Source organism: Gymnogyps californianus, chromosome 1 (assembly GCF_018139145.2).
Source record: "Gymnogyps californianus isolate 813 chromosome 1, ASM1813914v2, whole genome shotgun sequence".
In the NCBI taxonomy this organism is placed as follows: Eukaryota; Metazoa; Chordata; class Aves; order Accipitriformes; family Cathartidae; genus Gymnogyps; species Gymnogyps californianus.
The window spans coordinates 23,579,593-23,723,771 of record NC_059471.1 but is presented as its reverse complement, the minus strand read 5'-3'; the positions used below and the strand labels follow the sequence as shown (position 1 = coordinate 23,723,771).

At 44.5% G+C, this 144,179-nt stretch overlaps 1 protein-coding gene across 1 annotated transcript; it reads left to right on the top strand.

Annotated features, from left to right (window-relative positions):
- Nucleotides 1-68,826: 68,826 nt before the first annotated feature.
- On the top strand, nucleotides 68,827-127,586 carry UBL3 (ubiquitin like 3). The gene is made up of 5 exons (XM_050915000.1): nucleotides 68,827-69,533; nucleotides 116,326-116,434; nucleotides 120,088-120,174; nucleotides 125,315-125,392; nucleotides 125,802-127,586. The coding sequence occupies exons 1-5, from the start codon at nucleotides 69,507-69,509 to the stop codon at nucleotides 125,852-125,854; spliced, it is 354 nt and encodes a 117-aa protein (XP_050770957.1). The 5' UTR covers nucleotides 68,827-69,506; the 3' UTR covers nucleotides 125,855-127,586.
- Nucleotides 127,587-144,179: the final 16,593 nt, after the last annotated feature.

Below are 144,179 nucleotides of genomic sequence, written 5' to 3'. Positions count from 1 at the left end.
GAAGGGGACGGGAGGTGACCTGTGGGCAAATGCCACCCAAACACACGTCTCTGCTTCTCTGGGCAGGCAGCTGACATCACCCCCCCGAGGGGAAGCGCTGGGGTGCAGAGCCAAAACCTGCGGCTGGCTGCTCATCGGATGCTTGCCGTGTCGCGGCTGCCACCTGAGGAATGGTCCAGATGAAGAACCACAGCCCTGACACAGACGAGGGTGCAATATGACGCGCTGGACCTCACACATGCTTGTTTTAGGGGTCCTCAGGATATAGGACATGGCAGTTGCATCTGCATCAGTGACTGGAAGGTGCCCTGGGCTGTTCTCTGGCTCTGCGAGAGCTAGATTGGGGTGGCCCACACCTGTGTGATTGACGCCTACTCCGTCCCCCAAAACAGGGTGGCTGCACTTAAGCTACCACCTGGGAAAGGTCCTTGTCCCATGCTAACTCCCAGAGCGTCCCCAGGAAGTGTTTGGGAGAATCATGGTCAGCATGGATAAGCCATGGTGGGCCACTGAGGTCTAGCCCTGGGGAACGCTGCCTACCATGCTCACGATGCTAACAGGGGTGTAGCTAATGAGTATCCGGCTGACAGGGTATTTGAAGATATATTCCAAATTTCTGTCCAGCGTAGGTGCATTTTTACTTGTTTTTGTGAAAACCGTGATGAGTGCTAATGTGTATTTGCAGAAGAGGTGCAAAGGGGAGAGCTGGGTGCTGGATTTACCCTGGCACCGCAGACGCTGAGAGGGGCTGCTGGAAGGAGCAGAGCTATGGCCATATGCTAGATAAGAAGCTCTGCTTTGCCTTAAACTGGGCAGAATCAGACCCCAGCAGACTGTCATCATTACGTGACGGGGAACCGGCCATCTGAGCAAACCACCCGTTGTCCCATGAAGCACATCAGCCTGCTAGTAACCTTGAAGGCAGCTGAGTCAGCCCATGCCGTCAAGCAAATGGTGCCTGAATCCAAAGACATAGCACGTACCAGCCTGGGACCTTCATTCCACATGCAATTTTTTTCTTGGAAAGCACTACTGACTGCTGCCTCCCCAGCGGCACGCTGGTTTGGAGGGCGGCAGGAGGTGGCCACTGGCAGGGGCTGAGGCTTCAAGCACGTTAATTAATTTGTGGCAAATTAATTAGGGAAAAGAGGGAGGCTGCAAGGGGCAAGCGATGGTGCCAACAAACTTTACCTATCACTCTGCCCTACCTCCCCAGCAGATCTTCTTCTCTGAGTGCTTGGGAAGGGCTGAGCTTGGGCTGCCCTGTTCGAGGCGTCCCCACAGCATCGGCCTTGCCTCATGCTTATTTAAAAACAAACCAGACAGGCAGCAGAAGTGCTCAAGCGAAAACCCGCAGCGTGCGTAACAAAGCTTGGGAGCTGCTATGTTCCACACGCCACCAGTTGCATAGCCAAGTAAATAGCCCCGGGGCGCTGGTGACTTGAACACTGCTTTTTCGTGGCTGAAAAATTATTCTATTTATTGAACATTCGTTTTACACTTGAGAGCTAAAAATTTCCTTTTCCCACCTTCTGTTGGACATGCACGCACCTCCAGCGTGTAACTGAGAGCGAGCTGCTTCTCAGGGGAGAGGAGCTTAATGACTCATGGAGATTCGCTCTTTGCTCAGCCTGTGGGCTGTGACATCCATGCAGAAACAGCTTGGTTCTTCAGGAGCAGAGCACCTCTAAAACCGCAAAGGTCTCTGATTCAGGACCTTATGGCAATTGCATGAACAGAAAAGCTCAAGGACAGTGAAATAAAAATGTGTGTCAGACAGCAGCAGCGGGCGGGCGCTCAGGCAAGGCGGTCAGTGGGTGCATGGTGGCCAGGGGAGCATCAGTGGGGACTTTGGTTTGGGTTCGAGGATGGGTAAGGAGCCTCTGAGAGGCTCACTTTTGCACTGTGAGGGTGACCAAGCACTGGCATAGATTGTTGTTGTGGTTTAGGCCCAGCCGGCAACAAAGCACCATGCGGCCGCTCGCTCACTCCTCCCCCCCGGTGGGATGGAGAGGAGAAAATACAACGAAAAGGCTCATGAGTCGAGACAAGGACAGGGAGGGATCACTCACCAATTATGGTCACAGGCAAAACAGACTCAACTTGGGGAAAAAGAAATCAATTTAATTTGTTACCAATCAAATCAGAGTAGGATCATGACAAATAGAACCGTATCTTAAAAACACACCTTCCCCCCACCCCCGCCTTCTTCCTGGGCTCAGCTTCCTCTACCTCCTCCCCTCCAGCAGCGCAGGGGGACGGGGAATGGGGGTTGCGGTCAGTTCGTCACACGTTGTTTCTGCTGCTCCTTCCTCCTCAGGGGGAGGACTCCTCACACTCTTCCCCTGCTCCAGCGTGGGGTCCCTCCCACATGGGTCAGCCCTCCATGAGTTTGTCCAACGCAAGTCCTTTCCATGCACTGCAGTCCTCCACGAACGGCTCCAGCGTGGGCTCTCCCACAGAGTCACGGCCTTTTCTGGGCCCAGCCACCTGCTCTGGCGTGGGGTCCTCTGCGGGCTGCAGGGGAATCTCTGCTCCACCATTAACCTCCATGGGCTGCAGGGGGACAGCCTGCTGTCTCACCACGGGCTGCAGGGGAATCTCTGCTCCGGCGCACCTCCTCCCTCTCCCTCTTCACTGACCTTCGTTTCTGCATGGCTCTTTCTCTCACATCCCACTCCTCTCTCTGCTGCAGCTCCCAAATTTTAGCAGTCTTTTTCCCCTTCTTAAATATGCTATCACAGAGGCTCTACCACCATCGCTGATGGGCTCGGCCTTGGCCAGAGGCGGGTCCGAGTTGGAGCTGGGGAAGCTTCTAGCAGCTTCTGACAGGAGCCACCCCTGTAGCCCCTCCCCTGCTACCAAAACCCCACCACGGAAACCCAACACAGTTGTCCTGAGAGGCTGTCTCCATCCTTGGAGATACTCACAAGCCGTCTGGACATGGTCCTGGTCAACCGGCTGTAGGTGGCCCTGCTTGAGCAGGGGGGTTGGACCAGATGACCTCCAGAGGTCCTTTCCCACCTCAACCCCTCTGTGACTCTGAGATATGCCACCTTGAGTTTACCGGAGACCAGGGTGTCCCAGGGGGACACCAGGCTGGCATTGCCCATCCCCAGCTGCACCGTCACCACAGAGGGCTGCCCACAGCCGTGCTGCCGCAGCACCCTTGTCCAGCCTCGCTGTGAACCAGGTAGGAGCCCATCATTAGCTTGTGCTAATGGATTGCAACCTGATGCTTACTCCCCCTGAAGCAGAAGCCTCCACATTTTCATGTGAGCTGTCAGTGCTGGGCAGACAGCAGCAAGGTGCAGAAGGCTGGTCATCCCTGCCGGCAGGCTGGGCAACACCGTGCACTGGAGCTCTCCAGGGATCTCCTGCAATGGCAAAATGAACGTCCTCAGTTTTCAGCATTTCCCAAATATTGTCGGATGTGTGTTGCTGCAGAAATACATGTCTTGGATTTTAAACATCATGCCGGTCTCTGTTAGGAAAAGCTGTGTTGCGTCTGCCAGGTGCCTGTGTCACCAGAGGTGACCCAACAGTGTTGCAGCTGAGCAAGCTCCTCGTGCTGTGCTGCACCGGGGCTTGCTTGTGGCCACACTGCTCTGCCACAGCCTGGACCAGGAGCATGGGTGTGACATGCCTCTGGTCCCACTGGTGTGCACGACACCTTTGGATAAGCAGCGTCTCCTTCCCCCGTGTTTTCTTACGAATATGGTGGAGAACCAATGCAATGAGCTGCAGGTGTTTTTCTATCCTTGAAGTGCAAAATAGCAACGGAGGTTGCCAAATTAATTGTCATAGTTAATTATTTTTCTCAGTTTATTCATGCTTCAAGGGACCTCTTCCCTGCTGACTTTTCAGAGTGGAAACGTGGGCTGTCTCCACCAGCCTTCGCCAGCGCTGGGGGAGTCAGACTGTATGTTGCAGATGGAAACATGATGGTTGTCGTCGCTGTTTGCTGTCTGATTGCTTCTAGAGTCAAACCCTCCCGGTAAGTATCGCACATGCAGATAAAGCATGGCGAAAGCCAGGATTTAAATTCCGAAACGGACCTCAGGAGGAGAAAGAAAACACCTGCGGCAGAAGATGGACCCCGGCGGTACGTGCCTGCCTTTGCCTTTGGGAAGATAACAAAATTACTGCTGAAGACATCAGGAGCTTCCAGTCTGAGTTTGTTTGCCACACACGGGTGCTGATCACCTAACAAATTGTCCAGGTCCCGGGTACTGGGAAAGAAAGGCTATAAATCATTTCTGGGCTAAAATTTCTGCCACTGACCCTCTTCACTGATGTTTCTGTAAAAGCCAGGGCTCCTCTGATCTATTTACTGAAGAATGATTTGCAGAAAATATATCTCTAACAAGGTGGTGCCCTTTCTTGTGGCTCTGTGATGCATGAAGCGATTCTGTCCCAGCTCCCCACTTCACTTCAATGTGGCAGTGGGTGTTTGGGGGGGGGGGCGGCGGACATGGGGCAGCCTCCCCTGCCCAGGGGGTTGGATCCACCACACAAGGGAAGGTGAAAAGTGTTCACTCGATTTTTAGCATGGGCTGCATGGATTTTTTCCAGGAAGCATTCAAACCATTCCGATCAGGGCCAGGATGAGGCTGGCATCCCTGCTGCCCTGTCACCCACCCTTGGGTGTGGGACCCCACACGGGCAGGGGGGGTGACATCTGCCTACCCCATCCTTCCCTGCAGAAAGGCAGTACCTTCAGCAGGGGCATCCCAAAGGCCAAATCGAGCCCTCGCTGGGCAGCTGGACCATGCTGAGTCTCCAGCAGCCCCAGAAGACACGATGGACCCCAGCATTTTTATCACTCAGATCACAAGTTACCCTGCAGACAGGGCAGGCGGGCTCTGCACTGCACAGAGGCACTGGGGATGGGGAGTGAGGGCAGAAGACGGTGTCTGCCACCATCTTCCCTGTTCCTTTCATGATCCCGGTGCGCAAACTATCTGCCTCACCTTTGCATGCAGCGTGTGAACAGCCGCTACTTGCGCACAGTATTTCCTGCGTTAAGCAGGGTGGAGCTGCCCTCTACCGTCTCCCTTCCATACAACTGCCCGCTTGGTTATTAGAAAATAAAGGGCCAGCTTGGATATGCTGCTCTGCAGCGAACGGGGCTCTTTGGGAATGAGCCAGGCTTCCATGCGATGCCACATCTGCTCGCAGAAGTGTTCAGAAATGGTATTTCTGCCGGCTGGCAACTTCCCCAGGCTCAGTCATCCATTGTACGACGAACAAGAAAGCGAAATCGGAGCCGTAAGCGCTGGGGCACCTGTGTTGCATGGAGAGGGTGAGAGGACGGAGGTGTTTGGTGCTGATTCTCAGATGCTTCGGTGTCCCTGGATGCTACTTATGCTTCTGGGTTTTCTGGTTGTGCTGGTTTTGGCTGTGTGGCGCTTAGCTGCCAGCTGGGGTTAAACCACGACACTGATGTTCCTATGCCATCCCCAGCCTTTTCTGCTCCCGGCAGAGGAGATCTGACGGAGGGATGGTTTAGTTGGATATAAAGCCAAAGTGCCTTGAATAGAATTTAAAAAGCACATTTAAGTACTAGTTTTTAAAGCAAATCTCCTCTTTTGTCACAGAGGAGAATTGGTGGTGTCATGCTGGTGCGTTCAGCAGTCACTGTTGCATCGCAAGTGAACACCAGAGAAAGCAGAAGGGATGAATTCCCTTACACTTACCCTGCGTCGCTGTTAGCATTTTGGGATCTGGAGGCTCAGTGCAGCAGAACAACATCAACTACGGGCATGTGGTCAGCAGAGCATCCAGCCCTGGTGTCACTACACAGATGACAATGCTGTTGACTCCTGGGGTCTGCATTCAAAACAGCTGGCTGAGTTGGCAGAGCTGGTCCTGATAGCTCACACACATTGCTTGGGTGGTGGCGGTGGGTCTCCAGAACCTGGGTTTATTTATTCCCTATGACCAAGAAGCAGTAGGACAAAGTCCCAGCTCCATCTGTTTCTCCCTGGCTTCCTGAAGACCGCTAGGTCTTCTCAAGGGATTTCTCGAAGATGCTGTGAGAGATGCTCTATCCATCCATGCCAAGGCGTGAACACAGATGGGCAACGGAGGGGACAGCTGTGACTATAAGCTGAGTTTTGAAGTTGCATTGCTATTTAGCTTCACCTGACACAAGGATGCAGTGTTACCCCAGGTTTTCTGTAAAGCCTCTTTCCATACAAATGTCAGAGAGAGGCTGGAATGAGATACCAGCTGAAAAAATATGTGGCTTTTTAATGCCCAGGCAGGTATGATCTCCAGCTGTGCACAATGCCAGGCTATGACTACGCAGGGAGACCTCTGGAAATGAGGTTTTTGCTTATCATAAAATGATGAGTCAAACCAGGAAGGCCAGGCACAGGAAAAGGCAGCCCCTGCCATCGGTGCCTGTGGGCTGTGGAGGAGCAGAAGGGCAGGAGCACTGCTAAGCCAGGGAGCGTGGGGATGCCTGGGTGAGGTGTTCAACCACAGCATCCCACAGAGATCTCAGGTCCACTATGGCAAGCGGTGGCATCTCTGTGTGGGCAACTTTCTTCTGCTGAGCGTTGGTTTCCTTCTGTTTTCTCTCCATTGCAGTCCCCAGCGGGCTCAGCTCCCGCTGAAGCTTCCTGGGTGCCCCAGCCTGCCCTGCTGGGTGCTGGGTGGGCAACGCTACGGCTTGTCCTCCAAACTCTTGTCATCCTTAAAGGAAAGTCCCCACACCTGGATGTGCCTGCAGAGCATCAGCAACAGGAATGGAGGGAACTGGGGGTGCAATCTGGGGGTGCTAACGGGGAAGAATAGAAACTTTATTTCTCTTCCTCAACTTGGAACAAAAATGATGATTTAAAACTGAACCGCCCCCCTCATGCTTTCTAATTTAATGTGATTGATGTTAATTTGGTTGGACAGCTGCAATTCTCACAAATACCTTGGTGTCATTTCGGGGAATGGAAAAAGCATTACGTTGATTTGAGCTGCAGAATTACCAGTGGCCACTGAAGTGTACAAATAAAAATAACACTTTCAGGACAACTTGGGATTGGAATATTAAAGGCGGCAGTGGTCACTGCTTTCAGGAAATTGTAGATGGAATGATTCGATGTTAAGTGTTTTAAACATAGCTAGCAATACAGCAGTGTTTTAATTAAAAGTGCCCAGAAGTAATTAATTATTTTAACAATTCAAGCAGGAGATAAAAATGAGGTTCTCACCCGTTTGTAAATCACCATTCTACATTGTGTTAGCAGGACGCTGTTAAGAGATGGTCTTTTTTCTGGAGAATTTAAGTATTATTCTGGGTCTACAATGGCAAAAAGACATAGATGGGATTATTGTTTTGCCCAAGTTCAGACAGCAAGTGAGCACAGAGCCTGGAAGAGAATAACGTCCCCCTTCCAGCTCCTGGGCTTTGAGGCCAGGGTGTCACAGTCTGGCAATTTTGTGAGATGCTGCAGAACCAGGATCTCCATGTCCCCGGCACTTTGCAACCATTTTGCCCTTGTGTGTTAGAGGGAGCAGCTATAGGAGATCCCTGGCAGGGGAGACCTGGGCCCCAAGGCCCAGGTCCGGTCAGAAGAGGCATGTATCAACATCCTTCACCGCTGAAAACAGGTCTTCAGGACAAAATCCTTTTGAGAAGGAAGAATTACTGCCATCTCCTGCCTGGTGAACCTTCATCAGCTCCTGATAGCCTCTGGCGCTGGTGGCCGGTGGGAGCCTGCACGGGGTCTTGCCGTGATCATGAACCACAGGTCCCATGTTTTTGCTGTTGCTGGAACCTGAGCCCGTGAATGAAGCTGAGCATACTTAAAAGCTTGAACGCAGGGTTGTCCACATGAGAGCTGGAGATTTGCTCCCATCTTCAGACCTCACAGAGACTCAGCCTTCTCTGGCCTAGAGTTATGCAGAAATTAACACTGCGTGGGACTGGATATCCACCTAAACCTGGCAGCGGCTGCAGCTCTGTTAGCGTGGATTTTGGCAAAGAGTCCTCGTCCTAGCTGCACTTCCCATCCCAGAGATAACCGTAACTCTCTGACACCATTTCTGCCTGGACGGCAACACTGCAATAGCAGAAGTGATGGAAAACTGAACAAAGATGCTATTATTTATGCATTTGTTATCCAACTCTTGTTTATAAAAGTGGATATTTGTAGTCATTTCCCACCAGCCCTCCATAGGGAGGCACTGATACACATTGCATGAAGTTTTCTACGCGTGCCAAATTTCTTGCTCAGCTGCGCTCTTGCAAAGCCTCGCTCTTTTGGCTCTTTGCTTGTGCTAGCGGCTATGTGTAATGCTGTGGATCCCACTACGTGCATAATTACCAACACAGATGCCTGTGCCAATGTAGCAAATTACAGGACAGATAGCACATGACAGCCTCTAATTGCACTGCCAGCCTGGGCACCAGCGCCGAGGGTTTCTTGCACTCGGTGCAGGTATTGCTGCCGGAGAGGACGGCAGTGGCGACAGGAGAGCGAGGAAGGCTTTGCTGTCCATTAGCGTAATTAGTTTGTTTGTTTTTGAAGAGGGCCAGAAGAAGAGTTGGGTGAGAGATGGTAAACTGGTGGCTGGGCAAGCACCTGCTCAAGTTTCACTGCTACAACACAGCCGCTCCTGTGTAAGCATCAATGCTCTGGGGGGCTGCGGGAGCAGCTGAAGGGCTATAGCAGTAAATCAAAGTGCTCTAGGCTCACCCCTTCACTCAGGGACTTGCGAGCCATCGCACATCCTCTGCCAGGCAGTGGGATGCAGTGCAGAGAGTTGTTCCCCCTTTCCCATGGAAACCCCACCCCGAGCCCCGAGACGTGCGGGCTGCTCCCCACCCCTAGCAAGGGCGACGGGCAAGCGGTGAACTGGGCCAGCCTGGGGGGTAACCCAGCTGGCAGGAGCATCTCTGCCCACAGGATGCTCTGGGGGGGCCGTGCATCCCCGCTCCCCCATCCACTGGGGACCAGGAGCCCGGAGGTGCCCAGCAGGGTGGGAAGCATTCCCACGGTGTTTTGGTTGGGGCTGGAGGAGCTGCTGCTGCTGCAGGACTGTGTCTGCTCCCTCTCCGTCTCAGCCGGCTGATGGTGCTGGCAAAGATCTCTGTGGACACGCTCGGCTCATCCTGCTGTGTCAGGGAGATTTTTTCAGACATTCAGCCTACATTTCTACTTTCTTAATTTCATTCTTAATGTTCTTTGCTTAAGCCCTCAGGGCTGTAAATAGGAGGCAGGTTAGCAGGAATAGCTAAGTAGCTGTAATGAGATTTCTGCTCAGGACAGTCTTGCCTCCCCGTTCGTCTGCATCATGCCACTTCTGCCTGAGTCAGCATCCCCTGGAGACGTGCCGCTTGCTGAGGTCTTCCCCCAGGATTTATTTTTAGTTCTTTTGAATCAGGACCAATTAGCTCCGTATGACTCTCCCTCTGTTCCCATGTTTCACCTGCGGCTGGCCGTAGGATCTTCAGCTCCTAGGAAAAACTGGAGACCATAGGTCCTTCCCAGCTCAAGTCTGTCCATCCTCAGTTACAGCTATTCCTCATGGTGAGGTGGTTTCCTACAGCGTTTCTGAGTGTAGTAGTAGGGGCGGTGATGTATTCGCTTTGGCATCAACTTCTCACAGACACGGAAGAGCTTTTGCAGGTCTCAGGCTTCCTTTCTGCTATAAGAGCAACTCTGTCCTCCTTCTTTCCAAGATTTACAAGATTCCTTTAAGACTCCCACAGTTACTGCTTTCCAGTGACTTTACTTTTCACTTTCGTCCTGTCTCATTCTTTCTTACTTTGCAATTAACTTCTCTGAACTCCTGCCCAGCTCCTCCTCCTCCCCTGTCACACCTCCTTTTTCCTCCCAGGAGTGAGATGCTCACTGGGGTGGGACAGCTGCTGCAAAGGTCCACAGAGACTGGAAGTTGCTCTGAGCCCTAAAATGCAATCCTAAATGAGGGCTAACATCCCGGTGGCCCCAGTTTCACCCAACTGATGGGAAATTTGCCTCCTGAGCCTGCTCCAAACAGCCCGCACTTAGCTACGCCATGTCAAGCCTGATGGTCCTCCAGTGCTGTATTCCTGCAGCCCTTCTGCCCTCAGATGCCCCCCAAACCCCTTTTGCTGCCCTCCAAGGCATGCAAAACACACCCTTGGCACCCATTGCTATGAGAAGGCACCACTCTGGGAGGCTATGATGCAGCCCTCTTATTATTTCAGACCCTTTGAACTGGAAAACCACAGAAAAACAACAATTACACCTAATGGCCGTGGGGTCACAGTGCAGGGCCCCAAGCCTGGGGCAGCTCTGAGAGGCCAGGCCACCTCCCTGCGGGCTGGGCACAAGCCACCCCGTGCCCACGGGGATGGGGATGCTCTCCCTGGCGCAGGGAGGAGGTTGAAGTGGCTGCCATCAGATGGAAAGGTGCCTGTGTTGCACAGCCAGGAGAGCCCAGTCCTGCTAGGCAACACCAGCAACGTCGGCTTAAGCAGCAAGAGCACAAAGTCTCCTGAGACCATAGGGTGCTAAGACATGGGGCTCTGGTTGGCTGAGCTCACCTGGACCAGCTTCTCCTGCAGTTTGCAGAGCTCCCCCCAGGTAGCCACCGCTCCTGCGGGGCATGTGGGGGTGCAGAGGGGCTGGTCTGACAGCGTAGCAGTAGGGAGGTTTGCTCTGTAAACAGCGATGAATAGTAATGGATGTAGTGTCATTCACTTCTCCTCCGGCACTGCGTGGCCTCCTGCTGACCTGCTAACTGAAGGGAGCCTGCTGTCACCTGAGCGCCGAGCACCCAGCCGGCGAGCGGGATGGATTTATTGAAGAGGGCTGTCAAAGAGAGGGCTCCATGAAGTATTAAGCATTTTTTATTCAACATATTGCCTGCTGTTGCAGGAGGTTTTGACACAGCAGTGTGCTTTAGCACAGTCTTACTTTGAATGTTTTTTACTAGAGGTCTGAAGTTTGCTATGAGATGCTGAAAGCTTTATTTGGCCTGTGGTGTGCGGGGAGATGTGAACAGGCCATCCTGGGGTCTCTGTTGCCCATGAGTGTACGGTCTCTGATGGATGTTGTCCCTTACAGGTCCATGCCTTTGCCAGTGTGTTTTCAGCCTCAGCCCTGGCCTCCTCCCACAATGTTTATCACCTCTGAAAACACCCACAGCATTTGAATCAGTCTGTTTGGGAGGTAATTGATGTTATCAGATGTATGTGTCAGAAGGAATTTGTCCCTAGAGCAATTAGGTTGGTTGGTTGTCTTTCATGGGATCTCTCTTGATTTATATAAATTGCAGTAAATATAGGCTTGGCCTCCTCTTAGTCAGACTGCGACTGGTCCGACTGGGGTGATGAAAAGCTCCTGGGTTTAATGTCTCTGCATATTTTCTCCTAGGCAAGTTCCTATATTTGCTGCCCGCGCGTGTGCATGGATGGTCACGAGTGGTCCCCTCTGAGCCCTGCAAGCGGCGGCCGCACACTGCAACATGGAGTGAAGCAGCTTCACATCGCCCCTGAGTCAGCACATCAGTCCAAAATGGGCATGTTTGGTTCAAATTCCTTCTTGGAGCAGCTGGCATGAGATGCCCCTCTTTGGCTCTTCCTGCTATGCTACAAATTGATCTTCAAATAATAAGTGATGCAAAATGATGCCCTTCCTGTGACAGCCACGGAAGAAGGCTGCGCTTGTCGTATGCAAACAGGCCCTGATCCAGGCACTTCAGGGTTTGAGTAAGCCTATTGATGTGCTTCAGATTTAGCATGGGTGTCAAGTGCTTGGCTGGGTCAAACCCCGAGGAAATGCCTGACGGTCCTGGGAGACAAAACAGCTGCAGGACGTGCTGGGGCAGCAACCGGGGGAGAAACCCGCCCCAGGACGAGAGTGTACTGCGGCCCCTGTTTAACCGACCAAAATAGCTCCTGTGGATCCCGGGACGGAAGACCCTCCGCTTGCGAAGCCTTTGCTCTGGGGGAGCTGGGAAGTCATGTCTCCAGTCACGGAGCAGAGCAAGACATCTCTCCTCCAGGGAGTGGTTCTGCAAGAGCTGAAATTGAGCCAAGCCAGAGCTGTCCCTGCCTGGCAAAGCCAGTTTGCCCTCATCAGCCAGACCTCAGACCTGCCCCATCCTTTCACGAGCAGTGAGGTCCCCCCAAACCCTCCTTCTCTTGCAGTGCCTCCTGATGGTGACAGCCACTCCCTGCCCTGGTCTGGGGTGCCCCCGCTTGGGAGACCCCACTTGCAGGTGCTTAAAGAGGTGAGCTGAGGTCTTCAGGTCTGGTTCTGCCATCCCAATGGTTTGAAGAAACGTGAACCAACCAAAAAATAAAGCAGTGGTCAGGGTCCCGGCTGCCAAGGCTGGGACAGCTCATGGGCATGCACCGTCTCCCAGAACGACTTCCGCCCCGGCAGCAATCACGATGAGACACCTCCTCTGTCTTTAATTACTTCCTTCCGTCGTGCCCTCCCCAGTGACCTCTGCCCCCCCAGCCCACGAGGCTCAGCTTGCGACGCCCGCCGGCATGGAGGCAGCTGCAGGGCTGGGTGGGTGCGCTCCCCAGGACCAGGAGCTTTCGCATGGCCCGTTTGCAGCACGGAGGGGGCTTCGGCATTTCCACCCTTGTGCCTTTCCTCCTCCCCTCCCTGCTGCCGCTTGATAACCCAGATGTGGGCACTCACCACCAAAAGCCATGCCATCGCCACCAGCTTAAACCCGGTGGCACTAATCTACGCGTGTGCCCTTGGCTTGCCTGCTTGCAGCAGAAAATATTTCCATTTAAACTGACCTGGTGAATGTGATCACAGTGAGTTGTTGCAGCACAGCTGATGGGTACAAATAACTTCCCGAATCGGGGTGCCGCCGTCTGAAACACGCTGGATCCGTTACCCAGGATGAAGAATTATAACTTGCCCCAAAAGAGAAATTTTGGCCATGGTCAAGTGATGCTGTAGGTGCCTTAGTGAACATTGCTGATGGTGGTGCTCACGTATCTTACTGCATCTGAGGTAATTTTAAGCATCCTGAAATGCCTAAGAGGTTGCATAAATAAATATTCTAGACAATATTCATGCCTCACATGTTAACACAACTGTTAAGCAACAAACAGCAGGTGAGTGAAGGGAGGAAGATGCCTGATTGATTGCTGTAGGAACCTAAAGGACAGCAAAGCCGGGGAGCAAACTGTTTTTTCTGGCTTTGCCCGGAGGCAATTCTCTGATTTTCATTTCCAGATTTCATGCATTCCTCTAAGGTGAAGGTCCTGAGTTGGGTGCTCTTTGCTCCAGGGCCAGCTAGAGACAGGAGAGCAAATCCCTGGATTTCTTCTTGCTGTGACTACTGCATGTGGGTATTTACTATTTGATGTTTAATCAAACAGAAACATGCATAAATGTAATTATAGTAATAATGATAAAAACCAAGCCCAAACGACAGAACACAAGAAGACACCAAATTAGTCTGAAATTAGTCAGACTGTCAAAAATGAGAAAAATGCTAGATGTCAGTGGAGCCTTAATTCCCACCCACCTCAGGTTGACACGGGTTGACAGTCTGTAATTGCACTGTGACACACCAGTTTGTTCACAGGGCTGGGGTGAGGGTTTTCGGGAGGAGGGAGGCGGCAGGAGAGAAGAAAGCTTCCTGCTGCGGCGCTGCCGAGCACGGCCGGTGGTGATGGTCACCCCAGGTCCCAGCTCCAGCCTGGCGTCCTCTCCTGCACCAGCCGTGGGTCTGTGTCTGGGATGTTCACCTCCTGCACTTACCCCCTTTCTGCCTTTACAATCCACCTCCAGCGCATGGCTTGGTTGTGTGCGCACCCAGGTAATCCCTGCATAGGCTTTATCATGATTAATTTCCTCAGAGGTGCTTCTGCAATGCTGTCATCATGGCAGCGATCTGCAGCCACTAATGATGCTGTCTCCTCTGTCCCCTTGCAGGCGCAGGCAAGCCTCTCCTCTCGGTTTTGCAGTGGGGGAGCTGGGGTCAGTCTGCCCGTCTCATCTGGGACGCTCAGGACAGGATATTTTCAGTGTGCAGAGCATGTTTCGGTGCAGCTGTGCATGCCCAGCCCTCCTCAAAATCACACATCCCTCTCGCTGCCCGCTGGGTGTCTGGGAGATGGGGAGGTCAGGTCACCTTTGGGTTGATGGGCTGGTGGCATCGCTTAGAAACATCACAAGTTCAGCAAGGGCAGAGCCCCGTTCTTTGGCAGGGCCACCAGCTCCTTTCACCGGTCACTTTAGCAAGTCACTGTCCCTCTTCCCCTTTCAGTCCCCTTCTTTCCTTCCCAACTGCATCATGCAGGCAGGAATCCTGCAGGCAGGAGCCTTTCCTGTGCACAGCCCAGACACATTCCTGGAGCATCGTGTCTCCATGTCACAGATGGGAGCAAGGGTCCCAGCTGATCTCCAGTATGTGACCAAGTAATTAATTTTCCTAATGCACAGGTTAAGTGAAAGCTGCACAAGCAACTTTACTTGGATGCTGCTGAAGTACAACTAAGCAAGAGCGATAATATATTGCTTTTGTGTACCTTAGACCAGCTATTTGTTATATCGTAGGTAGAAACATGTTCTGAAGGATGAAATTAGTGGTTTAAAATGCTGACTTATCAGTTTTTCTGAGTACTTTGATTACTTTTTATTTTCTGTTCGCACAGCACCATCTAAATCCAGCTTTCCCTCAGGTCTTAAACTGCAAAAACTGCATACAAGCCCCACTTACAGGGAGACCCAACCCTTCAAAATGTTCTTCAAAAGCATGGTTGGCTATGGGAGAAAGACCCTCACCATCCGAGCAACGATGCTGACCTTCATCAGTCCTCCCAAAGCAAGGAGAAACACTGTGGCATCTTCCCCATCTCCAGCTCTTCCACGGTGGTGATTTCATGGTACACCTCAGCAAACAACCAATTTAGCAGAATTATCCGCTGTGTAATGACATCTTCCAGCCTGGTGACAGGGGTCCTTCTGTACTTTCCTGTAGTGGTATAAAAGCCACAGACAGGTCATTGGGATGTAGCTTTTTGAAAGCTAATGGGTAAACTCCTGCTGAAAGACAGCAGACCTTGTCTACCAGAGCCTTAAGCCACCCTGTCAGTGAATGCCTGGATGGGGACCCTGGTATGAGCCTGGGTGGAGACAGGCACTGTGTGGGTATAAATATATATAGGATAAATATGAAATTACTTTGTAGTGGGGACAGGTGAGTAGAATTTAAAGAAAATCATGTTGATATCTGCCTACCGTTGGATCAGACCCAAGGAGCTTCTGTCACTCAGGGTGCTCCAGCTGACCATATTCTGGTAGTCCAGCCAACCTCTCCTGCGGACCAGGCTCTGCAGTCACGGGTGAAGGCTGCTTGGAGCCTCACGCTGCCCCTAGAAACAAACCCACCCCTTTTTCTTAGGAGAAAATCCCCTCTCCTTCCCTTCTCCAAGCGTTATTTATTCTCAGCTTATGCAGGGAGCAGTTTTTGATATTCCTGCAACACCTTTTTGGCAACATTGATGTCCCTCAGGGAGGGAGGCTGGGTGCAGTCATCCCCTGCCCTGACAGTAAGCAGTACCCTTAGCAGCTTCTTCAGTGCTTAACTAAAGGATAAACACCTCCTGTGAGACGCTCTCTCATCTTAACATATCAACGTTCAAAGCTTCAGTGCAGCAATCCCTTAATCCAGTGTGAGGGATCCTCATGATGAGTCAAATGCTGTGGCCACCCTGATGCAAAATACTCAGGATAAACTCACTAATGAGGCTCTGCACGGTGCAGGCAGTGACGGACGGGCATCCTCGCCTGCTCCAGTGCCAGTGTGTCCTTCTGAGTGACCCTTCACCATGCTGACCTGGCATTAACAGCAGTGAAGTGTGGAGCCTCTCTACATAAATTCAGCTTTTGGGTGAATGAGTAAACTGGCAGCCGTTCTTTATTTGCAAACATTAAGACATCGCTGGGGCTGGACTGAGCCCAGCCATGACGGTAATTGCCCACGTTGGGATGACAGAGGTATTGTGGTGACTGACCTCCAACCCTGGGGTTCGAGGGATGCCAGTGCACCTAACTGGGGAGCGGGAGCTGTGGGAATCCACCTCACCTAGCCCGAGATGTACAAAAGATGCATTCAGGTGTTATGAGCAGCTTGTGGGTGCTCTGAATGTCCTGTGCTGGACACGTCAGCAGCTGTAACGTTTTATAAATTTATCTCCCATGATCTTTGCTATGGCTAGTCTGTGAGGCCGCATGGCAGAGAGACACTGAAGCGGTAATGGTGGGAGGCGATCCCAGGTCACTGCCAGCCCTGCCTTGGGCACGCAAGTGTGCAATGAGTGTGCAAAGTTGGCTGCAAACCCACAGCCATGGCTGGGGTACCCTGTACCTGCACATCCCCCCCAGCTGCAGCCCCAGCCTGGGTTCAGTTCGCCCAGCACTTCGATTTTTTTTTGTTGTTGCTCTGAGCAGGCACATCTTAAACATTTCAACATAAAGAAAATGAGAATCAAAATGAGAAATGAAATTTGGGGGGATTTTCCTGCCCTGGATCTGAGCAGTGGCTGAAAGGGGAAGCAGCTGAGGCTCGCTGCTGCTGCTGCTGCTGCTGCCACCACTCTCTGGGGAGCAGCCGTGATCAATCCCCACACCAAGCACCCCTGAAACCCGTTCCCAAAAGCAGGAGCAGCCCGACCCTCCTCCTGGCTGCAGGAAACCCTTCCCTGGAGAGGCTGGTGAGGGCAGAGGTGTGAGGAAGAGTGAGGCAGTGGTTCCCTGCTGTGGCAGCCCTTTACCGTGCAGCAAAAGCCATGGCGAGGGTGTAACAGGGAGACTTGGTATCCTCCTCACGCACACTTTCTTTCTTGAAATTAAAAGCTTAAAAATAGCTTTTGCTGCTGTGGTGGAAAGCCTTGGTGGCCCCACAGGTGTACTGCCATGCCTGGAGTGTGGTGACTTGGTAGTCCACCACTCGTGGTGGGCACGGCTCCTCTTCCTCAGTGGTGAAGCACGCCAATGGGAGCCGGCTTTGTCCTGCCAGGGCTTTCGTTTAAAGAGACGGACATAATCCATTAAAAACGGTGCGGTGGCGAGCCCAGAGGCAGAGTGACACAGAGCCCCCGAAGCAAAGAGAGCAGCTGTCACTGCCGCTGTTCGCCCTGCTGCTGCCGTCCCACCATGTGAGGTTGGCCAGGACTGGTGCCAGGGCCCAGCTCGAGAGACACCCGAGCATCGTCTCCGCTAAGCAGCTTTTCTTGCAGCTCCCTACAGCAGGGATCAGCACTGCGGATGAGCTGAGGCCGCCTGTGCGGTGCAGGGACTCGGGGCACCATGGCTGGTCGCAGGTTCAGCAAAGCCCTCCTTAGCAGGGAGCTGTGGGCAGCTCTGGGCTTGCAGAGAGCAGGGAGACCAGAGCCTGGTGCCCCATACAGCACGGCCACAGGTCTCTGCTGGCTCTCTTCGTGCTGCCACAGCTGTTTAGTCCCTTCCCAAGGGAGCCAGAAAGGCTCTTGCAGTGGGTGCTTGGTGTATTGCATCCTCCCTGGGCTCCATCTGGCCTGGAAACAGGGGGGATGTGCTTAGCCTGCGGCTCCCCACGCAGCGCTGAGCTGCCCAGGCACCCCACTGTTACCCCAAATGCCCCGTTTCTGATAGCACAACCAAAAGGTAAATGGTAAAACACTGGCATCTTTTTTTTCCTTCTTTTATTTTTATTTTTTTGCAGGGTGTGACTCCCTTGCAATGTGTGCTGTGCAGTGCGAACAAAATGGGTGTTATTCAGGGCTGCAGGGCTGCCTGGTGGGGAGCATCTTGGGGTTGGCTCCGCAGCGCAGCAGCCGTCTGTCTTTCTGTCTGTGGAGCTGCCTGCAGCTACCTCCGGCATGGGAGGCCTCTGGCAGTGCTGCCACGGCTTAGCTGGACTGGCGGGGCTCCAGCCGAGCTCGTGGGTAATGGGGAGGAGCAGAGGCCCTGCCCAAGCTGGAAGCTTGTGGTGGGTGAGGAATCGTCCTCCTGCCTCAGCTTTTGCGACCTGTCCTGCCCAGGCACGTGCCGCGTGCCAGGGCGTGCAACCCGGAGCAGGGCTCAGACCCCATCCCTGCACGCTGCCAAGGCAGCTGAGAAAGCACATGCCCCACGTGCTGTAGTAAATCTGGGACATAACGGTGCCTTGCTCAGTGCCAGGGGTGGAGATTCCCCGCCTGCCTCTCCCAGACCACCCCAACACTCATTTGGGTGTCCCCCGCACATCCTGCCCACCCGCGACAGCAGCTCCAGCCCCAGAGATTGGGCTGGGGGTGGCTTTTGCTGGCGTAGCCTTGAGGAGGCCAGGGGCCAAGAGCAGTACCCAGGGGAGGCGCAACCCAAACCTGTCAGGGTTAGACACCTTCAACCCCAGCCAGGCCAGAAGCGGCGCTCAGCCCTGGGATGAGGCGGTGGTGCTGGCATCGGCATGGGCTGGTGCTGGGCCCAGTAAAACCTCCCACCTCCCAGGACCAGCTGCCTGCCCCAGCCACGTACTGGCTCCATGCTGGGCAGGGGGGCCATCCCAGCACCCACAGAGGTGCACACCCACCGGCACCATGGCTGTGAGCATTTTAAGGAGCTAGGGGCCGGATACTCCCTTTTCCCAAGCTGCCTTTGCAGCTTCGGGCGTGTGCATGACAGTCAGCCCCAAAATTTTAATTTCTGCAGGTACTGAGCCCTGCCATCCCTTTAACACAGTCCACAGCTCTGTCACCTGGTGAAATTATGCCACCTCCAATGGGTAATGGTTGTGGCAATGGTGGGGTGACGTGCCCTGCCTTCTGCCCCTCTCATGGAGGCACTAGTTAGGCCATTTAGCGGGGACACAGGCTTACTTCAGATCAGATAAGCGGCAAATTTGGCTTCCAGGGAGGTGTGGCAGGTCACACGCAGAGGCAGAGCTGGTGTGATCATCCCTCCCCTCAGCTGCACATGCAAATACTTAAAACCGGGCAATCGTGAGTGCTCGGCGTAGCCCCGAGGCATTTCTTATTTGCTTTGTGGTAGCGAACACTCATGTCTGACAAGAAAATCTCTCTTTTGATAGTTCTCCCTTTTTTAGCAGCAAACCTTCAGCTTTTCCCAAGGGCCTTGGAAAAGCTAATCCTAACATCCCCGGTTTCAGCTACCACCCACCATGCGTCAGTGGTGGGAACGCTGGATAGTTGGGGGTGGCACATACCCTTGTCCTTCCACTTTTTGTCTGCCAGGAGAAAAGCTCAGGCCCAGGAAACACCTCTTGCCAGGGAAGGGAACAGTGTTAGATAGATGCTGAGGACTCAGAAATCATCACTCTTCCTCTAAAGGAGGGGGGCTTAAAGCTGTGCCTGGGCGATGCACTGCCCCACACATCCTGAAAGGGGGACACGGGAGTGTAGGTCACTTTGTGCAGAGACATCTCACTATTCCAATGCAAAGGCCAGGCTAATTACCAGCCTGCCACAAAGCCAAGAAACCAAAATATTCACCCTGTTGTCTGTTTTGGCTTCCCTCATGCTGCCTTGGAGCATCTGCAACACTTGCACCCCCCACTGAAATGCTGATTTGTTTCTCTCAGGCACCCAGAGCTGGTTCCTTGGTGCCAAGCCAACTCATAAGTCACTGTTTAATTTGGTGTGGGACACGGCGGAGCGGTGCGCGGTGGGACCAGGGCGACCCAGCCCTGCTGAGGCTGCGCACATGGGGCAGAGCCTGCAGCACCTTCCTCCTGGGGAGAGGAGCACGCTGGAAGGGTAGAACACATGAAAGGACAAAAAGCAGCTGAGGAAAACAACCTGAGACCCTTCATTACCTGTCCGTGCCCCCGGCATCGCTCTGTTAAGATAGCAAGAGTCAAAATTATTCTTAGCAAGAAGAGCAAGCTGATAGAGCTGACAGCAGAACTGGAGCTCAGACATGGTCTCCCCCATCCTGCCTGCCTGACGCCTGGCTCCTGGGCACCCTGTGCCAAAACAAACCCTCCATTAATGCATGGTGAGCTCTTGCCTCCACCCGGGATGTTGCTGGAAAGGTGGGTTTATTGGGGGGAGAGGAGGCACGCTGGGGCCTGTCCCTGTACAGAGTGGTGCGGCTGCTTGCTCCCACACGGTTCCTCCTCTTTCCCCACCCAGCCTGGAGCCATTGCCCCCAGCGCTTTCCTGACTCACCTGCCCAAACCACCCCCTCCCGCCCCGCTCCCGCAGAGCTGCAGTGCAAGGATGCACGTTTAGCAGAGGTGTGATGCTCATAACAAGGCACAGGGCAATGTAAACAGGAAATCCTGCCACGAGACTCCTCCGGCACTTAATCAGGCTTTCAGAGCCCATCATCACCCCAAAGAGATGGAGCAGCCCTATATCCGCTTGTAATGCTGGGTGGGAACGCTGCCGTCGGGGTGACGGAGGACCGTGCCCCGCCTGGCTGCTCTGCCTTTGGCAGCCGTACCCTCCCAAAAGTGAACGCGAGCGGGAGTCAGATGCCTGGCAAATCCAAAGGAGAAAGGTTGACTTGCCAAAACTATTTAGTCTATTCAAGGCAGAGTAATAGATGCTTGTCTGAGTTGTGTCTACTATTAGTGGACCTGTTCCAGAATGGTAGGAGATGTGATGAAAAAAAAGTGCTTCCATTTTAATAACTAATTAAACAGGCTAACTCAGCCAGGGACCGCTGCCGTGGAACTGAATCCAAAACCTAAAAGAAATAGCAGTAGCTATTGCCCGAACCCTTAGCAGTGAATAAGCGATAGAGCAAAAACATCTGTCCCTTGGAAGAAGGTCAGAAAAGGCTGATAGTCCTCTTCCAAATGGAGAAAAACCTCTCCAGACTGGGAAATAAAACTGCTCCCGTTGGACCCGTGCCCCCCAGCCCTCGACAAGCCGGCCAGCGCGGTGGCAGATGCTCCGTCTGCTGCTGCGGTTCAGGCATATGGCTGCGTGTGGGCTACAGGGGTCTGGGGTTAGCATGAAGCCAAGGGGATGCTGTGCTGCTGCAAGAGCGGCCAGAATGCCCCAGCCCAGCCCCGGCCCTGCTTGCGGTGTTACTGGTTTATTAAATCATTGGCTAGGCTGACAGCTCCCCAGTGTCCTCGTGGCTTTGCCTGCAAAGCTGGCTTAATTCCTGGCCTTGAAAAAGGCTGAGAGCATGGCGTGTGAGGATGTGCAGTTCTCAGCACATTTATTGGGGAATACCAGGCCTTTTCCATGAACGTTTGGGCCATCACACAGCCTCCCCCATCATATTACGCCTGCGCTAGGGATCATGCTTACCTGGGTTTCCTGACGTTCCATTGACACCAGCTTTTCGTGCAGCTTTCCCCAGTTGCAGAGGGCATCCCACCTTATTAGGGGGCCTGTTTTTACGGAATTTGTACAAACCTGGTTAGCTGGGTTGCCTTTGCCTCGCTGCCACGTTTGGCTGAAATTGGTCAGGAAGGTCAAAAATTACTCCAGAGAGGAGCAGAGAGGCAGGAACAGATGCTCACGCGTGTGCACGCCCACACGAAAGCAGGCTGGAAGCACAGAGTGTGGTGCCAGGGTGCCAGGGTGCTGGGGCACATCTGCCGGTGCAGGGGGGCACCAGGCCAGGGGGACCTGGCAGCAGCGGCCACCGAGGACACGGGCAGAGAGCTCATCCCACCTAGTTTTGCATCCAAGACTGTGCAGCCAAATCAGGTGGGAAAAAATTGTCTCAACAGTGCGTTTGACAGCAAAATCTTTTTTTTTTTTCCTCTGGCAGCTTCCTCAGGCAAATCTGGAACAACCCAGAAAGGATGAGCTGGGTGCCGTTTATGCTTAAAGTGGGCAGTCATCTCTCCGGTGATAGTGTCTCATTTCTCTCTGTGGGCATGGCTGCCACGCTTAGCAATAAATCTTTCAGATGGAAGTACTCGGCGTGGACCTAAATTTACCTTCCTTTCTGCAACCCTCTCAGCTGCACAGCAGCAGCTCCTAATGCGGCTCCCAGCCCAGTTATCCAAGCACAGAGCCTTTTCAGGATGCTAAAGCCCAGCTACCTTGGGTCGTATTTGCTCCTGCTAGTTTAGGACGAGGCAGAGATAAAGCAGCTCTTCCTGTGGGAGGCTGTGCAGGCTGATTTATTAGAGGAGGCCATTCTGCATGCTGCGGCGGCTGGGCCGTGCTCGTCTCCATGAGGGATTTGTAGCGTGCGTTTGACCCATGGATGCACATGGAGCAGCCCTGGCACAGCCCTACTGCCACGGAGGACCGGAGCCACCCTGGCACTGCTCCAGAAAGGATGTTGGAAAGCAATTCAGTGCTGGGAGCGACGTGTGCATGTTTATTTCAAAATAATCCACGGCATGCCGGTTGTGGTGCTTTGGGCCCTTGGAGCTGGGGTTTGCTCAGCCGCCTCTTCTCCTGACCTCTGGGCTGCCAGGATAACGGCTTCTCTCCTCTTATCTCAGCTGATGCTATCACTTGTTCCTCCCATGCCTGCAGACACATGGTAAAAACTCCCTCTGGGGGAAGCCACCTTCCCAGCCTGGCTGCCAGCAAGCCCGGCGTGATCCTTCATCTCAGAGCGGGGAGGGAAGGGGTCAGAAATAGATGCTTCTCTCCCTTTTAAAGCATCTTTGATCCAAAAAAGCCTGCCCTTTGATCTGTATGTGAGAGCTGGCGAAGGAAGATTTCAGCTTAAACCCCTCGTAGCACAAAGCACAATGTAGGACTCTGTAAATCTGAATTGTTCCTGCTGCCGGCTCCCATGTGAGCCCGGGCAAGCCCCTCACCCTGGCATCACTTTGGGGTATGGGGACAAGGGCAGGTGTGGCCCTGCAAATAGGGGTTTGCCTTCTTCCCAGTCTCTGCCTTTTGCTGAGTGGGGAGAGACTCATTCTGTGAAAGCCTTGTGCTCAGGAAGCTGGTCTCCGGACCGGAGCTGGATACCCAGGCCATTGCCTGTTTTGCTGCAGAAACAAGTCCCTGATCATTGTACGCACGTGCCTGCGCGCACACAAACACACCCTCTCATGTGCGCTCCTTCCCTGGTGGCACTTGGGATTTTTCCTTACATGTTGGTATTTTGCTGAGCTCAAATGGCCCTGGCAGAGGGAACCTTGGCAGCATCGTGCCCGAAGGGACCCAGAGCTGGCAGCTGGAGCCGAGGAGGGAGGAGCGGCGGCACAGCTTTCTGCTTGCCAACAAGATGAGTCATTTGGGCTCTTCCACTCTCTTTACCTTTTAAAATAAGGTGGTGAGTAAGCCTTGTAATACCCAGCTTAAAAGACAACTCTGCAGTTAAAAAAAGTAGATGGCATGTTTGCTATATATACTTCTTATTGCTGTTTTCCTGTGTGCCATAATCGCTCCATGTATGTGTCTGAGACAAGCAGGTAAAAAATGGAAATATAATGTTGGTTCCCTGAGCATACTGTGTGCAGGACAGGTGAAGGGGGAGGAAAGGTGGGCAGATTCACTCCTCATTACCCACCTAGTGATCAATAAAGTCTCCTAAGATGCTGAGGCAATGCTCAAACATCCCAAGCAGGTGGGCTGAGTGGCTTTTCAGTGCAACAGAATTTTGGAGAGCAGCTGGCCATCTGGGCTCGATAGCCCTCCTGTGACACACAAATGAGACCCAGGGCTGACAGCTTGCTCTGCCCTCTTGATTATAAAGGACGTGGCATCCCAGAGGATTTGGGTGAAGGTCTGATGATGGCAGGGCTGAGCCTGGAGCAAAGGCACATCCCGTGCCTTGTGAAACCAACTCTCTTGGCCCTGCCCCAGCAGCCTGGCCAGGGGCTGTGCCAGCAGCCCAGGCTGCAGCTGGTGGGAGCGGGACCACCAGAGATGGTCACCTTGTGCCGGTAGCTGCCAGCCACCTGTAGAGAAACCTCCCAGGGTTGGGTGTCTCTTGCTATATACATATCCCGTGCGATGCGTGGATCCCTCTCAGGTTTCTCACCAGCGCATCACTTCGGAGAGATGTGGGTTGCATTCCCTTGATCTTGGCTTTGTTCTCGATTTGACAGGGGTGAAAATAGTAAAAAAGAAAGAAAGGGAGCGTGTGGGAATGGTCTCCTTTTCACAGTGCATCCCTCTCAGCACAGAGGCTGGAGGCAAACCCCCAGCAGTCCGAAGAGCCCAGGACCAGGGGTCACCTCTGAGGTGACCCCTTTGCAACGAGACGCCGGCATGGAGGAGCTGCCAGGGCCTCGGAGCTGGAGGCGGCAGCGCCCTGCATGCCTCCCGCCCACCCATGCCCAGCCGGGGCTGTCGGGTGAGGAGCAGAAACCCTCGGCTCCCCGCCCCGCCGTGACTCACGGGGCGCCTGCTCTGCCCGAGCTGCTGCAACTGTGTCGACACACACTGTTGTCCGACCCGTTCCTCGGGCAGGTGTCCCCTCGGCAGGTCCCTGGTGCTCCAGCGTCCCTTGCAGAGTGCCCTGCCCGGTGTGGGGCAGCAGCTCATGGACCGCTGCGATGCTCCTCCTAATGTCCTGTGCCAGCCCTTGTCCCTGAGCTCCATGGGGACGCTCTGTGACCAGCTGTGAGTGCTGGCACCACCCGTACGGCACAGAAACAGGGCACGGATGTTGCAGAGATACCTCTCTAATTGCCCTGAAAACTACCCCTCCAAATTCACGATCATCCTCTGACCTGTCCAGACAATCATCATGCTATTTCTGCCTTATCTGGATCTGTGCTGCAGTACATCATAAGAACACAGCTTGTCACCGTGATAGCTCTCTTCCTTCCTAATCTCTCATCACTGTTGATGGTCACACGCAAGAAAGTGACTCCTTTCCTGTGATGGGGAAGTGCCACACCTAAAGGATTAGTTGCAGGCAACCCACAGGAGATTCATTCTGGCAGCTGTGAGTTACCCCCTTTTACACTCCGGTCCTTAAACCCACTGTTTTGGCTCTCTGGTGTCACACAGAAGAGACTGCCAGGCTCCCTCTTAGCTGTCTCTGCTACCCTTCAGGAGGTTTGGTGCCCAAAATCACACAGGAGTTTGCAGGAGCTGAGCACTGCTTTGGAGAAGCAGGGGAAAGCTCCTGACAGCGGAGACCAGCCAAGGGGAACCACCACGAGAGCTGTTTGGGCTTTCGCAGGAGCTGTAGGAGCCAAGAGGAGTGTACCTGAGTGTCCATGGCTTCAGCTGCTACCTCAAGTGGTCTCTGGGCTGTTTGGCCATGATCACCATCCCAGAGGCTTTGTCTGAAGCGCTCGTGGCACGGGGCAGCCGAGCTCGCCGTGCCATCTTGCCATCTGCAATATTTGTAGAGATCCACGTTGTGGGATCTGTTGGGGGATGGTGCTGGGGTTCAGTCACCCCAGGCTCCTCACCACCTTAAACAGCCGATTACTCCCAGGCCTGCCTCATTCACAAGGTAGTAAGGGGATGCAGGCATTTGCGCCATGCTTATGCCTACATCTTCGCTGTGGCTGCCGGGGCACGTGGTGTTAGGAGAATCACCGATCGGTGGGACAGAAAGGACTCCCTGGGTTTGCGCTTGGCAGGAGGCTGAGTGGAGCTCTGGGACTTCTTAAAACACACCAGAAATGCCATAGCCCCCCAGTACAGAAAGCTTATCTAGAATAAACACGCTTTGCTGGTGGGAACCTGTTTTTTGAAAGCTGACGGGTTAACTCTGTGTCACATCAGGGACCGTCTGTCCCCCTGCGGCTGGTGCAACCCTGTGCCACCTTCTTGGCTAGTTTGACAGAAATGCCCCCGTGTATGTGCCTGTGTCTAACCTGGGTCAGATGTGCCCAAACGGGTGATTTTGCTGAATTTAATGATGACAGAGCCGCAGGCTGAGATTGCCCACCTGGGGGAGAGCATCTTATCCATGCGAGATGGCATATGCTCTGCTCAAGAAACCCTTGGGTTTCCAAAGAGACGAGAGCAGCCAGAAACACTACCTCCTAGAGAAATTAGGGGTCAATAACCTTTTGGGAAAGAGGGCGACTTGAATCTGAATCGCATCCCTGAGAGATTTCAAGACAGAAAAGGAGTCTAAAGGCTGCTGTGAGTGGAGTTTCCACCCTGTGAAGGCAGCCTGAGGGCCTGGGGCACACAAAAGCACCAGGGGAGTTCGTAGCAAAGCAGCGGGAATAAAACTGCTTCTTGGCAGGGGGCAGTGCCCTCTGCTTGCTTGGCAAAAAGACCTCATGGAGGGTGGGTGCCGGGCCTTTTATCTGCACCTACGTTTGTAGTGATAAGGCTATGGCTCTTGAGAATACCCAAGATCAAGTGTGAAAATCAAAAGAAGGCTTTAGGTCAGTTCCAGGGCAGAAGCAAATAAAATGGCCACCCTGCCATAATGAGCAAGCATTATGAGCCTTAAACCAGGTAGCTCCAGCTCTCTGCTTTCACACAGCAAAGCAAAACCCATATTTGATATGTGTGTGGCTAGGGGGGCAGAAGCATCCTGTGAGAATTTGAAAACTCATAAGGAAAAAAAAACGGGAAAATCTTGTGTTAGGTTTACAATAAACAATGTTTAGCTATATTTTGCAGTTTGTGTTATTCTCAGGCACAACCAGCAGCAGACTCATCAGACTGAATCATTTCAGAGCTGTGCTCAAGACTGCTGCTTTATTTTTTACAGCCATCAGAATTTAAACAGAAAAACCACATTTCTTTTTACTTTTCTCATATGTGAATCTTGTCTCTATTTTTTATGTGAATAATAGAACTGCAGAATCACAGAATAATTTCAGTGGGAAGGAACCCAAGGCAGGGCCAGCTCCAAAGCTAGACCAAGTCCTCAGGCCTTCAGTTCTGAGTTTCTCCATGGATGGAGATCCCACCTCCTATCTGGGCAACCTGTGCTAGTGTTTGGCCACCCTCATGGTGAAATACTTTCCTTATATCAAACCAGAATTTCCCTTGCTGCAGCTTGTGACCATTGCCCTGGTCATTTCAGTGTGCATCTCTGGGAAGAGCCTGCCTCTGTCTTCCCTGTAATCCCCTTTAGGCAATGGATGAGAGCACTAGGTCCCGCCGTAGACAGCATTAGGACCACCCCCACACACTCTCCCATCCCAGTATGTCCACGTCTCTCTCATACTGGGGAGCCCAAGACTGGACACAGCACCCCAGATGCAGCCTCATAGGTACCGAGTAGAAGGGAATTATCATTTCCCTCAAGGTGCTGGGTATGCTCTTGCGGATGTGGCCCCACGGGTGGCCAGCCCTCACCCCCCACTTAGCAGAGCTCTAGACAAGCAATGATGTGTTAGTCACAGGGTTTGGAGGGAAAATGCCATCACTGATAGAGTTCCTTAAATATCTGACTTCTCAAGAAGCCTGAAATCTGTATTTGCTTAGAATAAGACTAAAGAGGATGACTTGAGAAATGAGAAAGAAGGAAGGGGACATAATCTAGTAAAGATATTCAGCCTCAATGAAAGGTATGAACAAATATTCATTGGAGGTATTAAACAAGTTTAGTTCCCATTCAAGTCAAGGAACTCCTAAGGCTTAAGCGAAAAAAAACTAGTCCAGCCATCAGGACAGGCAGTGTTAGACCCATATGCTTTTGCCCCAAAGTCCAGGCTGCTGCCCCCCCGAGCACCAGAGAAGCCTGCCTGGGAGGTGGTGAAGCTCACGTGCCTTCCCTTCACCTCCTGCCCCTCAAAGCATTACCTGCCCACAGAAAGCAGGGTCAGCCTCCCTTTCTGCAGGCTCTCCAAACCCCCAGACATCTCAGCACATGCAGAAAACCTCCACCTGACTCCTGGGCTCTTGCATTCCCATCACTGCCTACGAGTGCTTCTGGCACAAAGTCTTGGACTGCATCGGTCTTCCCAACAACTCCTCCCTGCAAAAACATCTCTCTTCCTTGTGCTGTTTCTTAGTTTTAATCTATGCCCCAAACATATTTTACCAGCTAGGCTTTCAGCCCACGTATGACACTGTGGCCAGCTGGTGGTGGTTGGGCTGCCCTGTAGACAAGTTCATGGCATGCAGCGCAGTCTGTCCTGGGACCCCCAGCATCCCGAGAGGGACAGCCGAGGGAGGAGATGGAAGGAGCCCGGGGAGACATGGTGCTGCTGGGAACAGTAGTCTCTTGGAGAGCTTCCCCCATGCTTAACTCCTCATTTTGGGAGCTAAAAGCCCCATTGTGCAGAGCACCTTTGAAGCACTCCCTCCTCTTGCTTCAAACTACTCCATTACCATCACCTTCACTGCTCTGACACTGCTAGAAACCTGGCTGGGCTAGAGTAACCATGGCTTGTGCTGGCTGCAGGGGCACAGCATTTACAAGCAGTTGGTGGATATCCTGACCAGCCAGTTCACAAACACACACCCTTTTTGTCCTTTGCTTCTTCCTCAAACTACAACAAACCCATGCCGGCTAATGTGGCTTCTTGCTGATGGCTGATCTCCCATGCACCCTCCTCTCCCATCACAGCTTGGACCAAAACTGCGGAGAGGGAGGCAGGGAAGGTCAGGCACATTTTGGTACCTGCTTGGTTACATGAAAGCATGAGTATGGCAAAGCCTGCACCTCATATCACCACCTTCCCTTCCTCACTGGATCCCTCACATCACCCCAAAGCTGGTGCATGCTCCCCGGCACTGCTCGCTAAGTCAGTTGAAAGCCTTCTCACAACATGTCCTCATTCACCTAATGGGGGGATGTGGCTGCCTTGCTGTCATGTGCTGTGCGCTGCACATCATGACTCATGACTGACTGCCCTCTAGTAAAGGCATCAAAATGCCCCGGGGCCATTCTGTGCTGGCCCTCTAATTCCTGTGCCACGCTCCCCGGGTGGCCGGACAGATTTCCAGCACTGTTTGCAGGCTGCTGGTTTGAGGTGGATGCTGTTAAGAGGGTGCCTGGATGTACCGGTGTCATTGCTGAACTGCGTACGGTTGCCATAGAAATCTAGGACATGTAAATCTGACTGATAATCGTCTTTTTCCTACCCTTTCTTTCTTTTTGCATTAAGTAAAGGAAACTGCACAGCTAGACCTGCTTTTCTGAGGAGCTGGACTGGGAAATATTGGCTGTCAAGTGGTGGTTTCAGATGTCGGTGCTGCAAGTAGCCATGTGTGTGCTCACAGACGAGGGTAACGCTCAGGGAACAGATCTGCTCCAGAATGGGTGATGGACAGAAGCTAGAGAAGGCTTCTGCTCAGCTGGGACCTTATACTGCTGCTGGCGACACAAGGTGGAAGTGAGATCAGACCCCGGTTTTGCTATGCACTATCTCTCCACCCCCAAAATACGTGATCTCGTAACAGTAGAAATATTCTTTCCTAATTAATGATCCATCTTTGTGTCCACAAAGCTCTGCCAGATATTTCACAACAAATACTGTTTGCACTTTACAGCACGCTATGATATGATCTTTAAGTATACAAATTTGATTTCCTCCTGTAGATCCTGGATAAAAGCAATATAAGGCCTCATTGACCTTCAGAAATAGCAGCTGCTTGGCTCACGGTACATGCCACAGTGTTACTGATTTTTAAGCAATCACGCTAGTTTTACTCTCACTGCAGTTGTGTTTATAACATGCCTGCTCCTTTTGCTTTGAAAGAGCAAGATCGGGGCACAAATAATTATACAGCAAAGAAACAACTGTTCAAACATTTTACCAAAGACCATAACAGAAGCGTTTAAGAAAGTGTTGAAGTGGTAAGAGTTTAAAGAAACGGGGCTTCCTGCCACAGCCACAATTATCTCCCTCTCTGGTTGCATGATGTCCTCCCAAAATGGAGCCCTGACCAAACCTGGTGGTTGTTGCAACGTGAGCCACAGCCGAAACATCCAAGACGAGGAAGCCCTTTGCCTTTCTGAAAATTTTGCTTTTTCTCACACAAGGCCAGAAGCCACCCTCTGCTCACCTTAGCGACTCCTCCTTCATGTGAGTGCTGTCATTAAAGTCACCAGCACCATGTGAAAGCCTTGCACAACCAGGCCTAAATATAAACCGGACATGAAAGATAAAATCTCCAGTAAATATAATTGCGATAGCTCGGGGTTCCAGCCAGCTCATGTTAATGTCAGGGGGCGTTGGTCCCCTGGCCATCTCCTGGCTTCCCCTCAAATCAAATAGTATCATCAAATTCAGCCCATGGCTGAAAACTAGGGTTTTTTGAATTAAAAGCATTCTTAAGATAGCCCCTATTAACTGGTGTTTCAAAAGTGCCGTGGGATAAGATGATGAGCAACGTGGCTCCTCCTCGTACTCCGCAGCCAGGGCTGTCTTCCTCCCTGCGTAGCGGTCAGGACTTTCATTGCGGCAGCCCGCTGAGCCGGCCAGCCTGATGTCTGCCAGCTGGTGGGATGCTCGTGGGCACCAGAGCTCGTACCCGTCACGTACGCCCAGCGTGCTGGGCCCCATCAGAGGGCGGAAATTCAGGTAATTGCCTCCCTGAGAGCCAGACTTCCAGAGCGTATAATTGAGCTCAAATTAAATTGCTCGTCAACAGGTAATCAGCTGGTCCACTTGATTTGCTAAGAGTCATAGCTGACGCTTTCCTGCACCTGTGTTTTGTTCTTTGACACATTCTAGAATGTAAGGTCAAGGTGGGAAGCAATGATCAGTCCTTCCTGCGTGCCAAAGCCTGGCTTCAAACTCCAGCCTCATAATATCTTTAAATGGGTTTGGGTTGGAGGGTTCAAGTACACACCATGGGTAAGATTGCTCTGGCACATCTTTTTTCTGACACTCCTCCAGTAGGAGACATTGCTTCCCAGACAGCTTTCTGGGCAACCCAGCTGCTGATCTGGCACAGTATGGTCATTTTTGCAATACACCGAAATGTCTGCAGTGACGATGCTTCAGCTTTCTTGCATGGCACTTGAAAGGTATAAACCTACAGCAGCAACAGATGGATCTAATCCTGTGAGATGCTGTGGGCCTCTGAGGATGTGCTGCTGCTCTCACCTGCTCCTGGTGACTTCAGGGGATGCTCCACACCTTGTGAGACATAGGCAGCTGGCCAGGCTCTTAAAAAAAAAAACCCCAAACATTAAAACAACGCATCAGTTTGTGGCCTGAGTTTCAGAGGGTTTATAGGACCTTTTGCACCGGTGTCAGTGAGAGAAATATCATCCCGCAGGGTGGTGGTTTGCAGGAAAAGCAGCGTGGCTTTCCTGCACATTCAGGCAGAGGTTCAAAGGCAATGGAGATCAAAGGAAAAGGCTTCAGACAAAGCCACAGCACTGGGTGCTAGGCACGTTAATAATTTAGAAACAGTCAAATGTAAGAATAGTCAAATGCAGGCGCTGAAGGAGTCACAGAGCTTTTGAGGTGAGTACAGCCCAAGGCAGGAGACGGGCACTGGTGCAGGGCGAAGGGCTCTCGCTGCCTGGCTTTCCCTGCCTGCTCGCCAAGGGAGCTGACGGATGGTCCTCCCTCTCCGGAGGGCCTGGAAGCATGACGCGTACGGGTGAGCACGTCTTTGGGAATAAAAACCTCTGATTTTTGCTGGGTGTGTATGCAGAGCCTTTGGAAAGTCGTGAGTGCGTAGACTATGGCCCACTGCCATTCATTTTGTGCGTGTGTGTGACCTGACCCTGAGTATGCTGAGCGTGCCTAGCTGATAAAAAGCATTTTTTGGGTGATGGTTAAAGATTGTTAATAAACATTATTAGGGGGATGAAATGTTTCTTGGGAAATAAAGGATTTTTAATCAAGCTTTAATTACCACAGATCTTCCTTAAACTGAAAATAATGAATTTCAGCGTGAATTGTATTCTTAGGTGACTAATGGGATATTGGAAAACTCACTTGGTGATTTTTAGGGATGAGTGAGAGAGGCTGTAAACAAAGAGCCTGTCAGAAAAGTGCTTGTAATCATTCAGCGCTGGTTGCATGAAGAGATGAAAATGGGAATCTGAAATGGAGCTCCTTTATAAACCCATCTCACAGAACTAAGGTATAAATTTTAGAGGCAGCCCACATAACGGCTTTAAGTTTCAAGTCACACGTATGATCCATTTTTAATGGTACTATTTTTGCTGTGGCTTTTCTGACAAATGGTCAGAGAAACATCAGTCTTGACAGTCCATACAATTAGCAAAATCCCCCTAATAAAGCTAAAAGCAGGAACCACTTTCCGAACCTGTAGGGGCCAGAGCAGCCCTGGGTGTACGGCATGGCTCAGGCTCCCCAGTGCTGCGGGGACGTCTCTCCATGGCACAGAAGAGCCTCTCCAGGTCCTTGTGCCACAGCCCTTGCTCTTACCGGCTGTGCGCATCCACAGCTTCTCTGGGAAACCTGACCCAGTGTCTCACCACCCTGATCATAAAGAATTTCTTCTTTATGTCCAATCTAAACCTACCCTCTTTTAGTTTAAAATTGTTACCCCTTGTCCTGTCCCTGCTAAAAAGTCTCTGTCCGGCTTTCTTATAAGCCCCCTTTAAGTATTGAAAGGCCACAATAAGACCTCCCCAGAGCCTTCTCTTCTCCAGGCTGAACAACTCCAACTCTCTCAGCCTTTCTTCATGAGGGGTGTTCCAGCCCTCTGATCATTTTCTTGGCCCTCCTCTGGACCGGCTCGAATAGGTCCATGCATTTCTTGTACTGGGGACCCCAGAGCTGGATGCAGTACTCCAGGTGGGGTCTCACCAAAGCGGAGTAGAGGGGCAGAATCACCTCCCTTGACCTCCTGGCCACGCTGCTTTTGATGCAGCCCAGGATACGGTTGGCTTTCTGGGCTGCGAGTGCACATTGCCGGCTCATGTCCAGCTTTTCATCCACCAACACCCCCAAGTCCTTCTCCACAGGGCTGCTCTCAATCCCTTCATCCCCCAGCCTGTATTGATACCAGGGGTTGCCCTGATCCAGGTGCAGGACCTTGCACTTGGCCTTGTTGAACCTCATGAGGTTCACATGGGCCCACTCCTCAAGCCTGTCCAGGTCCCTTTGGATGGCTTCCCTTCCCTCTAGCATATCAACTGCACCACTCAGCTTGGTGTCATCTGCAAACATGCTGAGGGTGCACTCAATCCCACTGTCTGTTGTTGATGAAGATACTAAACAGTCCTGGTCCCACTACGGACCCTTGAGGGACACCACTTGTTACTGAGCTCCATTTGGACATTGAGCTGTTGACTGCAACTCTTTGGATGCAGCCATCCAGCCAATTCCGTATCCAATGCCCATCCATCAAACACATATGTCCCCAATTTAGCGACACAGATGTTGTGTGGGACTGTGTCAAAGGCCTTACAGAAGTCCAGGTAGATGACATCTGTAGCTCTTCCCTTGACCACTGATGCAGTCACTCCATCGTAGAAGGCCACTAGCTTAGTAAGGCACGATTTGCCCTTGGTGAAGCCACAGAGGGTGTCTGTGCCCATGGTGAACGGCTGGCGCTTTTGGGGTGAGTGTTTCACTTAGACTAGCTGCAGCAGGGCAGGACGCATGATGCCTGGGGGTGAGGTGTTGAAGAGTCCCAGAGCTGGTGGATTGGTGAGGTGGTGGACGTTGCAGCTTCCTGCTGCAACTGGCTGCTCCAGGCCACACAGAGGTCCCTCATGGCCTCCTTGGACCTGAGCTGGGACTCGCTTTGCCCATGCAGTCTTGTAACCCCATAGTTGCTATTTTTTACCTCAAGCACCAAGAAGACACTCGCGTCTCTGAAACAACCTGGTGGAGACCCTGCCCTAGCTGCAAGGTGTGCACAGTGGAAATGCACCATCAGTCCTGGGCTGAGCCCAGGGGGCCAGCAGCCTGCACAAGGCGCTGTGCATCGCCATCCTGGCCCCAGGATCAGCCCCCGGGGAGGAGGACCAGGCTGGGGGTGGCAGAGGGAAATGCTTACTCAGCACGTAATCTTGATGGGCCTTTAAGTTTAGGAGTTCCTTAAGGTACGTGCCTACACCCACACATACTTATATAGATCTCAAATCCAAAGTTGAAGTGCAAAGGCTTTTAAAAGCTTTAAAGGATTTAAAGACTCCTACTAGGAGCGATGCTGACATGGGAGAAGAGAGAAAATACAGGTTTGCCCTGGCTGGGGGAGCAAAAATGCAAAAGGGTCATCGTGGGGAAGGCTGGTGTGAGCTCCTTGTCCTTTCCCAGTCTTTTTGTCTGCACATGAATCGTGGTCAGTGTCTGTGAAATGGGGGCACTCAGCCTCTTTGCCACCATGGTCCCTAATGTCTTCTGCTCACGGGTTGCCCCTTGGTGCACAGCACAGCGGTAATTCTGCCGCCTCATGCTATTGCAATAAAAATAACATGAAATAACAGAAAATGAAGCTTGGGTCAATAGCTTCTGATTGGAAGCGAATGGAAGGGGACCAAGTTCAGAGAAGGCGGGTATCGAGTAATACAGCCAACAGCTGATGCTTCAGGAAGTATTCACCAGGGAACGTGGTTTTTTTTCTCTCTTCTTCTCTTTTTCTCTGCATCTTTTTTATTGATCTGCAAAAGGAGAGAGTTCTGTGGCTGCGATATCTGAGAGCTGGTGGTATCTCGCGCCTTCATCTGCAGTCCCTGTCTCTGTAATTGTTTCTGGCTTCCTCTGTACTGCATCTTGGGCTTTCTCTGGGAGGTCTTTCAGCTGTCTGAAATTAAAGGTTCTTCTTCATCAGCCCCTCACCTGAGCTCCTTGCTTCCACCACGAACCAGCATTTTTCTCAGCATCCTGAATCGATTCAGTATTTCCATCGCAGGTCAGGTGTTTTAGCTGGAAAAAGCCATTGGTGGTGAGGCCGTACACCTCTCTCTTCGGCCCCAGCCCTCCTCGCTCAGCACACAGGAGACTGGTTCAGTTCTCCCACGTCCTCCTCCAACACGAGGAGCTGGAGCGATGCTGCAGCCCTGCATTTCCCTCATTTCAGTGGTGGTTTAGAGCCAGGAAAACAGCTCAGCCCCCCTTATATTTTCATTTTTCTGGGGAAGTGGGTGGGTGTTTCCATATCAGTATCTCTGTGCTCAGAGCCAAAGGAGGGGAAAGTGTTACCCTGCTCCTCGCACCTTCTCCCCTCCTCTCCAATCCTCTGTGTCCAGCCGGTGTGGGCCCGCGACAGATGGCTGCTCAGTTTGCATCAGCGTTCAAGCCCAGAGACACTGGCATTTCCCAGGCAGAGTGGTAACCAGACGCAGAGATTAGCTCTGGCACATCTCCATGTTTAAATGAACTTCCCCTAATTAGGGAAATTGCGTGTGATAACACTTCAGACAGATCCTCCCTGGAATTATATTCATAAACTTCTCATGCACCGCATTACAAATCGAGCCACAAACTCAGTGTGAGGTGATGCTTGTCCCTAAGCCCCTGCCCGCTCCCACCTCCGCTGCGGTGGCCACATCAGTGCCCAGGGTTTACACCCTTTTGCCCCCCTCTTTGCTCACCGGATGATGCTCAGCCTTTCGGCTGGAGATGTGCAGATTCCTCTTCCCCCACCTCTCAATGGTTACCCTAATGCCACCAAAACCATGACCCCACACCTAAACTTTTATTATCCAGCAGCCCCTGCTCAAATCCCACTGAAATCTCTACCAGGCCAAGTCATGATGAAACTTTCCCTACCTCCCTTTGCTAAACGTGCACGATTTTTAGGAGACCTTATGGAAGAACAACTTAAGGGGGTTGTGTGTGTACATATTCCGTTGCCACATTTTTGCTCAAAACAGACTCTTTTGGGATATGGTGAAGACTGTGTGCTCTGAGACAAATGAAGTCTGGGAAAAAAAGAAAGAAAACCAACCAAATTAAGCTTGTTAAGTTTTACAGTAAACTGCTGCAAATCTGAAGCATGACATAAAAGCTGGGGTTTTCAAAGGGCCCTGAGGGAAGCAGACCTGGGGCTGACACTGAATTTAATTTGCTCTATGCTGAAGGAGCCAGCTTTGGAGAAATGCCTATACGCATACTGATCCCTCAAATAGATGTTTTACCAGGTTTAGCAAAAATTACGTGCTCCAGAGCAGCCAGGGAGTCCTCGTGCTGGATGGAGAGCAGCATCCAGAGAAGGGGTCCTTCCACTCTGGTGCATGGTGAGGACTCCATAAGCACCATGGCTTATCTTTTAATAGAGATATTACTTTTTCTCGGGAGATATAATGGGAATTTCTCAGTGTACACAGACAAGAGAAAACATTTTCAGAACAGAAAAAAAAAATCCCAACCCTCAACAAATTGCAGATGAAATCTATGTAAGAACAGGAAATGAATTTTCTGTTAATAATCCTTAAGGTTAATAAACTCCTAAGAGCCAGAGGGTGAGAATGCTGCCCAGCTCTGACATCTGCCCTCCAAAATGCTTTTCATTTTATGTCATTTTTTAATTGAATGGATTTCTCTTTTTCTGTTCTTTGAATTGCGGGTGATGCTTTGGACGGCATAAAGAGGCACTGAGCCAAAACGAGCTGGAATTGAAAGAGAACTGAGGGAAAAGCAGAGCTTTCCTGGTTTGAGAATATTTCTTTTTAATGTGGGAAGAGACAAACCAAACAGGCAGAGTTCCCTCCAAAGGGAAAAACACCAAAACCTAATTCAAGTCCTGGCTTCAAAGCCTGGTTCTTTATCTAAGCAGCAGGATTTGTCATCACAAGTACGGTCACACAGAGAGTAATAGAATAATAAGAGTGAAAATGTATTCAGTGCTTTTAATACAGTGTTGTCCATCTATCTGAATTATTTCATCTTGAATTCCAGTGTCTGGAGCTTTTGTTAAGGACCAAGACGCTGCAGTTGTGCAGCTTTAGCAGCATTGCAACTTTTTGTTCCAGCTTCTTCTTTCTCTCCTAGATGTGGGGGAAGAAAGCTTGAAACCCCAAGTCCTGAAGATCAGGCTCCAAAACGCTTGTGAAAGATGTCTAACTGCTGTGGTTTTAAAGCCTCGGTGTTTACAAGCACAATGAAGATTTTGGAGGCAACCAGGCGAGTGTCTGGGGCTGGCCAGCACGAGACATGAAGCAGCATCCAGGGGAGGTGAAGCATTTTCATTCCCTCTTAGCATGGAGGAGGCACAGAGTGGCCACGTGGCCATGCTGCAGGAGCTCGGACACCGCAGTGCCATCCTCGGGGTGCGTGCTCTCCCTGACGGCCTTGCTGGCTCTGTCTGCAGCTACTGCCCGTTTTCTCTGCCTTTGAGGAGCAAAGCCACCACTGTCCCTTCCCCAGGGATCTCGCCCCAGGCTCCTGCCCGGGTGACGGGGCAGTCCAGGGAGAGCATGCATGCTGCTGTGGAGGGATGCAGGGCTGGGGAGGGCTCCCAGACCACCTGCATCTAAAGAAATTTGGAGGTTTGCATTGGCTCATTAGAAAAGCAGGTTGTCACAACGTGTTGGAGCTCAGAAGGTCCCTATGGCTCTCGGTGAGCCTGGGCCGGCTCTGAGTTTTGCTGTGCCTCCACACAGATCCCTTGCCCAGAAGCCAGCTGAGCATCTCAGTTTCACTCCAACTTTTGGCTTCATGGTTTCAGGAAAAGAGTGAGATCATGTGCTGTAACCAAAAAGCAAAATAAAAAGAGTGCCACGTACATGATTTTTTTCAAATAGCAGGATTTTATGTCAACTTCATGGAAGATGGGAAGGAAATGGCTGGATGTTGGTGGTTGGCAATCCTGCCTTTGCCTAGATTTGTCCCAAAAGCAGGATGACATGAATGTGCTGGAGGGCACTTTTAAGCCTGGGGATAAGGTTTTGCCTCCACGCAGGAAGGGAGGGAGTAGGGTGTCTGTCCGACCTCGGGCAGACCTTTGCATCTCCACTGACATCCAGATGCCGTTTTGGGGGCTGCGTATCAATGATAGTCTCTGCCAGTTAGTGATGTCTCTCTGCAACCAGGCAGGGCTTGCGAGCTGTCACGCAAGGTCCTTGTCTCCCCCCCGAGTACTTTTGCCTTGGTTTGCTCTGTGATTGGATCTTTGATTGGTGACAGAACTTAATTTCATTCTAAATTTGCCTGGAAATTAATCCAGTTCCTCCAAGTGCCAGCTATTTGCAAAGAAATAACGATGTCCTGGGGCCAGCGATTAGATTGCCAGCCCTCCCTCTTGCTTCGCACGACACACAATGAACACGGCATTATAATGTCAATACACTTGGTACACTTTTCAAACCCACTGAGTAAACACTCGCCGAGAGTGCGCTGCAGATAGGCTTGCTTGCCAAGGGCTGTTGCCTCTTTCCTTAGCTGTGTTTAGCGAGTACATGGTTTTGTTTAAACAGGACAACACATTAAGAGGCACTTCATCTTCCAGTGTTCCTATCTACGCTGCCTGCATTCCTGGCTGGGGTGTTTAATATGCATTAAGTGGACTGTGCTTGTGGGACCCTCTGATTAAGATACCAGCAGGCCAACAGCACCACGCTGGAGTAATCAGGGTGACTGCTTAACTAAGAAAAGGCCAGTTGTGTTCAGTTTTTCATCACGTTTCTTTTTCCTTAGGTTTCTTGTCCATTGTTCAATAGTCCGTATGCTTCCCATAGAGCCTCCAGTGGCCACAGCGATGGCACCTGGGTTAAAATCCACAGTCACAACTTTCAAGCATGACTTCTGGGGTTGGGGTTGGGTTCCTTTAGCTTGCACCGTGTGAAAGCTGACTTCAGCCTCAGCCGAACATCTGCGTTTCTCATGCAGCCAGGATCAGTGCCTGATCGGTGAGCCAACACTCTCCCCATGCTCATTTTTCTGTGCTGACTGTGGACAGACATGGCATGGCTTACAGAGGAGGGATGATGCTGCATGAGGTGAATCCCAGCTGAGGTTGCTCTATTTTCTGATGCTCAAGTTGAGAGGGGTCACGGTGTCCGGCCTTTGCGGGAGAGCTCAGCACCAAATCTGGTGCCCTTAAATTGTGTTGAGTTGAGCAAAGATGCTCATCATCAGGCCAAGCCCTCATCCTGATTAAATTTATAGTGGAAATCTAGTTTTATTCTCTTCTGCTCAATGGGGTAATACAGATTTACAGCAGTGCAAGGCTTGCCCAAATGTGAAAATTTACAGATGCAGCTATTCCAGAAGAGTTACATCAAAATCAGTTCTTGACCGTTACTCCAAAACCAAAACCACATTCCTCCACAATGTCCTGAAACAGATACTTTGGCTGAATGTAAGAAGCTGTCTCCTTACCTTACTGAATTTGAGTCCCCAAACATCAGATCCACAGCCCCACAAACACCTTGGTCTGCAAAGATGACAGCAGAGCTGCTTTCTTTGGCCTGCCAAGCATGTCCTGGGAAGGATTTCTGTCTGCTCCACCTTCATGCCCAGAAGACCGCCTGCCCTTGGCCCAGTGATCACTGACGGTCCTGGACTCAGTTGGCACTAAGTAAAACCCTTCCAAGAGCTCCCACTGTGAAAGGTATGGAGAGGGTCTCGCACAATTCCCTCTGAGCTTAGCTACTGGGGATGAGACACAGATCTTATCTGTAAAAAAAAAAAGAAAACAGAAAGAAGAAAAGAAAACACAGCCACTGATTCTTTCTAACCTCCCTTTCCTCTCTTCTCGTGAGCCTATTCTGGGATAATTGTTTCAATCAATCAGGTTTTTCCATCTCCATCCGATGCTCTTCCACTCAGCCCGAGGCACTTCTCACCTGCAATCATGTTTTTTTCTAGTAATCAAAAAAAAAATCCCTGTATTACAAAAGGGAGGTTATTTTGCCTCCTTTTCAGTAGATGAGGTTGTCGAAGTGGGTTTCCATTAGATGCGCCATACCTGGCACTAAAGTTAACAACTGCTTTTGTTGGTCCCGTAGCTTCTTCCCAGCAGGCTGGGTTGCAGGCACCAGAGACCTCCTCCCTCAGTCCAAGGCTGATCCGGTTCCTCGTGGGACATCAGGGACACGGCAATTTAAGAGACTTGCCAGAAACCTAAGTTGTGCCTCAACACTTTCTCCAAATGATCACAACATACAAGTCAGATTGAACTAAACTAGGGGGAGAAAAGGGCACCAGACCTGGAGATAAGCATGCCAGTATTTATACCAAAATAAATACTTGGAATAATTTAACAGAGCTTATCCTGGAGAAGATGTAGAACAATTTGCTGGGTACATTTCCAAGAGGAGACAAATCAGGCCAACAAAATCCATTTTCACATGTTTTTAGGAGAAGTGTAGGGAAAGACTTTGGAAATGAGGAAGGATCTATTTGCTTGTCCTGGAAAGAAAAATATTTTAGGGTTAGTGGCTCTGGTTGTGAGCACCTCACCTGAAAGACTGCATATGGGCCCATTTGCCAAAAATAACGATCAAGTTACGGGATTCTGAGTCCCTGCCCATGAGAAAACCAAGCAAGGAAGGCAATACTGTACGGCATCTCTCTGTATGCCTGCGCAGATCCAGGCAGTGCTCTAGTACTACACAAACACTGTTGTTAGTTACAAAAGCAAAGTGCCCCACAAAAAACCAGTACTGGGCGAACCAGTTGACCAAGGAAATGGAGACTGTTGTAAGCAGAATCTTGAAGTTTGTGGTGTACCCAAAGAAAAGCCAAGAGAAGCTGTCACTGCCCTCTGCAAATGCCTGAGAGAGGAGGAAAAGCTAGTTAAGGTAAATGCTGGCATCAGGAAAAAAAATTATAACCTGTCTCCACAACAACTCAGGCTGCAGAGGGAAGATCTCTCACCATCAGAGTGTGATGTCCTGTGAAGTCCCTGAGCTCCCCAGGGCAGTCGCGGAGGCTGGGAACGCTTTGGTGAGCTTCAGCCTGGAGCTGCCGGTACGTGGCAGTCACTGCCGGGCAGGGGCTGGTGCGTTATCGCAATGCTCCCTCCAATGAGGGAATTGTGGAGCAGAGCAGTGTCTGCTTACGGCACCGAACAACCACCCCTTGTCCTGGGGTTGGGACCTGAGGGATCCCTGAGATAAGCTGCTAGCTGAAACCAGATCCTGGACTCTGATGATGCCTGCAATGTCAATCAGAAAATAAAACCAATTGATCTCCTTATCCTGGAGGTGAAAAAACCCAGAAGGATTAGGCCTGGGAACTGCACCCCAGTCACATCTCTACTCCAAGACAGAAATTAGTCTCGTGGGTGAAAATAATGTAGCACAGCCAGGGCTGGCCAGTTTGCGACACTGGAAGCCATGATGGTCTCATTAACGAGGAGGAGCAAGTGGGGACAAAGGCCAGAAGAAGCAGCAACCAGAGACATTGCATCTGGCAAACCCCAGTGAGTTGTGCAGCCCTTGAAGGTGCCGAGGGAGTGGGTAGAGAAATGGCAGCGGGCAATGCAGCAAGGGTTACCCCCAGAGACCACCCAGCGCCCCGAAGCAGCCTGGAGCCCTGGCTGGGGCTGGTGGCCACCTCCTGGCCAGCAGCCTCCCAGGGAGAGGAGCCTCCTGCCCACCCACAAGACCTTTCCTCTAACTTTTCTCAATTTAAATCTGGTTTTATACTGACAACTGATATAAACAGGTCTGGTAGCCTGCAGTCAAATCCTGGCCCTAGGATTTCTGGTGCCCCAGATACAGCTGTCGGAGGAGATCGCAGTGACTGGTTAGCAGTAGCAAGAATGGTACATCCACGTCAACTCAGCTATATCCATCTCTGCTGATAATTTTTCTCTCTAGAGGAATCTAAATATTCATTTACCCTTCCCACTCATGAGGGGTTGCTCAGAGCTAGGATAGCCTCACTGACGTCCATGGAGGGATTGCTGGGTTAGAAAGAAAAGAGTTCCAGGGAGGCTGAGCACGCCAGGGTTTTCCACATCCTCCACCTGGTCTGCATGATGGGATCAGTTTTTTTTCACTCTACGGCAGTGCTGGGGTTTGCTTGGGCCTTCGAGGGCTGCTCTGTACTGCAGGGAGCATGGCAGCACCTGCAGGGAGATAGGTAGGGCTCTGCTGGGAAAGAGCTCCTCTGCTCATGGAAGCTCATCTGCTGGAGCCCACCAGGCTCTGGCCAGGTGGAAGGAGCCTCCAGGTCCCGGGACAGCCAGTGCCCCCTCCAAGCACAGTGTGCTGTACACCAGGGCCTGGGTTAGGCTGGGTAACACCTTTTACAGGGCACCAGCAGAGATGCTTCACCAGTCCACAAAGTGTCTGATGCATTTTTTGTCCATGTACACTCACGTAAGTATTGTACAGCCCAAGAGTGGAGTGACAGAGACAGGATCATTTCTTCAGTCACAGTCAGGGTCCTGAACGGGGATTGAAGACATATTAAAAAAAGTAATGTAAAAGTCATTATTTGCATCCAGCGTGATTATATACAGTACCACTAGATACATTTATAAACTGATATATTGGGTTTGCGTGGCAAGGTTTTGGTAGTGGGGGGGCTACAGGGGTGAGAAGCTGCTAGAAGCTTCCCCTATGTCCAATATAGCCAATGCCAGCTGGCTCCAAGATGGACCCGCCACTGGCCAAGGCCGAGCCCATCAGCAACGGTGGTAGCGCCTCTGGGATAACATATTTAAGAAAGGGAAAAAGTTACTGGGCAGCAGCAATTGCAGCCGGAGAGAGGAGTGAGAATATGTGAGAGGAACAACTCTGCAGACACCAAGGTCAGTGAAGAAGGAGGGGCAGGAGGTGCTCCAGGCACTGAAGCAGAGATTCCCCCGCAGCCCGTGGTGAAGACCATGGTGAGGCAGGCTGTCCCCCTGCAGCCCATGGAGGTCCACGGTGGAGCAGATATCCACCTGCAGCCCGTGGAGGACCCCACGCCGGAGCAGGTGGATGCCCGAAGGAGGCTGTGACCCCATGGGAAGCCTGCGCTGGAGCAGGCTCCTGGCAGGACCTGTGGCCCCGTGCAGAGAGGAGGAGCCCACGCTGGAGCAGGTTTGCTGGCAGGACTTGTGACCCCGCGGGGGACCCACGCTGGAGCAGTCTGTTCCTGAAGGACTGCACCCCGTGGATGGGACCCACGCTGGAGCAGTCTGTGAAGAACTGCAGCCCGTGGGAAGGACTCACATTGGAGAAGTTCGTGGAGGACTGTCTCCCATGGGAGGGACCCCACGCTGGAGCAGGGGAAGAGTGTGAGGAGTCCTCCCCCTGAGGAGGAAGGAGCGGCAGAAACAACGTGTGATGAACTGACTGCAACCCCCATTCCCCGTCCCCCTGTGCCGCTGAAGGGGAGGAGGTAGAGAAAATCAGGAGTAAATTTAAGCCTGGGAAGAAGGGAGGGGTGGGAGGAAGGTGTTTTAAGATTTAGTTTTTATTTCTCATTATCCTATTCTGATTTGATTGATAATACATTAAGCTAATTTCCCCAAGTCGAGTCTGTTTTGCCCGTGATGGTAATTGCTGAGTGATCTCCCTGTCCTTATCTTGACCCACGAGCCTTTTGTTATATTTTCTCTCCCCTGTCCAGCTGAGGAGGGGAGTGATGGAGCGGCTTTGGTGGGCACCTGGCATCCAGCCAGGGTCAGCCCACCACAACTGAGTAAAATACTGTGTTTTCTTTTAAATGAACTTAGAACTGTTCAGAAAATGGGAGAGATGAGGGCAGCTAATAAGCAGAGGGAACTAACATGAATCAAAAGGGAGTAAGAGTCCTTTCAGACATTCATTTAGACAAACTAAGAGGAGGATGATGAAGGAGAGAGTAACTGATAAAACACTGAGGAATTAAATTAGTGGGAACTAAATAATAACTGAGATCTGACTCTTTTCAACAGCCAACTTTCCTCTAGCAAAGAAACTTGGCCTGGCCTCCAAGACACGATGAAGTAGGTCATCAGGATTTGAGGGATTATGTTTCTGGAGCTCCTGAATCCAGAGTCAGATTTTCCAGGTCTCTGATGCCGTAACAAGGAGTTACTTGACAGAAGGAGCTGTACAAAACAAAACATTTCAAGGAGAGTGAAGGGGCTTGCCTTGCTCAGTCGGGGCTGACGGACATTGCAAAAGACCTCGCTACCAGTTTATTATTAGTGGGATTGCAGCAGTCCTAGGCACCGTGTCAAATGCATGGGGAGACCTGGATGTTTTGAAATCTGAGCAGACCAACATGGAGCACAGAGGTGAAGGGGCTCACCCAGGGTCAGAGTGCAGGTTAGAAGGGAACATGGGCAACGGAGCTCAGGTCCCCTCAGCACTGCATGTTCCTGTTGCGTGTACAGTTAGGTGGGGCTGCTTTAGGGCTTTTACACACTGTGTACCTTTTTGGCCTGGTTACTGCAGACTTAAGCTTTGACTCCTAGCAGCGCCATGCTTCCCTCTGGTACCCAAGCGGGAGGTTCTTCCTTTCACTTCTTCTTTCCCTGGCTGCACACAGCCTGGGGCAAACGGCCAAGAATGGCAAGTTCTTCTTTGCAGCTTCCTCAGCTGAGTTATGCAAGCAATTAAACGGTTTATGGCCCCCCTTCTGCCCCCATTTTCTATCTTGTGACTTTATGCAGGGTATCTTTCCATCAAAATTAACAGCCAGCTATATTGATAGTGCTCTCTGGAGGTGCTGACCTGCCCTCCTAGCTCCAATGCTGCATATACTGCGCTGGGGTAGCCTAGCTGTCACCACCCTCCAGTCCTCAACACAGCTCTTTGCAGAAGTCACAGCTGAGATGCCGATGTTTCACGGGAAGCTGAAGTGGCTGCCTTCACTGAGTGCCCAGGCCATAGCCCGGCTGCCCTGGAGGGAGCTGTCTCTGCCGGACACGCTCTCTCTCGCTGTTTTGAGCAGCTATTCCACCTGCCAGGCAGGAGCCTGTTGTGATTAATCAAAGCCATACCCATGAGAAAGGGCAGTAAGAAATTGATCGAGGATATTTTAAACCAGAAACTATTTTTTATGCTTCCCCTTGAGATCAGCCAGTCTCTGCCCAGGCACAAAGTATCTCTTTTCTCTTCCCTTTCCCCTGTGCCATCTGGTCCCAGGAGGGTGCTGGTAAGGGCAGAGCCAGGCGCTCAGCTCCCGGGGCTCCAGGAGCTCAGGATACTCAGCTCTCCCAACACCCTTGTGAAAAGTAGCAGGGCGGTGGGCAGGGGCACCCACTACCCTGCTGTGAGGGTTCAGGCACCTGGCACAGCATGTGGGAGTCTCTTGGTGGGTGCCTGCCCTCCATCCTGTGCTGCAGTCCCCTGGTGATGCCTCATGCTCCAGACCCCCTGCAATTACACGCAGGTGATTTACGACCCAGTGGGAGAGCATGGTGGCACTGCGGCCACCGGCTGCACAGGGCTGTCTCCTCCCCTGGCTCTGCTGCCCGCCTCTCTCCTTCCCTCTCATTCAGCTCTGTGGGCTTCAGCCCAAAGCACTCCTTCAAAGTGAACATCGCTTCCAAGAAGTCTGGAAGAATGACCCAGGATTTTTTCAGCATCCCCCATAGTATACAGCTCCCTGTATAACCCTCTCGAGAGTTCCTAGTCTTGCCAGAGGGCTGGCAGCTTGGCTACAGGAGATTTTCTGTATGCACTTTACTATCTAATATTTCTTTCAGAACCGTTTGCTCTGAATAAGGAGCTGCAAGACGTTTATTGTGCCAGAGTGTGCCTCACCCACCAGCTACAGCTCACAGTGCATCACATAGTCTTTGGGAAGACTGTAGGTGCTAAGGTGCATTGCAAACTCAATAGGGTCAAACCTTCCCTAACTCTGGAATTACTGTATTTGCCTCCCCAAGCCCACCTCTTCCACCTCCCCCCGTTTTTAGCAACATAGTCTGACCAAAGCATTTGGAAGAGAGGTGCAACCAAGCTCTCTGAGGGCAAGATGAGAGAACAGGCAGGTGTACGTTCAGTCCCAGCTCTGACCCTGACTTCACGAGTGGGTTTGGGCAAGTCATACACAGGTAGATGCACAGGAAGTCCTAGGCAGCACTGGCTGCCTCTGGCCAAAATAATCTGGTGGCCAGAGGGTACATTGTGTGGTTCCTGTGGTCTTTGGGGGTCTGGAGGAGAAGGTGTGCCCATCATGCCCGTGGGACAGGAGCAGCCCTGGCACAGACGTGCTGCTCACCTTCTCTTCCCCCCATGGCAGGTGCAGCTGCGCAGGAATAAGAGGGTTTACAGCTTTTGGGAGCATCTCAAAGATGTTCCCCATCTGCTCAGACATGTTCTGTAAGGTGTAAGTGAGCCTGGAAGGGACTGTGTGGCTGTTGAAATTGCTACCCTCTGCTAAGACAGCCCGACGCAGGAGGGAGGAGAAGAGGAGCCTGACTACGCCGCTGAGCGGGCAGCAGACCTGGCAGGGCAGGAGGATCATGATTTCCAGTCCCTTCTTCCGGGCTTGTTTCTGAGTTTCTCTTTGTATTGTTCCTTGTGAGCTCCTGCATTACCGAGGGGGACCTCAGCTGCTACCGATGTAAAGCTGTGTGTTAGGGGCTCACAGAGGGCCTGTGGCAGAGGGAGAAATTGGAGAAAGGTCCCCACAGTGCCTGTGGAGCTGTCTGAGCAGAGAGAGCATCCTCCTGCCCAGCATCCCCCCTTTCTGCCCCAAACCCTCTCATACCTTGTGACAGCATGTGTATGGACCTCTGCTTCCCAAGGGGTTAGTCATTCCTGTCGGGATGACCTGTGACACAGCCGGCTGAGCTTCGGCTCCCACCCATGCATCCCGTTCGCTCAGCCCGGCACCGGGACACCCACCCAGTGCCACGTCTGCGCACCCCGGTGTTAAAAATCGTAACAGTGAAACCAAAGGCTGTGCAGTACAAGGTGTGCTGGCGTGGAGGCAGATGCCGAGCGGGGCGCTGGGCGGGAGGCGGGGGGGGGACCGGGCTGTCTGTCGCCAGCAGGTGGCATCGCCACTCTCACCGCCCTGGCCAGGGAAATCAAGCAAAACTTCTTCTTTTCTATTTTTTTTTTAATTTAATTTTATTTTTTTTTAAGTGCAGGTAAGCCCAGAGCTGCAAAGCGCTTGATGGGTAAATTTATAAAATAAATTTATAAAATGTGATTTTCTCTGAAAGGTCTGTTCGTGCAAAACCTAATGAAGGAATGCTGCCCCATTTATTCCTGGAAAATAAAGGGCTGGGTGTGCAATATGCCAAGCATCCTTACATCCTCCTAACCCGAAGAGCTGAGGGTACTCAGTGCCTTGGGTCAGGCCCCAAGAGGACCAGCAACACATCTCTTGTGCAGCATCTCCGAGTGCCTGTGAGGTGACAGAGAACCACGCTGGATGCTGATCACAGCCTGCTTGCCTGCCAGCGCCTACATTTCACCCTGCGCCGCACAAGCCCTGCCTGAGCAAAGCACTGCCCAGGGAAGATGGGCTGTGCCTCTGAAAGCAAAGTCAGTGAGTCAGCAAAATAAGACTGACTAAGCACTTCTCCGTTAGATGCTGGACATCAAGAACAAAGCATCAATGACTTTGCATTTATTAGGCAGAACTACTGAAGTGGCTACAAGCTAGCAGCCTTAAAGTACCCAATTATTCTCTTCCAAATGCAACATCTTTACTAAGCTCTGGTGATAAAGATTTCAATTCCTCCCTTCCCACAGCGAGGCAGATTTGTCCGGGAGAAGCATAAGCCAATATATCCTGTCATCTCCACTTACATGCTTCTTCCACTACGTCAAAGGGTCAAGTATGTTACGTTTTGCACATACCATTAATGATTAACTGTTGTCTGTAGAGGAACTAGTTTTTCTCTTGGCTTTTAAAAAAAAGACCTTGAAAGATGAAATGGAAAACCAGTCTTGGGTTGGCTCCAGTAGGTATTTATGACTACGGCATTGATGGTACAGAAGATTAGAAGGCATTTGGAATCTTAGGCATTTTTTTTTGCTGATCTGTTCCTGGTAGGTTTGAAAATGGTTAGAAAAGCATGAGAGAAAAAAACAGGCTTGTGGTTGGGGCACATCATTTCCTGGTCTGGTTGCCAACTCTTGTGACCTTGAACAGGTCACTTGAGAGGAAAGTGAGAAGGGAGTATCCATCAGTTCTGTTTCTAGGCTTTTACAAATTCAAGTCCAACTCCCAGTGACAGCAAAGCCTGAGTCAGGGTCATCCCCCGAGCTCTGGGGCCAGGCCCCACAAATACCACAGGCTTCCTTGAAGGTGGTTGTGTAGGTTCTCCTTACAGTTGCTGGAGTGTGAATCACCCCACCTATTTTGGGATGGGATGAAGTGCTCTCTGGAAGAACCTACTAAAAAGAACATTTTAAAAGAGAGGTTCTTGCCTTGGCTTAGCTGCCTAATTTTGAGATGGCTGAAGATGGCTAGGATGAGTCCTAGCCTTAACCTCTTCAGGACCTTGTCTTTGAATTGGGAATAACTATCCCTTCTGCTGTCTTATTCCTTTGTATGTTAGGATATTCACAGAAAGGACCAATTCCTACAGTACAGTATCAGGGATCTTGTTTCCAGCTAGATGCCAGATCAGGGAGGGCCAGCCTGACCCAGGGGAGATGGGGGAGCTCCTGACATTCGTGCTCAGGGATCCCCCAGCACACTTGTGTGCCCACTCACACACACACACGCAGAGCTCTCCAGACATCTCTGGTGCCTCTTGGCTGCATGAAGCCTTTTGATATGTACCTTGTGGGACCGCAAAGGTTTGGCCAGCCCTGCTCCAGGCACCGCACGAATGTGGGAATAGGTAGTTATATCACTGGTAGGAGAGCAGCTACACTGGCTTGTAGGCACGTACCTCAGCTGGATGAGATCAGATAGCTCATTGTTGACTCCCATCTTGGTGGCAAGTGTTGGGCAGCACGTTCACTGGCAGCCCATGAGCTCGCTGTGCCGGGGCTGAGGGTGCCTGTGCAGGAGGCTGGCTGCTGCGCGCAGCTCTGCCATGGCGGTGGAAACCCCCTCCCAATGGACATCAAAAGGACCACAGAAATAACCACCTCCCAAGACAATCACAGAATCATAGAATAGTTTGGGTTGGAAGGGACCTTTAAAGGTCACCTGGTTCAACTTCCCTGCAATAAGCAGGGACATCTTCAGCTAGATCAGTTGCTCAGAGCCTGACGTTGAACATTTCCAGGGATGGGGCATCTACCACGTCTCTGGGCAAGAGGTCGCACCTTTCCACAGCTCAGCTTTCATGTAATAAGTATCCCCTGACGATAAAGGAAAATAAAACTAGCTACAACCAAATTATTCTTTCAAAGACACCCTCTGGTCATTGGGGAGAGATGGAAATGCGAATACAGAGTCACAGATCAGTCAGTTGCTGTGCACAGAGAGTGTATTGATGGACATGTTAAAAATATCCGGATGGCTGTAAGCCAGAAACCATTTTGTGTCTAAAACAGGATTTCATTTCCTTTTCCTTTCTTTTGTTTTTGTTCCCCTTTTTCTGAAGGACCCTTTCCATGATTCACTACATTGGCGCTTTACACTTCAGTTGCTGTGAAGCAGGGAGAGTTTTTTATCTGCTGAGGTGCTTACAACGTTTTTAATGGTACGATATGGACAGAGTGGCAGGTACGATTCTGGTTTGCTGCTGCAGAGAGCGCTGCACCGAGGAGCAGAAAACTCGGTGCATCACCTCTCCCTCCAGCTCTGAAGGGAGCTGGTCTGTCCTGGGGAAGAACAAAGGGTTAAAAATCATATCAGCCTAGAAAAGGTCAGGTTGGAAGGAGCTTCTGGAGGTGACTTGGTGTGACTTTCCGTTGAAAGCAGGGCCTTAGATTGGATTTTCCAACTTGCTAAGTACCGCAGTAGCCATCCACTGCACCCTCTACCATTTTCCAACATGTCTTTTGAACTGGGGGCATGAAAACTGGACCAGGCCCATGAACTGCGCAGCGGAGTGTGAGAAGCCCATCCCCTGCTCTGCCAGCTGTACCCTCGCCGGTCCAGCCCAGAAGAGGGCTTGCTTTTGCTGCTGCAGGGGTACACTGCTGACTCAAATTTGGGAAGCTGCATTTCTGCTGCTCAAAAACAGTTTGGGAGGCTGATTTCAGGGACAGGTACATAGTAATACGCACCGATCTGTTTGGGAGCAAACACGTGATGAATAATTGATATATACTGGGTACAGCACTATAGTATAATCTATACTGGATGCAACAAGAGTGTTGCAAAAGAAGCAGAGGAATATAAAGGCCTCTTGCCCAGGAGCTACAAGTATGTAAAATCATCATCCAATTAGTTAAACCTTTCCTTCAAAGCAGCCAGTCGTATTTCAGCATATAAATACAGTGATTTTCCTCAATATGAATATAATAATCAGAAAGCTTTTACCAAAGGTCCCCAATTAGCTTTTGGATATAATTTCACATTGCAAAATTTCAAGACATTGTGTGCAGAGAGCAGGTAGATCTTCTCTGGCATAATGGTGGTCCTTTGTGTGACGTGACGGCTAACTCCCTAATTAATCTTTGAAATGTCAGAGCCTGCTGAAAGTAATTGGGCCTGACAGTTCAAGGGCTAATTAACTTTAAACCTGGCATTTTCTCTTGCTTCCTCCACCATTCTAGGTCACTTATTTACTTTCTTTTTACATTATTTTTAATGTTCTGGAGCGTGTCTGTTCATATCTGCTTTTCTGGACATGAAGGTCAAGACTGAAGGTATTAAGTTGGGTGTTTTGCACCTTATGAATCCTCCTGGAGTATCTTGACTTCACAGGAGAAGAAAGCTGCTGTAAGCAGAGGGCAGGTCCCCGGGGAGCAGCTCACTGCGGGAGACGCTGGCTGCAGCCTCCTGGGGCCTCCTGTTTGCTGGGCAGTATCAGCAGTATCCAGGAGCAGGGAGCAGGCGGTGTTCCTGAGGCCGGGCATCCTGCGGAGTGGAGCCAGTGTTATTCATCATCATCATCGCTGTCCCAGCGAGGCAGCAGGGAGCAGTTTTACGGGCCCCATAGCGCTGCGGTTCCACTGCTCAACTTTGTGCAAGCAGCGTTACGTGTGCTATGACCTGCTGCCTTGGCAAGCCTCCGCTGGCCTCCTGCATCAGGTATCCTGGGGCTAGTATCCCATTTGTCTTTCTTTCTCTGCAGTCTCGTTTGGCCCTTGGCTGAAAAAAGATGAAGGACTTTTGCAGCAGAGGCTCCAAATCCCATCCCCTGCTGCCCGTACCCATGTTGAATGACCTTGTGGCTGTTACTAGAAATGCATGAAAAGCCTTTTCTCTGGTTGACAGGCTCAGTCTCTGGTCACGCACAGATATAGAGCACATCTTTGTGAGAGCAGCGTGTGCATAGACTCCTGACCTGACCCCTGCATCTCTTTGGTTTCCACATGGCCAATTGACAAGGACGAGTGAGGCAAGGAGCTATTTGGGAGGCATTCCCCGTAAGCATACCTGCGCCGGGGGCCGCAGGGCTGCCTTCAGGCTCTCCGCGAGCAGGAGCCCAGTGGTGGGAGCAGGGTCCTGCGTCAGCCCCTGACCTCTGCCGGCACTGAACGGGTCCCTGCTGGGGCACGAGGACAGGGCAGCAGCATCCCTCCGCTACCTCCCGCTGCTGGCGATGGAAGTCGCAAGTGCCAAATGATTTCAGTCTCTTTCTGCCTCTGGCATAGCTGTGCTGATTACATTTGCCCTCAGTGTAAGAGAGTATGAAGAATGGGAATGAAAACCTATTAAATTGCAAACTATTTGGGAGGAAGAGAGGGTTTCCATCTGCCCAGGTCTGAGCACAACAAAGCTGCGATTCGGGGTGACTGAAGTTAAATCACGGCAGCACCCATCTCCCTTTCAGCCATTAGCTTCAGGCACACATGGGTCATACCTGAGCAGAAGGATCATCTGCTCTGGAGACCAGGGGCTGGAAAAGCTGTATCTGATTTCCTCACTCTTTTTTAATCCTCATTTCCTCTCAGCTAGGGCTTTCTTACAGCTGCCGCATAACCCTCTCCAGACAATATCTAATCTGTCTGTCACAGACGTATCAAGATGTCCCTTGAGTGTGGTACCTAGTGATGACTGACAACTGTCATTAAGCACTACTCCTCAAACGACAAGGCTCATTTTGTTAACGGGATTGCATAGATTCAGCCTGCAATCTCGGAAGGGAAAAAAAAATGCCATATGTTCACACAGGATTTATATAATGTCTCCTTTTATGATCTCTGTCATTTAGTAGCGCAACAAAAAGAAGAATATATGATGATACTAACCATATATTTCATATATATTTTTGTTGGTTTTCTTTTAAGTGTCCTGTCCAAGAAAAGAATGTTTGATCTTATTCAGGCTGTTTTCTTTGACTAAATGTTATCCAAGTCACGGTAAGTTGTCTGAGCCAATGAAACAGAGGTGAAATGTCAATGGAGAAGAGGTTTCTGAAAAGTTACTATCTTACGGTAAAGGGGTGGTGGTGGTGGAAAGCAAATATAATGAACCAGAGAGCAAATGGCAGCATGAATCCTTTTCATACAGACATTGCAATATTTCCTCTGCAGCTATGGCTTTTTTTGTTCACGCTCTTCTAGGAAGGCCATATGAAAGCACTATTAATTTCAGTTTTTCCTGGTCACCTTCCTATCCTGTGTTGAATGATGCCGTGATGACAACAGTTCAACACCACCAACTGAAATCAGCTCTGCTATGAATTAAACTACTTATTCAAGTTAGAGAAGTCAGGGGTTCATCAGACACAGGAATCCAATGTCAGAAGTAATAAGTCTTTTGTTCAGGCTAGAAAGGTTCCAGAAGCGTAAGGAAATCACCTCCGCCAGCTTTCCTTCCTCAGCATTGCAAATAAGGCACATGGTGACACGGCAGGAGCCGGCGATGCTGAAGGAGGGGGAATGACTTTGAGCAAAGAGCCCAGAGTTTCTTGCCTGTGTTTGCATGGCTGAAGCTTACATTTATCCTTGCTTCAGTCTGAACATCCTCCACCACCGTCCCCTGGCTACCCTGCCCGGCTCTGGCAGCCAGGACAGCCTGGAGCCTCCTTTGCATGGGTAATGGAGCAACCTCACATTGGGTGCTTTCATGCAGCACCTCAGTATGTTGACATTTTTCTGCCTCGTGACTGTACTGTTTGCCTCTGTGCACAAGCTGTACCGCACGCAAAGATAAAAGTCAAGTGAGGACCATTTCTCTATGAAGATGTTGGTACCGGGGTAGAATGCTCCTGGAGTAAAAAACTCATTTGTTTTCCTTAGCGAGGACCAGCTCTGACAAAGGCAGGGAGTCACTCCAAAACACGTAGGTGCTTCCAGCAGCTGAGATTACTGCCCCAGGAATTTTGTAGGCCTTTAGGATCATTTTCTTCCTGACTCTGTGTGAAATACTGCCCACATTAAACCAGCATTCACCTTTGGGTTTAGCCCAGTTCTTCTGAAAGTAGTTGTTTCTCCCCTCCCTGTCACTGATGTATTGGGAGGAATTAGGGGAAAGATGAGGGTATCTGGGCTCCTGGCTGCAAGTGTGAAGCCTGGCACACCAATAAGTCCATCCAGATACAGATAAAGGTGCTTTGAGCTGGCTGCCAACAAATCAAACGAACCGGTTGCATTTTCACACAAGAGAACTTCAATTGTTCTGGAAATAACCAGGGAGGAGAGCAGCTACTTGCGGTCACGTCTCTAGCAAGCATTGTGCCTGCAGGGATCTGTATCTGGGTACTGCTACTTTTTGTTTCTTCACTCTCCATCAAATCCGTGACTTTTGTTGCATCCACGAGCAGAGCCAGATGATTTTCATTGTGCTTTAAAAGCTAGAGCAGAGCAGTAGCATGCAGCAGTGAGTGGGACTGGTAATATTTACTCTGACCACTGCTGCCTTCTCTGTTTTATAGAGCATCTTTGAAGGACCATAGGAATGGCAATGGACCTTCTGCTGCTGTCTCCAGAGGAATGGTTTTGCAGGCACTTACATTTTGGCAAACAGAATCCCCAGCGTCACCTGTAGTGCTGCGTGCTCACTTTCTAGCGAGGGGCTCAGGCACCAGGCTTTTTCCTGACGCCAACACAGCTTTGTCCTTTGCCTCTACTCCTGCACTCCAAGGACAAGCCTGAAGGTAACCAGAGAAGGCTTTCTCCTCTCCAAGCCGGAAGGCATTCGGGGATGGTGCTGGAAGCCAAAGCCAGCATGTGGCTTCTCTGGGTGTGAAACATGGAGTTCAACATTGGGGAGAAAATCCTCATGGGTTCCTGTGCCTGGGTCTCATTACAAAATCAAATGATTACATTTTCTGCTTTGTGTGTGTTCAGATTTTTAAAAGGCATAAGCACTTTCTGGTTTCAAAGTGAGAAGCAGTAAATACACTGGTACCAGAAGTGGCTTTTGAGTGTTTCTTATTGTCTTTATTTTCAAGCAGGGTATTTTAGCTCCTGCATAAGGAGACACTGCCAGCTTTCGCTATAAGGGATACGCAAGCTACCCAGGGCTCTGTGCTATTGCCTTTCCCTGACTTCACTGTGTATAGATGAGACCATTATTTCCATAATATACAAGTAAAAGCACATTGGTAGCACGGGCGTTTCCAGCGATTAATGCTGGAAAGGTTAGGCATGGATCCCTTGTTGAGATATCACTGTGCTCTAGCAAGGGTCGCTTTGCTACTGTGCGCAGAGTGGTTCGTTGTTTTAACAACAGTCAAGTGTTTTGTTGCCCTAATATTATGAAGGTTGTTTTATTCCGATGTACTGGCCAAAATCACTTGAGCACTCTGTTGTTCTCAGCCCGAGGCTCCTCACTGCTCAGCATGCAGCTGGAGAGGGTATTTTTCTTTTTTTGCATATCAGCAGAGCAGGAATGCTCTGGCAGCAGGAATACTACAGTACCACATCTCACCTGAGAGGCAACCACTTTTTAAAATTGATCTGGCATGATATGAAGCACTTGGGTTTTTTGGAAAAGGAACAATAGACTCTGTTGGGGGACCCAGAGCCACTCAGTTTGTCTTAAGATTAAAAATCAAAGGTTGCGATTCTATCACCTAAATTTAGCTTTTCAGGAGTCAGGCATCTAATCTAAGCTAGCCATGTTGGCTGCCTGTCTGGTCAGAGGAGAGATGGGTTGCCAAAATATGGTTCATCCCTCCGAAGACAGCTGCCAGCGTAGATGGGATGACTTGCCCTCTGCTCTTGGCTTTCTTTGTAGTTTGTTTGAATCTTAAGGTCAACACCAACCTTTGAGATGGCTTTGAGGGGAATCCACTTCTAAGAGTTCAAAGCCGCTGTAGAAGACTTCTCTCTGAATTGGGGGACTGATACTTTCTCCATGAGATTACGTTGTTGGGGTGGGTTTTTTTGACCAGTATGCTTGCAACAAATGTGAAACCTGTTAAGAAATTAACAGATGGGATTTTCTTCTGGCTTGGTTTGTTTTTTTCAAATGTATGTCAGTACTTTCAAAGGGAGGTGTTTGATCTGAGACAGGCTTGTATGTCAGAAAAGGTTTGTACTGACCCCTCAGAAAACAGATTTCTGGTTCCCCCTCGGGGAAGAGAGGGTGGTCACAGAGCTGAGAGCAGGAGGGTAAAAGAATAGGGCTCTTGGCATCTCCTCTCCCATTTGCTAACGAAACAAGCCTACCCAATACATAATTTGGTAGATTAACAAAAGAAGCTATCCCTGCAGAGCTGGAAACAAGCTTCATTATGCCTTGTCTTTAAAATTGCCAACAAGTCTCTACAGGACCTAATTTAACACATTCATTTGCTCACAAAAGTGCTTGAAGAACAACAAACCCGTCCTGTACAAGGACAAAGAAACTCTCTATTCCCGTACTTTGTCAAGCTGAACCAATCATAAAAGTAACTGTATCCTTCTCTGCTTTATTTGCACATGTATATCTGATTCTGCACAATGAGTGAGTACCCATAAAACTTCCCTGGGGCCCCAGAGTGCTTTGGACTCTTAACTAAAGCACCCCAAATGCTCTTCACTAAAAGACCCCACCAAACATGCCAAATACTTCTACAGCAACCCAAAATGCCCAGAGGGCCAAGCACCAGGTAATAGCACTCGCAGCAGGGGATTTGGGGAAAAAGAAGCAACCAGCTTTACTCATGTACACACACACATATACTTTTATAAATATATATTTTGATACATTTTTTTGCTATGTTCACCTATCTGATCAGTACTTTTCTTTGGCTTCTCCAAGAGCTGCTGTTCCCCAGTAGGAGGAAGGGGACTCCTGGACTCTCTCGGGAGGAATTATCTGATCAATACGTGACAAGAGCATCCATCACACATTGCTCCACCTTACACAAATTCCCTGACAGTGAGCCAAGGTCACAAGCGGGAAGAGACTGTCCCCGTGGGACTTCTGACAGATCTGGTCACCTACTGTGTGAAAAAAGGGCAAGGAGTGCCCTTTTTTTTTCCACAGCTGCGAAGCCAGGACTTGGTCTGGAAAGGAGAGAGAAAAAACAGGGCTGCACCTAGACCTGCCATGCTACGGACCTTACACGCAGAAACCATGCTGAAACATCTAAGATGGACTTAAGCCAACCACTTGAGCTTGACATTTAGACCAGACCACCTGAATAGCTCACTGATCTCCTGAATTTAGTTGCCAGAGCAGATGCTTAAGCCTGATCTCCAAGGTCACGGTGTGCATGACCCAAGGACTGCCGCATGCCCACAGGGAGAGGATGTCTTCTCCTCACCCTTGGCCAGTGGAAGTCAGCCCCATGCACAGCACACACGGTATAGTCTTTCCCAGGAGACGACAGATCCCCTCATAGTCTCAGCACAGGCCAATAAAATACTGCAGGCTGTGCTTAGTTTCCACACATAAACAGCCTGGGATTAGTGATGTTCTTGGGATTAAGCATGTGCAAAAATACTTTGCCAGAAGAAGGAAAGAAAGAGTATGAGAATGGAGGCTGGCGATGAGGAGACAGATGCACACTCTGCTAGCTGCTTAATGCAAACAAAATATTCAGGACAAGATTAAACACATGCTGCCCAAACTATTCAGCTACTTGTTCATCAACTTGTAAAACATCACGTCAAATCCTGTTAAACTAATTGGAAAATATCTCTGAAATGGGAAAAGCACTCTCACCTTTTTCATTTTTTCTAATAATTTCTGAGTCTATAGAGATCTTGTCTCTACCACCACTTTAAGTGCTTATTTATATTTGCTAGCATGTAAATCCATTTTAAGAAATCACCTGTCTTTAGATTAGAGGGTTGAATGAAAGGTTTAAATGTCAAAGAAATCAGCACATTCATTTATTTGTCAACATTCCCTGATACAGTGATCCTGTGATACATCACTTGGATGCTCATTACTACGAAGGAACAGCACTGCAGTCAGTGAAATGAAATTGAATCTAATGATGCATGCCAGCAGCAAAAAAAATTGCTTTGCAAAAGAATTTATAAGCAAAATGTTTAATTTTTTTCCTCAAACCAGTACAGTGTCTGGTGTCGCCCACCTTTCCTCCTGTTCCTCTTGATACAAGTTGCTACAGGCTGTTGTTTATCTAAGGGTTCAACTGCAGAAAAGGAAAAACAAATGTGGAAAAGGAAAAAGCTTACCTCTTTGCATTCAAATCCTACAAAATATTGCCAATGGCTTAGAAAATACAGAAAATGCAACGGTCGCTCTCATGGGTTCTTGTGTAATTTCAGGAGGGCACACACTGCTGCCATGGCTCACCAGGCAGGGGAGTGATGGTTCGGTGCTGGTGAGGCTACGGCAAACACGTGATGCTCAACTCTGCGCTAATCTTTCAACTCTGTACCTGTATTAGTACCTGGGCAGCACATAAGGACTAAGCCAAAACCAGATGTAAGAATGGGCAGGGCAGTGTTGGTAAATGGCTGTGTTTTAACGAGAATGTATTGCCTTAGTCCCCGAGTTTATGAATTGCTTAGCTACGTATTCCTCTTTATTGCTCTTCTCCATCCTGCAGGCTGTGAGCTACTCTAACTTAATACTCTTGCACTTCCACGCTCACACTGTTTTTCTCACGTCTTTTTTAACCTGACTCATATTTGCAACATTCTAGGCTCGGATGTGATTAAGAGTCACCAGATGGTATTACTGGAGATGGTTTTGCTGATCTTATTTAAACTGACTTATTTAAGACCAGTTCCTTCCTGAATAAATGTTTATGGCCAAGCGTGATACATTGCCAGTCTCAGTTGTGGAGAGGCTGACGAGTAAAATCTATTTTGTCTAAATGAGGTTTTTTTCCAGACTGATGTGTGGATTCCGCCTGTTGTTTACATCTATGCAAGCAAGCAGCCAGAAGCCTTGTAAATCCAAAATCAATCTATGGAGAAGTTTGCCTATATCATTAAATTTGCTGGGATCCTAGAAAGAATTGTAAAGGTCTGATACTCTTGGGAGCTGGAAAAGTCAAAGCAGCATGAGAGCTCTGCTGGACCACTGACAGCCTACAGAAATGTGCTGCTTTGAAAATCAGTTCTTTATCAAAAGGTTTGCAGGCATATATTGCCTGCAAAAGCTGAAATGGAAATGCATTTTTTTGTTTCATCATGCTACACACAGTAATCAGGAATAGAACAATTCAGTCTGATGACGGTTTTCATTCCTTTTCTTCTAGGGGAAAAAAAATACTGAATAGCTTTTTGTTTTTCAGTACTTGCCTTGTTCCTCTAATGTACAGCTTTTGCCCGCTTTTTCAACTGCCACTTATACACTTTCTAAAGCACAGGAAAATTAGTTCTTCTTACAAAAGGGAAGAGGTGTTTCATAAATAAGGAAAAGCGGGAGTTCACTTTTACTGCAGTCGATTGTCACAGAACGGGCAGGGAAAGTGAACAAGATCTTTGTTTGGTGACATTTTTAATACTCTTGAAAATACTCTGTAATATTGTGTGTAACCAGTCTCTGTTTAAGAACTACCTCTTGCTGCATCTACAAAGAAATCTGCAACAGTGAACTAAAAAGGATACACACGTTACATGCCATATTAAAGCTATGAAGAAAAAGAGATCTAGACATGTTTTCTCCAAGCTTTCACGTCCTCTTCTTGTTCTCTTTCAACAAGCCTTTAACAATCAGCTCCCTCACTGTGTCCTTGGTGTCCTGTATAAGGATCCTTCTGGAAAAATGAAGGTTTTCAGACCTGGTGTAACGCTCACCTGGGTAGTGGGACTCTGCCCATATAGTTTAATAGCAGCCAGGCTGCGCCCCGAGGACCTGATGTCGCAGACTCCAGAGCACGCGCTGTGATCAGTGAGTAGCCTCATTTAGCAGAACAGCCAGCTCATAACCTTCTCATCTCTCTCAGGAGAGCATTGAGGTGTTTCAAGTGATGCCATGATTGTAATGCTTCCAAAGTTATTTCATCATTCATCAGTTTGAAAACCGAGTTACTTAAGTGACAATAGCAAGTTTTGTGCTGCAAAGGAAACAAAAGAAGAACATCTCCTTGCCTTGAGGTGATTATTATTCAAGCCTCGATCCTGCCAAAGTTTATGCACCTGCTTAACTACGTCACTAGTTCTGCTTGCTGCTAAGTAATTCATTCAGCCTGTGCCCACTGACTCCAGCCACGGCGGTACTGCTTTCATGTTGAAGGTCCTGCATAAACGTTTGTAGCATCCCTGGCATCAGATCTCAGCACTCTGGAGCATGAACAATGCCAAGGTCTGGCTGGGTTGGTGCAGAACAGCCCTGAGCAACAAATCATGGTTAACTTTCCAGCTAAGCAGTGTGCAGAGCTGAAAACACTGTGTTGGTGGGGAGAAGTGGAAGAGATTGGAGATAGATTCACCATGGTTATCTTCAGCTGTATAAAAATTAAGCATCTAGTCTAAACTAATTGTGCAGGCTTTTTTAATAGTCAATAGAGTGAAGCTAAGGGTCTCATCTAAGAGGTCAAGGTGGTGGATGTACCTTGCTCTACTGATGACAGATGGAGGCTGGACAAGTAGCTTAGATAAGACATCCAATTAAATTTAGGTGAGTTGAATCCCACCCTTAGTGTCTGATAAAGGGATCTGAAAATGCGGCATAAGTTTTTGCACATGGACAAGCATTGACACCATTGCTTCTCCTTTGTTGTGCCCGCAGCTGGCACCCAAGACGCCAGCCCATTGCCAATGACAGACGCAACATAAGTGAGTAGTGAAACTGATGTCTGACAAATTCTCCTTTCATTTAACTTTTAACTAAAATCATTTTAATAAACTAATAAAACTAAAGTTAATAAAAACTATTAAAGCTCTTTAACAGCAACTACACATACATAGAACAAACACAAACATGGTAAAACCTGTCCACTCAGTCTTTCAGACTCTGTTGCTCTCTTGCTGACAGTAAACCAATTAGATGATTTTTAGTGCTGGCTATTTTGGAGCAGCCGCCTATACTACACAAACACCTATTACTGTCCACATAGGCCTTGGGACTGGAATGAGAAAGGGAGGCTAGAATTAAATCAGGCCCTCTTGGGTTTTATGGTCATGACAAGTGAAAGTGAAAATAGAGTGTCGTGGTTTAACCCCAGTCAGCAACTCAGCACCACGCAGCCGCTTCCCCCTCCCCCTCCCAGTGGGGTGAGGAGGAGGAAAGCAAAGGAAAAAAAAAGTAAAACTCATGGGTTGAGACAAGAACAGTTTAATAACTAAAGTAAAATATAATACTAACAATAGTAATAATGAAATATAATAATAATAGTAATGAAAAGGAATGCAGCAAAAAAAAGGAGGGGGCGGGGAAGGAAAAAAACCAGTGATGCACAATGCAATTTCTCACCACCCGCTGACCGATGCCCAGTTAGTTCCCGAGCCGCGATCCGCGCCGCCCGGCCAACTCCCCCCTGTTTATATACTGGCCATGACGTTCCATGGTATGGAATATCGCTTTGGCTAGTTCAGGTCAGCTGCCCCGGCTCTGCTCCCTCCCAGCTTCTTGCACACCTGCTTGCTGGCAGAGCATGGGAAACTGAAAAATCCTTGGCTTAAGATAAGCGCTACTTAGCAACAACTAAAACATCAGAGCGTTATCAACATCATTCTCACACTAAATCCAAAACACAGCACTGTACCAGCTACTAAAAAGAAAGTTAACTCTGTCCCAGCTGAAACCAGGACATAGAGGAAAAAAATCAGTCCCAACACTGGAAGTATTCAGGACCCAGGTGACTGTGAGCTTGGAAGTAACATGGAATTCAGGCTCCTATTAATTTGCCCAGTCCCTCTCTCACCTTATTGTAAACCAGGAATCATTCAGATTACGTCAATGGAGTCAAACTCATATAAAATTAATGTAAGATCTCAATGCAGCCCAAAGTCTCTCTGTTAAAAAAAACCCTCCTACATGCAAGACTCCATTCCCCAGAGCTATTTTTTCTGTATTTTCCCCTTTAAATCTGAAAGAAAGGGGACCATTCAGCAAAACAAAAAGCAGTTATTCAGTGTTTCATATACTGACAACATTCATCCTCAGGAAGTCTTTGTCGATTGTGCCTCGCATGTATAGTAATAAAGTAAAAGAAACACAAAACTGTGGTGTCTCCGTATCCTATAGACGACATGAGACTATTGTCCCGTTATGTTTAAACAATGCGCCACCGCTCATGGAGAGTCTCCCCAACAACAGTAACCAGTTACCAGAGGTCAAGCAATCTCTTTAGCCAATTAAAAATAGCTTTTCTAGACACTGCTTCATTCAGATATTGTTTCTGGTTTGGAGACTAAAGAATGATAGAAAACAAGGCAGATGAAAAATTATATTACATTGACATAACGTATGTAAACAACAATTATCTCCTCAGTGCAAATTCTGAGATGGGTTTTTGTTACAGTTCAAGTAGCATACAATCAGATTTGAGTGTAATCTATCTGAGTGCTACAGTTAATTTAAAAAATGTTCAGAGAATTAATACACATGTGTGCATATAGATTCAGAGCCTATATAAACATATGTTTATGTATATATACACATGCATATGCATACAAATAACAGCCTTAAATTACAGACATCTGAAGATCCTTAGATTAAAAAACTTGAAGAGTTCTAACGCAGATAACAATGTAGATAACAGACACAAAAATCAAATGGGCAAGAATGATTTCTTACTTCAATTTAGTATTTTTAGTACTAATTTTATAAATAGTAAATATGAGCTATAATGGGAGCTCACTAATGTTTAGCTGCGCACTGATAACTCTTACAGTAAAAAAAAAATTTAAAAAAATCAACCTAGCCACCTGATAATGTGAAAAATAACCTGCTGTAGTCAGCAGGACAGAGGGATGATAAAACGCAGTCAGTACTCCAGGGTCCCCGCTGAGTTTGGCTCTGCGCAGCTAATAGGCTGCACTCAGCCTTGGGCTGCAGCGGCTTCTGCAAGGCATAAATGAAGGCTGGGATCCTGGTAGCACCAACAAGCAATTTGAGCTTTAGCTCTCGTGTTTAATAGTTTTACAAAGCCTTTTTCCTTCTACATCCTTGGTCGGACTGAGAGTGATTTCTGGTGCTCTTTTACTGTCCTTTCTTGAACATTAACCATGTATTTTTCTTTAATTATTTTTGAGACGATTTCTTTTGCAATGTTGAGTTTTGCAACAGCCATTCCCCAAAGTCACAGATTCTTGTTCCTTTTTCTGCAGAGCTGTCATTTAATTTGATATGGCACTTTTGGGGGTCTTTGACCTCCCTCTTCTCTGGCAAATTTTAATAATTTTTGCCACCACAACCCTTATGACCAGTTGTATAGGACTTTTTAATTTCCACATATTTGATTTCCTGATACTAAAGAGCATTTTACTGCTATGTTTTGTAAATCCTTTGCTAAATTCACGTTTCAAGTTCAGAGCTTGAGCATTATTTCAATGTTCCCCTTAGTTCCTCCTTGTTGTCAGGAAGCTGATCCAGGATGGATGCTTCTCTGCTAAAACTTCTCCTTCCTGTTTCTTATCTATTACAAAATAAAGAACTTCTTCCAATTGTTTTCAGGGTTATTTTTCTGTATGGACTGGACAGATGTTTCTGTTAATTCCTAGATGTATCGATAGTTAAACCACCTCAAGAACACTGGTGATTTGAGCACTCTCTAAAACAGGCCTGGGGACAACGACTTCTTATTCGTGTTATTCTTTCCTTCTCCTTATTCCACCTTTGTGCTCTCCTCTATCAGTCTTCACCCGTGCTCTTAGGAGTTCCCTGACATAATTTATGACATCAGTAACTGTAACACCACTATGCCATATCTCTGCTGCACCCATTAGATTGGCAGAGCACAGTTCCTGCCTGGTTCAGCTGCGTCAGGAAGGTCAGGAATAACCTCTGGCACTCAGTATCACTTCGTTGTTTCCTATCGTCTTGCATTTGTACACAGGTACTGCAAATGTGAGGGGGGGAAAAATAAATCCTTAAAGCATATTGGGGCATTCAGGGCACAATGTGAGTTCTTTTAAATAGCTGTGCATTTTTATTTTCCAGCAAGATCACTCTGACGAGTAACTTGAAAAGTAAATAAATAAACCATGATTCTGGCCAGTGGTGTGTATTATAAACTCTACAAGACCTCAGAGGTCCTTTTGTTGCCTTCCTGCTGGCTCTGAGGCAGGTGAGGACCGCTAAACGCTGTTCCCAGAAGCCTGCTGGCATCGACGGAGAGGCTGGTAGGACCCACATGCTGGTTTGGCTTGACACAGAAGCAGCAAGCAGGCAAAAATCAATGTTCTTCCAAAGGGAAAGGAATCAGTTTAGTATGAAAAAATATCTGAAAACACAAAATCTGAGGTTTTTCCAGAGGCCAGCACAAGAAACCAACAGTGCACAGGAAGAGACAGCAGGCAGCAAGCATGCTGAAGGATCCAGCCCTCATTTCCAGTGCAGCTTTTTGCCCGAACGCTCCCTTGTAAGGGGCCTGAATTCAACAGGACTGAGTCACACCGAGTTAAATGCAAACTTGGCTCCGTAAGAGTTAAAAAAAATGGCCATGTGTTTCTACAAAGGTATTAAAAGTATCCTGTTGACTAACCCGGTGTGTTCCTTGCTGCCCTGGATATCTTGCCTCTGTGGCTGCCAGAGAGGGAAAGAATCCTGATCTGTCCCACAGCCAAACCCCAGAGAATTAAACCCTTTGTCTCAGGAGCCTTTCACCTTCTCAGGCTGCTCTGAAAATCTGGAGAGAAATCAGAAACGATGGATATTCTTGCCTTAAAAGAAATTTCATGGTGGTGCGTTCCTTCTCCTGAAGATGCTCCTGTTCACAGTCTGCCTCAAAGGGAAAACGTTGGAGCACGGTATGGTGCTGAAAGCTTTTAATGTTGGTCTTGGTGCGTAGGTTCGACGTGGTCTCCAACCCCACCAATAACAACCATCGGGAGAGAGTGCTGCTCTTTTGAAAAATGGCAATTGGTCTTACATGTTACCGATGGGTTATTCTGCCATTAAGGCTATAAAGGACACGAAGTTTTGTCCTTCAGGGCATAAACCAGCCTCTCCGGCAGCCTTGGCAGCAGTGGAAACTTAGCAAAAGAGAAGATTATAACGTGATTGTCCATTGTGGGGGTTTGTGTGTCTTTCTCTGAAGCATTTGATGCTGGCCACTGCTGGAGACAGGATATCATGTTGGCTGGACTACTAATCTGATTTAGGATAACAGACCTTTTATTCCTATTAAGCACGTCTCAGTACAGAGTCAGGTTTCAACTAGTACTGATGGCCATGAAACACTAAAACTGCAGCCCAATCTGCTCGTTGATACGTGGCACAATTCTTCTCAAAGGGAATACAGCGTGGCAAAATTCTACTTATTTACTCATGCCATGTCATATTTTTCAAATGAGGAGCAAAATATCAGTTGTATACTTCATCATTTTCCCCCATAAATTGCCAAAGTAACGATGATGAATGATTTTGTACCTGGACAGCTAAATTCACACAACTGTTCTGCAAAGGAGACTTAATGGAAATAAGATTTGTGCACCTGAGCACAGGATTAGGTCCCAAAAGCAGAATAGCCTTTTTAGCTCTCTATGTTGCTAGCACTTCTCTCGAACAGGACTTCCCTTTTTGCTTGATCCTTGGATGTGGGAAAGTGTATGCCTCTAGCACTTGCTCGGGGTTTATCTGCAAGCTGATCCCAGACTCAGCCTCCAGTTACGCTTTTGCAGGGGCCCTTGTTCCAGCCGACTACTGCTGACCACAACTCTCATTTCCTCTCTGCGCGAATGTGAAATGAATACTATCAAAACAGCCTTTCTTAATACATGCCAAAAAGAAAAGATCTTTCGCTGTTTTATGTATGACCACGCAGCATTTCAAATACATGACCTCACCTCTACAAAACCAGTGGGATTTACCCCTATCGTCATACGTAGTACAACTTCTACCAGGATCATCATGCAGCACCTCTTTTTATTCATTTGCCCAGCACACAATCAACCTAAAATGACCTCCAGCATGTACCAGCTGTGCTGGATCCTCCGTTCGTTTGTGTTGGGTCATCATAGCTGACAGCCAGGGGAAAAAAATCACGCAAATGTGAGATAAATGTCAACTGTTGAGTAAACCCAGCACTATGAATCTTTCAGGACAGAAACTGTTATGTGCTTGTACTGTGCTGTGCCTAATACAGTGGCATTCTGGCCTGCAGCCATAATTGTAGATTCAAATACGTAATAATAACAATAACAATAATAATAATAATAATAAAGATAATTCTTCATGCCATCTCTTGGACAGCACAGCTGTGTGTCAAAGAGAGGAGCTGATCCTCATTTATACAACACTCGGCAGAAAAGTTGACCAACTCGAGTGCATACACAAAGTAGCAAGGACAGTCCCCCGACTCCTCCTGTACCCCACCGCTTCATCAACACGAAATGCACGATCCTTCTTTTTAATGGACTGTTAAACTAGAGGCAAAAAAGCAAAAACCATAGAATCATGCTGGTTTAGGCTTTATGTCTTCTGCATTCTTTCCTATGGTTACGTCCTATGGCTGTGCTTATCTTCACGCACCACAGATGAGCTCATCCATCTAAATAATTTAAAAGAGCCATCTCCAATGTGGTGGATGTGCCCTTCTGCTGCCTGCTTGCCTTGCTGATCCCTCATCCAGTTTGCCTGTGCTTGTTGGTGTCCTTATTTTCCTGACTTGCTTGGGCACATGGACTTCTTGATGCTTAATCGAAGGGTGTTTCCATATAACCTTTGGCAATTCACCCTGCGAGCTGTAAACGATTACAAAGCCCCGCTGTCTGCCCTGCCTCCTTGTAGCAGAGGAGGTGGGAAGGGCCATGCACCTCCGCTGTCACAGCGCAGCCAAGGATATAATTCTGAGTTGCCACCAATTTCAGTTTACATGAAAGAGACAGCTGTGAGCTGCAGTGCCTGAAAAGCAGTCATGGTGCCTATTCTCTTGCCCCTACTACGAGAGTGCTAGCGGGCAAGGCATGGGCAGGGCAGCTCCGAAATTACCCTAAGATCACCTCGAGGCACCTGTACAGGGCTGCTGTCTGCGTGGAGTGAAGGGCTGGTCTGCAGGATGGCCTTGGAGCAGATCTCAGGAGCCTGTTTAAACTTAAGCTGTTGTATGTAAGAGGGTTTTTTATATTTTCAGGGAAAAGCCCACATTAATAACATTCTAAGTATAAACTCTATTCAGCAAGATCTATTTATAATTCTTCAGTCTGTCACTGACTTAACCAGAAAGTCATATGTGCCCAGGAATGCGTATTATTTGGGATGGAGAGATATCCTTCAGGGCTCATCCCTTCGACCCTCACCTATGAGTATTATTATTTAGATGCTTTATGAAAGCAAAAAAAAAAAAAAAAAAAAGAAAAAAGAATGAGGAACCCTTGCATTTTCTCTGTCCCTCAAGTATACCCAATTGGAGAAAAAGTAAGCGATGCTTCAACAATTTGCTATTACTCCCACAGACACAAGCCTTTTTATCCCATTGGTGGCTAGAAGACCTGACTGAGATTGGAGATGATGATATAAGGTACCATAAAAACATTTATCAGAGGAGAGTCACAGTCATAGCATCATTCGGGTCGGAAGTGACCTCTGGAGGTCATCTAGTCCAACCCCTTGCTCAAGCAGGGTCAGCCAGTGCAGGTTGTCCATGACCATGTCCAGTTGGGTTTTGAGTATCTCCACAGACAGAGGCTCCACAACCTCTCTGGGCAACCTGTGCCAGTGTTCGGTCACCCTCACAGTAAAAAAAAGTCTTTTCTCATGTTCAGATTTAATTTACTGGTTTTTATCTTGTCCCCATTGCCTCGTTCTGTCAGTGGGCACCACTGAGAAGAACCTGGCTCCCTCTTCTTCATTCCCTCCCACTGGGCGCTTGCACTGAGGGCACTTGCCTTCCAAGACCTCTCGTCCTGGGGGCGAACAGTCCCAGCTCTCAGCCTCTCCTCCTGTGAGAGATGCCCCAGTCACTGCCTCCCAAAAATGTACCATCTAAGCAAATTAGGCTGACAAGGGAGGGAGTGACGTGCCTAAAGTCACACAACGTGTGACAGCACAGGATCCTCACAAAGGCCGTGCGTGTGGGGCCACTTCTGCTGGCCCCCAACTCTTCTCCCAGGCATCAGACAGGGCTGCTTGCTGTCAAACCTGTCTTCTGAAGTTGGTAGCTTTGTGCTATTTTGGAGCAGGGTATAAAGAAAATAATTATAACCTCTGCAAGGGACGGTGTCTTGGCAGGGGTTGCCTTTGCTGCATGAAGTCCTAAAGAGGAAAGGCAGCCTCAAACTTTTAGTATTAAAGGGAACAACCCTGTCTTAATTTCCTGTGGTTTTACATGAGGTCTGTCCCCGAAGGAACCAGGCTGCATCTGTCACAAGCTCCATCTGCTTGATTTTCTTGAATTTTTTTTTCTTGGACAGTTTTACGGTAACGGCATATGAATGTGTCTCTCCATACCCCTCTCAAAAGGCCTACTCATTTCTTCAATAGATCTGCACCTTGCGTAGGATTTTTTTGCGTCTTCGAGGGGGGATGCATTTTTCACCAGGCACAGTCTTTCTTTGTTGAATGCTGGTATCTGGGAGCAGCCTGGAATAAGGAATAAAATACCCGTTACACACACCATTTCAGAGAACGTGGATCCATAACAAACGCAAAGCTCTTCGGGGAGTGGGATGGCTTCTGAAGGGGGCATTTTACATGCTAAGTGCCCTTTCTCCAGATGCTTCCAAGTTGGAAGTCATCATTTTCACCGTTAATCTTTCTTACAGGAGCTTTTTTCATTAATAAAACTACACAGTTTGAAAAAAAAAATAGAACAAGGATATTTCAAACTCTAAAAAATAATGTAAGAAATGAGAAATACAAAGAAATGATGTACAGGCCCAGACTTGTGGCCCTGGGGTGCAAAAAAAAGAAAACCAATAACATAAAAATTTCCTTTTTTATTTGGAAGCCGACCAAGAGTACAGCACAGGCCCACACGCTGGGAACGCGATCGATGGAGAAAGGGCTGCAAGGGGAGCCCCAAATGCCCTGAGGAAGCTGCAGCAGCCCTCGGGACAACGACGGTTTATGTGGTATTTGCCCGGGCGGCGGTGGGGCGGGGGGGGGGCGGTGTGTGTGTCTCTGCCGCCCGGGCGGGGAAGCGGCGCCGAGGCCCCGGCGGTGCCCCGCGGACCCCACGGTGCGCCACCGTCCTCTGCCCGCCGCCACCGCAAGGCGGGGCGGGACGAGACGAGGGGCCCCGGGGCCCGGCGGAGGAAGGCCCCGCACCGCGGCGGGCCGCTTCCCCGCCCTAGCAACGGTTGCTGAGGAGCGGGGGCGGGGCTGCGGCGCGATGGGGCGGGGCTGCGAAGGGGCGGGGCCAGGCTGGCACCGCCCCGCTCCCCTCGGCAGCCTACAAGCCCCATGGTGCCGCGCGGGGTGGCGGCGCGTGACGCGGCGGGAGTGGGGGGGTGGGGGAGGGAAGGAGGAGGGAGAGGGGGAGGGGGAGGGGGTCCGTCTCTCCCCTGCCGTGTCCCCTTTCTCGGCTCGGCAGACGCCATGTTGGTTTGAGCCGAAGATGACAGGGGGCGGCTGCGGGCGAGGATCGCGCTGAGGACCGGCACCTCCGGCTCGCAGCGGGGCGAGGCGGCGCGGCCAGCGCGGCCCGCGGGGGAGGGGGGGTGCCCGGAGCCGCCGGAGGACGAGGCGGGGGAGGGAGGGGGGGAGGGCGGGCTGAGTAGGCGGCGGCGGCGGCGATGCGAGCGGAGACCTGAGGCTGCGGGAGGCGGCCGCCGTTGAACGCCCCCCCGGCCCCCGCCGAGTGCTGTCGCCGCCGGAGCGCTGCGGGGGAGGGCTTTCCCCTCCGGCCGCCCCTCAGGCAGCCCTCCCCGGCCCGTCTCCCCGCCAGACCCTGTTGAATGTCGCACACCGCCTAGGGAGTGCCGAAGCCCGGCGTCCTCCCCAGCGGCCCCGGGCCCACCCCGGCCCTCCCGCCTCCCTGCCCCGCCGCCGAGGGCAGGAGCGAGGTCCTGCCTGCCTGCGCGCCCGGGTCGCCTGCGCTGACTGAGGAGGTGACTTGGACGCACCATTATCCCGTGAATCATCCCGTCGTCATTTGTCAAGGCTGGGAGAGAAGGAAGAGGGAGAGAGGGGGGAAAAAGCCCGCACGCAGCTCATGTGGCGGTGTAGTCCTGCCTGGTCTACCTGGCACCGCTGGTGCTGCTGCCGCCGCTGCTGACAGGGATCTGCTGCCATCTCTGGTCTCCCGCTGGCTCCTCCGGTACAGCCCCGGCACCGCTTGCCCCTGGATATTTCTCCTCAGCCCGCCGCTTTCCCTGCTGCACATCGGGCACCTCTTTTTCGTAGGAGACGTGGAAGTTGCTGCCTCCGACACTGACACCGGTTTTGCTTCTTGAACATCTCCGGCGGGCTGTTCTTGGTGCTTTTTTTTTTTTTTTTTTAAGTTGATTTTAAGCCATTAGGGTAACATCAAGATGTCCAGCAGCGTTCCAGCTGATATGGTAAGTCTTGTACTCCTTATTTAATAGTATTATTATGGAATAACGTTTATTTCTGCCTGTTTTGGCAGAGAAGATGGAAAGAAGAGGGGCATGGGAAGAAAGAAAAAAAAAAAGATCTCGGTCACATATTTAAGGAACAAAAAGTTCCCAGTTAATACTCCCCCCCTCCCCCCCCCCGCCTCAGATGCTGGTTCTGCTTTGCTGTTTGGTAGCGGAATGGGAAATCTGCAGCGTCGCCTTCTGTGTAGCAAGGCAAGGGGGGATGTCTGCTTTCTCTTACCTATGGTAATTAATATCTGACTGCTCCTGTTTATTTCGTGTAGCACTGCTGTTCAGCTCTGCCGAGCATTTTTTGGGGGAAGAGAACTACGAAGTAGAACATTCAGAGTGATTTAAACAAGCCGTTTCTCTCGCTCTCTTTTTTTTTTTTTTTCCTTTCTAAACCAGCTGAAATTTAGTCTCAGCCTTCTTCCTTTTCTTCTCTGAAACTTCGCATGTTTCTTACCGACGCTTTGTCTTCCGATGGGGATGGGAAGTTAATCTCTTCACTTGCTGCCGGGTCAAGAGCGAGAGAGAAATTCTCATGCATTTATTTACATAGCGAGGTCCTTTGTGCACTAGCTGCAATCTGGACGTTTTTCAAGGGCACTCCTAGTACTTCTTATGGCGGACTGTACTTCAGCCTGTATTGGATACTGGGCTCGGTACATTTAAAATAGGAAGGTATAGCAAGGCATGAGGAGGGAGGGTGAATCAGGTCTGCTAGGTAATCTTTCGTTCAGCACGACCTTCCCCATTTGTATATATTTCCATAAATCACTTAAATGGAAAAAAAAGTTGTGGCTGCAGTTTGATATGTTAGTTCTTTATTCTTACGGCAGAATATTTTCACGTATCTCCCCACGACTGTTCACATTTAAAGGTACTTTTTTCCTAAAAGCAGCAGGCTTGTAGATGCTTTTTTTTTTTTCTTTCAGGATGAAGTTCTGTTTTGCGAGTAAATCCTGCCCCGGTAGTGATAACAATAAAACCGAGTAGCCCTTGTTTCAGCCATCGATAGACGATTAATGGTGCATATGTATGACAAATGGGCTATTGAAATAATGGTATCCTTTAGTTGCTGACTGCAGTACAAAAGCTGTGAAGGAAACACTGAAAGTAAAAATGAGTGAATTCTGCCAAAAAAGCAGAAACAGTAAGATATAGAGGATGATCAAACATGGTTTTAAGCTCACCCCCCGCCCCCACCTTTCTTGAATATTATAAATAAATTTTGCCCCCTGGATGAAAAGGGTGATGAGGAGACTATTGCCTCTGACTTTAAATCCTTTCAACTATCAGTTTTCATGTATTTCTTTTTAGGGTCTCTCTGGCTGTTAGAGTACTCTGAACCCCCTTCTCGCTTGCGCGTGTCCGTCTAGCATTATATCACAGAAATCCTCTCCTTAGCTGTGGAGGGTTAGATGCAAATCTCTTAGTGCTGCTTTTTAAATTGCCTGGAGGAGTCCCTTGACGGTGACATGAAGCACTCCTCTTCCCTCTCACCCTGGGCTGAGTGCACTGCCACCTCCACACTACTTCTAGGTCCTGCCTGCCTGCCTGCCTGGGAATCATGATGCTGCCACTAGGCTTGTAATGTTTGACGCTTGACATTTTGTACAAAATATACGAATGTTTGACATTTTATACAAAATATACAAATGTTCGACATTTGACATTTCATACAAAATATATGAATGTTTGACGTTTGACATTCTATACAAAATATACGAATTTTAAGACAGGTAAAATACTATTTTGTTTCTATGAAAACTATTTCCTTCTGTTATTATGATGTAATGAGAATACCACTGACAGGGATAGCTAGGCCTAGCGATGCTCTGTTTCTTCAAATCAGGAAGAAGCTTGTTATACATAGTGATGTTTAAATACTGAGTCATTACAAAAACATTTGAATGAAGATGTTACCAATGTGGGTAGAATTTAACTGAATAAATAGACATATTCTGGTCTGTTTTAGGATCGTTTTGTTGAGTTTCTGCATTATTAGCTGCAGTTTCTCTCTGAAAGTTTGAAGTGTGTTGTAGAAATTCAAGTTATTAAATACAGCTAGTAAATATTACTTTGTAAAAAGAGCACTTGATAACTCATTTTGGGTCTCCTTTTGTCACCATCTTTCAAAGGAGCTTGTTCAGGAAAGAAAATGGGATTGTTATTTGATTGCTCTTTGAAGAGGAGCACTTACCAGGCTGTGACCTTGTTTATATATGTTTTTATTTAGTGTAGGATTTTGCAGTTTGCATTTCTCTTATCCACCCACTGTGTAATTTCCATTTACAAAAAAAAGATTTCCCATTTCTGTAGGAGTTGGCATCAGTGTGATGGAGTGTCATGTTACGAAGACTCCATCAGACTTAGTAAATCTGCTATGAATTACTTAAGTATTATAATAATTGTTTCAAACTGTTTATGTCAGATTCGTAAACCATCTCATAATAATAATAAAACTATTATAATTGCTGCTTCTTAAAAATGTGTTAATTTGTCTTCCTGTCCCACCTTTGAGAAGTATCTGCTATACATAAATTCATAGTAAATTATCAAATCTTCAGTAAGCTTTGTACTTGTATGTAGGCATAATTTGATCCAGCCTCCTTTTCTCTGACATTTAGTTGACTTCTTTCCAGAACTACAGATTTTACCACCTAACCATTTCAACATAACTTCTTAAATAATTAACACAGTACTTTATCATTTGCATTCCACTAATAAATTGGACAGTGACACACCACATTCCGGGTATTGTAAGTTTGTGGTGCATTATTCCTTAGCAATGTGTGCTACTTCCAGGTTAAAACTCCACTCATGGAATGAAACCTGCTAATATTGACCTTTCTACTTGAGTAGTTTGATTAACTTAATTAGGACTAGACATGTATGGGGCAGTGCTTGAAGACTATACTGCATATCTAGAGCCCAATTTTTTTTAATTTTTCACATAAGTACTGGCGATTGTAGTGGCAACAGGGCATCTCTGAATATGTTCAATAATTTCATCAGGTAATTTATCAGTTTTACCATTTGGTAGCAGCTAGAGTTTGACTGTGAATAACAGCAGGGCTGTTTGCAAGTTGTATTTCTTTTGTAGTAATAAAGAGACATGAGGTGGTTTATGGACTTGTGAAGTTAATCACACTGTTTTTTTGAGTAGACCAAATGAAAATGGTTTGCTATTTGTTTAAACACTGTGGCTGACTATTTTAAAACAAGCTATGAAAATCCTACCATCAGTCCAGAAGTTATTACTCAATTGAATAATCCCCTTTGTTTCAGTGGAGTTATCACAAGAATCTGGGAAGCTGTGTCTCTGTATTCTGTGTGCCTATGATACTTCTCCTTACAGATAAAATTCTTTAGGGGTCTTAGAAGTTCACAGTAAGGGGCCCGTATGACTGAAAACTATTACAGTGTCCACCGTTTCCTGTATTGGTGCGTTTTATGTAGGTACAAAAAGCCTCTGCCAGCACTTTCTTCCTGGGCAGTTCTTTGCATCACCTCTAGGATATCAAATTCTTTTTCTGTCTGAGTAGTAATCGAGAGTGATGCTTTTGGCCCATGGTGTTTTTTTTCTTTTTTTGTTTTGTTTTGGTGGGGGGTTTTTGGCATTTGATAAACAGCAGAACACTGAAATCTATCAAACAGTTAAAGGTTTTCAACTTTATTATGTACAGCTATTGAATCCATGTGCTGTACTTAAGAGATGCAGGTAGTATGGGAAAGATTATTTTTAATGAAACTGAACGTTTGGTGCGAAGCATTTGCAGACATGCAAGAGGATGGAGTCTATGGTCTAAAACACTTGTATACAGGGACAATGTTAGAAGGGGGCAATGGGTAGAAGAAGAATAACAAATAGAAACCCTGCTCAGTTCGTGCCTCGTTAGTGTCAGCATCTTTAGTGGAAATGTGTATGTGTGTGTTCTTTTTTAGGAACTGTAGTATAGAATGGTGATGAATAGCTTAACATATATAAGGACTTCCTTTTTAATACATATTAATGGTAGCTAACGGGGGAAAAGGGTGGACATGTAACTGATGCTACATCAGTAGGAGAATCTTGGCATCCAGCAATAAGATTCAGACCGGAGGGACTCAAAGGAGTAGCTGGTTGTATGGCAGTTGAGTTTTGTTGTCCATCATTCGGTCTAAACAGTTCCTTTATTTAAGAATAATAAGTGCAGTATCATTATAATACGCTTGGAACATAGAAAGAAAACACCTTATTCACTCATAGCATTTTAATGTATCAGAACAAAATGTAAGAAGTCATGCATCTCTGTTCTTCTATTTTAACTGCTTTTCCTTTTGCCTTCAGTAGATCCTTTTTCCTCGTTTTGAAAATTATTGTATTCCTAGTAGCCTTTGTGCACATAGTCATAAGTTAGTCCCTTAAGTTTTTTTTTATAATAAAGGTCTAATTATTTCTCTGTATTTTTGTACCCCACCCCCCGCCCCTCATGTTGACAGTTCTAATCCATTAGATTCTAAGATAAAAATAGCTTATCAGGTTTTTCTGTATGGATGTTTTTTCCTTCCCTTTTTTGATTTTTCACTATTGTTTGCTGATTGTAACAGATAGGAGTATCCTATCCTTTGTCATTCTCAGTGTTTTGTTTTGGGTTTTTTGCCTCCTTTTGGAGAAGGAATTGGTGGGTTCTGTGTTAGAAAGAAGAGATTGAAGAAGCTCCTTCCTGAATCCTTATATATTGAGCCAGCCTTTGTAGCATATTGCAGTGTTTCTTGTAACGAGATGAAGAACCTCCTTCTCCATTATCTGCAACAGTGACCAGGGATAACTTGTCAAAGCTGATGTTGAATGTATGTATTTGGGTATACTTCAAAATGATTTGTATTTACCATTTCACCCACCCACCCACCTTTTCTCTTCCACAGATTGAAAAATGTCTTACCTATTTATCTAACAAGCAAAAAGAAATATCTTGGTAATGACTGGCATTTTTATGTATGACACTGTAGTGGAAGTTCCACAGCATCCTAACACATTAAACATACTCTGAAACAATGTTTGCATGTCCTTCATCTAATTTTCTTCGGGGATGAACAGCTGTAACCTGTGGATGAGATAATGATTGATATTTATGCTGGGCCTTGGTGCAGCACTGTACTTCAGTGGAAGCGTAGGCTGGCAGTATAAACTGTTTCTTCCTTCCTGCCACCCACCCTTGTTGTTGTTACCTGAATTGGTGTTCCTCTACTTTTGTTGTCTACTTCCATGAAATACGGGAGGGGATGTGTGCTGAAGGACGTTTAACTCCTCCCTTGTTGGGAATGCTGGGAAGCCAGCAGTAGCTGCTGACAGGTTCCAGCAGTGCTGAGAGAGAGAGAAAACGAATGCTTAGTATCTGAGTGTAGCAAAATGATCACCTCTACAGCAGGAACATTGAATTCTGCACGTTAAAAAATTGCCAGACGTCATCTGTGGGAACTGGACAGCTCAGTCAGGACTTGAATGGGGAAAAGTTGCAGCTCTCAGTTGTGGAATTAGGGACAACTTCAGGTACCGGTAGTCTGTATTTCACCTTGGAGCTTGTGACTGCTGTTCGTGCATATCTAAACTTAAATTTTATAACATTCAAGGCCCACAGCTCTCTTCCTTGACTTGGCTTAAGTGCTGTAGTAGGAAATTAGCCTGTCTGAGTGTGGTCCTTGCAGCAGACTTGGTAAGCAATACTTTTATGATACTGTAAACAAAATGACTAAGGGCATGCTTTTCTGTTTTTAACTGAGAGTTCTTCCTAAGTACAGCTTCTCTTCATGTTGAAAGCCATGGTCATGGTATATACAGTAAGTGGGATTTACTTGTTTTATATTTCTGGTCAGTCAGCTTTGTTTCTCAGTAAAAGTCAGAATGTAAACTTTTGGTGATGTCTCTATATATGCTTATGCAATACTCAGCAGAATGGAGTGCTCAGTTCTGACTCAGCCTGTGAGTGCTACTCTAGCTTGCAGGAATCCAGAAATATCTGGAATGTGACTAATCATTCTTGTGGTTTTATGTAAAAGAGATAGTACAGCTTATTTTCAATCTTTTCTTTGTACAGTATTGGATCCACTAACTTGGTTATTTCTCATTCTAATTGGTGAAAGGCAGAGCTGCTGATCAGTACTCCTTTCCATGTTAAGTCTGTTTTTGCAGCAATTAATTGAGCCTACTGAAGTAGCAAGCCTTCCCTGCCACAGTTTTGCATGCGTAAACTTTAGCTCACCATAATTATTAGAGGGATATGACTGAGTGTACTGCTTTCATTTTAGAAGCTATTGAAAATGAGCAGAATGTCAGTGAGAAATTTTAATGTCATTGTTCTCACATCAAATCTAAACTCTGAGACCCCAGCTCTTTATCAGTTTTAACATAATTTAGAAGTCTGTCTTTTGAAATTCAGCTATTGTTAAAAATTACCCTGTAAATTCTGCTAGGACAGCCTTCAATTTTTGACGGCTTCTGTTATACATATGTTGCAGAACATCTTAAAGCAATGACTGGAACATTTTTCACTTGGTATACCTCCAGACAAATTTAAATTCACAGATGTACCACTAAGTGTTGCAAGCAATGATAGTGAGGAAATACTGAGGGAAGAAAAGAATGAAGAATCAACACCCCGCAAGATTTATTTAAAAAAAAAAAAAAGGTTGCTGAGACATCAGTTGAAGTTCTGCAAATAGCATTATGCACTTCAATACTATGGTTTTTTGTATCTGAAAAGAAATTTGAGGGGGGAGAAAAGTTGCTAACACGCTTTCTAAGAAAGTAGAGAAAATTGTTTAGGAGGTCTATTTATTTTTGAGAGTAACACTTAAAGAAAAAGGTAAGACCTTCTTACTTGTAGGTCAGCTGGGCCTCAAAAGTATAGTTCTGCAGAAATACTTAAATGTTGTTGCAGCTGAGTACTCTTACGTATTTGTGGAAATCTGGTGTATTTTGCGGTTACTAACTGAGATTGTGTTTAGGTCCTTGACAGCGGATGAATTTGTTGCTGCTTGTAAACCATCCACAGTGAAGGCAATCTCTCGATTTGTATTAAGACTCTGCAAGTACATTGAAATCTGATTAAAAAAAACAAACGTAGTGTGTATTTTCCACAAATAGGAACTTGTGTACAATGAAGATTTGGCAGATTACACAACAGTGACACTGCCATCAGCGTCTTGTAGTTTTTTCTACTTTCTGTAAAGAAATTTGAAAATAGCTTGCCAGTGACAGGATTACATTTGTGGGTATGGGTTTGTTTTGGTTTGGTTTTTTACTTAAAATTATTTGGGAGATTCAGTTTAGAGTTAAATGGAAAGTTTGTGGCAGAGTTTAGCTGAGACTTTACTCCATGATACTGTCATTATGGAGACAGAAACAAGCAAGAAACTCCTTGAGTTTTAGGTATCCCATATAAATTAACCAAGTGAAAACAGAGATTCCGCCTAGGAATTTGGTAGGTTTGTTCTACTACCAAAAAATGAATCTATGCCTTAGTGGGATGTAGGTACCAAAATGGTACTTCGCGTTCAACAGCACAGAGATGCAATCTGGAAATGTTTGTGTTGGTGTCTACGTACTGTGATGGTTTCGGTTTCTCTTGAGAGCTGGCACAGATTACCGTTTAGGCTAATCTAATTTATGTCAATGGTTTGGACCACTGCTGAGAAACAAAGGTGGTCTTATCCTGGAGTGCTCTCTAGCTGCAGCTGAGGATCTGGATTTTAATCTGTGAATCTATTGGCAGTTTGGATGGGAATGAAAGCTTAGCTCCTTGCTTTTTGCGTTTTGTTTTTTTTAAGGGTGGTCCTGAGCTCCTCTGGAAGCTTTTCTGTGATCTTCATTATGCAATATTCACTGTTTCATGTTGCATAAGAAATTCTCTCAAGCACTTGATAAAAGTGTAGTACCAATTTAAAAATGAACACAAGGAAACTAAATGTGTTTTTCTTTCAGAGATCGCAAAGAATGATGTGTTTCATCTCAAAAAGAGTAGTACTTCAAAGTCATATACTGTAGCATTGGTTGGTATCTCCTTGGTGGAGTTATGATATGGTAATGCTTTGTGGTCTGGCAGAGATCCACATCACCATAATCTGTTTCTGATACTTAACATATATTCTAGATGGTACTACTTAATCTGTCTCTGGAATCTGACATATGTTTTTAATATAGAGAAATAATGGAGTAGTGATGAAATAGTGAAGTGCAGTGTTAGTCAAAAGTCTTTTGTAGCTGGGGGTGTAAATTTAGGATTCTCTTCTTAAAGGTAGATTAGTGCCAGTGAGTATATGCCATGAATATAGTGCCATGTGAATAATGTGGCATACGCTAGTAAGCCTCAGGAAAGTTATTATAAGTTATATTACTATAAAATAAGTCTTCTAAAATAGCGGTCCTTTTCAGTATTTCTTTTAAGATTAAATACTGTCTAACATTTTTCAGACATGCTTATCTTTTATATACTATAAGGGACTAACTAGAAGCCTTTGCATGCTTTTAAAGCCTGAAATACCTAGTTGCAGAATTTTATATTTTTTTTTAATTATAGAATTCATATTTGTATGGGCAGTAACATGAATATCAAACTTAATTCTTGGAATAGTGTTCTGTGCTTGTATTTGATGCACAACACGTTACTTACGGCATATTAAATCTGAATATTTATGTCATTTTGCCTGTGAATGAAGATACTTTTAATCTGTGCAAACAAGTTACACATTGTAACAGCTGTGTGGTGTGATAGGGAAAGCTTAGCTCTCACTTCTGAATCCAGGTTATTGATCTGTGATGGAAACAAACTTTATTGGACTTGCATGTTTTAGTGATTTATACTTTACATACTTATATAGCTATTTTTGGCAATAAACCCCAAACTTTCAGAAAGCTTTATTAAAAGATTTTAAGTGAGGGGAATAAATACCTATTCACTAACTCCATATGATGGAGTAATAATGAAATTAACATGAAATCACACACAAAATTAATAACTTCAATACCCATATTACAGCACATAAGTGGTGATGAGGATGTATTACTGTATGTTTATGAGAATAATTAAAAAGCTGTTCTCTCAATAGAGTTGTGTGCTCTCTCTTATGAGGACTTCCTAAGTTTTTACTTGTGTTAATTTTCTGGATTTTAACTGTTGGACTGCAATGTCCTATATTAAGCAGGACTAATTGTGGTGTGGCATCATGTGCATGCTGTAGCTCCCCCCCACCTCAACCCCCCGATAGTTGCTCGGCGTGGGTAGTGCTGCAGGTAAATCCCTGCCTGAGGTCAGCCTTGCACTGGTTACTGTGGTTGGGACACTGGAATCTGTGGTTTAGCTGTTCTTGTGAACACCTAAGGAGAGGCATTGCTTTCCCTGTTGTGCAAAGGTCGTGGTAATATTTCTTGGAGTCATTCTAGTTTGACTGTATCTCCGGTCAGGAACTCCATGTTTGTAAGGTGGGGTTTGTCTGGCATGTTACCTTTGGCCATAAAAATTTATAGGGATTGTTTGACTTGAGTATTCAAAGATTTTGTACCAAAATGTGCTGTAATGTGTATTCTTCATGCTATGGATTTCCAAGAAAAGCTATTTTAAAGACCACCTTTATAATCTAAAGATGTGGTAAGTATTTTATGTGATGTCAGCTCAATGCTAGTTCACTTCAAGCTCAAGTACAAAGGAAGGGAAGCTTTTATCTAAAAAAAAATTTAAAAAGATTTCTTGTCATCTAGACACAAGACTGGGGTTTTACGGTACAATGCGTCAGATCTGGCACCAAGAGAACAGCTTGTTACTGAGAAATTTGACTTTATCTTGAGGATCTTGTTTTCATAACTAATGGCAAGATGACTAGAAGCTCTTACTAAAGAGAAAGTGCAACTGTGTTTGATTTCTGTCTACTTATTGCCTCTGGCCAGTATAGTTTCATATGAATCAGGATTTCATGTAGATCTGGAAATGGGTAATTTTTTTTTTTTCCAAATTACAGGTGTTTAAAATTATTTGAAGGTTTAAAATATCCACTGTAGTGGGTAGAATGCTAGGTGAATAGTAAGCGGGGTTGTGGTGAGGGCTCCAGTGAAGGTGGCAGTGGGTATTTACAAAATTTTTAGCTCAGAGAGGGTTGCCTTTGAATTGTGTTTGTTCTCACTAAGAAGGGAGTCCTGTAGAAGGTGGTTCAGGGGAAGAGTGTAGGTGCTCGGAATAGGGTAGCAGAGGAGCCTGGTGATGGGCTCTAATGCTTCTTCACTAGCAAGGATCTCAAAAATTCCAATTTTTCAAATTCATTGTAAAAAGGAGGGTTGAAGCACACGGTTTTGCAATGAACTGTCATCACTTACCTCAGCTGGGGTGATGGGACTTCTTAACTTTCTCCTACATGCCACTTTTTCTGGGAATGAAAATGGGCCCTGTGTGCCCATGTCTTCCGCTTTGGGGATAGCCAGGGAGATCCCTATGGAGGGCTACAGTGCAGGTGCAGAACACTTCTTTTTCCAGCACTCTCATGCAGGCATGATGCTAGCGTATGTGCCCTTTGTGCTTACTGCAGGAGGTAAGTAGGACTTTGAAAGATTTTAATGGGGAATCTGTAAAGTATTGGTGGGGATGGACTCGAGAGCTGCAGCTGTATCTTTCCCTGAATTGACTGTGAAGAGTGTAAAATCTCTCTACAAAGAGCCTGGCACTTCTAAGCTGAGGTTGTCTTTTTCAATACAGATTTGTGGCTTTTAAGCAAGTACAGTTTATCTTACACCATACTCACAGTGGCAAAAAATGTATGTACCATAGCACTATTTATGTCATACATGGAAAACTCACATTAAGAGGGAGCTCTTCCACTTGTAAAATGAAGTGCAAAACCAGTCATAAATACCTGACTGTTCAACAATATTTATCCATCTGTCGTATAAATGCATGATTGTCTGTTCTTCCAGAACCACGTGCTTTTCCCCCTCTCCTGATTCAGCACCTCCTCATTGTTCAGAGACTGGATTGGTGCCTTACCTTCCTGTACTGCTCAAACTTTTCTTGGAAGATAAGTCTTAATTAATCTTGAGCCTTCCTGCGATACTAGTCTCCTTAACAAGTACTTAATAAAAATCCATTTATTTTTGGAAGATCTGTGAGAGAAGATCTTATTATTTATGAAAAATCATGGATATAGTGGAATGTAATTTCACTTAAATATGCTGTTATACTAGATAACTCTGCAGCAGAGTTGCAGGGAATGAAATCTTACAGTTTGAACTGCGGTCAGAAACAAAATTCAAACCAGATCAAGATTTTCTTGGGGTTTTTTTTTTGTTTTGTTTAAATGATGTTGTATATTTTAGTCAAATTTTGTTGAAATTTCTCTGGCCAGCTCTGCTCTGGTGCCTCTTCAGTGCCTGTCAGTCTTGGTTGTTCAGAGTAGTCATATTGCATGACTGTACCAACATTTCAGTTAAGCTAGTGTGCTCTTTGCTGATGTGAAGGTTTTATTCCAGAAGACTTGTTGTGGACGGCGAGTTAATTAAAATGATGCAAAAGTCAATAAAATATTTTTACATTGATAGATGCTCCCAAGAACATTTGGAGAAAGGTTGTTACCATATTTGTTAACGAGTTGTAAAAAGAAAGTTTTGAGGCTAATGCTTTACGGGAAGCTGGTTTTCATACCAGCTTTGTTGTAGGGCTATGTTAGTATTTCTTTCAACTCTTATTATTGATTGAGAATCACATGATTTTGCTGAAGTGTTTTTGTTGATTTTTCAAAGAAACTGAAATTCTGAGCACTTCATTATCAAATATTGCCTTAATATAGCTGTCAATTTTCATGTTCCTACTTTTGAACTCGCATGCTATCAGTTTAAATCTGAAGCAACTCAGGAGAAGAAAACAAATCCACAGCGGTTTCCGATGTTCAAGGATATGGGCATTTAGTTTTGTTCTTAAATTATCTCCCTCAAATTCTGTATTTATATTTTTTAGGAAATGAAATGTAGGAAAGACAGCTTGCCCTATCCATAGAGCACAGAATGATTTGCAGTCAGTGCCTTTATCTGCAAATGTGCTGCTTGGTAAATTTCAAACTCTACTTAAAAAAAAAAAAAAAAAAAAAAAAAAAAAAAGGCAAGCCGAAAAGTGAATAATTCAGAGTGCTGACTAATGCCAGATAAGGTGGAGTGAAGGTAAATAGTTTCCTGCCTTTCACAGTTGATTCTGTTGCTGTGTATCAGTCCTGACTTTGATGCTTAAATAAGTGTCCTAGGTTATGAATTTTATTTATAATGAACATGTGGTTAGGAGGTGATTTTGTTCCCCTTTGTTGTTCTCTACTGAAAAAAAAAAAAAAGTTGTAGTTCTTAGCATATAGAAATGAAGACCAGAGGGAGAGAAAATTGGTGTAGTTAGTGCCTCTATTAGTACAGTTTTGAAGTTTTTTTTTCTTTTACTAGACTTTGTTTTGCAGGAAATGGAAGATAGAGAATTATACTTGAATAAACACAGCGTTTTCTGTAGTCTTTTGTATCACGTAATAGTTTTTCCTGTAAAATCAGATTGCACCTGTTCCAAAAAATAGGATACATTTTGTAGGAAGAACCATAGCTCTTTGTTGTGGGAGTTTGAAATTTCCTATACAAAAATCACTTATTCAGAATCTTAAAATATAGTAGTCTTGTATTTTTGTTCTGTCTTTAACTTTGGGGTAAAGCCAACAGTTGTTTTGTGGTGCTCTATTGGAGGCTGTATTGGCTAACCCTAGAGTGTCTGTGGAGCTGTTGGGATAGGGAAGAGAAATTTTTTTAATTGTTTCAAAATAGTTCTTGCTGGGTTGCTGGAAAAGATGGCATTCACTTTCAGTTGTGGGCATTTTGAACTGCTGTAGCAGTTTGTAGGATGGGTGGTGGTAGCAGCTGAAAGGAGCACAGGGAGAAGGCAAATCATGATTACACAACCATCCAGTGACAAAGGTACAGGCACTGAACATAGCAGTGTCAAAGCCTTCAGGCTTATTTATGGACAGTAATTTGCTGTACAAGCACGATGGGCAGCAAGAAACAGTTAAAGAGTCATAATTTGCTCTTACCATGCATAGGTTTTGTACTTTTAGTGATAAATTCCATTTAATGAAGTTTTTTGTGTCACAGGATAACAGGTTTCTGATGAAGGACATCCTCACCCTTCCTCTGCCTGCCAGACACAAACATATCCAAATCTATCCCTTAATATTTGTATTTTCAGTATTGGTACTGAATGGAGATAGAAAAGCAGCGTGTGTTACTTTGCTGGGTGGAAAAATTATTGAGATGTGTCCATGTAAATATTATTTCACCTTCTGGCAAAAGCAAATCTTATGTTACCAAATACAGGCTCTAAAGCAATAAGGCTTCAAAGACTTGATTCAGTCGCCTAAACATGGCGTTTAGTGCCCGTTCGCACATGCCAATGTGTCCAGGATGGCCGGAGAGAGCAGGCAGCAATGACCCATGAGTTATGGGAGACCCATGCCCTTCGGGAGGAGCAGCTGCGCTGTGTGGGGGGAGTACTTCCCAATGGCTAAAAATAGCACTAGATGTATATGTTTAGGTAATTCTTTTGAGCTGTTGGGGCTTTGTAAAACCTCGTTTGCAACACTTTCGTATTGGTTTTTGGTAGATTGTCTTTTCCTAGCTTAAATTCATTAAGTAGTGCTTCAAAATCATTAAATGTTTTAATTTACAGTAAATCACAGTTCTACCAGCTTTGTTATTTCCTACCGAAAACTTTCACATCTACCGTTGTGAACACTGCAGTAGAAAGAAAATTTTCCAGCATTCAAAATACATTTCTTTCCTTTTAGCGTAGCAGATCTTCCCCCAATTACAACTATATGGAAATTTGAATAGTTGTAGGTGTACTACTGCTTGTTGTGGTGAAGTAGGTACAGTGTGATTGCAGATCTTTGCCAAGAGTGATCCAGTCTAAGCTGTTGCACACAACCTGTTAAAAGGAAGAAAATGGAAGTTTATGCGTGTTATCACAGTAAATTTAAAAGTAATTTAAGTTACCAAACAAATGAAAATTTCTACATAACTGGGTTAATTTTGAAAATTGTCTGAAGTCCTTGAAAGTGCATTATCCATCCTCTTTGTAATTCGTTGTATAAAGTTGGACTTGAATGGTCTATTCTAAACTTCATAGCAGAAATGTGGAGTGTTTTTTGCCTGTGTGTAATCACACTTGTGGAGCAGGAGAGAAAGAATTCTGTCTATACAAATGCTATGTTATTTTAATGATACTGAATTTTTTATAATGGAGTCTTGCAAAGAAAGTCAGATATGTTTTTTTTATATATATTAGATTAAAAGAAAGAGGCTTATTACTTGAAGCTTGATAGGTCTCTCTTGACATTTGGCCTGAAATGTCTGCAAGATATTTCATATCCTCAGAGCAGAAATGAATATGAGTGGGTTGAAAATGTATGCTTACATAATTAAATAATGAAGATTCTTTGGCATTATATAAGATATGAATGCAGGGAAACTTGTTATCATTGCCCTAGCAACGTTTCTATTGTATACTAGAGTAAATTTCATATCTGTAATTTGATAAATACTTTTTACATTTATATTTTGGGGGGTAGCTTTTGATGCTTATGTATTGCTAAAGGTTGAGTTATGGATTGAATGAAGCCTTTATGCTGTGTTTCATATTAGCACTTTCGTTCTGGCTCAATTTAAGTTTTGAAACATTAGTTTTGTGTGTGTGGTGGGCTTTTTTGTGTGTGGGGTTTTTTGTTTCTAAAGTTACGCTAGAAATCTGATGATCATAAATGAAACCTTTCCAGCATAAATCATAGCATTTGTAAAAGAGGAAACAATATCCAAGCTACTTCAAGATTATCTTGAAACTAACCATATTTTGTCTCTGCATACTTAAAGGCTATATCTTATTTTGCTTAAACACTTCATGTTTTGAGGAATTTAATGTAGAGGAATCTTTATATGGTAACTGTGTAAATAGATATATATCTAAATATAGTCTTCATTCCTTTGACAGGACTAATCTTCGCATTTGTGCTTCTAGCAGGCCTCTTTTGGATGGCTAGATTTCATTCTGAGGGATCAATCAAAAATTTACAAAGTAGAATTGATAAATCTGGAACCCTGGAAATAACACTTGACCTGAAGAGTCTGATTTTTTGTTTTTAATCATTTTTAAGTATAAGGAAGCAAAGAACTAGCAGCCCACAAGTATATTCATTCAACTCCATTTTCTGCTGTGGATACATGGGCTGTTACACTTTATAATACAGTTTCTATTTGTGGATGAGTGTATCATGATTGTTGAATGCAGGCAGTTTATTCAAAAGACTTTTATTGTTCAAACTAAGCTGAAAATGATCTGTAGGATAAAGCTGTGACCTAGTTCTGGATTTCCATGCTTTGCAAAGCATTATATTGCCAAATCTGTGCACGTGTATGTCTTTGTTTAATTCTCTTTCCTTCTCTTTGAAGATTGATGATTAATAAATTATTTTTAGGTTAATAGTTACATATCTATTAATAGAATGTGCAAAATATTCTATTCAGTGTTAAATTTTAGGGTTTAATTTTTGTGAGAAGAGACTTTTTCACCCAATGTAATGCATTAGAGAGGTGGTCAGCCCGCCTAACTCACGCTGGCTCTCAAGTAAGTACCATGCACATTTGTAGCAGCAGCATGCTACACAGGTAGGGAGAATTGACTGCCTAATCTGCAATGATAGGTATTGGAATTTTTAAAGTTTAATAATGTTCAATTTCTTTTTCAGTAATGGTCAAGTCTCTGTAAATGAGCAAATTTGTTATTAAGACATGTACAAATATTCTAGATTTTTAAAATTAAAGTGAAGAATTGCAGTTAAGCAGTTATGTTCTGTGTTTTGCTTTGGTTTTAAATTGGTGAGACATGAGGCTGTGCTGCTTTTAATAGTAGCTTGACCCCATGTTGAGCTTGATTTTTGTGGCATTGAACTTCCTGGTTAAGAGTTCACAGGACTGACAGATGTTTATTTGCAAGTTTAAGAAAAATCCCTAATATAAACCAGTGTTTTCTGAGAAGATACCTTCACTTTTCCCTATACCGTGTGAAAAGGTTAAGTCTTTGATTTATAAAGTAATAGAAGGGAATTATACTTGTTATTTAAAACAAACAAATCTCCTTTCCCCCCAAACCCTGTGATGTAAAACAAAGATGATGGAATTACTCTTTTCTCTGTGAAAATTGGGTGTGGTGGCATGGCATTACATGCCAAAGGAGTGTATATAGAAGGGCAGCTTGGTGGATATATGAATGAGGGGAAATTTTTTATTGTTTGGGTTTTTTTTTCCTAACAAGAAATATAATATTCAGGCACACCCCTAGCTTTTTTGCTTGGCTTCTAACTTTTTTGCTTGAGGTACAAGAAAGTAACCCTAAAACTCCTCATTTTTCTGAGCATGGAATTTTTTTTCTCAGACAGCAGAAATGTGGAATAGGATATAATCTATAGAAACATGGTTTTTGTTCTGAACATAAGTGTATGTACTACAATAAATGCTTCGTTTTGTTTCATTTGAGAAATATTTTAAGGCTATTTAAATATTGTATCTCAGTTATGTTAAAAAATTATATTCAGAGACTGAAGCAAAGACCAATTTCATAACCTGTGCCACCATCTGTTAAATACACCAGAAGCTTATTTTTTTTTTCTGGATGGGTTTAGCCAGCTGTCCATTTTGCACTGTTGCTTGGATGGAGGCGTGCATTTAAGAATAACACAGTAGGCTTTCTGTGAGTTGACAAAAAAGCTTTTTTATTTTGATCTGAGTCTCCTTTAGCTTGTCTGACACTTCCTTATATTTAGTCTCTGACTGAGGAATGTATTTGAAACTTTTCCCCTGTTGCGCTCCTCTAGTCTGTGCTTTTATCTTCTCCCACTTAGGTCTGGAACTGCTCCGCAGGACAAGACATGTGCCTTCTCACCGAACCCTCTGTGAGGCATGTGGATGTATTTGCTAGCTGCAACCCAAAGTCCCTTCTAATCCTATTGACATCTAACCCGAGTGGCATTTTGTTAATCTGTCTGGCACTCTCCTTTCTTTATCTGACCCTGTGAGATGATGCAGCTTTTTGTAACTTTATTTTCTTTCAGATGAGAGTTTCAGTATGGTAATACAGACGAGTAGAGTTTACTGAAATAATTTTCCCTTTTTAAATGTTGTCTTCATGATAAATAAGACCTGTTCAATAATGGTGTCAGGGTGACCTGGCAGATTTTAGTGTTATGTTGTTGCTATGCTTAATTATAATTTATATAAGGGCTGATGAGACAAGGAAAAAAACTGGTATTTACAAAAGTCTGGAAAGAAAATTGTTGCAGGTCAGTTAATCATTCTATTCTGCTGTTCAGTTTGCAGCAAAACAACCTGTATTCAGAAAAAAATAATAAATTGCAGAAAATGGTTTAGAATTAGAAACCAGCTCTTTGCTGACTGCAATTTAGAGCTGGCTTTAACTCTAAAACGTAGTTTCAGAAATTCATTTTCTGACTTCCACAGGAGTTTTGCTTTTTTTAAATTGTAAAATAATGCCCAAGTAAAATTTTGCAGAAGTCGGTTGCAGAAGCTACCTGAGGTAATGCACTGTATTTTCTGATTTGGATTTCCATGAAATACATTGTGTGCTGCGTCTGATCACTCATACTTAGAATGGCAAAGCTCCTTTCGTTGGCTCACTCCGTTCTGTCAGGTTGAGACTGTTGGGTTGGGAAAGGATTTGGCTTCATTTCATGTGGAAATCCTTGTTTGTTTATTCTTCATCACAGAGTTAGCTAGAGGTGTCTGCACCACTTAAAAGCATGAAACCTCTGAATTCAATGTTGTATATGAATACCCCAGTATATTCTCATCCTGTCCAGCTTCGTTTTCTGATTCTCAGAACAGCACTCTGTTTTGGTGCAGCTTGATGGAGTAGCATTTTGCTATGTCTCTGGAGTGTAGATAAGCATATGAAATGGGAACAAGAATTTGTCGCTATTGTATGGAGGACATCTGTGCTACTAATCAAGCTATGGTATCAAAATATTTGAAATGCTTGCTTTTCTTACATGCATGTGTCAGTTGGATAAACTGAACCTGAGAAGTAATTGCATCCAGTCTCTGCTATTTGTACATGGTTTGCTTTGTGTTAACTTTATTGGCCCAGCTCATCAGAGGCTTATTCTAGGAGGATCAAGGACCTCAAATCTATGCTTTTAAAATCTCCTTTGCCCCAGCCCTTGTCTTCAAAGTCTCACTGGAAGCTTTGTAGCTGAAATCAGGGTATATAAGGTGATTGCAAGACAGTCCATTTATCTGCATTCCTGGCAAGTGAACAGCCAAACCAAGCACTTAATGCCTTCATTCAAATGTTTTGATGAACCAGTGGGCAAAATTGTGCTATAAGCTCTGTTTCAGCAATTCGGTTTCTCCCTCTACTTTCCCATCTAGTCATTCTGTCTATACATGCCTAGCCATGTAACAGTTGCCCTCCACTGGCCATGTTTCCACCATGTCCTTATAGTAGGATTTGGTTAGTCGTCATGCAGCCGAAAGAGGAATTGGCCACTGAGTGATTTGATGGAGGAGTAATCTTCCAGAAATTCCCCCAAAGGTTTTCCATACGTCCAGTTTAAAACCACTCATCTGATGATATTAGGTTCACTAGATCTGACCCCAGCAAAAGGCAGAAAGTGGGAGCATCCCTTTCATCGATAGGCTGCATTCACACAAGTTCAGATGTAACAGAAAATGCATTCTCTTTATGAAAAGACGAGCTAGCTGAATGATAGAGATCCAAGCGTGCTTACATTTATGTAACCACCAATGTACTGAGACAATACGAATCTCCAAGTAGGATCATAACAATGAACATAGCTTAAAGGATTAGTTGCTTGTCAGGCAGAACAGAAGCATTCTTTTAATTTTTTTTTTTAAATTTTGTGAATTGAATATTAATAGTAAAAGGCACATGAATACCTAAATAGTCTTTATTTTAAATAGTTATTGCTGTTGTAAACTTCAGATGGAATTGAATAACCAAGAAGAAAATTAAGGAAATACATTTCTTTCATTTTAATACCTTTTTGATGCAATATTTACTCATTCCTTTCTCACATTCCTGGTGCTATATTTATCAGACATTAATCTCCCTACTGGTGCTGCTTTGTGTGTGGGGGGAAGTAAATCAGAGGAACAGTGAGAAATCTGTAGCAATAAAAATCCTTTGGCCTGACAGAGGACATGAGTTTTAATAAAGACATAATGTGCATGTGTGTGGGAGGCATTGGAGGTGTTCACCTATTCCTGTAAAATGTTTTTCTGGGTTTTGTTTAGCCCTTCAGCTATCAGTTGTAGTAATGAGATAACAGTATAAATTGTTAAGGTAGAATAAAAGATTTTTTCCTTTTTAACTCTTGGAGTCTCATAGAAAATTTGTGAGTCAGAGGTGGTTATACAGAGATATAGTTCTATACCCATAATAAATTATTTTTTGAGAACTTATAGCTTGGGCTTAAACCTGTTGGTGGGGCTGCCAAACACGGTCTTTGAAGCTCTACTCAGTTTAGCAGTGCCTTGATATATGGAATGTGTTTAATACAAATTATATTCAAAAGTAAGAAAATCCATATTTATGGATCATGGAGTCTTAAGGTTAGAAGAGACCTCTGAAGGTAGTGTAGCCCAAAGCAGAGCTAGCTGTGATGGTGGCTCAGAGCAGGGCTAACCGCAAACTTCGATCACATTGCTCAAGCCTTGTCCACTTGAGTTCTGACTGTGTCCAAAGATGCTGATTCCACCGCCTCTCAGGGCCAGAGCTTAAACAGAGCTCTCTGTGCCAGAGCTTAAACTACCTTCACTGGGAGGGTTTATTTGCATGTGCAGTGGGAATTTCCCTTGCTGCAGCTTGTGACCATCAAGGTGGTACAAAATGCTGTTAGATATTTTAGCTCTTTGAATAAGAACTTGCACCCAAACTACATCAGAATTCCTTGTATTTTAAAGTCTGTGATTCATTTGAAATTTGTAGCAGATAGGGAGTTTGCCTGTGCATAGGAGTTTGAAGAGATACCTGTGAGGTTTTTTTCAAAATATCAGGAATGCAGAATGAGAGGTTTTTTCTTCATTAGAGGTTTTTACCATCATCCATAGATGGAATGGTTGTGATTGTATAGATTTTTATTGAAAAATGGGCTTAGATGAAATAACAAAAAAAATTGTCCATCTCAGTTATTTAGGTGAGAGTAGGAAAGAGAAAGTAAATTTATTTTTTGGGTTAAGAGGGACTTAAAAATAACAAGGCACTTCAGTTAAAAATAGATAGCTAAATAGGAACAAAGAAAAGAATTCTCCCCAAATGCAAAACAGGCTCTTGTATGTGTGAAGCTTTGGAGAGGAGCAGTTGATAAGATTTTTGTAAGGCAAAAACACTAAATAAGGAAAAGTTTATTCTCTTTTTGTTGTTGTTCATAACAGGAAAAAGTACTTTAAATATGTATGCACAATGTTATGTTCTCCCTTCCATCTTTTTGGGTCAGAAGTTAACCTTTTGTTCCTTGCATGTATAGTAACTTATGTTTTGTTCACTCATATACTCTGTTTAATGTGTTGGGGGTTTTTGTTTTTAACTTTATTTTAAGCATTCAGGCTACTGAATGAAACAAACAGAAAAAGGGGAAAAAGACACCATCAAAATGTCTTATTTAATCTGAACGGTGTCTGATTAAATACAGGTGGGGAAAAGAGGTGGGGGAAAAAAGTGCAAATTGTGTTTAAGTTGTTCTCTAAAACGCCACATTACATGTGTTTTCATAAAGTTTTGAAAACAGATATTGCAAGAGAGGTTCTCATCTCTGAAATATGCATCCTGGTGGAATTTGGTACTAATTGCTGGAAAGGAGGAAAATCTTCTGGAACAGAATATTGCTCTTTGCTTTTGTTACGGAAGAGGAAAGGGGCATCAGTTAGTGATCTTGTCGCTGGCTGGGCAAACGCTTGATGTGTGCTTCACTGTCCTGTGCTTCACTGTGGATGCTCCACTTGGTTGTCCATGCTGTTGCTATACCTTGCTATTTGTGTATAACAAAGACTCTTTTATTTGAATATCTGTTCCCCTGGCTTTATTTAGGAAAAACCCTTCAGTTTTCTGAAGTGTGATAAAACACAACTAACATTCTTCGTTTAATCCTGCAAGGCCACTGGGACCTGTGCTCGTACCATACAGATAATGTCACATCAAATGTACAATACCTCCATCTGCGTATTATCAAGCAGTGTTGTCCTCACAGCAGGTTGCAAAATTGCCAGGTAGTATTTTAGATGATGTGACAGTATTTTAGATGATGTGACAGTATTTTAGATAATGTTCTTCACTTTATGACTGCTTGTGCGTGTCCATTTTGCTATTCATTCTAGTACCAAGTGTAAACAGGCAATGATTCAGTGAAGAAAAGCACATTTATAGTATTTACATATCAAGGGAATGTGAATGACTGTTTATACCTGGTGACTTTTTTGATCCTTTCAGATTTACAGGAAAAAAATATCCATGCCTGTTGCTCAAAGAAAGAATTTCAATATTGGAAATAAAATTATGACATATGAAAACACCCAAACCACGTATAAAGCTTTGTAGACGCAGTAAAGGGTTTCGGTAATATTCTAGGGAAGTGAAGCTTCAGAAGATTTTAATTGTAATGAAAATGACACTATGTTTGTTTTTTTTTTTTTCCCCCCCTCCCTTCAAATATAAGCAATGAAGAGAAAAGTTCATGCTGTTTTAATGAATTTTAAAAATGACCTTTTTGTAATCTTAGTAGTTACAGGAAGAAATAATAAAAAAGCACAAAAAATACCTTCAAATCCCAAATGACTTTTTGAACAGATATTTATTCCCTGCAATATGTTTGTCTTTCTAAACAGATCCAAGGTTTATTAAATTTACATTTAATTCTCAGTGCCAAGAGAGGATATGAGTAAAATGAGAATAATTTTTAAGTAGGTTTATATACCAACAATTGAAAACATTCTGATAAGACATGCCTTTCTTCCCTGGACTTTTGCCTGGCCTAAAAGTCCTAAAATCCCTGGTCTGGTTGTGGGAAAAGCTATGTTAATTCAGGTATTATGTAGACAGCCATATGGTAGGAGAAGACACAGAGGGATTTTTTTTTTTTTTTTTTTTTAAATTAGATAATGGTGGAGATACTGTAGACTACAGCATCCTACAGTGCCAGCTGGAAACTGTGCCATGCCCCTTGCCAAACTGCTGAAGCTTCCCTTTTCTGAGCTTTCTTCATCAGGGCCTTCTACAAGTTCCAGTTCCTCTAAGCACAGGGATAGTCCATCCCAATAATTGGGAAAATGAGTAGATGAGCCAGTAGACTGGCTCGGTTAAACAGGGAACTCATGGTTGGATCATTAAGCTTAAGAGGTAGTGCTTAATAGTTGGTTTCCTACCTGCAGGTTGGTTACAGGCAGACCCGCAGGGATCTGTTGTAGGACCTAGATTGTTTAATATCTTTATCAGTGACCTGGAAGAGGAGACAGACTCATTAAGTTTGTGAACACCAAACTGCAGGTGCGGTTGACTTGCTTGAGGGCAGGGCTGCTGTTCAGAGGGACCTAGGCAGGCTAGGGAATGGACCAGCAGGAACTTCATAAAATTCAGCAAGAACAAATGTCGTGCACCTGGGGTGGACTAACCTCCAGAAGTGATGCATGCTGGGGACTGACTGGCTGGGGAGTGCAGTGGGCCAGATGTGAGCCACCAGTGTGTCTTGGTGGGAGTGAAGGCTAACAGCATCCCAGGTGATATCAGGAGGAGCATAAACCAGGGAATTAAGGGAAGTGATTGTTCCCCTTTACTTGGCACTCAGTAGACTGCATCAGGAATAGAGTGTCCAGCTTTGGACCGTTTTTCCTGTACCACACTGGAAGAGGAAATGTATTGATCAGCTGCAGCATGTTCAGCAGAGGCCACCAACATGGTCTGGGCTGGAGGACTTCTGTGAGGAGAGGCTGAGGGAATGGGACTTCTTCAGCCTGGAGAAGAGCTGGCTTTGGGGAGACCTAACATCAGCCTCCTAGTACTTACAAGGAGGTTATCTAAAAGATGGACCCAGGCTCTTTACTGAAGTAAAAAGGTGGGAGAATGAAGGACAGTGGTCATAAATGGGAACAGGAGAGGTTTTGAATTAAGGGGGGGAAAAAATACTGTAAGGATAACTGATGGCATTGTGGTTTTTTTGCTTTTGCATTCATCTATATGAAACTTTTTTGACTCATTCATAAACTTGCTGCACATCTTTAGTGTTCAGGTTTACTTTCCTCTATCTTGTTGCTTGCTAGAGAAGTCTTCTGGTCATAACAGTTAGTAAAAGAGCTTCCTTCTTTTCCTGATCCATGGTGAACCAAACCACCCCGTGCAACTTCTGAGGGTATATATTTTATCTTTATTGGATAACCAGCAGAATATGCTGGGAAGTAGATACTTCATAAACTGGTGAAATCCTTAGGTTGAATGACAGCTTTGTTGTTAATAAATTACCTTGAAATAATTTTTAATTAAATCTAGGTTAAGGTAAAATTCAAGAACACACTCTATTTATAATATCTCAAGTGGAAAACGTAAATGATATAAAGAACACAAATACAGAAATGGAAGAGAGGGTTATAGTTAATTGTTTTATGTTAAGATTGAATGTGGAAGACCTCCCTCTTGTATCCAGATGGTTTGCCATATTTTATTTCTGGAAACCCACCTTGACAGGGATGCTGTCTTTTTGTGTTGTGTTCCATATGTAGTTGCTTTTCCTGGAACCTCTTTAATTTTTTTTTTTTTTTTAAATCGCTGGCTTTTTAAAAATCCTGAAAGGCTGTGAACTTATTTAATCTTTCCCTGGAAACATCTTAATTTATATTTCAGAGAATGTCTTCCATTGTGCTAACACAAGTACTGTCTTGCTTTCTTGAAGATGGAATTGCAGTTTTGTTTTATCAAGTGTCATTTTCAATTGTTTTTGTCCTGCTAATAACAACTGAAGAAGAACTTAAAACTTCTTGTCCTTAAAACATCTTGTTCTTCCTTCTGTGCCCGCTCTGACGCCTATAAATCTTTGAGAGAAATGTCATCTTGAACTACATCATCTATCTGTGTCCAACATTCATTAAATAACACACTTGTTACTAACATCTAAATGAGATAAATGTATGTATCTCACTATTGGTTGTAGATTTGGGACCAGGCGTGGCAATAAATTACAGCTTTGGGATGATAATGGATTTGAGGTAGTCTGTCCTTCAGGGATGCTATAATATTATTTTCTCTTGTTTTTTCTGCAGCATCTTTATTGCATCCTCTTTAGATGACTCTCTAACTCTCTTTTACTCCAAGCTTTCCTGTACAGATTTCACAACACTCTGTCCTTGGTACTTTGCTCAGTCACATTTGTGCACCCGTCTCTGCTCCATCTCTCCGTGCTACGACTTTACCAAACACTTTCTTCCTCGTTCACAGACAGAACCATCTGCTGCCAGGTTTGTATGAAAACCTCTAGTCCAGGCTTGTTTCCTGGTCTAGCTAAAATCTGTCTGTCCCTCTGACACCTCTTTGATTAGCTCAAGCAGAACTGGGCCTAAAGCCATCCTCTTTACTTCTGTTCTGGTTATGTGGGCAGTATCAGCTTTCTGATCATCACTTGGGCCCATAATCTGAGTGTCATTTTTGAATGGGTGTGATTGAAAGGCCTTAATGAGATCTTTATCTAAATCTTTCAGATTCTTGTTTCATAGCAACTCTAAGTAATTTATGTTCTCTTTACTTGTCCCTACAGCTAGAACTCTCCAGGTTCTCCTCATCTAATCTCTTTTTCTTCCAGTTACTGCAGCATTCTTTTTTCTGATCCCTTTTATATGCTTCCAGAATGATCTGCAAAGATATAAATGTAATGTTTGCATTCTTAATATATCCGTTCACTATCTCTTTCTTCCCTAGTTCATGAAAAATAGATTACTTATCTTTGTGTCATACACTTCTGTTTTCATCTGTGTTGCTTGGCTCTCAATGGCAACTGCTCCTGCACATGCACTTAATGATCCAGTGAGTATATCTTGACCTTTATCCCATGCTGCCCATTCTGTTCAGAAAGAATATTTTATATGTCTACTGCAAAATTAACATTTTCTGTTTTTTTCCTACTGAATTTCTTGTGTGAATTTCTGCAAGAATTTTGACAACACGTAGGTGATGTTCTAAGACAGCTGACCATAATAATAGTCAGCAGTGCTGTCTTTGTGGTTTGTCTGTCTTTGTATTTCCTTGCCAACCTTGAGTTATAAGGGACAGTTTCTTTATTCTGGTCACAGTTGATTTCTAGGCAATATTGTGATACAGATAGGTAAGGAAGAGGTGGACGGTGTCTATGTTTCTAAGAGCGGAAAAAAATAATATTCAAGGCAATCTGAAAATTGTAAGGTGCACCTGAATGATGAAAGTCCTGGTCAGCAGCTACTCACAGCAGTCAGAAAAATGGGACAATAGTAGTAGGTACAACTAGGACAAGAGTTTGAAGGTAAAATATAAACATGCTTTGGATTGTGCTGAGACTGAGCTACCTGCGGATGAAATGAATTGTCAAGTATGTAGGAGACTAAATTGAGGGAAAGTGGTTCGATGTATAATATGAGATAAATGTGTGAACAAATGAGTTGCCTTGGACTGGGTGCTGATACGTTGAAAACACTGCTGAAAGGGGGGAGAGTTAGGAAAACAGATAGGAAAATTGATAGGAAGCTGAAGTGTTGTAAGAGGCAGGGAGGGCAAAGAGCACACATGATCACAGCAGTTCAGAGGAGACTAGGGATTAAACAGAGTCATCAGAGTGTTTTATTGCAGTTCTTGTTCACCTTCTGGAAATAAATTGTTTTTTTGCTTCCTGACAAGTCACAGTCAAACAGGAAGGGTGATGTAACATGTGTTTTCTAGTGATTTGTGCTGTTTGTTTCCTAAGGAGCAAGAACTTACCCACCTAACAAAAGTAAAGTTAATTGTACAGGATGATTCATGAAGGAAGCTGAATATGATACGTAATGCACATGTAAAGATTTCCTCAGCATTGTATACTTACCTGTATTGCTGTGGATGGTTTGTTTCTTCAGTTGTATTTACTTCTTTATGTAGTTGCTTCTAATTCATTGTGAATTGAAGTAGGAAATAAACCTTCTCTACAGACAGTAATGTTGGCCAGTGAATTAATTACCAGAAAGCTATCAGCTGAAATGACATCCACAAAGGATGACTTGTTGCGAAGCTTCCCTTTAAGATGTAGCTCTTTCAGGAAGGAGTAAATGGTGTGTTCTGATATGGTTTCCAAGATAACTGTAAATAGATTAATTTTCTTCTCTTGAGTTAGAAGGTAGCTATGTATGGATCATCAGTTAATGTTGAACATAGGGTACATCACTCAAGCCTTACCACTGGACCTTTAAACTTATTTCCTTGTCCCTTTGCTTCTCTCAGAAGTGATCACTTCATTCTGGTCCTCCTTTTGGACAAACAGAGCGAGCCCTATCTTAAGGGAGAACCAGTGTAGAAAATCTCAGCATCACAGGTGGAAGTCTCAGAATATTAAGTGTGATCAGTGGCAGAAGGCTTCAATAGAAAACCTTGGTTGGTGTTAACCATCTCTTCCCTTCTAACACTGCATGTATTACTAATGCAGTGAATGTGGGTCTGTCTTTGTCTAAAAATGTTTTTCTGGACAAGTTTGAGGTGGATGGACAACCTGCAGTTTTATACATCAAAAATGTAATAATGTTTCAAGAGCAATTAAAATAATTGTGACTGTTTAAAAACCAAAACAACTCTACTAACTCTTTATTGTACATAAAAAGATCTAATCTATTAAAAGATATTATTTATTTATAGTTCACGAACACTTAATGCTGGCTTTTATGGAAAGGGAAGCAATCAGTGTTATTTCAAGAAATTAAATCTTTGTTCTGTGTTTTGTACTGCTTTCATACTTGAAAGTGTGCAAAAGGAAAGGCATTTTGATTAGTAATACAATTTCTATGCTAGAGCACACTTTAAGTGTTATAAAAGAAGCTAGCATAAAAATATATTAAAATTCTTGAAGTCCTGTTGGAATAACTGAAAGTTGTCCTTACTAACCATTCTTGATCAGAAATTGTAAGGTCTTTTGGCTGTGCCTGAACACAAAGCGCTGCTTATGGTTTGGGTTTGGTTAGTGCTTAACATCTGTTAAAGAAAAATCTGTTAATTTTGGAAGGTGACGGTTCAGTAGTTTTATTCTCTGCATGTGAACCACTGCCTGTGGAAGACACTCATGAAAAACGTTTGTTGTTTTTTTTCTTAAGCTTGAACTAAGAGCATGTACTTACAGTAGTACTTTTACACCTGTTTCCAGGGACAATGTGTCTAACAAATTATTCAAAGCGTGCACAGGTACAGCACAGCTTTCAAAATGGAAATGGAAGGCTTTCTTAGGTTCAGGCTTATGCCTTTGGCCTGTTATCATGAACTTATGCTTCCAGCTGTTAATCTTGCTGCTTTGCTTATAGGATAGTTTTTTTCCCTTTATGTATTTCTTAGTGTTTCTATCTGCACTGGTTTCTGTGCAGGAGAAAAATCGTATGACAGCATGTGTGTGTTTTTGGAGAGACAGAAGGGGATGGAAGGGGGTCCATTTAGCGGCTTGTCATCATTGATATTTCTCTTTGGTTTTCTTTTTAATGCTTTTCTACGAAGCAGTAACAACTCTTTAGGAGAATCTGTTTGGCTTCAGCCTGTTGTTACAAGGCAGCAGAAGCAGCAGCCTGGGGAGCTGCAAGTCAAACTTCCAGGTCCCCCCCCCCCCAAGCACACAGAAATAATGCAGAGGCCTCTCTTGTAATCTTCTCCTATTGAATCAGTGTTAGTTGGACACTCAGCATCCATTCAGAGGACAGCTTAGTTGATTGCGAGAGGGGAAAAAAAAATAAACTAAGAATCACTATGACTTTGTCTCTTGTGGTTTGCAATGTCAGTTATACTTCCTTCCTTGATGAAACAAACAGTATAATAACAAGGGAGTATTAATTACCATTGTATTTTCCTTTGGGAAGTTTGGAAGTCTTTAACTGAGGAGTGTCTGTGAATGTAGCTTGTGAAGCAGAGAAGTAGGGTGAAATACTCTTTTGATTTATGTCCCTCTACTCATTTAGCTTACCACAAGTACCGTCCCTCTGTGCAAATGCTGTTACCAAACCAAAAAAGAAATAATTAGTAGGCAAGAAACATTTGGTTTTGTGTTGCAATTTGCAGAGTTCTGAAGAAACGTGTTTTCTCTGTGTGTATGTGCATGTGTTTTGTGGTGATTATTATCAGTATTTAAAGAAAGATCAAAGTTATGTTCTTTCAGACCTCCCCATGCAACTTAGACTTAGTGCAGTTGTATTTGACTTCAACTTTATCTATACGTGGAAATATCACATTGTAAATTGTGTTTACTACTAAACATTAACTTAAAAAACAATGTGTTCTGAGTAGCTATGAATTGTTCTTAGCCCTTAAATTCAAGGAGAAATGTTAAATTCAGGTATATGCAAGGGTAAAAATGCTGGTTTGGGGGTAAAAGGACACTTTTTTTTTGATTAAATACAGTCTTTCAAAATAGACCAAACTTGAGTGGGCCACATGCTGAATTACTACGTTTTTGGACATGAAAAATATGCTTAATCCTTCGTTTGAGGTAAGAAAAAGGATAGGAAAGTGCTGTAGGAGTTGCTATCTATATAAATTGTCTTTGGACAATGAGGCAGATGAATTGTAAGATTGAAAGAGCATAGAGATTGTGTGAGGTCAGTATTCAGTAGAATTTACTAATTTGTTTTAATGAGGCAAAAGATGTAATTTAATAAGAATCATTGTGAAAATGATTGTCATGACTTATGTCAAACAGAGCTGTTAATTTTCAAGAGCCAAAACCAGTCATTGAAGGCAGGAGAACATCCTTCAGTAATGGCATTGTGGGACTGAAACTTACCATAAAGATTTTACTCCTTTCTCTGAGATATCCGGAATAGGATTGTGTCAAAATAAGACTCCAGCTATGTTAGATGCTTGGATTGATCTTTGATGGTATTTTTTATTCCTTCGCTTTAATCACAAGAGGCAAGAAAAGTTCTAAACAACTTTTATCTCCCCCCCCCCCCCCCATTTTGTTGCTTTATAACTTCACCCCTATGTTACAAAATGACAGAGTACTCTTCATATCTTGTTTTACCTTAATTTTAAATTCTGCATTAAAAGTTAGACGTAGCAAAATTGAAAATTTTGGAAACTTCTCAAACTGGGGTAGATTTAGTTGGGTTGATTTGGGGATTCTTACACTGTAACGTAATAACTGATTACACAGAGCAGTTTTGCTGTGCATTGAAGTACACTGTGTGGAGATCCATCTGCAAGTTAGTATTCTCCATAGGTATTTTTTATACTGAGAAGTAATATTGTAATTAATAATTATGGAAGTCTTTGCTGGTATATGGACTTTACCCTTTTGTTTATTTAGCAGAGGCTTTAATGGGGGAAGGTGGAGGTGTCATTTGCAAAATGCCAATAATATTTGAGTTGCAAAGGAAGTATCTCGAACTTTAAGAAAAGTTTAAACTTGTGAGCTGGCAAGCATTCTGGAATGTAAGATTGAAATACTGTCTCGGTTTTCTTTTATCTTTGTGAAAGCGCGAATTACTAATATTGTATGTAGACTCACACTATTAACAAAACTGAATTCTACAGGTAATGTATCTTCATTTTTCACAGCGGCATTGAACGTGATTTATTTTTCATTATAATGCAACCAGATTGACTCAATATATGTATTCCAGATAATACTTAACACCAGTGTTTTTTAACAACGCTAGTCACTTTTTCACTACTTAATCTATTTTCTTACATGCACTTGTGTTTGATCTCTGTTTTGAAGTTTCAGATTGTTTGCCCTTCTCTTGCACTGATTTTTATGAAATACCTTTATGGAGGCTTATTCTTGTTTCGATATTTAGTGTGTTGAAGATTGTTCTATTATGTTAATCTGTTATATATCCCAATATAGTGTATCTAAGTGTTTGTAATGTAAGTAATATTACATTTCTTAATGAAGGATTTTAGTTTATTATGGATGAAGTCCATTCTCTTCACATCTAAAGAAAGGAAAATGGATTACGGAGAACGGATGAGTTCTCTGTTCCAGAGTTTGGATGGGTGCAAGACTGAGGTCTATGCTGCTTAACATATGAGCATACATGCGATCTTTCCTACACTGTTTTAAGAACATGACACCGAGGCTTTTGAGATTTGACTGTTAGCAGGTAATCACAATAATGGTCTCTTCTTCAGAATGCAAATAGTACCCTGATGATTTTACTGACGCACTTGGGGAGGAAGGTGAATATGATCAGCTGGTTCAGTACTTGCATGAAAAGCTAATTAAACTTTTTAATCCTACCTTTGAGGCGTGTATTGGAAAGGTCCAAAATACCATTGGTTTTGAAGAGAGAAGTTTTGCTTCCTGTCTGTTACAGTTCTCTGTGCTACAGTTTTTAAAATACGAAACTAGTTTTTGCCAGGGTAGAGTATAATCTTTGATATTTGATTAAAAGTTTCAAAACCTTTGGCTCAGAGGTACTTTGGGCAAGCTTTTATTTGGGGCATAGCAAGTTAGGTATATTTGAGTAATATTTCTGTGAAAGGTTTGCAACCTGAGAGGTTCAGGTGATTAGTACCTTGGTTTTACTTATTTTTAACCGCTTGGCCATGAATATTTGTGGCCAGTTACTTTTCATGACTTAGAGCCTGATAGGCTTCATGTAGCTTTACAAAGATTGTAGCTGGCGGCCATCAGTCTCATTCCATGCCATGTTCATCACCATTGTACTTGATTTTCTTCCTTTTGCTGCTGTTCTGTTTCCCTTGCTAACATTATTCCTGTGTTCTTTGCAGTCTGGAACTGGGTTGGGTTTGTTTGGGGTTTTTGGGGAGTTTTTTGTTTTTTTTTTTTTCCTGTTGTTATTTTGCTTTGGGTTGTTTGTTTGTTTGTTTGTTTGTTTTCCAGGGAGACAGTTTCCAGGTTTTACAAGTTTTTTGTAGCTTGTCATCTTGTTCCACTTTTACCAGTTTCCTTTGTTGTTCTTCTCTGGGCTGCCTTGTTTAGTTGCTTTGTAGTGGTTTCAAAGTTTCTAATAAAGTCTTAAATTTAAAAAAATAAATAATTTTGAGCATCACTTACACTTATTTAGACTAAATCAGAGCTGAACTGTCCCAGGTGGTACTCACCTGTCAATTAGCTGACACACTAACAAATGTATTTCCAAGATGACAAGATTGAAATTTCCTGTAACGTGGTGATGTTTAAATCCTGGACAGTATCTGGCACAGTCTACACTTATCCAGCTACTCAGATCCTTGATTTGTAGTGTAAACACTACACAGTGTTCATACACTTGTTTTGTATAATTGATAGGCTGTTTATTGTAAGTAAACAGTCTTGCCTGTTGAAGTAATCAATGAAATAGTTATATGCACATGAGAATTCATTATGTTCTTTGAAAACTAATTTCTGAATGAGAATCTTAATATGAAAAGCAGATGATGCCATAGTTGTGTCTGGCACCACTAAGTGACAGTATCACTAGTTGCAGGTTGATGCTGATTGACTCTCAGCTGAATAGTCGCCCAAGCGATGGGTAGCTTAAGACAATAGTTTTCTTGATAGCTGTTTTGTATGACAAATGCACTTTTCTTTCTAAATGCCAGATCCTCCTTTCAGCTTTGTGTAATGATTTGTCTCCCAAACTATTGGGAAGAATGAAATAGTTCTGACTATGTGGACTTTCATTCTCTTCCTATAGAGCAGCTGTATTTTCTGTACTGTCTTGTGAGTATATATATGCCAGACCTTTTGTAAGAAATAGTTATATCTACGATTCTACTACTGTGCTGTAATTGTGACTTAGCTAGAACATCAGTTGGCTGATAACTAGAAACTTTTGAACTATGTCACTGTTAACATCAGGTTGTATGCACAGAATTGTCATTCATTCGATACATACATACATATTTCCCCCAAAAAAGATTCATGCTAATGGATGTTGTGTCTCCTGACAGACAGCTTGCTAAATTCTATTCTTATACTCTTCTCTCCAAAAACATAATTGCTTTAACTTTTATCGTGTCATAACAGCAAACGCAAAGATACGTCATCTTTCTTTCCTGTAATCAAAAAATGTTTTCTCTTCTTCCTTTTTTTTTTTAATAATTATTTTTGTTAAAGATTGGTCATCATAGCTGATGTGCACATCTATCCACAACTGAGTTGAACATGTTGAGTCCCAGTAAGAAAGAAGACCTTCTGGCTTGTTTGTTTTTGGGAGAGTGTGTTTGCTGTTTCTTGTAACATCAAAGTAATGCTTCAATTGAGATAATTACAAAAGTTTAGTAATTGTCTGGGAAATAATTCTCCATTAACTATAGTTAGTCATAACCAGTGGTACCAGTGAGATTTTTCATAACATGGTCAGTCATTGATGCTATCTCTCTAGACTGTCATGCTTTTGCCTTAATGAAAAGAGGGGGTGAGAGGGTCTTCAAAACCCATTATAGACTTTGTGGAACTATTAATAAAACACTCTTAGTTTTAAAACATCTGTTCTCTAAATGAGCTATAGCCTGGAAGTATTATATATAAAGCAAAACAAGCAGCTATTTTAACAAGCTAACAATCTGAGTACATGAGAAACAAAAGGGGAAGACAGGTCATCTCCACGTCTCGGAGAACTCGGATGTGTGGAGGTGGTGAGTAGTATGTGCTAGCTGTATTGACCACGTGCTAAAAACATGAGGACAGGAAAGTTTAGGATTTGGAATATGACTTAAATCTAAAATGATTTTATTCCAGCAAAAGTCACAATGTGTGAGCAGAAAAGCCTGTTAAATGGTTTATTCTCCTATTACCTATGTATATAGATTCTAACAAATTAGTTCAGGGAAGTAATACTAATTCTTTTTTGTTTTAAAGGTAAGAATCATAGATACTTTGGGGAGCTTTCAGTAACGTATGTCTGTAGTTGTCCATACATAGTGTTTTGTAAACCATAATTAAGATGCAAGCTAGAACACATGTTGCCCCAGATTCACAGAAGCCAACCTTACTCACTACTTTGATACAGAGCAGATGGCTTGTTATAATGTAGTTGTTGATGCAGTAAGAACTGAGAGCCATGACTGGTGTTGCTTATAATTGCTACCGATTAAAAGACTGTAATGCCTTCAAGAAGGCATCACTATTCTCCCCTCCTGCTAAGGGTTTAGTGAGATCCTAGACCAAGATAATATTTATGCTTAGAAGATGCCTGAATATCAGTTGGATCTTAAATTTGTGCTTTTTGTATTTGTATGTAGATAGATTTTTCTGGAGGGCTGGAATGAAGCATTTTTATGTAATTTGGTGCTTTTTGTGTAGACTCTGGGCATACAAGACAAATGAAGAAAGGAAAAAGATATTAAATGTGTGCTCTCTAAAAAGCTTTCCTTATTGATTCTTTTTCTTTTTTTTTCTCCTCACTAAAATCTAATTTTCTTTGAGGAAAACTCTTGTCTTGGATGAAGAAGGTTAAGGTACCTTGCCAGGCAGATGCTGTCCGCTTTGGAAGCATTTGACTACTGTGATGGCAAGTACTTCATAAAACTGTGTGGTAGACATACAGGGATACTGCATCAGGAGCTAGATCATCTGAGGAAGTTGAGCAGTAAGCTAACAACTGGTAAATTTTATGTTTCTGACTCTGTAGAAGGCTTAACAGTACCAGAGAAGGAGGAGGCCAAAATGAAAGGGCAGCTTTAACTGTTTTAATCATTAGTAGACAGTCTGGACGTGCTAGTGCTCTTCATGGTGGAAATAGGATAAGAATTACTATTAGACTGCCAGCTGGTTAGGAGAACACAAGCACTTGACTAGCATGCAATAACAGAAAGGTGGATAAGCTGTGCCTTTTAGTATTCAACAGTGAATGCAGAGCACAATAAATAACTGCATCAGACCTTATTTGTGATATCACTCCATTAACCAGTCAGTTGGCTTCGGCAGGCTTAGCTTGTGGATGAATTAGTGCCATAATGTTTAAATAGAACAAAAACATGTAAGCTTTCTATAAACATGTCTTATATTTTTGTTGAACATTAAGGGTAACTCATTGAGGAAGGAAAAAATGGAAGGTAAAGAGTGTTCATTATTCTGTTCTGAGAAGTACAGGCATAGGTCAAGGTCAAGCTGTTTGCTCTTGAAGAGTTGTATTCTGAAAAAATTGGCATCAGCATCACAATCCTGGATCTCTTATCACATAATTCAGTGTTTTCTCTGGCCTATTTTAGGAGGAAAACAATTAGAAAAGGTGGTGTTCTCATTCATATCCGAGTTCCTTGCTTTCGCTAGAGTAAATAAGATCTGTGGTCATTGAAACATCCATTTTGATTAAAATTTGAACTATCTTTTGCATCAGAGACAAAAATATATAATGCCCTGTCTCTTCCCTTTAATTATCACAGCTCAGTGATTTAGATAGTGCTTGGGAATGGCAAAACTTTGGCTGACTGCCATGATACACAGTAAGCCCAGAGAAGCTAGGAATCGGTAGCTAATAATAAAAATTTTATTTTATGGTATTTCCACCCAAGTGAACTGAAATACATCTCTAAGTCAAGGTGCAACTCTTTCCCTCTTTCATGTTTTAAAAGATATTGAAGACTTTTTCCATTTTGTTTTTGGCACTCTGTCTCAAGGCTTGAAAAATTTAATAGTTTAGTGCTGACCAAGATACAGAATCATACGAGGTGAAGGACCTGTCAGCAGAGTCCCAAAATGACTCCAGAGTGAGAAGCTGCAAACTTACCTCCTATTGCTGGCATTTCCATCGGGATGTAGGTCCTGAAAAATCTTAGGGAAGTTTTTTTTATTCATACAATGTTCTTATTAATAGCTTAGAGCTGATATGAGGGGACTTTCAGAGGACCACATCACTCGAATATTTGTCTTTAGGGAGTGACTTTTTTTTTCCTAGAATTTTTCAAGCTGTGTCTAGTTTAAAGGGCAAATAGTATTTATATTAGCTATAATCCTCTACTTAGTTGCAATGTGTTTTTTGTACTGCACAGTAAACTGCATTAAAACCATATAATGCAACAGTTATTGCAAGAGAAAATAGAATAGAAGACAAAATTGGATTCAGAAGGTTGTTTCCTTGCTCTTCCGTTATTTCTCTTCTGCTCCAAATCAGGCTATTTTTGTACTTGGTCGTCACTGTCCCTTTTTTGGGGCCTGAGGAGTAGCCCATTTTAAAAATAGGCTTTGTGTTGGAGATTAATTTGTTTCTGAGGAAAAGTATCATGTCATGAATATGCTCTCATGAGGAACTAAGGGGTGGACCTTTCATTTCCAAGAAAGTGGGGTGGTGGCTTTTTTTTTTTCCTTTTTAAATAAATGCATTTTTTTCCTTATTTAAAGATTTTCCAAGGAATTTTCTAAATTGGCTAGTTACTTGTGTCTTTTTGGTGAGAACTGAAAAACAAATATATACAGTAACTTTGAAGTGATCCTTAATTGCTGTTCCTGTCTCGTATAGTAGAAAGTGGAAGTAGGGGAAAGAGCAATTGGACTTCTGCAATAAAGATTAACTCAGGAATGCAGAGCACTCAGTACAAGTTTATTATGTTTAAATAACTTAAAATGAGAAATCACTTTTTAAAATTCCGTTTCAAAAAAAACCCCAAACAAACAAAAAACCCCCATTTGTCTCTCCTGAAAATTAGCATGTGGGACTAGATGATATCCATGACCATGTGCTGCTTGCAATTATAATTGTTTTGATTGCCTCCAGTTAATAGCAGCTCCCTTGAAATGTCCATTTTTCCTGTATTTTTAATGTTTTCTTTGTGTTCACTTTTTTTTTCTCGCTGAACTTAATTTCTAGTCAAATTGAAGCTGATGTTTGTTTTCATCCAGGCTATAACTGAAAGATTACTTTCAGCTTTGTCTATGGTCTCACTGACCTGTTCTGGTTATAAAATTGTAATACCTCCCAGTCTAGGTATATTGTACGCAGTTTTTGACATTTCCATTATGCAGCAGAAAACTCAGTTTTCTGCCTTTGTTTTCTCATAGTGCACAAACAGAGCATACTCTACCCTGCCCATCATTAGTTTTTGTTTATTCTTTGTAACCATGGAACAGCTGCATCTGACACTTCTAGGAATGTGGGTTAAATCAAATTGAGCGCCACAAAATTGGTTAAAGATAGGAAAAAATAATTGATTGGGGATTAAGAAGGCGTGGAGGATATCTGTCTGCCCCTTGGACTTGGAAAAAGCAGCTGTGTATGGAATCGGTTTCTTGGAATTGTATTTTCTCCTTTGTTAGCAGCAGCAGCAGTATTCATTTTCAAATCTGAGATGTTAGGCATTTCATAAAATAAGCATTCACAAACTTGATGGTCTTGTATCTCTCTTTTTAAAGATGACATTGAACTGTCCTAAGTAATATTTTCAAATGTTACATAAATACTCCCTCTATAGAATACATTAGAACAAATGTTGAGTTATATCAGAATTAAATCCAAATTTAAGTAAGTGCCTAGCATTATCATTATTCATATTTGTGTAGTGAACTTCTAAGCTTTAAATACCAACTGATACAAGAGGGTGAAAACAAGGTGATGGGCTTATCCAGGGGCAGCTCTTGAGAAGAGATGGCAGGATGGTAACACAGATGGTATGTGCTGATTTCACTTTTAAATTCTGGAGTCAAATGTTGGGATGCATGTCATTAGAAGGTATTTTTAGGGAGATAGAGATTGAAAATATAGAAACCGACACCTTCTCTCTCCTACTCACACTCTTTCCCACTTCAGAAAGAAAACCTGGAATGCTCTTTGCTGCTATTGTATGCATGTTCTGAAGAAGTCACGCACAAGCCTGTGTTTGTTGCTGCTTCACCACTAACTCCATGTGCTACAGGCCAGGGACCCCCAGGATATGTCACTCCAGGATGGTCTGGTTCCAGTTTCACTGGGAGTCCTCCTGAGAGCAGAAGCTCTAAAACACCAGAGTTGTCAAACCACCTCGCTGTGACCGTGCTCACCAGAGCTAACTGGTTCAGTCCGCAAGCGCAAGCTTCTCATGTGTACATTGACATTTGATGCGGTTTTATTATTATTTCCACTCTTGTGTTTTGAAATGACTGGTTGAGCGTGGTATACTGATTGCTAAAATGATCTCTACCAAAATGTCATGTTAATCTATCAGTTTCTCTGTTCCGTGTTTTAGTCACTTTATTTCAAAGTGAAAATACACTTACTCCAATGCTGGATTGAAAGAATGAACTTTAAAAACAGGAAGCTTGACTGCCACGTGGTTAACTCTTTCTGCCATTTTTGCTACCTATTTGTATTAAAGCTCAATTCCAAAACATAGTCTTCTGTATGTTGTAATTTACACATTACGATTATGATGGACTTAGACAATTCTGTCATAACATAAGAGAAACTTATTTTGCATGTGCAGGATGAAACTGCCTTGTCTCTGGCTAATGAGTAATCAGACTAGGTCTTTCTCTGAATGTTTCCTGTCAGAGTGGATTCGCTTGGGGGCCAGCAGGAGACAGGTTAATTCAGTATGTTTCAAGAAAAGGTTATTCTTCTGTTTTTACTTTCTTATTAAAGCTGATTTTCAGTGAAAATTCTTAACTAGCTCCAGCTGACGCTTTGGTGTGTTGAGTTCACCTCACCTCTCAAAAGAAAAAAAGAAAAAAAAAAAAAAAAGGCAAAGCCAGCCTTGTCCCAGGAATGCTAATAGTCAGGATAGTAAAGGAAACAGTATGTAAACTGCACTGAAATCCATTGTATTCTACTGGTTATTTATGATAGTATCTGTATTAATTTATTTTGAAGAACGTTTCCTAGATATTTCTTCTTAAAAGATAACCCTGGAACTCATAGGAGGATATTGAAGAATATATTGCCATTGTTCCTGTGTTATTTGAACTGAAGTGAGGGAATGGATGAAGTGTGACCAAGCACTATGATTTTCAGTTCAAGAATGTCGTGGTTTCCATAGAAACAGCTAGCTCTATCATAGCTATGGAGTTAAATGCTTATAGGATTTTGCTTTTTCCTCCTCTAAATAAAATTTGATTATGCTTCATTTTGGTTTTCTCTTTCCCTTCACTTCAAACTTCTCTGAAATTTGCTACCTTAGTTTTTGTTAGTGCAAAGTTGCCTTAGCCATTCCTTGTTTGAGAAAGCAGTTGCACATAAAAACCTATTTGTTTCTCTTTGTAGTAATCTAAAGATGAGTATGTCTTTGGAACTGGTTATGAAGTTCACCTTAGTCTTGAATAGAGTGATGTGGGGTGGTGTCACACTTTCATGGTGTCATGTTGGGATCGCCCTACTTCCACAAGCGGTGTGGCTTTGAATGAGTGACACAGGTCTGTCAGCTGGCTGGCAATGAACTTCAGAGCTTTGTTCAGTCACATTGACAATTTATGTTACTTCTCATGTTCCACGTCCATTTTTTTTCTGTAAAGAAGTAAATTTATTACAGGTGCAAGGTATTGTAAGGGTAGAGCAAAGCCCCTTTGTACATCTAAAGCTAAATGCAGGGGTTCTGAGTGTTGCCAAATGTAAATTTTAGGTGTTCAGTTGAGGAAGTGCAGTTAAGTTACCTGTTTTCCCTATAAAGTATCTGGTGAAAATAGGTGTCTAGAAAACAACCTACAGTAAGAACTATAGTTTTAGTTATTTTACCAGGTGACTCTTGAACAAGAGTCCAGAATCAAGGATCTCTTCTCTCATGAGAATGCTTGCATTGTTGGGCTACAAATTCATACTTCTTGCTCACTTACTTTCTTACCTTATGCACCTGCATCTCGGTCCCTCTACCAGCTAGTTTCTTGACCAAGAAGGAGCTAATATTATTATTCTAGATGTGTCTCAAATTCCCAGAAAGCTCTGGAAATCTTCAGAAGGCTGCTTGGGAAAATGACATTGGATCCAATGATCACAAGTGGATACAGTTAAAATCAAATGGAAGAATAAACAAAGTAGAAGTGTACATAAAGGCTTTGGATTTCAAGGGGGCAGATGCTGATTAAAGTAAATGTACTGGGTTAGTATAAGGAGCATATCTGAACAATTTGCATGCTTGGTGTTTCTTCAGATTGAAGACATTAAAGGTATAAAATATCTGCATGCTAGATGAGTGAAAGGATATAGAGAGAGACTTTGAATTCGACAGATGAATAACCACCTCAAGAAGGATATTGAGAAGGAGCAGAGAAGAAATAATGGAATAAAATTCACGATATATATTTACCCAAGCTAGATTATGACAGATTCATTAGCTAATTTTCTTTGGAAGGAGAGTGTTTTTCAGATGAGGGAAATGCAGAAGAGGTGTAATCTGTCTGGACTTCAGTGAGTAGTTGATGTTGCGTAGGAAAGAAATGGTTTGGGAAGGCAGGGTTTGATAGAGTGTGTGACGGGTGGAGAAGATGGTAAGATACAGTGTTCAATGTGGAAGTGTCAGGCTGGCAGTTATGCTTAGTGGTATTCTTTAAAGATTAGTTTTGGGACCAGCTGTCTTTCTGATGTTTTCATTTATGCCACTGACACAAGGAAAATCAGTATGCTGATGAAATTTGTGGATGATGAAAATTTGGAGGCACCAGTAGTACAGAAGAAGATAATGGTGTTGTATGGAAAAGATTAGATTATCTCAAAGACGGAATTAATACGAACAAAACTAATTGCATTAATATAAAAATATCCTGTACATTATGGGTGGTTAAAAGCAATATTTTGTAATGCAAGCTAGAAGGTTTATGTCATGGAAATGACTGGACTAGAGAAGAGCATTGCAAGATTACTGCATTGCACATGTGAGACAGTTGTGATATTTGTATGGAAAATGGAGAGGCATTTGAGTCGATTTAAGGAGGTTCTATATAATTTTGTAAATTCCTGAAATACTATGTATAATTCTAATCATGCATACTTAAGAAAAAATAATTAAAACTAAAGCAGATGCAGATTAAAGTGAATTGTAGAATAATTCACTTTGGAAAGGACCTTGAGAAATTTTCTAGCCCACCCTCCTGCTGGAAGCAGGGTCACCACTGAATTCAGACCAGGTTACTCAGGGCTTTGTCAGTTGGGTCTTGAAAACCCCCAAGGACAGAGCTTCCAAAGCATCTCTGGGTGACCTCTTCCACTACTTTGATGTCCTTGGGCCGAAAACTTTTTTTCTTATCACAGTTCAAAGCCTCTTGTTTCCATTTATGACTATTGTCTCTTGTTCTTCTGTCTTGGACCTCAGTAAAGAGGTTGTTGTCTTGGTAATTTAGGCATAGGAAGGCTGCTGGTAGGTGCCCACCAGGCCTCCAGGCTAACCAAGCCCAGTTTCCTTAACCGCTGTTGATGTGCTTCAGAGCTTTGAAGACAGTGGTCACACCAAGGGCCAGCCTATTGATGAGGAACACCTTTGCTTGTTTATTTTAGCAATGTGTGTCCTTGTCTGCAGATATAGAAGAAAACCATCAAAACCCCAAGAGGAGAAAAAGCATGTTATAACTAAAGCACAAAGTAGGTCTGGCATCAGTGAATGTAACCTGTCCAAGAATAAACTTATGCAGGGAATTAGAAGAAAGCTCCACTCAATGGGATGGTCAGGTTCTAGAGGAGCCTTCCAGGGAGTGTAAAAACTGAAGTTCTTCATTATATTCAGGTGGATACATTTCCAGAAGGGATTACATGAGATGATATATCTACCTTAGGAGTGAACTGGAGTCTAGAACTTGCAGGTCCCTGCTGACTTTGCCTGTGTAATGCAAATATATCAGTAAAGTGTACTGCATGGTGCTGTGAGGTTTCTCTTTGGCCTAGAGTCATTAGGGAACTTGATGCGTCTTTGGAGAACAGACTTATTTCTTACAATTATGAACTTGAACTAAGAAGTAAATATTGGATTTTGAGAACTGAAACTTCAGTCTGTATTTCTGAATGCTCTTATCTCATTGCTTTTCCTTCTGGTCCATCGTTAGTTTTTAATTCAATTTCACATCTATTAAGAAAAGGAAAAAAATATTCTTGTGCATGTATTTTAATCTTAAACAGCTGAAGAAAAGCAATTAGTTTAAACTCGGGGTTGTATAGCATGTGGTGATATGACACTTCCTCCTCTGCATTTTAATTGTAAGATGGGAGTAATCTTAAGCTGCTGCTGGAGCATAAAATTGATAACAAAATAACTTGTTTAACTGAATAGATGGGAAGTCACTTGAACATCAAGAAACATTGTGTAGGTTGTAAATCTCTCATTTCTTGATGTTTAAGTGACTTTCCATTTATTTAACTTTAGCTGTGAAATTAGAAGCACTGTGGCACTGAGACATTTTGTAGTTATGCCTTAAAGAATGAACAAACTCTGTTGCAGATGCCTATAATAAACAAAACACAACTTATTCTACATCTGCATATACGTGACCCAAATTTCTGTTTCAACAGTTGTGGTCACAGTTGTTACTACAATCTTTGCATATATATATATTTTTTTAATTTATGCCTTTTTTTTTTGTTTACAGTATATAGTCTACACTGAAATTCTTTATTGTGTATGCGATGCAACTGATGGGGTAGTTACTGGAGCTGTAATTATGAGATTGGTGTTGGCTGTGGTGTGGGGGGCAGAGAGGGTAAGGTTTACATGCTTGAAATCACAAACAGAATGTGCTATTATATAACTGTGCAGAGGGGATGTAGTCCACAAATTTTATTTAATCCTACTTCTGATACTGTGGCTCTTCTTAACTGCTTTCATCAGTAACATTGCAGTTGGTGCTATAATGCAGAAGTGTGAGGATATGATCCTTACAAGTTTGCTGTAGCAAAAGGCTGGAATTCCCTTCGGTAGCCTGGGGGGAGAAAAAAAAAATCAGGGTGGTCATTGTTATGTCCCCTGTGGAAGAGCAAACTTGTCAGGGCTACGAGAACCGCAGAAGTGTCTTGGGACCAAGACTCTTGACAAGAATAGGTGGAGGGGCTTTAAGCATGCAAGGGATACAGATACAACTTCCTTGCTAACTTTTAACATGGGAAATAGGATACAGGGTAGCTAAGACCACTAAAAATCCTTTCATAACTTGAGAAATTAAAATTTGCTGCTTTTGTGTCAAACTCCTCTACCTAACCAAGATTTTTTTCTGCACTTTCCTTTGAGTAAATGTGTATACACATGCTCTTTTTTTTTTTTTTTTTTTTCCCCTTTTAGATATGAACTTTCATTAGTGGTATTTTGCCAGAAAGGTTTGTTTCGGATCCCCTATAGTTTGTTTGAAGTGGGGTTTTCAGGCTTGCAGAATAAGTAGTACAGCAGTTGCAAGCCATTAAATTTCCCAGTGCTCTCGAGGGGAATGAGATTAGACTCTAAATTTAAAGGCAGGTTTGGGGATTCTTTGCTTCAAACCCTTTGAGGTAGTGTGATGTGCAACTCAAGACAAAGATTCCTTCAAGCCAAGATCAAGAAATATAAAGATAGATAGATATATATCTTATATATATGTGCATATATATATAGACAAACATGCAAACTAAATGTGTCAGTGACATGCTGTACTATAAATAAGAAAATACTTTAACCTTTCATTAGAGCAGCTGTTTCCTTGCACTTGATGCAACATCTGCTTGACTGATTTAAGGATTTATTTTGGGCTTCTGCTGATATTTGGTGATTATTTTTTTTTTTTTTTAAATGAAAATACTCCTCCTGCATTTTACACATACTTTGCAGTATATCCTGTAAAATTCCTAGTTTATCTTGTTGTGCCTTTTGTATTTCATAGTAAGACTATAAGAAATGCTCTTCAGCAACAAAAAACTTCAGCACTATTAAGTTATCCAGCTTGGGGAGGTGGGGTGGAAAGAAGGAACTAACATTTTTCACTTTTTTTTTTTTTTCCCCTGTTGCTTATGTTGATTCTACATTGTATATTAACTGCAGAACTATAACTTAATCAAGTTTTCCAGGAAGCCAAGTTAGTTTTGGTTATTTTTCTGTGATATTCTTCTCCTTTCTGTGTTCACTTTAGTGTGCCTGATAATCTCAAAACTCAGTAGTGAGAATAAAAAGAAATGTGTCTCCTTAATGTTATGCTAGTTGAACAATAACTTTAGTTCTATATTAATGCTGTGCCCTAATCATACTTTAAGTGCTGAGCAGGACTAATCTTCTGGATTTTTTTTTAATGATCTCCTTGTAGGATCCAAATCAGATAGTTCTAGGGAGCTGATGGTTTGGTGTTATGCCTACTGCCTAGGAAAGTGTTATGATCTTCAAAACAGGTAATCCGCACCACAGATAAACTGCATACAGATGAAGGAAAAGAAATCCTTAGATAACCTGCATAAAATCAGAGTTGGGGGACTGCTTGGCCAGAGGGAGCAAGCTAACCGGGGGGCTCTCAGGAGCCAGTTAGAGTAGAGGAAATGGATGCGGGGAGATTCGAGTGAGAGGCTGGAGGGCTGCTGGTGAAGAAGCTCCTCACCACTAGTGCCTACAGCAGGCACTGCTGCTGAATATTTGGGGTTGGTTGGTTGGTTTGCTTGTTTTTTAAACAGGCAGCCCATTCCTAAGTACAATAACTGTTTGTGATGCAGTCTAAACCTCCTAAATTTTTTGGCAGTATGTTGGTGTTGTAATGACATGCATTAACGCTTAAAGGATAATTAAAGATAATGAGGTATAGAGAAAGTGGAATGGAGCGCAGTATACCACGCCTCTGAAAGCTGGAGGGTGGCAAGCTGACTTTTGATGAAAAGAACTTACTTTCTACATAGACATTTTTATAGTTTCATCTGAATATGTACATAGTAACTGATGTGGTGCCGTATTGCAAACTGTTGGTTAAATAGGAGAAATTAGGATTTAATAGAGAAATTGTGAGTGTGTGTAAGGACCTAACATAAAGGACTTAGCTGAGAGGAGGGGGAAACCAGCTCAGAGAGAGCTCATTATTGGAATCGTTATGGATCAATTGTCAGATCAGTCTTATGTTTCCTGATTCATTTAATGAAAGGTACACGTAAAGGGATCTTGCTGCTAGAATTTCATGACATGAAGTTTGAAAAATGCTCTCAACGTAGAGAGGAAGAAGTGTTACACAGAAATTGTGGGGGGGATTTCATAGGCCATGGGCCCAGACATAGAGTAGATCTGTAACATCTTTGTGGTGCAGAATACTTCTTTCCAGCTAGCCTTCATTTCCTGGGAGGGATGGAGTAATAGGAGTGGGATGAAATTTGGAGCCTTGTGCTTTAGGGCGTTACAGCCAAAATGTCAGTTATAAGCTTGAAGGCTGAATAATTGAAAGGATCAAAGTAGAGAAGGGTATGAAGTAACTGAGCAAATGGCGTGGTGCAGTTATGAAGAAGGTGCATGTGCTCTTGGGACACAATCACAGAAGATGTTTCCAGTAGACAGAGGAAATTATTGGTGGTGTTATACAAGCATCTGGTGAGACATCATTTAGTATGCTTCAGAAATAGTCCTCTGTTTTGAGGAGAAAAGAGTAGAAATTGAAATGTGCAGAGACAGGCTCCTAGGATGAATGGGCAAATGGATATCTCACTAGAGAGAGCTTGAAGAGCTTGTCTTGAGTAGTCCAGCTAAAGAAACCATATAGGAAAGTGTTGTCTATACATACACAGATGGAGACAGCTAAGAGTGGGCGAACTAATTAAACTGAAAGACAATATAAGCAGAACAACAAGTGGACATAGTCCGGCCATTGCTAAATTTAGGCATAACATTTTGAAGTTGTAATTCATTACAGTAGTCAGGTTTTTGGAGTAAACAGGAATAGTGGAACTTGGTCTGCTTTTTCTGCTAAATCTTGGTGAGATTTGAAAATAATTCCTTAATCATTCTGGAAATGTCAAAGAAAATGGAACCTGAATGTTTATAGCCAGATGTGTTCTGAATTTTATGAATAATTGTCTTTGACTAAACAGCATTCCTGCAGCTTCTGTCCTTTAAGTTTTTTTGTGATTTCCTGGTATGCAGCAATACTCTTACAGTGGCTGTGGTGCTTTCTCAGAGACAGCTACCACTTGGCTTCTTTCCTGGGCTAATGGCAGAACTCATGTTTTCTGAAGGGCGTTAGCAGGGGGACAGGGAGGGGAACCTAGCCCTTTTATGCTAACTCTTTTTATCCTTGCTACACTTTGAAGTAGAGACTGAATTGCTTTTTGGAGGGCTCATTTTCTTCACTGACGTTGAAGTGTGCAGGATGATAGAGACTGTAATTTGGATACCTCCATTAGGTGCTTAAAGATAGGTGGGATGAATCCAAGCCAAAGCATTCAAGAGAGAATAGACAATCTATCTGGAGAGCTTCTGAAATAAGTGGCGAGTAGGTAACTGAGGCAGGGCTGTCATGTTCAGTGGATATGATGTGCTGAGATTTTTGACCCTGAAGAAGTCTTGAAAACTTGGGCATCACTGTAACTTTTGTATTTGATCTAGAAAACAGTTTACTGAATTCCATCAAGGAAAGCTTTGTTGCAGTTTAACTTAAAATAAGAGCCACAATTTGAGAGTGTGATTTGGAAAAAAGTATCCCAGCAGTTAGTATGCTGAAGTCTTGCTAGAAGTTGATGCAACTTAGGCTTGTAGGCCAAAACACATAAGCAGCTAGACTCATACTTGCTATGGGCACTGGTAAGTGCTAGCTACCCAAACACATTTTGTGACCTTGCTAGCAGTTGCTTGAGGAGCCAAAATTTAATCTCTTTTGCATTGTAAGTAATGTCATAGTGAGCTCTTTATATAGGTTATTTTAATGCTATATGGAAAAGGAATTATATTCAGTAACTTGCTAATAGAAGAGAGGAAAATCATAGCTGAAGATGCTGATGGTTAGATAAAGGAAATCAGTGATAGGAAAACTATGAGGTGGTGTTATTACTGTATTGCATGTGGATCTCAACCACTTTGCTTGTTGTGAAAGACAGTGGTGGAACAAAGTTTTGGGTTCAGAAGACTGGCAGAAGGATTCAAGTTCTGTGGCAGCTGGGACTGAGGAAGGATGCTGTCTGACTCCCTGGTGTTTTGTAGGAGATGCAGTGGGTGAGATCAGGGCTGACAAATGTTATACTGAGGGAGTGTGCTAGGGCTTTTACTGAGGCTCTCAGGCTATTCAGGTGCAGATTTTGATAATTTTAGTGCTTTCTGTTCAGGTTAATTTTTCACGTTTATGTTTTTCGTCTTCATTCAAGAAGATATGTTGCCAGTGTGTCTTGGCTGGAATATTTTTTTATACTCTGCTGAAAGCTTTTTTTAATGGCACAGTTGATGCAATCACTACCTATCAGAATCTTCCGGTGTTTATCATTAAAAAATGCCAGCTGTTACAATTCAATCTTCCTAGATTATGTGTAAACAAGCAAAATTTTATTGACCTCTTTGACCCTATTTTTAACATCATCTTAAACTGTTTTCTCAAATCACTTTGTATCAATCTTCTTCTAAAACCAATGGCAACTTTTTAGTAACTTTAAAAAAAAATATATAATTTAAGTCTTCTCTGGATACTTTCCTAATACTGCATTTTTTTACAGATAAATTTGCGCCTCATCTTGGTAAGTGGGAAAACGAAAGAGTTCCTATTTTCACCGAATGACTCTGCTGCAGATATCGCAAAACATGTGTATGACAACTGGCCAATGGGTGAGTAGCTGTGTGGCTTTGGCTTTTTAACTGGTGAGCTAGAAGCTTCCCTGTATTTTCAGACTAAAGTGTCAATAAACCGATCTCCGTTCTCAACATTCAAATTAAGTATGTTCATTGTGTATCTGGGCATAGATTTATATAGAAATACAATTGTCTTTTTGCCTTCTTTTTCCCTGTTTCTTCAGTTGGGCAGATTTTTAGATGTCTGGACTATTTCCCACTTTATTTCTAAAATATGCTTCCCCAAACTGAAGTATTTCTTTTCCCCTATCTTTAGACACTTTTCTTGATCAGTCTTCTTAGAGGATCTAGTAAGTGTGAGGAAACGTTGGAGATCTAAAACCTCTTATGTGAGGACAGCTAATGTAAAACATGGCATGTCACAGAAACACATTAGTGAAATTGAGTCTGACGTACTTATTCCTTACTGCCTTATCTTGGAACGGATCTGTAATAATGATATTTTTCCAGGAAAAAATGAAATATAAAAGAACATTTTAAGAGACATTAAAAGACCGAGGGAAACTGAGGTTGGTTGTATGAATATATTTGGTGTTATGCAGGAATATTAGCTTCGGAAAATGGAATTGAAAACTTAAGATGTATATTCACATATGTGAATAGTTCTACAAAACCGAAGTGCTTCTGTTCTCCCCGACTATGATTTCATGGGAAAATAGCCAAAACACAGACATAGCATTACATACGATGAAAGAAAATGCTTCTTTTGGTACAGGACTTCATTTGGGTTACTGTTTTGATGTTAAAAAAGACTATTTACACAAATGAAAACATTGCAGTATCTGTTTCTGTGGTGCCTTTATCAAAGAGGTATGGTGGATGATAATTCATGCCAAAAAGTTTGTGTTGATAATTCATATTTTAGGCCTTAAACTGGTCTTTGAGGTCAGGAAGAACAGGGTTTCAGGGGACTTGTTTGCTGTTTGTTTTGCTGGGATGCAGCATTATGTATTTAGTAAAATATGTAATGAAGGAGGAGGTTTTTAGTCCTCTGAAGTATTAGATATAGATGTAAAACACTAAGAAATCTGGTTGATGTAGCATCTGTGTAGCTACTGTACATATTTCAGTGTGTGCCTACATCATAGTTATCGTGACCACATGTTCTTTGTGTACTTTCATCTGAATTAGTAAAGGCAGAACTGTTTTTTTTTTCTTACTCAAGTTTATTCCTGAACGTGTGGTCTCATGTTCCCAGTGTTGTGAAGAGCTTGAAGGTTGCACATTGAGTTTAGAGTTGAGAAGAAATCCAGGCTTTATAGTCTCTTTTTTTAAAGGAAAAGAAGAGTAGAACCGGTCATGGAAGCCTCAGTTCAAATACCTGCTGTCCTGAGGGAGTGCTTTAAATCTTGATGAATATTTGATTGCCTGTACAAAGAAGAATAGCGTCGATTTAAAAGACTGAGGAAAAATCTACTTCAGAATAGTGTATAGGTTTTCACAAACATTAGCCCACTAGCTTTTTTCAGACTGAGAGTGCTGCTCTTTGCCACAGGACTGAGAAATCTTGATGAGGACTAAAGTTTCCTTGAAATAGAGATGATATGAAATGATTGTTTTTACCACCATTTTGACTTGTCATGATCTTGTGGGGAAAAAAAGTCATGAAATATCCTCAGTCACATGCTGGCAGGATTAAGGCAAAAATCTCCTCCCCTCTTTTGGCAATACAGTTGTTAATTATGGATCTCTTGACTTGTGGTGGAAAATGCCAAATTTATATTAATGTATATCATCTAGGTCGGTTACCTGTTCTCTCCCCGCCCTGCCCCATTTTCTTCTAAATAATATTAACTTTTTTCTTGTACAACAATTATCTGCTGAACTTAAAAAAAAAAAAATAGTAATAGGTAAATGTTTTCTCCTTGGCTCATTTAGTCATCAGTGGAAATCAAAATTTGAAATCATGTCAGAAAGAAATGTTTCAGACGGCCAGCCAAGAAGCAAAAATTAAAAGGATGGGTAAATTGGCAGCTTAACAACGAGCAAATACCTGTGCCAAAATATAGTCTGTCCTCTTTTGGTTGCTGTTTTACGTCATTATGGCACTGTAAACTGGCTGAACTTCTCTTTACAGCTGTATTACAGTGGAGTTCAGACTGTACGGAGTAAAAAAAAAAATTTGGTATCTTCCAAAAAATCATTTACCCTAGCAGTGTGATAATTCAGATCCTTAACATAGCCCACTTCACAGCATAGCAAAAAGGGCATGTGCTTGAATCGCGAGACAATTGAATTGGACCCTGAGTGGAAATACTTGAAATTCAAATAGCTTTGGTTGCCTAATTTGATCTAATTTTATAAACTAGGCACATGGCAGCACCTGGGGATATTGCAGCCTCTGCTCTTGATACCAGCCCTGCCTCCACCGTGTTCTGGGGCTGCGATGGCTCCTGCTGCCCGCGTCTCTGCCTGCTTGCTTTTTCGCACCAGATGCCTCTCCGTACACTCTCTGCAGCCGTGGCTTTTGTTTTAAATGCTTCCCCTTCTCCCCTTTTCAGTTCTTCTCCTTTTGTGGTGCCAGTTGTTACTGCCTGTATGTTAATTGTGTGTTTCCAGTGAACAGGTTGGTTTCTGTTGCTTGTCGTGATCCCTTGCTGAATATTCATTTTGGTATATAAACACTACAAAAGCAGAAAGAGAGAACATTTGTGAACAGCTGTTGCCAGATATCTGGTCAGCTAAGAAACAGAAGACTCTGTATTCCCAGAGAGCCCATTTAAATTCAATATTTCAAGGTTTTATGATATTTATTCTGAAAGCAAAATGCATATTTATTTGTTGTTCACATTGTGACAGGGAACAGTAAAAGAGTAGGAAAAGATCATTTAAGCTTAAATTATTTATGACGGCTTAAGCATTATAGGAAATGCATTATAGGAAAATGCATGCTAGCTTTTCCCAAATCACTGTTTGCCACGTAAAAACATCCACAGATTGTCCTTTGAGAAGTTCCTTAAAATGTATCAGTTGGTGTCTGCTCTGTGAGAGCCCTCTGTTCAGGCTCTCCGCAGTGACCGTTCGGGGCTGCTCAGGTCACTGCCCCCTCTGGACATCTAACTGGTTGGATCTGGCCATCATCGAACACTGCTGAGCAGCCTGTGGAGCGTTTTCAGTGCTGTGATCTGAGAATCCTATTTCAAATGACCTATCACATGCACTTTTGCTGTGTGTGTGGCCGCTTTGCATTGCTGGAGAACGGCTCCAGTTAGACAATTAACTGGTGAGGAGGAGTATGGCTTGAGAGTCTTCTGAATGGGAAGAAATAAAGGCAATTTTAGCCAAGTGGATATTAAGCCTTAGGAAGCGACTTGCATTTATGAAATATTTTGTGTAGGATTTGTATATGTGCTAAATATCTCATGCAATCTGTGAAGTAAGTTAGTAGTATTTATTCTTGCAGGCATAAAATTATGTGTTTCAATACCCAATGTCAAATAATAAATTTAAGAATAGATTTCCAGAGTGCTAGCCTTGAATTATCTTTCTGTATCTTCAGCCTGTGCTCTCTCTTTAGTGTTTCATGCAAGAGTCCTGTTGTTAGTTTTCTTCCTGGGTAAAGGTGAGAAAAATAACAAAAGATGTTTTTATTATAATGAAACTGTGAAAATTCTTTCTCTTCTTGTCAGATTGGGAAGAGGAACAAGTCAGCAGTCCAAATATCTTGCGGCTTATTTATCAAGGGAGGTTTCTTCATGGCAATGTGACACTAGGAGGTATGAAAATAATTTTCATCCATGTTACAGCCAGGCAAAGGGGATATTTATTTACAGTGCAGTAAATACTACTTTACTGTTCAAGATCACAGTATGGCTTGCTGTATACTATTTTTCCTCTGCACAGAGTGACACTGTATCTTATTGTGTATTTTTCCATCTTATTACCTCTAGTTTTTAAACTTTGGGAGGTACCACCTGGTAAGTCAAGTCTCCTCTTGCATAAAGAAACAGTAATGCTGCTTTTAGTTGTTGTCTTTCTAAATGGAATACTTTGTTCCACCTGTCTTACACTGCACTTGCAGGGTAAGCTTCTTCATAAATATCTTAATCTTTATCAAATATTTTAAAATACTTATGATAATTGGTCAAACAATACTTCAAATCTTAGTGCAATGAAGGAAGACACCCTATGAATGAGAATGAGGGGAAGCATTCTTGCTGTCCAGTGCTCTCCCAGGGATACAATTGCATAGTTAGGCGAAAACAAAAGTAAATGGCTTCACTTCATATGCTAAGGAAATGCAATTCAACTGTGCCCCCTTGTGGCAAGTTTTTTCCCACAATTATATATTTTGATGAGTATCTTTGATAGAGATACGACACAGATTTATAACAATAATCTTTCCTTTTGTACATAAAAGTTGCCAGTGTGAATATCAACTATATCAATGACTAAACAAAATGAGACTCTCTTCTCTGTGCCAGTTTAAAAATAAATTAGTACTCCTACTTTCTCTGTATGTTCAGATTGTTCATGCATTTGGTACTTGAGTGCAATACGGAGAGGAGAATATAATACAAAATCACAAATGAAATGTTTCTGAAGTTAAGATGAACCTGAAAAGAATATTTCTGGACTGCTTATCGTGGTCTTTCCATGAAGAAGTGACTGGGATGATATAGCCATTGATCTGCTTTCAACCATTACCAATGTTGGATAGTGATGTACTTTTAGAATAGAATTACTCTCCATATAAATCAATTTTTAATGCTGCTATATAGACAAACAAGATCATTGTCAATTCAGCTGGGACAGCTCTGAAATTTTTATTCGCTCTTTAATTTATATGTTTACCAGGTGCCAATGAGTGCAGCTAGTAGCAGTTGGAGTAGGGTTGAAAGACAAATGTTAAGTCTTGGATCATCTCTGCAATTATAGAGATGCTAGTCTTACCCTACATTTTCCAGGCAAGGATAGCTAAATGGGATTTTCTTTGCCATTCATCTCTAGGTGTTACTCTTGACCACCAGTGCTTGTTCCCTTTAGTGACATTTGTCTAAAACTGAAACAACTTTGAATATTTGTTTAATATATTTAATATATTGTTTAACGAGTTAAGCTGAAAAATAATAGCTGCATGCTGTTGACTCTTGCATTAACTCAGGTCTATGGATTTTGAACGCTTACTTGGATTCAGGGCATTTTTAGTTCATTCTTAATCATTCATGCGTTGCAATTTAATCATCGTGATTTTACCCTAAGGATCTTACATGTATATTGGTGTTTTTCAGAGACCTTTTTGTTGCTGTATCGTTTCAAGAAAAAAAATCCCTAAAACATTGGCTTACTTCAGTACTACTGAAGTTATCTGGAGAAAGATTATACAGTTGAAAGGGGAACAGCAATTCATGAAGCAGCCTGAAAAGACTGTTGCTTCAGTTTATGGTGTTCATTAGATGTAACCCTCAGTGAACTAGTTATCTTTAAAGGGGGGGGTGGTGGAATTTCTTGCTAAATACAATATTTAGTTTCTTATGCTGTTATAATACAGTTCCATTAAGCTTTTCTATCTGCAGTTCTCTATAACTGAGTTATAGCACTTAGTGTTTTATTTGCTTTAGGAAATACTGACTGGAATTTGGACCTACTGTGTACTGAAAGTCACTTTATCAACCAGTGAAACAAAAGTTTCCAAGGAAACAGTTTGGTGTTTTCTTTTTTAACAGGAGTCCATTTTTGTTCACATTTGTCGTGGTTTAACCCCAGCCGGCAGCTAAGCACCACGCAGCCGCTCGCCCACTGCCCCCCCACCCCTGGGATGGGGGAGAGAATCAGGAAAAAAAAACCTCATTAGTTGAGATAAAGACAGTTTAATAGGACAGAAAGGAATGAAAAACAATGATAATGATAACGATAATACTGATAATATGACAGTAGCAATAATAAAAGAATTAAACTATACAAAGCAAGTGGTGCACAATGCAATTGCTCACCACTCGTTGACCGATGCCCAGTTAGTTCCCGAGCCGCGATCCCCCCTCCCAGTTAACTCCCCCCAGTTTATATACTGGGCATGATGTCATATGGTATGGAATAGCTCTTTGGCCAATTTGGGTCAGCTGTCCTGGCTGTGTCCCCTCCCAGCTTCTTGTGCCCCTCCAGCCTTCTTGCTGGCTGGGCACGAGAAGCTGAAAAATCCTTGACTTAGTATAAACACTACTTAGCAACAACTAAAAACATCAGTGTGTTATCAACATTCTTTTCCTACTAAATCCAAAACACAGCACTATACCAGCTACTAGGAAGAAAATTAACTCTGTCCTAGCCGAAACCAGGACAACATTTAAAAATGACATTGTAATGTTCTTGTTGTAATCTCACGTGTCTACATAGTGTCTTATGAATTTGAGACTCCTATAAACTAAGAAGCCTCAAAAAATGACAAATTGATAGAAAAAACTGGCTTTTGAGTGAAAAATTGTATTTTAAAGAAACCATCTCTTCTGCCAGCTTCTCTGAATGGACTGTCACTACCAGAACAGTAGAGCTAATGGCATTGGAAGTGGTAAAGAAAAATAGACCCCTCTGCAAAGCTTGCTGTGCCACTCTTGCCTGTGGTGCTTGAGCCACACCGTTTTGTTGTGTCCTGCCTGTGTGAAGAGTTGGGGAGTTAGCTAGCAAGGCACAGTCTGTTGTTCAGCTTCCAAAAGGAAATTTCATCCTTTAGCGAAACACTTGGTCTGCAGTTTGCTTTTGAAATAATATTAATTGGGGAGATAATATATAATTGACAGTTCTCCATTTCTTGTTAGATAATGGTAATCAGCAATGTTTTACTTCCTTATTTATTGGCGAGGGGGGAAGGGAAGCCAGCCTACCCTGTGCCACACACATACCAAAAGAGGGGGTGAAAAGTAAATTCTGACAATAGAAAATCTGGAATAAAAGTGGAATTAAACAGATGGGAAAGGAATTAAACAAAAGTTTAGTTTAAGTGAGAGAAAGGGGTGAGAGAACGAAGACAAGAGCAAGAAAGGATTACTGAGCATAGGTTAGGGTGCTCAGATTCTGTCATGGTGCTCCAAGCAAGAAGCTGGAAATTGCTATTAAGAATTTGTGTGAACTATGCAAACTACTAGCTGAAATTAGTTAATTGAAATATTAGCATACTTTTACTTGATTACTGTAAATAATTAATCTCCACAGCTCACTAATCAAGTCTCCTCAAGTGTCTTGATATTATGAAAGATGTCCCTAATGTGATTAGTTTGTAATATTTTGCTCTTTCTCTAATCGCTTCTTAAGCGTTTATGTCATGAAGACAGTCCTTTCCCATTGACTTTAACAGACTGTTAATATGCTCTTTGCAGAGTTTTCAGTTGTATCACAGAATCAAGTACCCAAAATACTTCATGCTTGTCAGACTTTAACCTATCAATAGCTTCTAGTTGCAGGCACGGGCAGTGCTTCAAGTAAACTAAGCAACTTTTAGATCTGACTTTCTATAGAGATGGCTTTTCCCAAAGTACAGCTACTTCAAAGAAGCTTGTGGAGCTGTGTATCCCTCTTGCACCTGTGTTTCAATCATAACTTGCATTTTTTTCAAACAAATACATGGGCAATGAACGTGACTTAATAGCAATGTTGTAGCTAGGCTTGTATTGAATACACGTAGTAACCAAATAGTAGGTTTGTTTATTTATTATTACTGAATTTTGAATCTATGCTGTAGTGATGAAAATAGAGAGGGAGGCATTTTTCTCTTCACTTACCTTCAGGTTTATTGGACATTCATTATTCATTTATTCACTTAAAATGCCTTGGTGCACTGTATGTGAAAATAAAAGATGTAAATTGAATTTGAGAGGACAAATTGTATTCAAGTCAGAATGATTGGTGTATTTAGGGTTAAATTTGTGTTACATTTATCATTAACTTTTTTTCCTCTATAAGGGAGGGAGGACAAAACTTAGAGCATCTTTACATTACATTTCTCAGAAAAGTAATCAAGAAAGATGCTTAAACTTAGGAGTTGGAGAGAGGAAACAAAACTAAAGTTATGTAAACAACTTGTAAAAATAACTGCCCCCCCCAATAATTGGAAGAAGTCCAAGTTGAGAATATTGAATCTGGCAATGAGAATCTGCTAAGTATAGTGAGTGACAGAGAATTCTTTCATTTCAAGGAGACTAGGAAGTTTTGATAAATACTATACTACATTCCTAAAACCATAAATACAGCACTGTGTTGGTATACTTAAATCAGAATGTGAAAATGATCATTTTAGTTTCAGAAACAAGCAGAAAGAATTATGGAAAGCTCCAATTTTGTTATTTTGTGTTACTAAAGCTCACAAAGGCAGGATTGTGAGAACTACCTTATGTGATTTAAAATGTTTTAAATTTGATATTTTTCACGTGCAGCTGATGTTACAGATTAATATTAAAAGGCAAGATGCAGACATTTTGTATTTCGGAAAATCTGTATCATGGATCAAAGTATGTTTTAGGAAAACCTGTTTTGTAGTAGTGGCTCAGTGTTTTGATGTCTCAGGAGTAACAATTTAGTGGCTGAATTAGCCACTTTTTTGCATCCTTATCAATAAAGAGTGCTTAGCACCTGAGTCTTGGCATGAATGCCCACTTCTACTTTTACTCAGAAAGGCTAAGTTTCCTAACAGGAATATCATGTCTCTAAGAACACAATGTTTTAAGTGATTATTATCAGGTCCCAAGACCCTGATCTACAAAACTTTAGCCAGAAACACCTTTATAAATCTATTTAGTAAGCAGTTCAAACCTAACAGTATGAAATTTTGAACAGATGCTAATCCAATTATAGTTGGTTTCTGTTGGGTGTTTTGAAGAAGGAAGATGGCTGTAATGTATTAATAAATCTCCCTTTCTCCTTTTGCAGCGTTAAAACTTCCTTTTGGCAAAACAACGGTGATGCATTTGGTGGCTAGGGAGACATTGCCAGAGCCAAACTCTCAAGGTACGCTGTGCTAGAGGTGTTTCTTACTGAAGTACATGGCAAAGCGGTCAGATCTCTTACAGGCTTTTTGAGTATTTCATAGTAGAGAAAAGTCAAGTCCTTATGGTCTTTGGTGAAGCAAGTAATGGAATGCTTTTGTACATGTTGTTTATAGAAAACTAAGAAATTAACTTTCTGGTTTAGCATTTTTGTAGAATGCAGAAATTTACTCAAACCTTAAAAGCTTTTGTTTTTATTGTTAAAAACTACTCCTGATTTATTTTTCAGTTATGTATGCATATGTATAACAATAAATAATTGTTTTACTAAAAATAATAAAAACCATACTTGTATCAAGCATACTCACACACAAAACAACCTAATAGCTTTAGAAATGGCATGTAAGCAAAACTTTCTTCTTGCTCCACAGGTCAAAGGAACCGTGAAAAAACTGGAGAAAGCAATTGCTGTGTAATCCTGTAAACCCTGTTAGCTTTATCTGCTAAGTGTGATGTAATATAGTCTTTGTCTTTCATGCTGCTGGAATAGAAGAGGCCCTACCTTGCTTCAAACACCTGTAGGAAGAGCCTGTTTGTAAATCCATGGAACTGAAATATTACATGAACACTGTCTCATTAGTCTTTTTTTTTTTTTTAAAAGAGAAAGATCTATGAACACTTTCATTGTTTTTTTTTTTGTTTTGTTTTGTTTTTTTAAATTCCTGCTTTTTGTTTGTGGAATAATCTTACAGTACATCAGTTCTTGAATGAATTCAATCTCCAGAAAAGTTAATGTGTTCTTTTCCATAGCAGGAATCATTTTGCTGCCACAAAAATCTCCATTAACCGGATCTAACCAGTCAAGCTTTCTAGATGCAATTTGCACTAAATATGGTTGACAGTATATTTCTCATCAACAATCTCTAACAATATTTGAGACACCTAGTAATAACCTACAATGTATAATGCAACACTGGAAAATAGTATATCTATAATTAAATCTCACTTATGGCCAAATCAAAGGAAAAACTGTTAAGTCAATTCTACCTAAGTCAACCTTGGTGGCCGAACTGGCACAGAATACTAACTAAACCAAGTCTAACTATATATATTTTCACTGCAACAAACAAAAAAAACTATGTGCCTGTAATTTAAAAGCACTCTGTAGAGGGCTGATGAAACTGATTTTTTTCGTTACTGCGTGCACTCTGATCTCGTACGTTAGTTGAGTGCTTATTCAGACAGCACAAACAAGTGCAGAGAGTGCATTTCCTAGCCTTAATATGGGAGGGGTAATTTCCTGTAGTTCATAGGCTTTTATTATTGTGCATAAATGTTAGAAAACATCATTTACTAATCAATTTTATGTATTTGAATATTGGCAATTGGTGTTTTTCAGTCATTTTCTCATCTGTACCTTAGTGTCCAGTGTCATGCTTACTCATTAGAGACTTCAAAAGAATTATTAAAGTTTAAAAAGCAAAAAGAAAAACCTCTGCCATAGTACTAGTTTTGTTTCTTTACGTAATCTGCATTTGGTATTAGTGCTTGCAATTGTATTAAAATCAGAAGCTGATTTTTGAAGGCATACATAATTAAAAAGGATGCCATTCTTTTATTTCATATCAATAATTTAAACGTTGATATGCTAAAGAAATTTGCACAGCACTAAAGCATGAGCTAGTTTCATCTAAACCTGTAAAAAATAAAAATAAATAAAAATAAAAAAAATATAAAAGATTTTATATTTTTTCACTGGGGAGGAATTCTTCCTGGGTGAAATTACAAATATGTGTAGAATATATTTAATAAAAATCTTATAAAATACATAACTATAGAAGTTAAATATAGATTGGCGTGTAGTATAATAGAACAATATTCCATATAAATAGCTTTAGCCTTTAAAAAAAATGAGTCACAGGTTGACATTGTGTTCTGTACTTAAGTGTCCACAACTCTTACAGATGTTCTGTGTAATTGTTTTTTCGAATGATTGGCATCATTCAAATGTAATCGGGTTATTTTATTCATTGTTACTGCTTTGATGAAATGCTTTATATGCAGTAGATTTACAAAAATATTGTTCATACTGATCAGAATTAAATTTGTATAGAGCAGAGTTTTAAAACAAATTGTAAATAGCACTAAACATTTTCTTTCTGCAACCTGTACTGATAGACTCTTCTGTAAACTAAATAAAAGAATATTGTAGTGCATTTTGGTGGTGTTTTAAGGGTTGTAATTGGGTCTGTAACTGCTTTTAATAATCCTTCTTAATCTGGAAACTAAGCAAGGACTCCATTTTATTTATTAAAAAAAAGGGGGGCAAAACCTGCTGAAAACTTCTAGTGGGATTTATCGCTTCAGTTTTGTTTTCCTTTCACATCAAAAGAAGTGGCCTAGAGGGTTTTTTTCTGTCGGAGAAGAATGCGAGCATGGACAGTTGCAGTTGCAAATGTACAGCTGTGTCACACCCTGGTGTACCTCACAGAAGTTATGTGCTCATACTATAAGTTTTTGTAGTCTTCATTAACTTACAGCGAAGAGCATACCCATACCTCTTAGGGTGTTGGGAACTGAGGTGACAGCATTATTATGTGCTCATTGCCTAAATGAATCTTGGGGAGGGGATTTCCTTGTACTCTGCAGGGTAGTTGCTAAATAAGTAACTATAGGGACACAAACCTTCTTATTTTAAAAAAAAAGTTTGATAAACGTCAGCTTGAGAAAGCTACTAGGAACATGTTATCATCTTTAACTATAAAATGAAACTTCCCTTTTCCAAAATGCTGACCACCTAAGTAACACAGGCTCAGATGGGAAATGGCTATGACAGTAAAAGAAAAAGAAACGGGCTGAGGCAGGACATGTTTTGTTAGTTCAGCAAGTCTTTGAGATGCACTGATTTTTGAAAAATGAATGTTTGAAATGTAATCTTGGTTTGAAAAAGTAGCTAGGTACTTAATACAGTGTAAATACATGAAAATCCAGTAGCTTCTAGTTAAAATATTTAACGAGCTTGAATAGCAAAGTATGTGGAGTTCCCTTTTGTTGAGATGAATAAGATACGTATATGCACATGTCCAAGCAAATCCTTGAATGCTACTTGGCATTTAAAGCGTGAGCTTGCCAAAATAACTCCCGCAGAAAGCGGGTAGAACCATTGCCTTAATTTTCCTGCAAATTGTCAGAGTTCTGCCCATTGCAGAGCATTTCTGTTGTGGTGTGAGGCGGGTGGAAAACTGTGGGGGAGAATTGCTAAAGATTTGTGCTTTTTTCCTTGGATGCTTGTATTGTGGATTGTATATTTGCCAAAACAAAAGCAGTAGTTCTAAATCCCAGATTCCTCAGCCTTGCTAAAGTTCACGCATATGCTTCTCTTCTGTGTTGATTGGAGTCAAGAAGATAGTTGCAGCCCATAAAGATTAAAGCTAAGTCTTTGCAGGCTCACGCTGTTGGACGGTCTGATAATATGTTGAAGAGTTTGACGTTTGATTTTCACTGTTAGATAGAAATGATATTTTTCGCTATGGATGAGTTAATAGATGTCATGAAGGAAGGGAAGGAGAGGATGAATTGGAGCCCTTCATATTCTGAAATATGAAGGGACCACATCTGTCTCCCATACCATTGTGTGTGTTATCAATCGTAAATTAATATTCACACGTGAGGAATAATATCTGGTAGCAATGAAAGTACTCTGTAACTTCGGTTTTCTTAAATGATAGCAAAAATATGACTGTTGAAACAGTCTTGGTGATTAGCTCAGCTGCCAGAGGAAGAAAGTATGGCCACTGTAAAGTTAAAGGCTTTGCTAAGGTGCTGCATCGATATTAATCTAGTGCTGATCTCTGCAGTCTCTCTGAATATCTTTCCTTAGTACACTGCATTTACAACGGGAGGAACAGTGATTTAATTTAGAAGAGTGATACCCGGCGCTCTGAAAAAGCTTCCTTCCTGCCTTATAGGTAAGAAGGAGGGCAGCCGTTCCTGGGCTAGCCAGAAGTCGGGGGGTTCACATGCTGCTCTGGGGGGGAAGTAAAGCTTGTGTATTTTGTGGGTCTGTGTGTGCTCTGATAAGACTTGTTACACAACTCTTACTTCAAGAAGCAAATAGGAAGATGGGTGTACTTCTCCATCTAAAACTCTCTCACTAACTTTATGCTAATTAAATGGGTAAGCTTAAGCAGATTTTGGGTTATATGTCCTGTGTAAATTGGCGTTTAGACCATTAACAGCAGTTGCAGCGTTGAAACCGATGGGGACTTTGGTGCTTAAATCAGAAGAAATGCCAAGATCTGTTAAGATCCTTAAAGGAGAGTTCCTACCCCCTTTACTACTTCTGAAGTGCTTAGATTCTTCCTAGATACTCTCTCTTGGCTGTAACTTGTCAGTAGCAAGCTTATTTTCAGAGCACAATAAAAGGCCTTTGTTGTTATTTGAGAGGCTGACACTAATACATGGTTCATGATAGTAAGTTGTTCAAAATCCTCATAAGGTAGTAGCATACTTGTCCTTCTGTGCCATGTGTACATACCTGTGAAGAGGTTTACAATGTAATAGCCAATTTGCTTACCAATTTATTATACTAGACTGTAAAATTACAAACCCCTCTTTGTGCTCTGAGTTTTTCCAATTGTTATGATTGACTTCTGCTTCTTTTTTTTTTTAATTGATAAGGTTTTTTTAATTTGGAAAAGGAATGACTAGTGAAATAGAAAATGGTGAAAGTTATTAAAGTGAAGCTCACAAAAAATAAGGAAAATTTAGTTGTACCTTATCAAGCTCGTAGAATGGATCACAGTGACAAATGAAGTTCAGTTTTGAATGTAAAGGAAGGCATAGTTAAAGAAAGTGAAGTACTCGCACAACTCTGAGTTTTAAAATTACCTGGATCAGTCCAGAACTGAGTTCTGGGCATCATGGGCAAACACTTGGTACTGCAAGTTCCTTAAGGCTGGGAAATGATAACAAAAATAACGAGACAGCAGAAATACTATAGAGAGATTGAAGAGAATGAGTGGTTAAAATAGCTACAGTTATGACTAACACAGAGAAAATGGATGGAGAACTTCTGGTTTTCTCTTGTAACTTTATTGGCCCAGTTTTTATATTTGTCTTTAAAGCAGAGGTGATAAATTCAAATCCAATAGAAACATTTTTCATGAAATCAACAGCACTCACTTCCACCAGATGTAGTTTGAGGAGAAAAGCTGAGCAAGATTTAAAAGAAAAATGAATCATTGTATTGATGAAAATTGATAGAATTTTCAGAATTATCATAATTAGTGTTAAATTTTTTCTCAACAAGGTAGTAATTTTTATCCTTCAGACATTACACTAACTTTCAATGAAGAGCCCAACTCTTAGGAGAAAAATACTTCTGGCACGTTAGCACCTCAATTATGTACAAGCAACTGCATAACATGAGCCCCAGCCTGTGCAGGACGAGCGTATTGTGTACCCTGGTAAGAGCTTATCTCTACAAACCTGCTGCTTCACGAGAAAAACTTTTGGTCAGAGTCAAGGTGATGTTTGTGCTTTCCTGGAGCAGGCTTGAGAGGATAAATTACTGTGTTCAGCTGGTGGAGAATGTGAACTGCCATTCCTTAGGGCAGAAGTTAATGCCTCTTGTGCAGTGCAAGATGAAAGCACTCTGCTTTTATCAATGCAGAGGACGCTGAATTTATAGGTAGTAAATGTTTTGACTTTTCTACCAGAAAGTACTCTTCAGCTACTTTTTTTTTTTTATAGGGGCAGGGTAATGGGATGAAACAGAACGATTTTCTTTTTGTGCTGTCTTTTATCCTTTGAACTAAAGATCGGGAAGAAATAATGGGAGAAGTTTTAGACACCTACCGTAGGATCAACCATTAAATGGCTGGTCAAAATTCACCTACCAGCGGCTACCCATGCCACAAAGAGCAGCTGTGGGAAAGAGGTGACCACTGCCCACAGCGTGGCAACTCTAACTGCCAGGGTGATGGGGCTCAGGTTGTGAATGAGGGGCAGAAGGGGATGATACTTGGTCGCTTCATGAGGCTTTGGGTTGTTGCCTGGCAAAAAAGGGGATTGGGATCTTGCACTAGTCATTGGGGGGCAGAAAAACAGAGTGGAACTGCCTGTAGAGGTTAGATTTAAAAAAAAAAGAAAAAAGTATAAAAATAAATCCATGATACTGGAAGTCAACTATGCTGGATGGATGATACTGCACTTCCAGACCAAGACAGGGAAATACGTATTGGTGTGTGTGTTACCTGCATCTGTCTGTTACTGTGCTCGCTAAATAAAAGAAAGATTGAGTTTCAGTTCTTTAATTTCTGCAACTCACACATGTCACTAAATAAGGCTCGTTAATCCCCAGTGCTGCCAAGGTTACAGCTCTGCTGTAGCAGGCAGCGGAGCTGGCAGGGAGCTCGCACCCTGCAGCCTCGCCGAGTGAAAAGTCAGCACCACAACTGTGCACACCGGTGCAGGAAGAAAAGCACCAGTGGGAGGAAATGTCAACGTGGCAGGTCAGCAAGTGTCCAGCCAAGGGAACTCTACCAAATCCACATGACTGTACCAGCAAATGAGTTTTCTGTCTTTCAGTGAAGTAAATTCAGTGGGTATTCTTCTGGAAAGCAAATATGCAAGAGTCTTCTCTTGCACTCTTGCATTAACTAAGCGATGTCAGCCAAATCTTTTGGTTCCTGGTCACCCTGACTGCCAGCATCCCAGGGAAAGGTCTTCTCTGAACAAACAGATATGAAGGCTGCCTCAGACTCTATTTTTCTTGTCCTCTGAGCAATGACCGTCTCTGGCTTCATCACCAAAGTCTTTGAGTGTCCCATCGTTCTTATTTTCTCCCAGCCTGGTGCTTCTGGCTGCAGACAGCAGTGACCACCACCGGACACCTGCTCTACTGAGCTGAGTCCACGGCAAGGACTGGAAAAAGACATCGCCAATGTGGATGCAGTGTGCCTCTGCAGCCATCTCTGCTGAGCTGCGGACAGGACTCCTCCATGGCTCTGGTTGGTGATGGGTAGTCTGAACTGCCTAGAGGAGAGGAACGTGCTTCGAGCTTCCAGGCAAAGGGCAGACCCAGTGTTCATGACACTGTGGCCAGGCCCCAGCTCCAGCTGTGTCTGCTTCTTTCAAGTTGGGTAAGACTGAGTGTTGCAGCAAAGAACCTCACTGGTGATCAAACTGGTGAGAGCTACTGTCCCTCCTGCAGCAGGGAGGCCGTAACCCCTGGGGTGCTTTTCCAGGTCTTTATTGTGAGAGCAGACGTGGGTCAGGAGTATCCTTAGCTCTGCCCCTGCTGCAGAGGCAAGCACCGCGCTGGCACGGGGCTGCCCCTGAAAGCGTGGGGAACAGGCAGGGGAAGAGAGTGTGGGGAGGTGGTTTGGGACCTGGCCATGCTCCTCCTCTCGGCTGTTGGAGCTCCTTGTCACAGTGGGGCAGGGCTAGGACCACGGGCTCCAGCACCCCAAGCTGCCCTGGGAGGGACTCGCCTGAGGGCTGCTCAGCTGCCACTGCAATTTTACCATCTCGAGGATTGCGATGATGAGAATAATCTTCAGCTCGCTGTTGGAAGGCTGGGATGGAACTGCAGGGCTGGGATGCCCTGAGGCAGCCCTGTCCTTGGAGAGCCGCTGGGGAAGTGCAGTCAGTGCAGATCACTTCTGCCGGCTTCCCGTGGCTGCACAAGGGCTCGTCTTCGTTTCCAGCCCCGGTTTAAAAAGCTGACCTTGATTACCGCGATGCTGCGTGGCTCAGCCTGTCTACCAAGGAGCAGCCTCACTGCCTCCCCCTTGTCCCCAAGACCAGCACTCACGCCTGAGCTGGTACCTCCTGCGGGGCAAAATGCTCCCGTGAGCTCCCTGGAGGCGTGCTGCTACTAGCAGGATGGGAGGACTTGGGCTTCCAAAAGGTCTTGCAGGGGACCAGGTCTGAGCCCGTGGCTTTCGTTTGCCTCATTGGCCCGGCAGCTGCTGCCAGCCAGCGAAGGCATCGGCCTGCCCCCACGCTTTGTCTGGGTGGGGACTGGAGGGGTGGTGGGGGTGACACAGATTGTTGCACTCTTCAAAGACATAGTTTCTTCTGCCTGGTGGTTAAAAGCTATGAGGAGGCTTTTGTTTGTGTTAAATATCGTGCGTGTGCTTCTGTGCCTGGCTGTTTTAATCCACTGAAAATTAATGGTTAAGCTCCAGAGACTGCGGCCAGGCACTGAGAAGCCTCTCGTTACCTCTGGAAATTAAGGCAGCTGGAAGGTGTGGTGACTTGCTGCCTGCGTACGTGCCAACCGCCCACCCTGCCTTTGAGGAGGGCTGTCTTGTCAGTGATGTGCGTTTGTGCTCCTTGCGCGTATGGGAGGATCCGGCTGCAGCAAGGCTTGCATGCACAGGTTCATGGGCTGCTTAAGGAAACGTGGTCTTAAAGATATTGAGTTGGTGTAGTGGTATCTAAATCTTTAACTCCCCTTTGATTTAGTAAAGAACTTTCCTCCCGTTTCCTGGAAAGGGGAACCAGTGTGCAGAAGTTATTCAACTCCATTTTTTTCAGATAACAGCTCTGCTGGAAATACTTGCCTGGAGGGCAGGTGTAGGTATTCCCCTGTGCTCCAAGAGGGAGGAGTTGGCCAACAGATAGCCAACATGGAGCTTCCTTGCATCCTGCTTAGGGTGAAATGTAGCTGCTGCCAGGGAAAACCTGAAGGGTTCCTCTGATCCCTGCAGGCTGATCCCAAAACCGGGAGAGACACCTCTCCTTTTGTGGTGGGTTGACCCTGGCTGGATGCCAGGTGCCCACCAAAGCCACTCTATCACTCCCCCTCCTCAGCTGGACAGAGGAGAGAAAATATAACAAAAGGCTCACGGGTCGAGATAAGGACAGGGAGATCACTCAGCAATTACCGTCACAGGCAGAACAAACTCAATTTGGGGAAAAAATTAATTTACTTTACTATCAGTCAAACCAGAGTAGGATAATGAGAAATAAAACTGAATCTTAAAAACACCTTCCCCCCACCCCTCCCTTCTTCCTGGGCTTAACTTTACTCCTGATTTTCTCTCCCTTCTCCCCACCAGTGGCACAAGGGGACAGGGAATGGGGGTTTGGGTCAGTTCATCACACGTTGTTTCTGCCGCTCCTTCCTCCTCAGGGGCAGGACTCCTCACACTCTTCCCCTGCTCCAGCGTGGGGTCCCTCCCATGGCAGACAGTCCTCCATGAACTTCTCCAATGTGAGTCCTTCCCACGGGCTGCAGTTCTTCACAAACTGCTCCAGCATGGGTCCCTTCCACAGGGTGCAGTCCTTTAGGGACAGACTGCTCCAGCATGGATCCCCCGCGGGGTCACAAGTCCTGCCAGCAAACCTGCTCCAGCGTGGGCTCCTCCTCTCTCCACGGGTCCACAGGTCCTGCCAGGAGCCTGCTCCAGCACGGGCTTCCCACGGGGTCACAGCCTCCTTCAGGCATCCACCTGCTCCGGCGTGGGGTCCTCCACGGGCTGCAGGTGGATATCTGCTCCACCGTGGACCTCCATGGGCTGCAGGCGGACAGCCTGCCTCACCACGGTCTTCACCACGGGCTGCAGGGGAATCTCTGCTCCAGCGCCTGGAGCACCTCCTGCCCCTCCTTCTTCCCTGACCTTGGTGTCTGCGGAGTTGTTCCTCTCACATCTTCTCACTCCTCTCTCCAGCTGCAGTTTCCATTGCACAGTTTCCCCCCCCCCCCCTTCTTAAATATGTTATCCCAGAGGCGCTACCACCGTTGCTGATGGGCTCGGCCTTGGCCAGCGGTGGGTCCGTCTTGAAGCCAGCTGGCATTGGCTCTGTTGGACATAGGGGAAGCTTCTAGGAGCTTCTCACAGAAGCCACCCCTGTAGCTCCCCCGTTACCAAAACCTTGCCACGCAAACCCAATACACCTTTCTTAGGTGGAAAAATGAAAACCGGAGACAAAAATAATTTTCATATTGGTGGGTCAGAGCAAACACAAGAGCCTGGAGATGATAAAGCTTCTGAGAGCACAACATAATTGGCATCTAAGGCACAACTCACCTTTTCAGCTGCTGAGAGGTATTTAAATGTGAGTGGTTTAGTTCCTGCACCTCTGGGATGTTGCAGTCGTTAATGCCTGGGATGTGTGCGAGAGAGGGGGAGAGAGAAGGTGACCTTCTGTATAAAATGTTGAGGGCACAGAAAAGTAGTGGACTCTGGTAGCTATGAACACTCCCCGACTCGCCAGACCTTTCCTCGAGGAAAGCCAGTGGGATTTGCAAAATCACGGACTGAAGCTTATTATCTGCTGAGTGAGAAGACGATGAGATTTGATAGCCCTCCAGTGCCCCCGGCCTCGCGTCGGGCAGCGAGCCTTGGGCAGCCCCAGCTGCGCTGGCACCGGCGTGGGCAGGAGGGAGCTGGGGGCTTGGCAGCTGTGCGGTGGAGCCGTCTGCGGCCGCGCTCGCCTCTGTAAGGAGGTTTAAATTAGAGGTGTATGAAGCCCTAATTGCATGGTTTGGCCAAATATGTCAAAAGGGCTTTCAGCCAAAACTAAAACGAAGTATTCGTGGAACAATGAAAAGATCATATATTCAGCTCCCCTGAAGCACACTTGCAGTCAGAGATGACGGTTTCCAAGGTGAAAGGTAGCACGGTTAATGGAAGGGGAGGAAAAAAAGGCTGACTGCAGTTCGGCTGGGGAACAAAGCAGGGTACCGCAGTGTCTGGGCATCAGCATCAGCAACGAAAGGCTAGTTGTAAATAATGCTGCTCCTGGCACTTTGGGATTTTGCAGACTGTCATATTGAGGCTATATTGATTCCCGGGTACGGGTGCTGAATTTCGACATCTGATAGTCCTTTACAACTGCAGTTCTTGAGCTTGTTTCTTTATGGAAGTACAATTTCTATTGGTGAAAAGATCTTTGTGTTAAGAAATGCTCCAAGGGAGAAGAGCTGGTTTTATTAGGAAATGCAGAAGTGACTGGTGTGGGGAGCAGAGGCCGTGGCTTTTCATCTGACGTTCTTGCCAGGTCCTGACAAGGTGCTCATAGCCCCTGCAGATCAGGACTGTCCCTCCTGTACCTGCTGCCACTCCTGCATCGGGATATTTGTGCTTCCTGTCATTTTCTTAAATGTGAAAATAAGGTCTCACCAAGTGATAAATGCCAAAGCAGGCACTTTTAGTCAGCTTTACAGTACTGTAAAAGTAGCTTGACTTTTTGTCCTAGTTTTGGCATGAAAACAGTGTTTTTCTACTGAAAACCAGGAAAAAAAAAGATTTTGTATGATACACTGAAGATGCAGAAGCATGTAATAGATGCTATTATTCATTTCTGGACTGAAAATCCAGCCACAATGTTTGAACCTGATTCAACAAAAATTTACTTTTTCCTGTGTGATGTCCCTTCTTTATACCTCTTTTAAGTACTGAATTCACTTCATCAACACGAAAAATCACCTTTCTGTGTAGCATAAACTCTTGGCAATGCTGCACCATCAATCCTGCCATGCCTGTAAGAGGAGCTGTATCTCCTTCTCTATGGCTAATCCATCACTGCTCCCTTTTGGGACTGCTGGCCCAAGCATGGACAGAGGCAGAGGTGGTGACCCTTGCCAACTCCTCTGGGTCTGGATCAGACCCCGGATGAGCCTGCCAGGTTTTCAGGAAACTATGAATGGGCAGGTCTCTGAACTTCTTTAAGAAGACCCTACAATAATTTCCCCATTTTGTGTCTCTGCGTGGATCCTGAACCAGTCGTCTGTGTATTTATATACTCTTTTTTTATGTAGGAAATACCCAATTTGGTTAGCCAGGCTGCAGCAGCAGGAATCAATCTCCTCTCCTCATATGAGGTATGCATTTTTTAGGGTGCAGTTGTGTGCGGAGTAATAGCTGCTAGCTCTAATGCAGTCATTACTAAGCAATCATAGGAAAGGTTCAGAGAAAATACCTGAGAACCGCATCCCGCAAGTCACGCGGGGAAGGAGGAAATGAGACTGCTGTACTCCAAGCTGATATATAAAATGCTTTAGATTATAGATGGGAAGGTGGGCTGATGTGCAGGTACACCGTGTGATGACTGAGTTTGGGCTGCTGTAAATGAACATCTTGGAACAGTGGGGACCAAACTGGAGGGCTGTTGTCTGCTCTCACTAGCAGCCATCTCACAGCCTTGGTCTTAGTTTCCTCTTCCACTGCATCGTCTCTTTTGGGCCTTTTGCATTTGGGTTATGCCAAGCTGCAGGACAATATTCACATGCGATGAGAAGAGGGGAAGAGAGATTTTCCTACCAGCATGTGAATACAAGTCTAAGCTGATACAATATCCCTGTTAGGAAACGGGAAGATGGGAAAGGAGGTTGCACTGATTTTGCCCTGTTTAGCTTCACTCCTGTGTTGGTCCTTCAGTGCTTTTTTTGCATCTATCTTAAAAGCTGAGGATCCACCTTATATAAATACATGAAGCTCATGTATTACATGATGCTGTTGTGCAAACTGATCTGTTAAATCTGTCAAACCTAACTGGCCTGACGAACTGTTTGAGAGCTACGGCTGCCTGATAGATTTTGTTCAGTCCTCCTCAGCCCAGACTACCCTGGGATTTATCAGCAAACTGGAAGTTGCTGTACAATTTCCCTTCTTTCCTTTCAAAGGCTACAAGTTGTGACTGGGCTGCCTTAGTCAACCGTTGGGAACCATTCCGCAATTGCGTGTTGTCTCTGAGCAGGCATGTGCTCTGCTGCAAATATTTTGGAAATCAGAAAGGCTGATTCTCATTATGAGAAGGACCACATGTACCATGAGGGAGGTTTCAGCGTTAGCAGATGTGAAATTTGCATGTGGATGGAGCCTTCCAGCGCCTTTGTGTTGGCAGCGATGCAAAGGGCTCCCAGCCCATTGAATCTAGATGACACTCGGTCATTCAAATTCGAAGTGATTCCTCTTAATGGATGGGGGACAGAGCATCCTGACTGAGCACCACATAAGGGTAGCAACTGCAAAAGGACTGATCAAGGACCCAAGAACTTTTGGAGTCTCCTCCAGAAGAAATTGTATGAAATGGCCTACAGAATGCTGGAGACCCAGTGCGAACGCAACTGTTTTACAAACTTTAATTAGCTGAAACTTCATTTTGTCAAGCTATCCTTGTTGCAGGAAATGATAATGCACTAACAGAAGTAGCCAGTGCAAGGCTATTGATTTTTAGGTGTATGCTGACAAATGAGGAGCATAGGAAACAGACTTGGCTGGTCTCCAAGGATTGCCAATAGATAGGAGTAGCAAAAAGAAAAAGGTACTGAGAAATGTGGCCCCATCTGATTCCCACAGTAGCTCACAGAAAGTTTTCTGTTGACTCCAGCCATTTTTTTTGCATTTTGCCCATACCAAACATGGTGAGAGCTGTGATGGAAGTTTCCCACTGAAAGACTTTGTCCCTCTTCTGAATTCAGGAGATTTCAGTCCTTGTTGAGACCAGAGTCAAGTCCCTCTGGCATGGGGATCCCTCCGGATGTCTGAGTGAGTCAACATCCAGGCTGGGTCAGTCTTCCCCTCCCATAGTTTTCCTTTGAGGACCTCCTGCAAGGGGCTAGAAGGGGAGAGTGGTCTTTCTCTTGGTGGCTTGTTCTTTCGCTCTGTCCACAGTGCAAATGCAGCCATGGAGGGATCTGAGGACATGTTTATCTGTCTAGGTGATTATGGTACCACTTCACCTGTGGTGCTGTTATGTTTTATTCCTCCTAAAGCTCTGTCATGTCTACTGTCTTCAAAAGCAAGCTACTGATCTCAGGAAGACTGTTGTTAGCACACTTCTAAATAATTGTTGAAGAGAAAACAAAATTTATGAAGAGGAGAGGAGGAGTTAGTAGTGCTAGCCATTCGAATCTACACCCTGATTTCTTTCACCAGATGCAAAGTCATGCACGTGGTCCTCCTTCTTGGAAAGTTCATTAATATTTGCTTTGAAACATATTCCCTTTAGCAAAGACCAGTTTTGCAAATATACCATCATCTTTTTACTCTCTGTTGTTGTTAGGACTGAAAAGCACAAGGTAAAAGGTTTGGAAGATTTGCCACCATGCTCACCTGAGTGTAACATCATGAGTCCGTAAGTATGGTTTGGAGATGACAACTGTGCTGATCTTTGAAAGGTCGTGGAGATTGTGCGAGGTTCCTAACATTGGGAGAAAAACAAGTGTTGCACCCATCTTGGTGGGAAAAAAAAACCCCAAAACCAGCCAAAAGTATGATCTGGAAACTACAGGCTGGCCACCCCTTTCTTTGGTCCCTGGGAAAATCATGGAATGACCTCTCCTACGTATTCTTGTATCCAAGTTAGGACGTTATGGTCTGGATGGGTGGGTAACCAGATGGGTAAAAGTAAAAACCTGGTTGGATGATCAGGCTCATGGGGTAGAGGTTAACGGGTTGTGCTCTACCCAGAGCACAGTAACAAGTGGGGTACCACGGGTCTGTTGTGGGACCTGTCCTGTTCAACATCTTTATCGATGACCTGGAGGAGGCAACAGAGTGCACTTGTCAAGTCTGCAGGTGACATCAAACTGAGGTGACCGGTCAATATGCTGCCATTCAGAGAGATCTAGGCAGCCTGGAGGAATGGGTCAGCAGGAACCTCATGAAATTCAATAGGGACAAATGCAAGGCCCTGTCCCTCTGCAATGATGCAGACCAGGGGACTGCCTGGCTGGGGGCAGCCAGGCTGAAAATGCCCTTTTGCCACGTAACTGAACGTCCACCGTGAGGGTGGCCAGGCCTTGCAGTGCATTGTCCAGGGAGGGCGTCCTGTTTCTTTGTCCTCAGAAGTTTTCAAGACCCATCTGGACCCCGAGTAACCTGGCCAGATCTCACAGCTGACCTCGCTCTGAGCAGCAGGTCGGACTAGAGACCTCCTGAGGTCCCTTCCAGCCTGAAGTATCCTACGGTCCTAAGATCAACGAAATGCTGAAACATTGTCAGAGCTACAAACCATAGCTTGGTGCATTACTTACCCTCTCACGCATGCAGCAGCCCCAGCCTCACTTGGTACATATCTATTTCCAAACAGTTTCCTGACAATGGCAAAAAACCAGAGATATTTCTATTAAAAATTGCTCCACTGTCAGCAGTGATATCAAATGATGCTGCTGATTGCTAGGTCCAAAGCTATTTGTTCCTAATTCCGCCAGAAACCTTCTTTCTTAAAACCAGGGAGAGTATAAAAACTGGATGGCACAGCACTAGGAAAAAGCCAGTCCCGCTCTTTGAAGCGGCCCTGGGGAGGATGGGAGGAGCAGGAATGGCTGCAGCATCCTCCGATGGGGCTCTGCTGGGACAGAAGAGGAAAACTGTGACATGCGTGTTCTGGGGAAGTGGAGGAGAAAGCCCCTCTCCAGCCCGGCCTTGAACGATGGTGGCTTTGCATGGTGAGTGGTAAGGACCCCAGCATACTTAAAAGCTTTCGCCTTCTAGTTTGGAGCAAGGCAGGCAATCCATATTAAGATAAATGTAAGAACAGCCAGTCTGAAAAGGATAATTTATTTTCTCCATTGCGCTTAACAGTGTCTCCAATTCAAATGATTCTGCCAAAAAAATACATGGGTAATGAGACAAAAGTATGTGGTGGTTCGTCTCCTATCTGGGCCATCTTTTTCCTCTGGCAGGTATCTCACAGCTTCAAAAAAATTGTATGGCTTCAGCTAAACAGCCCTGGCTTTCCTGTGCATCCTCTGCATGAAAGTGGTCTCCAAGCCCCTAAAATCAATATATTCCTTCCTCTCCCTCTGAGATCACTTATCTGCAGTTACTTTGCCCTTTTCCTGCAGACTGCTGAGCTCGTTGGTTTGCCTATTGAGTGGGGCGCATTGCAAGAAAGCTTCAAAATCCTGTGCCCCAGCTCAGTTTGGCAGTTCGAAGGCACTTTCCCCTTCTGTTGCAGCAAAGCCCCGTCCCTGGAAGCTGCAACTCATTCTGCCCCTCCATCCCCTGCGAGACCATTTGCCATTGGTGACATAACAAGAAGGCAATTCCTGATGAATAAATAAGATCTTCTTTACAAATGACCCAAAGTGCTGTTAGGCTTCACTACAAGCCCGTGCAGTGGAAATCCAGTGTTTATTTTGGAGGTTCAGGCAGGGGCAGTGCTGGATCCCCCTCCTGTCCCTTGCTCTGGGGCGGGATGCCCCTGGCTCTGCCCCACAGCCGTGCTGCACCCCTACTTAGTGCTACACCATCCTGCAGCAGTGAGCAGAGGTAACTGAAGATGCTTTTACTCCCTCCACCAAGTTTTGGCTACTCCTTAGCTGATTTTTGAGCTGTCAGATGACTTTAGGTTATACCTTGATATAGTGTTCATGGACTCCCTGAGGAAAATGCTCCCGAGCTCCATGCATTTCCCTCTGGGTGTGTGCCCCGTGCCAGGGGATGCTGCTGGCCCCTCAGCTCTCTCCCCGCAGCCCCGGCCCCTTGCAGGGCTGCGCTCGATGCATTGCTGCTCCCAGGCTCTGCAGCAGGGATGTGGAGTGGGGCCCGGATCGCTCACGGGCACGTGGCACACACCACAGCTTTCACAGGGTTGAATGGTTCACTTGCCTGCTTGTAAGGAGAAGGAGAAAAAGAAATGCATCGGTTTCACAGCAGTTTATGCAGCAGAGCCACATATCACAGCGTTTCAGGGACAGAGGCAGCAGCTTCCCACCGCCACAGCCCTGAGCATCAGTGGGCACGGGCAGACCCAGAGGCACCTCCAAATTGGGGAGCAGAGGGCGAGTGGGCCATAGCACAGCCCTGGCCCTTCCCCAACCATGGACCATGTGTGTGCACATAGGTTTGTCCTGGCATATCTCTCCCAGGGGTGAATTTCACCCTTGATGCCGAAGGCTTCCCGAGCCATAGGTGTTGGCCGTGTGGTGAGAGGTTGGCTCCAGGAGGCTGTGCTGGCACCTACAAGCTTGAAAATTTTCCCTTACCCTCATAATTGACAAAATTATCCAATTACAGGAGTGAGATGTCGACTGAGATTCATGTCAAAGGGGGAGCCAGGAGGATGGTTGCAGCCAGGTGAAATTCTGGCTGAAAAGCAAAATCCCTCAGCTGTGGCTTCTGCTTGAACACCAGGAAATTTCCCCGTGTCCCTGCCATTTGTCTGAGCCACTTCCATTTTCTGGTGTCCCTGGTTTTCACCAGGAACTGACCAGGGGTCCTGGCAGGGGCCATGCGTTATTTTGTGATTTCACGAACACAGAAAGCCCTTTAGCATGCCCTCACCTGGCCCCGGGAGCTGGGCACGTCACTGCCATGGAGAGCATCCCGACACGGCGTGTGGGTGTCGGGGTGCAGCATGTGCTTCATCTCCTATAAACCGTGAAGAAGAGGGAGAAGATGGGGGGGAAATCTGTCCCAGTGGTGTATCTTACTCATATGCAAAATTTTCTTTTATTGGCTATTTAATGCTGGCAGAGACGGCTCCAAATCAGAGGGCATCCTGAATGCTCATGCTTTGCCTGCAGAGATGGGCACGGCTGGATGTGATGACTGCAGGTAATCGTTCCCTGCTTCTCTGCACAAAGTGTTGGCGTCTCCTCAGTACCAGCAAACTGTGATGAGAAACAAAAATGGGCAGTTGCAAACGCCACCGGCAGCACTGAGTGTGTCGGCTGCAGTAAAGCGGAGGAGCGCTGAACAGTGGCCACTTCCCTGCCTGAGGAGCAGCCCCTGGGGTTTGCTTATCTATTTTTAAAGTACATTTTATTGAGACTTATATGTGTGCAGTGGCGCGGAGCCGCAGCTGAGCTCTGAAGAGGAGAAAGCGTTTGGGCTCCTGGACAGGCTTTACCGAAGATAGGTTGCCTGAAGCGAGGTTCAGAGGGGCTTCTGACCCCTTCCCTGCCTGCTGCTGCCGGCACGGCCCCCAGCATCCTTCTGCCCACGCTGGCCTATTGACCCTGTGGCTGGACACAGGAGATGCTGCCTCAGCTCATGTCTCTTAATGGTATTTTTTAATTTGCTTTTCGATCTCTTTTAGTGCCATAGATCTAAAAGGCTGTCATCACCTGAGCAAAGCCTCCTGTGCCTTCCTCCAAGGAGAACTGGGAGGGTCGGGTCAGGATGAGCTATCCTCCGGGTAGAGGGGATGGGCTGCTCTGCCCAGACCCCCACTCATGTTCGCTGCACGGCATTGTAGGCGTGCTGTTTGGGAAGGACCCTTGGGTGTCCCCAAGGTCTGGCAAGTGGAGTGGGAAGGAAGAAAGCAGAAAGCTACAGCTGCAGACAGTTCACGGGGGCTCTGGGCTGGGGACCACCTGCACATTGTTAGTGTTGTTTTGCTGTGACCGCTGCCAGACGGAGCAGAAACGAACGCAGCAAGAGAACGATCGCTCTGCTCTTCCCCTGAAGTCGGAAACATCCCACAGATATGCTGTGGCCCAGCATAGGCCTGGCAGGCAGCGGTGCCGTCCCTTGGAAAGGGATGCGGTTGGGCAGTGGGGTCAAGTCCTGCACCCCAGCCGTACTGCTCTGGGCCCCTTGCATTCTCCCCTCCTCAGTAAGATGGATAAAAAGGGCAGAACAGGCTTTGTCCTGGGCTCAAGTGGTGCACAGCTTTTTCTGCAAGGGAGGATGAGCTAAATAAGGCTTAACCGTCTCTTTTTTCAAGGAAGCTGAGCAAGGGTGGGCAGGAGGTGAGCTGGGACCCAGCGCTGCATGACTGGAGGTCCTGCTGGCCGTGAGGATGTCTCTGGGAGGCTCCCCAAAACACCAGAAGCGTGGAGGGTGGGCGGATGCATAGCCAGCGGGCAGCAGACAGACCCCCCCACCCTGGGGCTGGGT

Coding starts and splice junctions, on each gene's coding strand:
- UBL3 (XM_050915000.1), top strand. CDS start 69,507: ATGTCCAGCAGCGTTCCAGCTGATATG. Junction 69,534..116,325: donor GCAGCGTTCCAGCTGATATG/GTAAGTCTTGTA, acceptor ATTTTTTTACAG/ATAAATTTGCGCCTCATCTT. Junction 116,435..120,087: donor GTATGACAACTGGCCAATGG/GTGAGTAGCTGT, acceptor TCTTCTTGTCAG/ATTGGGAAGAGGAACAAGTC.